Source organism: Notolepis coatsorum (genome assembly GCF_963971535.1).
Source record: "Notolepis coatsorum genome assembly, chromosome: 14".
NCBI lineage: Eukaryota > Metazoa > Chordata > Actinopteri > Aulopiformes > Paralepididae > Notolepis > Notolepis coatsorum.
Window position 1 is genome coordinate 68,044,160 of NC_140178.1, and position 144,179 is coordinate 68,188,338.

The 144,179-nt window shown below is 45.0% G+C and overlaps 3 protein-coding genes across 10 annotated transcripts in view; 2 read left to right on the forward strand and 1 right to left on the reverse strand.

The window, feature by feature from the left end:
* Positions 1-1,389: 1,389 nt before the first annotated feature.
* On the reverse strand, positions 1,390-4,630 carry LOC311240190 (uncharacterized protein). Its single transcript, XM_084328734.1, has 5 exons — positions 4,475-4,630; positions 2,417-2,452; positions 1,920-2,069; positions 1,716-1,834; positions 1,390-1,606 (listed from the first exon to the last, which is right to left on the reverse strand). Exons 1-5 carry the CDS (start codon positions 4,551-4,553, stop codon positions 1,505-1,507), a joined length of 486 nt encoding a protein of 161 aa, XP_084184860.1. The 5' UTR covers positions 4,554-4,630; the 3' UTR covers positions 1,390-1,504.
* Positions 4,631-39,877: 35,247 nt separating this feature from the next.
* Positions 39,878-107,015, forward strand: sun1b (Sad1 and UNC84 domain containing 1b). 8 transcript variants are annotated; one of them, XM_084329765.1, is made up of 24 exons: positions 39,878-40,062; positions 41,834-41,949; positions 77,127-77,327; positions 80,111-80,328; positions 83,094-83,120; positions 84,182-84,448; positions 85,993-86,127; positions 86,968-87,096; positions 87,986-88,069; positions 90,018-90,134; positions 91,051-91,170; positions 91,450-91,543; positions 92,178-92,248; positions 92,593-92,777; positions 93,165-93,440; positions 95,939-96,031; positions 96,433-96,530; positions 98,916-99,060; positions 99,572-99,892; positions 102,648-102,732; positions 103,120-103,235; positions 103,933-104,100; positions 104,248-104,340; positions 104,774-107,015. In XM_084329765.1, the coding sequence occupies exons 2-24, from the start codon at positions 41,864-41,866 to the stop codon at positions 104,888-104,890; spliced, it is 3,246 nt and encodes a 1,081-aa protein (XP_084185891.1). In that variant the 5' UTR covers positions 39,878-40,062; positions 41,834-41,863; the 3' UTR covers positions 104,891-107,015. The 8 variants fall into 8 exon arrangements, with proteins under 8 accessions (XP_084185891.1, XP_084185894.1, XP_084185896.1 ...); XM_084329768.1 differs by lacking the exon at positions 41,834-41,949 and adding an exon at positions 45,673-45,767; XM_084329766.1 differs by lacking the exon at positions 39,878-40,062 and adding an exon at positions 45,673-45,767 and having other exon boundaries at positions 41,831-41,955.
* Positions 107,016-114,087: 7,072 nt separating this feature from the next.
* iqck (IQ motif containing K) overlaps positions 114,088-144,179 on the forward strand; it is a gene marked incomplete at both ends in the record, with an annotated part of 59,422 nt that continues 29,330 nt past the window's right edge. The window contains 8 exon segments of the mRNA XM_084329133.1: positions 114,088-114,112; positions 114,207-114,325; positions 114,846-114,975; positions 115,072-115,092; positions 115,095-115,168; positions 117,955-118,007; positions 118,224-118,301; positions 119,380-119,464. Of these exon segments, the coding sequence (XP_084185259.1) occupies positions 114,088-114,112; positions 114,207-114,325; positions 114,846-114,975; positions 115,072-115,092; positions 115,095-115,168; positions 117,955-118,007; positions 118,224-118,301; positions 119,380-119,464 (585 nt within the window).

Below are 144,179 nucleotides of genomic sequence, written 5' to 3' on the forward strand. Positions count from 1 at the left end.
ATCGGCACAATTAATGTATAAAGCAAAAGGTCATGTACTTCCAGGAAACATTCAAGAACTGTTCTTTGATAGGGAGGGGGGTTATAATCTGAGGGGAGAATTCAATTTAAAAGTTCTAAATGTACGCACTACCATGAGAAGACATGCATCTCAATATGTGGAGTCAAACTGTGGAACAGTCTAAATGTGGTGCTAAAGCAATGTCCAAACATGAGACAATTCAAACTGATGTATAAGGAAATTATGTTCACGAGGTACAGGGATGAGGAAGGGACTTGATATTCATATATATATATATATTATTTTTTTTATGTTTTAAAATAGTACACTCATTTGAGTAGTGAAAAAGGGGTAGGATTAAATATGTGTATACTTCTTCCTACTCCTTTTCGAACATGTAAATTGAGCTGTTTTGCTTTTGTTTAGTTATTATTTTGTTTGAGTTATGTTTTGATTTTGTTTAGTTATTTATTTTGTTTGTATTCATTTACATGTTCGAAATAAAGATTTCAAATCAAATCAAATCTTATGCAACTCATATTCACTCCACAAACTGAAATATACATTGTTGAATGAACAGCCTGTTTCTTGAAGTTAGACTCTCCTCTAAATTGTAACCCCCTCTCGAAGAATTTTTGGATGTTACCCGGGGAGTGAATTGTTTCGTGCTTTTTTAATAAACATGATTTGTGGAGTCTTAAATTCAGCCAGGTCCCCGAGTTTCATGGCATGTGATTTAAAAAATAGTGTGTTTGTGTGTTCCAGATATCCTACCTTATTGATAATCAAATCAAAATCAAATGTTTGTAAGGCCCGACAACACACGTTAAGTACTGTTACATACGATATGCAAATATACATTATTGTTACCCAGAGATCCTAACAGAAAATATATACATATAGGGGAGGAGACTATGTATATATTTATCAGTACACATCATACTGATAAACAGTACTGTTACATCCAGACATTTATGACATACAAAATATATAACTATACAGTACTGTTTAAGAGACAGAGTTTATAAAAGAGTATATACATTTGAGGGGGAAGAAACTGTACATTGGAGGGTGTTCGGTGGCTGGGGGGGGGCTTGGACATTTACAGGGGCCAGTTTCGAATTGCAGCCTCCCGTAGGTACTCTTTGAGAGCGGTCCTGGGATTGATGGATGGAGTGTCAAATACTTCATCTTGTAAAAAGGGACGAAAGGAGAATTGAGGGATATGATCCATGGGACTAAATCAACATTAACATCAACAGGACGAAGTATATATATATATATATATTCTCATATTCCGATATATTCTCAAACAGATGCCCGCAGCAACTGCAAAGTGCTTATTAAAAGACACATTTTGTTATGCTACAATGACACCAAATAAGTATGTTTCTCTCAGATTTTCATGTTTTTATTCTGTTGAAACATCAAACATTGATGTATGACAATATAAAACAAACAAAAAAAAGTATTTATTTCCAGTCACATGCAATAGTTGGCCGCCTCATAACTCATCTTTTGAGCTTATAGGTTGGGCGATGCGCACATTTGCCTCATTGATCCGGAGTAGGGTGTCAATCTCACTGTCAAAATTGGCTTTGGACTTCTGTCAAAAAGAGAAATGCAATGTTTTATCAAAAGATAAAATTTCTAAATAGCAATTGATTTAAATGGTTTCATAGGCTTATAATTGGCACTGGTTGCACTAAGCCTACCTGAAAAGAGTGGCGTTTGACGCCTACACATGCTGTAGACTGCTCATAACACAGGACGATGTCCAGACGCTGTGGCTCTTTATTCAACAAAACTGCATGGAATTGCTCATAGCGATCATCTGAATGGGAATTCATTGAAAGAATGAGTCTGTATAAAAATCAACATTGTGTGAGACTGCTTTTACCACACCCTGGCATTCTTACCTAGAAGGTGCTTGCAAGAGGATGCCATTATGTCTCTGGACAGATCACGAGTGTGGAACGGAGGTCTCTTACACACATCTCCACCAATCAACTTCTCAACCACCCTCTGTCTGTTTTCTGCCGGGACTTTCTTCATGACACTCTCAATTTCTAGGACAAAAGAGAGCAACATATCACATATTATTAAATAAGCAAATTCCTCTGTCTATCTTTGTCTCCATGTTGCTTTTTAGAGAAAAGAGTTTCAAGTTTGTTTCAAGTTTGTTTATTATATGTCACAACAAAATACAGAATACTTTATGATGAAATGCTTATTTCTGTATGAGGGTGCCACAAATCAATATTTAGCAAAGATATGCCTATAATGCCTATAGACTAACTAACTATGGTCACACAGTGATTATAGAACAACCATGTGTTGCACTTGTCTAACTGCCTGCTGCTTAATTGTCCACTTGACAATTTCCAGTCACAAGTTGAATATGTAGCTATCCTACCTTTTGCTGTTGTCAGACAACTCTCACAATAGGTGTCTGTGAAAGAGAGAAAGTAAACAGGTTAGATGTGTAGACTATTTCACAGCCTATTTATGCATGTACAAAAACGAGCATGACTATCCAATGTGTAAATTACGGGATTTCACACACACACACACACACACACACACACACACACACACACACACACACACACACACACACACACACACACACACACACACACACACACACACACACACACACACACACACACACACACACACACACACACACACACACACACACACACACACACACACACACACACACACACACACACACACACACACACACACACACACACAAACTCAGCAAGACCGACAGCTTCTCAGTTACAGTGGGTGACAATATTGTCACAAGGAAAGATGAAATTACCTACCTGGGTTCCATCCTAGAGGCTAATCTCTCCTGTGACAAAATGGCATCCAATGTAATAAAAAAAAGTCAACCAACAAACTCGATTCTTGTACCGGATCTCCTCTCTGGTAAACAAGAATACCCTGAAGACTCTGGCAGGAGCACTCATTCAAGGGTACTACGACTATGCTTGCACCTCATGGTACCAAAGCACCTCAAAGGCGCTAAAAACAAAATTACAAACATCTCAAAACAAACTGGTCAGACTACTGCTTGACCTTACTCCTAGAACCCACCTCACCCCTGCCCACTTTGACAACCTAGGATGGCTTAGAGTTAGGGATGTCCGATATTATCGGCCGACCGATATTATCGGCCGATATCGGCAGTAAAATGTGATATCGGAAAATATCGGTATCGGTTTAAAAAAAGAAAAAAACAATAACAATATTTGTTATATATATATCCAGTGAAATGATTAGTTACCTGAAATTATTCCGTTTTTTGGGGTGGGAAACCCTGCATATATCGGTATCGGTTGATATCGGTTGATATCGGTATCGGAAATTAAGTGTTTGACAATATCGGAATATCGGTATCGGTAAAAAAGCCAATATCGAGCATCCCTACTTAGAGTAGACGACAGAGTACAGCAACTTGCAATGGGCCTGGTCTACAAGATACACTACACGACCAAGGTACCCATGTACATGTCAAAATACTTCCCAAAGGTCAGTGAATACCACGATCACAACACCAGAGGGAGCTCCACAAATCAGATTCGGCTCAAACAAGGGACTAAACACGTTTCGCAATTATGCCACATCAATGTGGAACGCCCTACCTAAAGCTGTAAAGGAATGTGAATCACTACCCACTTTCAAAACCACTCTCAAGGGACACCTACGGGAGACTGCAATTCGAAACTGGTCCCTGTAAATGTCCTAACCCAACCCCCTCCAATGTACAGTAATTTACCTAGTATGGTTTTGTCAATATTCCAATGCAAACAAACAATTTTGCTTGTTTGTACAGTGTCTCTCCCCCCCCCCCCCCCAATGTACAGTTTTGCTTGTTTATACAGTGTTTCTCCCCCCCCCCCCAACCACCTCCAATGTAAATTACCCAGTATGGTTGTCAATATCCCAATGTACCCAACCCCCCCCCACACAACCCCACCCAACCTCCTCCAATGTACAGTTTCTACGTCAAATGTATATACTCCCTTTTCTTGACTCTTTTTGTATCACAAACAGTACTGTATTTGCAAATCTGGTATGTCATAAATGTATAGATGTAGCAGTACTGTCTATCTGTATGTCATGTATGTCATATATGTCCTGATGAATTGAAAATGGGGGACCCTGATGTAAACAAGACGAAAGTATTTCTCTGGTCTGCATCCCCTTAACAATTGTGTGTATTGAGCTGTACTGTACCCATTCTGCAATCAATCAATCAATCAATCAAATAAATCAATAACACACACACACACACACACACACACACACACACACACACACACACACACACACACACACACACACACAGAAAATCTTTATAGATACAAACATACAATTGACTAAGCCAACGTCTTGAAAGAGCAGGCCAATTGACTTTGGTAGTAATAGAGAAGTAGTTGTCTTTCCTTATACTTACAGCGATCCACACCTTGAGGTTGTGCAGCAAGCAGCTGAAATGAACAAATCATACAACAAATCAATATCTTCATAGTCATAGTTCAGAAAGCTAAGTTACAATGAGCGTTTGAGTTTGTTCAGACACAAGGCAAACTGGGAATGAAGAATAATCACAGGCACTGGGCTCAGGCATCTCCCCTTTCAGACGTTATGATCACGTGGTCTCACAGACAATAGGGTTACATCACTGGCATTCCTCAAATGGCAAGAGACCTGTTTTTCAGGTCTTCTCTTACAATTTAAAAAGGACAATGCCACTCAAATAAATAACTATCGTCTGTTAGTCCTGTGGTCTTGTTGCACCTAACCTACAATGTCTGTAAACCTAAGAGCTGCCTCTGCTTCCTGTACTGGGTTCCTGTCTTGGGTTCCATTTCCTCCCTCTAGTTGGATTTGTGACCAAATGACTAACTACTGTACATCTTGGTTGATACAGTCAATCACCATATCCTCCTGCAGAAGCTCTCACATCTTGGAATAAAAAACAATGCACTGCTATGGTTCACCAGTTACCTTAAAGATAGACATCAGTCCTGTATCCTATAATGGGATCAATTCTCCTTTTCTTCCTTTACTTTGCGGTCTGCCCCAAGGTTCAATTATTGGGCCTTTGCTATTTTTGTTATAATTAATGACCTCTCAGACAGGCTGTCGAAAAATGTATTTGCAGATGACACAAGTGTATTCTATTCACATAAAGATCCTGATACCATCATTAGGGTCATAAATGAAGAACTTAACAAACTATCAATTTGGTTTAAATGCAACAAATTATCACTAAACATTAAAACATAAAAAAAAAAAAAAAAAAAAAATCAAATCTGTGATTTTTAACTCCTCATCTAAAGTAGTGATCAATGACATCCCCATAGCTAGGGTGTGTTCTACACGATTCCTTGGTGTTCTGCTTGATGAATCAGTATCATAGAAACCTCATATCACAGCCATAACGTTAGGTTATGACTATAACCAAGTTCTGTTAATTAGGGGTGACGCTCTGCATCACTCATGCACTCCCTCGCGTACGTGCATGCGCACTGAATAAATTCCACAAATGTACCTTTAATACCAGTATTCGTCTGACCACACCCCTCGTTAGCTTACCTTCATAAGCAGGTGTGTGGTCACCTGCTCTCCTCCTTCCCAAGCTTTCACCACAAGGTGAGGTCAAGGGCTGCAGCGGCGTCGGATGCCGAGCGTCACCCCTAATTAACAGAACTTGGTTATAGTCATAACCTAACGTTCTGTATCATTAGGGGATCCGCTCGGCATCACTCATGCACATAGGGAGGCCGAGCGGAGCCACCGGCCGACAAATACACCCCGCTGAAGGCCCCCCACAACCATCAGAACAGGGAGGGCCGAGCCCCCCCGACCCCCCCTAATGGAGGGCACCCCCCCTATTAGAGGTTTCCCGGGAGGGCGACGGACCCGACCGTGCGAAGAGGCACTCAAGCAACTCAACGCACAGGGTGAGCAGCCGTGGCCTGACCCCACGACTACACACACGCACAACCCCCATGCCACCCGGGAACGAACGGAGGGAACAACCTCATTACTGCCCCCAGAAAACACGGGGTCAAGGGCAAACCCAACCCCGTGGCAAGGCTGTAGCAGCGGAGCGCGAAGGAAGGCCCAGACCTACCAAAGGGACTGGACCCCCTGAAACGGGGGCCCGGAGAAGTCCATGATGCCAGCATCAAGACCCCACCAGGTGGGCACTTAGTGACCCCGCCCCCCACATCGCCAGCGTATTCGAACAAAGGCCCCTCAGCCGAGCGGGCCCTGTTCCCCCAATAGTACACCACCTGGCACACTGACCCTGCAGAACAGGCAGTCAGCATGGCCGTAAGCACACAAAAAGGTTAACCAACGGAAGCAGGCAGCGCACCGGGGAAAAACCAGGCAACAGGCTGTTAACCCGAGCCTGGAGACTGCGGACGAGACAGGCGCCAGAGGGGACAGCTAAACACAGCCGCCCCGGCGGAAGGGGCGCATGCTGGCGTTGTTGCATGACCAAGCCTCCATTTAAAAACCCCCACCCAGAGGGGTTGAGGCAGAGAAGGCTGACACGATTGGCAGACGTCATGAACGTGCAGGGGCACCCTCAACCGGTTAACCCGGGAGTTGACACTGCTCCAACACACCAGAGAACCAACCACCTAGTCGTTACCCTATGCGGTGGTTGGTCCCATAACCCCCCAGGAAAAAACTCCAAAACATACCTGCGGCACTGCCGTAGTACCCGTGTTCCAGTTTCCAACAGGGTTATCCCGGGCCTACGGGTCAATGAAAACATTGCTTCGGACCGGGCCCGGTGATACGGGGAGCACAGGGTCCCCCGAGGAGGTCAAAGACCACTCCAACAGGCCCCTCTTCGCCATGCGTAAGAGAAGAGCGCAAGAATGGAAAACCAGCCCCAACACCCCGTACTTGGTATTCCCAGGAGGTCACCCAACCAAGTACTAACCAAGACCAACCTGCGTAGCGGCCGAGATCCGACGAGATCGGGCGTGTACAGGTGGCACGGCCGTAAGCCATTACGACAGTGTAGAATACAATGCACCCAACAAGGGTTCCATAGCGCTTAACCCTGCGACACCCGGACCGACCTAGCATTTTTCCCCCTGAAAAAAGCCCAAGTCCCTCAGGGTACCAGAACAGCAGATCTGCATCCCCGGCGGACAACGGGTTTAACTGATCCGGACCAGCGTGACCAGAACCAGTCCTGTGCCCTAACCACGCCGACATGCCAACTCCAGGAGAAGGAGCAGATATGCGTGTTGATCTTAAACATTAAAAGAAGGCGCCACTCAGACGTTCGGTGCGAACCGCGCCCGGTGGCCCACCCCCAGGGCGTGAGACCCTTCTACATATGTTCAGATCCATTCCGTTATCATCCCCTGATATGAACGAGAACCCGTCGACAACCACACAGGTCGTCGGAAGAGGAAAACCCCCATCCCAATTGCTTTATAAAAATGCTGTTTTAACCCCAAGCAACCAAGGCGCGCCAGTCAGTTTCCTAATGTCCAGCAGAACATCCTGACTAGCACTATGTGTGCGTCGGGCATATCCACATCAATAATAGGCTATGTAGACCATCTTATTGAATCCCCAAGGCGCCCAGGGGAACGACAAGAGGGGCGGGATGCAACCAACTCCATGAATGAATGAATGAAAACTTTATCCAACAGATTGCAGAATGGGTACAATACAGTACGGCTCAATACACACAATTGTTAAGGGGATGCAGTTTTCATCAGGGTCCCCCATTTCCAATTCATATAGATTCATCCAACTCTTTATAATAATAAAGAAGAAGCATCACCCGTATGAACCCAACTGCACAGCTGGGAGTAAAAAAACGTTTACATGTTTTTACATCCAGTCACTCCCTTAGTCAAAGAGTAAAGACCGGACCTTCCCAGAAACCTTCCCACATGAGTCGTAGTCATGAAAAAGACATGTCAACTGTGAGTCACGTGACCAACTGACTCAAGTTTACACATAAATCGAGCGTAGCAGACCCGTAAGCCCTACGCTCTAACTCGACACCTTAACACTCTTTAACTCACGGAAGGCGTCGCCATAGCAACATTGCTATGACGGGGGAAACCCTGCACACGGCTCCTGTTTGTAATAGGAGTCGGCAGGACAACCCTCCCCCCCCCCCTCCCTGCCAAGATGTTCTAACGGCTCGGCCCTGACTGGCTCAGCAGAATGAGATAAAATCTCCTAAACCAACCAAGTGGGAAGGAGGGGTTTATTCGACACCCCCTCACAAAAAACCCTTCTTTCCCTACACACAATAACAACTGTAGCATTTTGAAACCTCCGGTAGAATGCTAATGTATAGCGTAAGCTAATACAATGCCCGCTACCCACAAAATGTGAACAGGATTTACAACAAAACAAGTCGTATGTGTGTGAATCCTACACCCGTTGACTATGTCGTACATAGCAAACGCTGACCGAGAGTAACGGCTAGGCCGTGGAACGTGTGTGTACGAGTATTACTGCAACTAACACAACAGCGTTGTGGAACACATATACTTTGTTTAAGCAATGGAATACCACCAGTTTCTACCTGCATGTGGAGCGTCAGGCTAATAGAACCTCCTACGACTGAGTGTATGCTTGCAGACCTTGCTTAATCTCGTAACACAACATGACTCATCTCTCAACGTAATAGTGCAGATTCATATTTGCGCAACCCCATCATATAATTTGTTGAAGAAACACACAGTTTGTTTGGCCAAAAACATAGTTCCCCTTATATCGGGGAACTTTTTTATTTTACATGGCACAAAACACAATCATAAGGGGCCGGGGAGGGTGTAGAGGAGAGGGGACACAGAGGGAAAAAGTCACTCTTAGCGGCGTCTGCCACCTCGCGCCGCTCAAGTCTTGCCACCCCGAGGAGCCCCGGAGGGACGGTAGTTAACTGTCTGCTGGTCTCGACGTTCCCTACCGTCTCCTCCGGTCGTGGATGGGTCGGCGGTAGCAGAAGCGCCGTCTCTTCTCCTGGCCTTCTTGGAGGGGCCAGCAGTGGCGGTAGAGGCAGTGGTAGGCACGGCGGAGGAAGCTCGACGTCGTGGAAGCCTTCTGACTCCACCGGCAAGGACGGGAGGCGGAAAATGGGGTTGAAGAACGGATCTCTCCTCTGCCATCTCTCTGCACGTTGAGGTCATCAACCGCAGGGCCTTCCCGAACAGTCCAGCATCGGAGAGGTTGGCCGTCAGAAGAGGGGTTCTCTTCTTCTCCGGCACTCGAGCCTGCTCCAGCCAAAGGTGGCGCTGGATCAGGGTGGCCAGGGCGCGCACTTTCCCCGAGGCTATGGCCAGCACCTGGGTAAGGTGCAGGACAGCTCCTGCCGCCTGGGTGATCTGATCGCATTTGACCTCGGTCAGATCCATGTCGCCCGTCATTATCCCCGATACAAATCTAGCTAGGTGGGCGATGTTAGAAGCCGCAGCCAGCGATTGTGTACCAGCGATAAATGACTGGTCACCCCAATATGCCAATCGCCTAGCCGATCTTCCATGGAGAACCGGCTTGCATAATGGTTCCCACACCACATCCGGACAGAGGAGAGCGGCCATCGGACTATCAAGCCGTGGCACGCCCTCTCTCATACCTTTGACCAACCCCGACACCCGCGTAACGTAGGCGGGGGTAAGTCCCATGATGTGAGACACCGCCTGACCCTGACGAACATAGGCCCCCATTGAGGGGAAAAATGGGTAGACAACATCCACCCCTCTCACCGGGCGACGCTGCCAGAGATGACCTATGAGATCGTCAGGGACAGGAGCAGGCAATGGCAGCGGCAGCGGCACGCCGTTTGCAGCGGCGGCTACTGCCATGAGCTCGGGAAACAAAGCCTGCAGTTCCCCCTGCTGACCTTCCTCCACCGAACCCGCATCCCTCACATGCAGCAGGCTTCGACTCATTGAGGAGCCACAGTCTGATGTGGCTGATAGCAGGGCATCCTGCTGATGAGGTGGTTCCTCGACATCTTCGAACAAGGCGTCCCAAGGAGCCATTTCTCCCCCCTCCGGTGTTTCCTGGATAGGAGGGATACTCTCCTCCACAGGACCTTCAAACAAGAATCCGTCCGACTCTTCCATGAAGTCCTCAGTTTCCATCGGAAATCCAGAGCCGGACGCATCCTCGCTGGTCTCCAGCAATTCCCCAAACCCAGGCCGTTCGCGCCTGCATGCCACCATCTTGCGACGTGAACGGGCAGACGCGAAAAGTTTGCGTCGCAAATCCTCTGGACCCAAAACAACCGCCCGTTCAACAACGGATGATTCCCTGGAACCAGAGGAACCAGAAAAGTGGCAGCAGCCCCGCACCAAAACGCACGACGGAGGCGGGAATGGAGAACCGCTGGTGAAGAGTAGGTCTACTCTCCGAAGAAGACATTATGACTTAGCTTTTTCCTTTTAACAGATATGAGAGAAGAAAAAACTAAGCACAATGTAAACTGGGGTACTACCGAGGCACTTCCTTGTGGTGAAAGCGAGAAGGAGGAGAGCAGGTGACCACACACCTGCTTATGAAGGTAAGCTAACGAGGGGTGTGGTCAGACGAATACTGGTATTAAAGGTACATTTGTGGAATTTATTCAGTGTGCGTGCACGTACACGAGGGAGTGCATGAGTGATGCCGAGCGGATCCCCTAATGATACAGAACTACAAAAATGGCCAAGTGTGAGGTTTTGTCCGCTGCTCACCTACTCGCTCTGTTCCTTTAAGCCTACTCGCTCTGTTCCTTTAAGCCTACTCGCTCTGTTCCTTTAGTTTTCTGTTAATCAATTGCATTCTCCTCACCTCACTAGCCCCCACCCTCGCGTTCGTTTGCTCTTCAGCAACCACACCCTTGGACTACCTGTCATTATGTGTTTGATTGGTCTGGTGCCGAACACACACTTCTAGTTTCAAGTATCAATTACCTTCACGCACCTGATGTGCATTCTAATTAGTTCCCCTGTGGGCTTTAAGTACCTCGCTCTCCCCTCAGTTCCTGTCAGGTCGTCCCGTATCATCCCTTATCATTCCGTATCATATCTCTATCACCAAGACTCCTTCGGGAGGTTCTCTGTCTGTTATGCTGCTTTCATCTCCGGCGTGAGATGCACTCTAGCCTTCGCCTCCTGTCTCCGTTTGCCTGGAAGGAGACACTGGACTGCGCTCTCTAAACTTCCACGGAGGTATTCCAGTGTCCCACTTCAGACCTCCGCGCAGCAGACGTCCAGACGCGCATCCAGACCTCCGCGCAGCAGACGCCCAGACGCGCATTCAGACCTCCGCGCAGCAGACGCCCAGACGCGCATCCAGACCTCCGCGCAGCAGACGCCCAGACGCGCATTCAGACCTCCGCGCAGCAGACGCCCAGACGCGCATCCAGACCTCCGCGCAGCAGACGCGCTCTTCACTCCAGACGCGCATCGCTTCCTAATACTCTACGGGAGGATGCGTCTCTCCGAGCCAGGCGCGCTCTTCCGCGCAGACGCGCATCCAGACCTCCGCGCAGCAGACGCGCTCTTCACTCCAGACGCGCATCGCTTCCTAATACTCTACGGGAGGATGCGTCTCTCCGAGCCGGCGCGCTCTTCCGCGCAGACGCGCTCTTCACTCCAGACGCGCATTCAGACGCACTCCAGTTGCGTCCTCCGTACCGGCGCGTACTCCAAGCAGACGCGCACCACTCAGACCTCCGCGCCAGATGCGCCCTCCGTACCGGCGCGTACTCCAAGCAGTCGCGCACCACTCAGACCTCCGCGCCAGATGCGCCCTTCGTACCGGCGCGTACTCAAGCAGTCGCGCACCACTCAGACCTCCGCTTGGACCACCCCGTTCCCCGTGGCAACGCGCTCGCCCCGTTTTGATCCTACTCTCTTTACGCACAGCGCCTGGGTGAGTTTTTATGACTGTCTTTGATCCTATTCGTTTTTCGTGTGTTTAAAGACACTGAAGATATCCAGCTTTTTGTCAGACTGTCACTCACCCAGCGTCAGCTTTTTGGACTGTTCATTGGGATAATATTTGGCCTTAACATCGCTCACAGTGTGTATACACACCGAAGATATTATCACTTGGATTTGTGTTTGGGACTTCGCTCACAGTGTTTATTTGCACCGAAGATTTTATCACGTGGATTTGTGTTTGGGACGTTTACTCACAGTGTGTATTTACACCGAAGATTCTGTCACCTGGATTACTCTGTTTTTGGGACAAGTCACTTCTCCTGTTCACCTGCTCTGTTCCCTACTGTACTCTGAGCTAACCCGCTCCCTCTCTCCCTCTCGGTCCCGCTTACCACCTCGGAGATCTGCCGAGAGAAGTCTGCAGAGCGGCTCTGACGTCACCATCTGCTTCCCCAGACTAACCATCCCGGGAGACGCTGCAGAGCAGCAACATTCATTAATGCTTGTATCCCAGGCGTTGTCTGTTTTCTCTGTCCCTGTAAGCAGCTCCAGCCCTCGCCCTGTTCCAAGGCCCTACCCTGTTTTCCTAGTCCTCCCTGTCCCCAGCCCGCCTCCGCGGGCCTCTGTCCCTTTTTCCCCACTCTAGTCCTCCTAGTCCTCCCTGTCCCCAGCCCGCCTCCGCGGGCCTCTGTCCCTGTTTTTCTCCTCCTAGTCCTCCTAGTCCTCCCTGTCCAGTCCTCCTAGTCCTCCCTGTTCCTGCCTTGTCCCTTGCCCCGGCCCTGTTCCGTTAGCCTTCCCTTAGCCTTCCCCTTGGCCAGCTCGCCTCTTAAAGGCACTGTGCCTATTTTCCCCTTTCTTGTTCTCTAGTATTTTGTGTTCTCCCTTAAAGGGACAGTGCCGTTTTCTGTGTGTTTCAATAAATGCCCAGTTCTTGGCTTACTCTCATACCTGTCTTGTGTTGTGCGATTGGGGTCGGTTACAAACCATAACACCAAGAGTATTGGTATTCTTGGAAAAACACGTCACTTGCTGAGCACTGAGGTTGCCACAATGTTATTATTACTCTATGGTTTACCCATATCAATTACTGCAATTTAGTTTGGGGGTAGTACTCATCAGACCAAACTTGAGCCCATATACTGTCTGCAGAAACAAGCTCTAAAAAAACCACACGTAGTTCCTGTTTGCTTAGACCACTCCTTTCCCGCACTTCCCAATCTCAGTTTTGTTCACTCTACCGAGAGTCAAAGTTGTGGAGCTCTTTGCCTCCACATATTTTGGAATTTTCTTTTCTGAAGCACTGAAATCTCATCTCCTAGATCACCAATATTTCCCATATGGGCTCCCTTTACAAACTGTGGTCTGATGGCTTGTTGTATTTTGGTATTGTATTTTCGTTTTATTATATATTCTTCCTGCATTAGTTGTTTTCTCTATACCCGAAATCGTATGGCATGGGTGCTTCGGTGTCTATGTAGACCTGCTTGTGTGTGTTTGTTTGGGGGGGGGGGGATTTTATATTTTTTATATTTTATCTTGATATAATATCAGTGTAATTTTTTGCTTCCTGGTGAATGCCACATGCAAGCCCCTAGAGGGTTTTTAGGCAATTCTCCTACACATCCCTTGTGGATTGTATTGTATTATATATGTAATTGTTTTTATATGTGTAAATAAACAAACAAACAAACAAACGTCATCCAAGTAAGCCCTAATTGGTAGGAGGCGCGGCCCGCCCTGTCAATGCATGTTTGCCATTATTTTCTTTCTTTAATTATTTCAAATTGTATGCTCCGTAACGCAGATAAAACCGGGATGCTAGTTATTGGCCCCCCAAATCAGAGAGTTTGAGGACATCTCTCTCAAAATGTATACCTGTCTTCATTTGTCTCTCAGAGAAAAAACCTTGGGAGTAATTTTCTATTCCTCTCTCTCATTTAATGAGCTTGTAAAAATGTCACCAAAATTGCCTTCTTCCATCTCCGTAATATAGCAAAAAGCTTTAATTCATGTATTTGTCTCATCATGACTAGATTACTGCATGTGTTTTTCAGTCCTACCTAACTCGAGCCTGAAACATTTTCAACTTGTACTCGTACAAAATGCGGCTGCACCACACCAACTAAAACATTTGATCATATCACACCCATTCTGTCCTCCCTACACGGTCTTCCCATCCAGGCCAGAGCTGACTTTAAAGTGTTGCTACTCACTTTTTAGAATTTTGAATGGGCTCGCACCGCTCTGTCTATCCGATCACATTACACAATACTTGTCTCCTCGTGTTCTTTGATCACAAAATGCGGGGCTCCTATCGATCCCTAGGGTAAAAAATAAATCTGCCTGCCACAGAGCATTGGTCTAATTCAGTTTTATGTGCTAGATTAAGGTAGAGCTGATGGGAACATAATCAGGATGTCGGTCTTCTAACCCCTGTCCCTGTCTCTCTGTAAGTGGATGTCTCGAGTGACTGTGTGATGATATACAGGTACACAGCTATACAGCCAGGTGAGCCAGCCCTGGTCCTGCCCCCGTTGGGCCTGTCAAGGTGGTGTGATCTACGCTGTGCAGTCCTCGATGTGACCTACAGCATCTAACGTGCCCGATTTTATCATACCAGTGCTTGTACTTTATTGTTCTTATTTCTATTATTATCTGGTGGCCATCAAGCAGTGCATTACAGTAGTCGAGGTGAGAGATGGCTGTTGATTGGACGCGGAGTTGGTTGGCTTCCTTTGTCAGGAAGGGGCGGATCCTTCTGATGTTGCTCAGGAGGAATCTGCCGGTTCTGGTTGTTGCGGTGATGTGAGAGCTGGTTTTGTGCATTTCATTTAGACATGATATTTTATGTGAAGTAATAGCCTAATAATATGGAAATAGCCTGTGTGGTCTGTCCCAAATAGTGTTGTCTAAACGCACGTTACCCAACAGATATCCTAGTTCAGTGGTCAGCATTAGGCGGCCCGCAGGCCGAAATAGGTCCGCCAGCAATAATATCTGCCGTCAGATTATTTTGAGAATATGATTTGTGATGAAGACTGTAGCATATTAGGGTTCTTATGCTCTATAAGAATAACACCCGGAGACAAGATACTTGCTTATAGCTCCGGTTTAATGGGTCAAGTGGGGTCGCAATACAGGGAATGACAATAGTGGCCAGTAGAGGGTGCTGACACTCTAGCTATAGGCTATATGTAATATCCAATACATTACAAAGACTTGCTTTATTGTATCGGAATCGGGAGACTTAGGTAAAGTTAGAAAGATATTCACAGATTCGAATTTCCGCTGTCAATAATTCTTAAGCTAAATGTTTTTAAAACACAAAGGACACCTCTTTCCTATCATAGTAAGGTAGACAATGAGCTACAACCTTATTTTCACCTAAAGAGGCGAGCCGGCCTCGGAGCTGTACAATTAATAATAATAATATTGATATCTATGTGCAGTCGGCCTTGAGGCAAGTGCGCAGCCAGGGACCGTCTAAAAAATGCAACACAGAAAAGAGACACTACAAAAAGATTCAATAACTTCACTGTCATACAGTGTATAGTGTCACCAAAATCACTGCACACATCATCAGTGGTATCCTGATGATGACAAGAACAAGTTACAGGTTTAAAAAACCCTCAGCTCGGAACTAGGCAAAATCTGCATATGGCTCGCTGATAACTGTTATGGTTTGTAACCGACCTCAAACGCAACGGCACAGACAGGAAGTTCAGAGTTAGCCAAAAGCTAGGGCGTATTTATTTACAGAGTCACAAGATGGATGAGGTACAGTAATCAAACAAACGGGGATCTGGCATGTGACGATGTAGCGGCTCTGCAGATACTCCCAGTAGATAGTGGTGAGGGATTGGCATGTGACGTTGCAGCGGCTCAGCAGATACTCCCAGCTTTCACTCACGGTGGAAAACGGAGAGAGAGAGAAATCAGAAACAGCCCAACGAACACACAGAGGCAGAGAGGTGACTGAGTCCAGTATTAATCCCAAGTGACTTGATCTTCGGTGTACCACACACAAGTTAGCTGAGTCCAGTGAGAAACAACACGGTATTCTTCAGTGTTATACTAACACACAAATTAGCTGAGTCCAGTGCAAAACAAAACGGAATTCTTCAGTGTTATCCTAACACACAAATTAGCTGAGTCCAGTACAAAACAAAAACGGTATTTCTTCAGTGTTCACCAAACACACAAAAAACTGATAATCCAAAAGGACTGTTTCCAAAAAACTCATCAGAGCGCAACGCGTAAAGCGGGCAGATAACGAGGCGCAGCTCCAAACGGGGAACCAGGTTCTTCACAGCGGTTCTCCACAAAAAGGTCCTGGAGAGAAAGATGACAGGAACAGCGACGGGGAAAGGCAGGTATATGCAGTTGTATTCCAGAACGACCCAACATCGATAGCAAGGAGGTCTGTGTATATAAAGCCTTCAGGGGCGCTAATTACAAACTGTGACAGCTGCGGGATGAGATTGATACTTGCTCCAAAAGCGTGTGGCGGGGAATGCACCAATCAACACGGCACCTTAAAGGAACGGAGCGCGTGGCGGGGAATGCATCAATCAACATAGTACCTTAAAGGAACGGAGCATGTGGCGGGGAGCGGACCAAACCTCACAGTACCCCCCCCCTCCACGGGAGCCACCCGGTGACCAGCCCGACCCGGCTCGCCCGGATGGGCACGATGGAAGTCGCTGATCAGGCCGGGATCCACGATGAGCTGGCGGGAGACCCAGCTCCGTTCCTCCGGACCGTACCCCTCCCAGTCCACCAGGTACTGGAACCCCCGACCCCGCCGTCGAACGCCCATCAACCGGCGGACCTGCCACTGGGGGTGACCGTCCACCATCTCGGGAGGAGGTGGTTCCGGAGCAGGAGGCATCAGGGGGCTGAGAGAGACAGGCTTAACCCGGGACACATGGAAAACGGGGTGAATGTGCATGGACGCAGGAAGCTTAAGACTCACCGCCGCCGGACTGAGTACCTTCAGAACCTCAAAAGGACCGACGAACCGGGGGTTAGGCTTCTTGGCCGAGGACCGAAGTGGAAGGTCCCTTGCGGAAAGCCACACCCTCTGCCCAGGGTGGTACGTCGGCGCAGGAACCCGGCGCCGGTCAGCCCCACGACTGGCGCGCTCCGATGACCGGAGCAGCGCAGTCCTGGTGATCTCCCAGACCCGACGGCACCGGTCGAGGTGGTCCTGTACGGAGGGAACCGCCACCTCCGACTCCTGTGCAGGGAAAAGAGGGGGTTGGTAGCCCAGGGATACCTCAAAGGGTGAGAGGCCGGTGGCGTAACTGACCATGGAGTTGATGGAGTACTCGACCCAGGGAAGGAAACGGCTCCAAGAAGCGGGTTTCTCGGCAGCCACACACCGAAGAGCAGACTCCACACTCTGGTTCATCCTCTCCGTTTGTCCGTTAGTCTGGGGATGATAACCAGAGGAAAGACTGACCGTTGCCCCCAATCCCTTGCAAAAAGCCCGCCATACCTGGGAAGTGAACTGGGGCCCCCGGTCCGAGACGACGTCCTGGGGAAAACCATGGAGGCGAAACACGTGGCGTGTCAGGAGGTCCGCCGTCTCGGCCGCTGAGGGAAGCTTGGGAAGGGCCACGAGGTGAACCCCCTTGCTGAACCGATCCACCACGGTCAGTAGGCACGTGTTCCCCTGGGAAGAAGGAAGACCCGTGACGAAGTCCAGCGCCACATGTGACCAAGGACGGCTCGGAATGGGAAGCGGCTGCAATAGCCCGGAGGGTGCCTGGTGGGAGGCCTTGCTGCGGGCGCAGACTGCGCAGGCCAGTACGAACTCCTTGACGTCGTTCCTCATGGTGGGCCACCAGAATCGACGAGCCAGGAAGGAGAACGTGCGATGAACGCCCGGGTGGCAGGCGAACCGGCTGGTATGGCCCCACTGGAGGACCCGGGACCGGACCGAGTCGGGGACGAAGAGACGATGAACCGGTACATTGCCTGGAGCGCGATGGAAGCGTAGGGCACGCCTTACCACCCCCTCGATGGCCAAAGTGACTACTCCTACCACCCTGGCCTCTGGGAGGATGGGAGTCGGGTCCTCAGTGGTTGGAGCCCCCTTGGAGTGTAACCGGGACAGGGAGTCGGCCTTCGTGTTGCGGGAACCAGGGCGAAACGTCAGCGAGAAGTCGAACCGACTGAGGAAGCTGGCCCATCTTGCCTGCCGGCCATTGAGGCGCTTGGAAGCACGGATGTACGTCAGGTTCTTGTGGTCCGTCCAAATGGTAAATGGCTCCTCGGCCCCCTCTAGCCAATGACGCCACTCCTCCAAGGCAGCCACAACCGCCAGCAGCTCCCGATTGCCGATGTCATAGTTCCTCTCGGCAGGGAGGAAACGACGCGAGTAGAAGGCGCACGGATGTACCTTCTGGTCAGTTGCCGACCGCTGGGATAAGATAGCTCCTAGTCCAGTATCCGAGGCGTCCACCTCTACGATGAACTGTCTCTTGGGGTCTGGATGGAGCAAGATCGGGGCGGAAGTGAACCTCTTCTTGAGGGAGCGGAACGCAGCACACGCCGCTGGGGACCAGTCGAACGGCAGGGCGGGAGAGGTCAGCCTGGTAAGCGGTTCCGCCACTTGACTGTAGTTCCGGATGAATCTTCGGTAGAAGTTGGCGAACCCGAGGAAGCTCTGTAACTCCTTCCGAGAGGTGGGTTCCGGCCACTCCTCCACGGCCCGGATCTTGCGAGGGTCAAGCCTCTCTCCACGATGAAGCCCAGGTAATCGACGGAGTCGGAGTGGAATCGGCACTTCTCTGCCTTGACGAAGAGCCGATTGTGGAGGAGGCGCTCCAGCACACGGCGGACATGCTGGATGTGTTCCTCGAGGGTCTTGGAGAAAATGAGGATGTCGTCTAGGTATACTACCACGAACTCCTCCAGCATGTCACGAAGGACGTCGTTCATGAGCGCCTGGAATACCGCCGGAGCGTTGGTGAGGCCGAACGGCATTACCAGGTACTCGTAGTGGCCCCTGGGCGTCTTGAAGGCGGTCTTCCACTCATCGCCCTCTCGGATACGGACTAGATGGTAGGCACTCCGGAGGTCCAGCTTGGTAAAGACGGTAGCCTGGGTGAGAGGCTCGAAGGTGGAGTTCATGAGAGGAAGAGGGTACTTGTTCTTAATGGTGATCTCGTTGAGCTGGCGATAGTCGATGCAGGGTCGAAGGTCTCCGTCCTTCTTCCCAACAAAGAAGAAACCGGCCGCCACAGGAGAGGAGGAAGGCCGAATGACTCCTGCTTCCAAGGACTCAGAGATATATTGATCCATCGCTGCCTTCTCAGGGACGGTCAGACTGTAGAGGCGGCTGCCGGGAAGGGGAGCCCCTGAGCGGAGGTCGATGGCACAGTCGTAAGGCCAGTGAGGCGGAAGGGCCTGAGACCTGGACTTACTGAAAACCTCCTTGAGGTCGTGGTACTCGGGGGGTATGGTCGAGAGGTCCGGAGGCGGCTCACAAACGGATCTCCGGGGCGAGGGACAGGACGCCGCCTGAAGACACTGGGCATGACAGGAGGAGCTCCACCCCCTGATGGTACCGGAGGACCAGGCGATGTGGGGCTCGTGCAACGCGAGCCAGGGCCGGCCCAGGACTACTGGGACAAGAGGGGATCTGGTGATAAAAAACTGGAGTCTCTCAACATGGTTACCAGCAATGGTGAGCAGGACAGGACAGGTGCGTTGAGTGATGTCAGCCAGGCGGTGTTGGTCCAATGCGAATACCTCCAATGGCCTCACGAGGTCCTCAAGTGGAATGTTGGCCCGGGTAGCAAACTCGAAGTCTAGGAAACTCTCGTCAGCCCCCGAGTCAATGAGTGCCTCCACCGTGGCCCGTTGGTCCGCCCAGGCCAGGGTGACGCTCATCAGACGGCTAGGTGGTGCACGGCTCTGGGAACGAGAAAAACGGCTCACCAGGATCTCCCCGGGTCCCGGCGAGCCTGGTCTTTTGGCCGGGTGGGGCAGTTGGCGATACGGTGTCCATCCCGACCGCAGTAGAGGCAAAGGCCGGACCTGAACCTCGCCTCCCGTTCAGCTTGGCTAAGACGTGAACGTCCCAGCTGCATGGGTTCCTCCCCGGGCACCGAACGGGAGGGGAAGGGGCCACCAGTCGTGTTTGGAGCAGGGCGGACCGCACTACCGTCAAGAGTACGGGGGGTCTGGAGAACCTCTGGAGGTCCCTGTCGGGTTCTCTCACGTCTCTCCTGGAGGCGTCCGTCGATGCGAATGGCGAGGCTGAATAGGTCCTCGAGGGACTCAGGTTCCTCACGGGTTGCGAGCTGGTCCCTGACAGCGTCGTTGAGCCCCCTCATGAAGGTGAGACGAAGCGCTTGATCGTTCCAACCGCTCTCCGTTGCCGCCAGTCTGAACTCCAGCACGTAGTCAGTGACCCCGCCACTGCCCTGCCGGAAGGTGCCCAACCGGGCTCCAGGGTCCTGGCCACGGGCTGGGTGGTGGAAAACCCTGCGGAGCTCAGCCACGAAGTCTGGGTAGGAAAAACAGAAATCAGCCCCCATTGCCCAGGAGGCAGTGACCCACTGGGCTGCCCGGCCTGAGAGCAAGTTAGTCATGTAAGCCACTCGGGCTCCCCTTGAAGTGAATCGGCTGGGTTGATGACGAAAAACCAACTCACATTGCATGATGAATGTGGCACAATCCTCGAAGTTACCATCGAACAACCGTGGTTCGGAGAGACGGGGCTCCCGAGGTGCGGGATCGGGAGGCGCAGGGCCTGCCAGGGCTGCGGGTGATGCTCCGGCCGAGGCTCCTGAAGTAAGTGGGGTTACAAGCAAGGTGTTAACGGTTTCACTCAGCGCTTGTAATTGGTGGAGAATATTAGACTGCTGGCTAGCCAGAGAGCCAAGGGACTCCTGAATAGGCAGGACCTGGTCTCGGAGCTCCTGTACAGCAACCGCAGCCGCACCTAGCTGTAGGCTGTGGTCGTTGGTTAACTCAATCTGGACCGCTAACGCTGTTCTGACCCTTTCTGTGTCGGCTGAGGTCGTCATGGTTGGGTCGTAATGTTATGGTTTGTAACCGACCTCAAACGCAACGGCACAGACAGGAAGTTCAGAGTTAGCCAAAAGCTAGGGCGTATTTATTTACAGAGTCACAAGATGGATGAGGTACAGTAATCAAACAAACGGGGATCTGGCATGTGACGATGTAGCGGCTCTGCAGATACTCCCAGTAGATAGTGGTGAGGGATTGGCATGTGACGTTGCAGCGGCTCTGCAGATACTCCCAGCTTTCACTCACGGTGGAAAACGGAGAGAGAGAGAAATCAGAAACAGCCCAACGAACACACAGAGGCAGAGAGGTGACTGAGTCCAGTATTAATCCCAAGTGACTTGATCTTCGGTGTACCACACACAAGTTAGCTGAGTCCAGTGAGAAACAACACAATATTCTTCAGTGTTATACTAACACACAAATTAGCTGAGTCCAGTGCAAAACAAAACGGAATTCTTCAGTGTTATCCTAACACACAAATTAGCTGAGTCCAGTACAAAACAAAAACGGTATTTCTTCAGTGTTCACCAAACACAAAAAAAAACTGATAATCCAAAAGGACTGTTTCCAAAAAACTCACCAGAGCGCAACGCGTAAAGCGGGCAGATAATGAGGCGCAGCTCCAAACGGGGAACCAGGTTCTCCACAGCGGTTCTCCACAAAAAGGTCCTGGAGAGAAAGATGACAGGAACAGCGACGGGGAAAGGCAGGTATATGCAGTTGTATTCCAGAACGACCCAACATCGATAGCAAGGAGGTCTGTGTATATAAAGCCTTCAGGGGCACTAATTACAAACTGTGACAGCTGCGGGATGAGATTGATACTTGCTCCAAAAGCGTGTGGCGGGGAATGCACCAATCAACACGGCACCTTAAAGGAACGGAGCGCGTGGCGGGGAATGCATCAATCAACATAGTACCTTAAAGGAACGGAACGTGTGGCGGGGAGCGGACCAAACCTCACAATAACAAACTATCATTACGGGAAAAACAGAGTCCATTCTCTTCGGTTCAAATAACAAACTCAGCAAGACCGACGGCTTCTAAGTTACAGTGGGTGACAATATTGTCACAAGGAAAGATGAAATTACCTACCTGGGTTCCATCCTAGAGGCTAATCTTTCCTGTGACAAACTGGCGTCCAATGTAATAAAAAAAAGTCAACCAACAAACTCGATTCTTGTACCGGATCTCCTCTCTGGTAAACAAGAATACCCTGAAGACTCTGGCAGGAGCACTCATTCGAGGGTACTACGACTATACCTTACTCCTAGAACCCACCTCACTCCTGCCCACTTTGACAACCTATAGGATGGCTTAGAGTAGACGACAGAGTACAGCAACTTGCAATGGGCCTGGTCTACAAGATACACTACACGACCAAGGTACCCATGTACATGTCAAAATACTTCCCAAAGGTCAGTGAATACCACGATCACAACACCAGAGGGAGCTCCACAAATCATGTTAAACCCAGATTCGGCTCAAACAAGGGACTAAACATGTTTCTCAATTATGCCACATCAATGTGGAACGCCCTACCCAAAGCTATAAAGGAATGTGAATCACTACCCACTTTCAAAACCACTCTCAAAGAACACCTACGGGAGACTGCAATTAGAAACTGGCCCCTGTAAATGTCCTAACCCAACCCCCTCCAATGCACAGTAAATGACCAAGTATGGTTTTGTCAATATTCCAATGTACAGTTTTGCTTGTACAGTTGTACAGTGTTCCCCACCCACCCCTCCTACCCACCCCCCCCCCCCCCCACCCCCCCCCAACTCCCCAACCACCTCCAATGTACAGCCCCCCCCCCCACCCCACCTACTCAACCTCCTCCAATGTACAGTTTTTACGTCAAATGTATATACTCTCTTTTCTGGACTCTTTTTGTATCACATACAGTACTGTATTTGCAAATCTGGTATGTCATAAATATATAGATGTAGCAGTACTGTCTATCTGTATGTCATGTATATCATAAATGTGTTGATGAATTGAAAATGGGGGACCCTGATGTAAACAAGACAAAAGTCTTTCTCTGGTCTGCATCCCCTTAACAATTGTGTGTATTGAGCTGTACTGTATTGTACCCATTCTGCAATCTGTTAATAAAGTTTTCAATCAATCAATCCTATTATATTATAGTGTTATACTACAACACTTAGATTTGGAAAAAATGCTTTTTCATAATTCTGGGGATTTTGTATAGGAAAAAACATTAAATATCTTCACTTTTATAGGGTGTAGTGTCACCAAACTCACTGCACACATCAATGTTATCCTACTGGTTATCCTCTTGACTAGCTCGTAGAGGGGGTGGGGCAGGGATTCTCCAGGATAGCAGCCAGCTTCCTTCTCATCCCCCTCTCTGCCATCACCTATAGTCTGACCAGCTCGACTCCCACCACAGAGCTCAGCTTGTTCAGTTTGTTGGTGTCCCTTGAGTTGATGTAGCCCCCCCAGCATAGAAGAGGACGCTGGCCACTACAGACTAGAATGACTGCAGGAGTGACACATTGAAGGACCAGCAAAAAGACCAGTGTTGAATTAACTCCCAGAGTTGATTTCAACGCTTTTTCAGGGTTTATATAGCTCCAATTAACACTTGTAAAATAGTTAAACATTTAACACTATGCCAGTTCCTTCTTTAATTCCAAAACAGAGTTAAAGTAACACTAAGGGGATTAGACAAATAACACTGCTCCGAGTAAATTTTTTACTATTTGGGTGTTAATTGCACTCCCTAAAGTGTCAAGTTATCAACTCTGAATTTTTTTTTAATTAATTTTATATACGTATATATTAATTATAAGAATGAATTCCATAAACAAAATCATTTTCAAAAATAAAATGTATTGTTCTCCCTTGGTCAATACAGCTGAATTAAAACATCATGAATGAAGGTATAATGTACACAGGGTTAGAAATAAAAAAGAAAATCCCAGGGCTTTTTTTACCCCCCTTAATTGAATTTCCGGACTCTCGCAGCGTTATACCATGCACAGCCTGCAGAGCACGGCTGTGCAGCGCCTGTCTGAGGCAGGTCTCCATGCATTTGATCTCGTCTTGTCGATGGTGTAAAATGTATTATATTGTTGGTAAGTTAGCCCTGTAATAAGCGGGATAATGTATACGTTGACACTGTGAGATTCAAACCTAAATAGACTCAGCTTTACTATATGCACAGCTGCACTGCATCAGGTGTAATCAAGCCCATTGTGATATTTCCTCCAACGCCAGAGGAGCAACAGAACAACCGCGTCTGCATTTGATCTCGTCTTGTCGATGGTGTAAAATGAATTACGTATATTGTTAGTAAGTTAGCCCTGTAATAAGCGGGATAATGTATAGCTATACTCGGTCATTGTCGCAAAATAATTGACCTTCACTGCGTTTAGAACACCTCGGCTGAGCCTCGGTGTTCCAGAACGCAGTGTCGGTCAATTATTTTGCGACAATGACCTTGTAGCTATACATTATCCCTTACATATTGTTCACACTATGGTGAGGCATAAGACATGGTGTTTACACATTCAAGTGGGCTGAGCGATATAACGATAACGATAATTATCGCAATATATTTTAATAATCGATATCGGGAAAAAAATATATCTATTTTCTTTTTCTTTTGTTAAACCCAGAGACAGTGGACTGTGACAGACTTGTCTTTCTTGCCTGCAACTTAAAGTAATGGCTTTGCTTGTCCAAATGACAATACTGACCAAATTGAGATTTATTTTTCTCTTGTCCATTTATTTTGTTTGCTTTCTAATGTAAAATACAGTTTGAAACCGTCTGTACAGTATGTGTGCTAGCAGAGCTAGTCTGTGTCACGGTGCACATGTGCGGTGGTTTGTCCACCAAAAAAGCGCCAAAAGATAGAAAAGAAACTAGCAGAGCCAGAACTGTTCAACTCCCTTGGTGCCACAGCCAGCAGAGAAGCCTGTTTACTTTCGCTTTCAAACCAGCTGCAGCCTGAGAACTGGAGTGTGAGGGCCTGTAACACTAAAGATGGCGGCAACGACAAAGAATTGCTGCAAAATAAACATACATCTGTTGTCCATCTTTCTTTCACCAATGTACAAACAGAGAATCAAAAGTACTCCTGTAGTCTCGCGAGAGGTGCAGAAATGGGATTTGACGTCAGAGGAGACGCTCCAGTCTGCGTTTCACTGCACAGACTGGAATGTGTTCCGCGACACAGATAACATTAATGTCTACACGGAGACAGTGCTGGACTATGTTTGTACTTTGGTGGAAGAAACAATCCCCACTACCAAAATGAGAGTTTACCCAAATCAAAAACCCTGGGTAGACAAATCCGTCCGTGAAGCTCTGAGAGAGCGCACCAAAGCATACAACGACGGCCTAGTGGCAGGCAACATGAATGACCACAAGGTGGCGCGATACAACGTAAGGAGGACAGTGTCAGAGGCCAAACGGCGCTACAGGGATAAAATTGAACTCCAGTTTGAACAAGCTGACTCTAGAGCTCTGTGGCAGGGGCTCAAAACGATGACAGACTACAAAGGCGCCTCCCTCAAACTGAACAGTGACATCTCCTTAGCAAATGACCTCAATACCTTCTATGCGAGGTTTGATGCTGGTAATAACAACACCAGCTCACAAGCCACGGCAATGGGGGGGGGGGGGGTCGGCTGCTGATGGAGGCGCAGTGTTCAGGGTAACAGAGCATGAGGTGAGGCGGACCTTTAAAAAAGTGAATATCAGGAAGGCAGCAGGTCCGGACGGCATCCCCGGCCGCGTCCTAAAAGTCTGTGCCGACCAACTGGCCCCAGTATTCACTGACATATTTAACCTGTCCTTAGAACAGGCTGTCATCCCCACCTGCCTGAAGAAGTCCACTATTATCCCTGTACCCAAAAAATCCAAGCCTGCTTGCCTCAACGACTACCGCCCTGTAGCTCTCACCTCCATAGCCATGAAGTGCTTTGAGAAGCTAGTAAAGGGCTACATCTGCTCCTCCCTCCCCATCAACATGGACCCCCTGCAATTTGCATACCGCCCCAACAGGTCCACGGAGGACGCCATAGCCCATGTGCTGCACACAGCAGCATCACACCTGGACAAGAGGCAGGGGAACTATGTGAGAATGCTATTCATCGACTACAGCTCGGCATTCAATACCATAGTCCCCTCCATACTCATAGCCAAGCTCAGGGACCTGGGCTTGAACTATGACCTCTGCCAGTGGGTCTTGGACTTCCTGACTGGCAGACCCCAGGTGGTGAGAGCAGGCAACTGCACCTCCTCATCCATCACCCTCAACATAGGGGCCCCCCAGGGCTGTGTTCTGAGTCCCCTCCTCTACTCCCTGTACACACACGACTGTGTGGCTCAGCGGAGTAGCAATACAATCATCAAATTTGCTGACGACACAGTGGTGGTGGGCCTGATCTCTGCCAACGACGAGAGGGCCTACCTGGAAGAGGTCAAGGTCCTGGCGGGATGGTGCCAGGAAAACAGCCTCTCCCTGAACGTCAGCAAAACAAAGGAGATGATTGTGGACTTCAGGAGGTCGGGGGTCAAGGACTACAGCCCCCTCAGCATCGACGGGGCACCGGTTGAGAGAGTCAACAGCTTTAAGTACCTCGGAGCCTACATATCCGAGGACTTGACATGGACCACACACATTGACAGTGTTGTGAAGAAGGCACGACAACGCCTCTACTTCCTCAGGCGCCTAAGGAAGTTCCAAGTCAGTCAGAAGATCCTTAAGAACTTCTACTCATGTACAATAGAGAGCATCTTGACCGGCAACATCACCTCCTGGTTTGGGAATAGCACTGCACAAGCCCGAAGCAGACTACAAAGAGTGACACGTTCAGCCGAACGCACAATTGGAGGGGGGCTCCCCACCCTCCAGAACATTTACAACAAGCGTTGCAAGGGCAAGGCTAAGAGAATCATTAAAGACTCCAGTCACCCGAACAACTGCCTCTTTGAACTGCTGCGGTCAGGCAAGCGATACCGGAGTCTCAAGGCGAGCACAGAAAGACTCAGAAGAAGCTTCTATCCCCAGGCCATCAGGCTGCTAAACGAACAATGAACACTACACAACAACAACCACCAAACGCACATAGCACACACATCCACACGCACACACTCACTTTAAACAAACACACTGTAGCACCCACTCCACACACTTTATAGCACACACCCACTTTAAACAAACACACTGTAGCACCCACTCCCCACACTTTATATTTATTGATGAAGGATTGCACTACAACTCGTACACCTTACTGTAAATTGTACCTAAATTGTACCTCATCCCATTTATGCTTTGCACTATATAGTACTGTACATTAGTACACTGCATAGTATTGTATATTATATGGTAACTCAGAACATTGTACATATGTCTATACCGAACACTGTGACCTCATTTTCTTCTTCTAAATTACATGCTATACTATGTTATTTGATACTATCTTGTCTAGCACAGTCTCTGGAGCGTAACAGTAAGAAGCATTTTGTATGAAAGTATTCTGTACTTCTGTATGACAACTATTAAAGAAACTTGAAGAAACTTGAAACTTGTTTAAATAAAAAAAATAAAATTTTAATACTTATAACAATATCGATAATTATGGATATCGCGTGATATGATATTGTTATCGATATCATTATCGCAATATCATTTTTGGCCATATCACCCAGCCCTAAAAGTGGTTATAGTGTAACAGAGTATTTTCTGTTTCCCAAATAGATTCTTATCAAACTGGTGAACTATACACGCCTGTAGCCCCTAAAGCTGCTAAAATACACATTTTCTTCACTGTTTTGTTTCTAGAAGTAGAGCAGGTTGGAAACCCTAAGTATTACAATTTATGAGTAACGCATACCTACTCCCATTATGGGCGGTAAGTGTGTACACAAAGTTAAAACACAGATATACACATTCTCTCCTCAAGTAGATAATGTTTTTTTTTGGGTTATCAATGAATACATTTTCTTACATGTATTAACTCTAGAATTGCCACAGTTATCTACAATAGCAGGGGCGGTCAGGTGGCGTAGCGGAGATTGTGCTCGTCACCAATGCAAGAGGCTGCGGTCTCGACTCCCGGAGTCAGCATTGCCTTGACTTGGGCTGATCCATTTCCATTTCCATTTAGTCATTTAGCTGAACGCTTTTATCCAAAGCGACTTACAAGTTCTGTACGACAAGTCATCAGGAAGGGCACAACTCTATCAGCTGAGTAACAATGTTCATCAAAGTGTTGAGTGATACAGTGTAGGTTAGTTTATTAGATATTTTTTTTTTTTTTCATTTCTGATCGCTATACAAACTCGTTTGGCTGGGTTAGGGGGAGGGAAGCCGTGGGTGGGAAACTAGCGTTGTGGACAGCGACGCCTACAGGTCAGGTCTGGGCGCTTGCTCAGCGGAGGCAGGACTTGAGGAAGGCAACGTGACCTCCCACGCGTTACACTTCACCAATGAGAGCCCTCGCTGCCAGGTGAGAAGAGAGCCACTGGCTGTCGCTGCACGTGTCGGAGGAAGTGTGCGGATACTTCAGGGTTCCCTTGTACCGCAGTAGGAGAACATGCGCACAACAAGCAGGTAGGGGAGGGGGGGGGGATTGGCACAACGACTAAATTGGGACGGGGAGAAAAACAGAGAAAAATCTGAGAAAGAGAGATAAAAAAATAAAAATAAAAAAAGTTATCTACAATAGCAACGATAAAAAAGTGCCAACCACATATTATTATAATAATTCATCCAGTTTTCTTTTAAGTGTTTTGGTTAATCAGAGTGTTATAGTTTTTTTTGTTCCAGGTGTTATTTTTGATTACATCACTAACAAAATAATAAAAAAAAGACTCATTTAATCAGATTAATCACTTTATTCAAATTGAGGATTAGTTTGAGGATATAAAAAAAAAAAAAAATTATAAAAAGAAATGATAATAATTTTTTTTATTAACATTTTTTTATTAAAAATGAAGGTTCGACCGTCCGTTCGAAAAACCCTGACGAAGTTTGAATCACTTTATTCAAATTGAGGATTTAGTTTGAGGATAATAATAATTAAAAAAATTATAATTATTTTTTTATTATTTGAATTTTTTTATTAAAAACAAAGGTTCGAACGTCCGTTCGAAGAACCCTGACGAAGTTTGAATCCCAAAAACAGGCTTCGGGGACAGCCTTACCAAACATATTATTTATATTATTCAAATGGTCCTCAAACATGTTCTGTTGTGATGTCACAGTATGATGTCATAATAGACCATTCTAGAACATTTGTGATGTCACAGTATGATGTCATAATAGAACATTCTAGAACATTTGTGATGTCACAGTATGATGTCATAATCAAACATTCTAGAACATTTGTGATGTCACAGTATGATGTCATAATAGTCATTCGAGAACATTTGTGATGTCACAGTATGATGTCATAATAGAACATTCTAGAACATTTGTGTTCTATATATATTCAACAATTATCTCAAGGAAAGAGAGGGAAATCTTTTATAAAAGTCTGGTAGAGTTGGGAGTCTCTTCCTTCTCTCTTAAATCATTCTTTGGCATGGATAATGAGAACCACCAGCTGATCACAGAGGCAGTGCTGACATTTCTGCATGCTTCAGAGTTGTACCAGAGGATATAGCGTTAGTGTATGTATTAGTATTGGACAGGCAAGAGGAGCAGAGAAAAAGGAGAAAGTGTGAGTTGAAGAGGCCTAAAGATGGCACACCACTAGTGTAGTATAAGAACTGAGGAGGGAAGAAATACGCCAAGAAAGAAGAAGAAGAAGAAGAAGAAGAAGAAGAAGAAGAAGAAGAAGAAGAAGAAGAAGAAGAAGAAGAAGAAGAAGAAGAAGAAGAAGAAGAGGAGACCATCAAAAGAAGTGCGGAGGGCAGTAATACGCCACGATGCGTCTACACTGCCGGAAATTCTAAAGAAGAAGAAAGAAGAAGAAGATCTCATTGTGCATCTTGAGACAGGATATATAGACTGTCTATCCTACAACACATAGACTGAAACCTGCATTTCTCAACCAAGGTGCCTTGCCTATACCGTTTTGCTGTGGAAAGGTGAGTGTCCACAACAGCTAGCTAGCTGTTCTACTTGAATACTGAATGTTAATATTGAATCAGACAATATTGAATACTGAATGTTAATATCAGACCATATTGTATCATGACAGTGAAGTTATTGAATCTTTTTGTAGTGTCTCTTTTCGGTGTTGCACTTTTTAGACGGTCCCTGGCTGCGCACTTGCCTCAAGGCCGACTGCACATAGAGATCAATATTAAGTGAAATGTTTTTAAAACACAAAGGACACCTCTTTCCTATCGTATTAAGGTAGACAATGAGCTACAACCTTATTTTCACCTAAACGAGGCGAGCCGGCCTCGGAGCTGTACATTTAAGAATTATTGACCACGGAGATTCGAATCTGTGAATATCTTTCTAACTTTACCCAAGTCTCCCGATTCCGATACAATAAAGCGAGTCTTCATCACAAATCATATTCTCAAAATAATCTGACGGGCAGATATTATTGCTGGCGGACCTATTTCGGCCTGCGAGCCGCCTATTGCCGACCACTGAACTATGATATCTGTATAACGTGTGTTTAGACAACACTATTTGGGACAGACCACACAGGCTATTTCCATATTAGGGGGATCATATGTTCCCCGGGTCCTATGTTATTAATTTCTATTATTTTATTAATTATTAATGTCCGCCTTGTTTCGAAGTTGGTTAAGGTTAGAGTTTGGAATCAGGGCTGCCTGGTGGTCTAAAATGTTCAATCAATCAATCAATCAATCAATCAATCAAGCGGGGAACATAGGACCCCGGGGAACATAGACATGCTCCCCATTTTTCAATGTAAAAGCCATGCACAATCTAACGTTAATGAATATGTATAACGTTATGAATAAATACATAAATACATGCATACAGATCTATACCAGGGTAACGTTATGATACATACATTTTTTGTTTTGTGCATTTCATTTAGGCATGATATTTTATGTGAAGTAATAATAACGTTATACATATTCGTTAACGTTAGATCGTGCATGGCTTTTACATTGAAAAATGTACTTGTCACGTGGTTCCGTTCTCCATTCTCCTTTTTTCATTTGATTCTGACACCAAAATATGAAAAACAGCTCCGTAGTTTTTTCGATTTTGGTTTCAAACGGAAATAGGAAAACACCTCGTATTGCCGTTTTTGTTCGTTTTTTCGTATTTCCGTTTGAAACGAAAAACGAACTATCAAAACGTACACGGACGGACCCCGCATGAATCCGCTTCAAGGTACTTGACCTGCCACCTGGCATACTGTGCAGTGAAGGGAACGGCTCCCTCCTACCTCCAGTCAATGGTGTCTAACTACACACCCCCTATGACCCTTACCTCAGACCCACTCCTATCTGAGGCTGCGGTTAGACTTTCGTTTCATTTTCGTTTCATTTTCAGATGAGTTTCGCCGCAACGTAGCGGGAGGTGAGTCACACTTTCGTTTTGTCACCTGCGCACAGTGATGTAGTACACTGCCAAAGCAGTAGGTGGCAGTAGGTGGCGAACATGAAGGCAATTTTCAACCAATCAGAACTTGAATGTGCCAATACACTTCCTGCAAAGAAAATGTCAACAAGGCGGGCGCCGCCATCTTTGCCTATTTACCCAATGCAGCACTTCTTTTTCAGCAAAGTGTAATAAAAGTGCAATAAACAAAACGGATACATTCACTGTGTGTTCTGCCTCTCATTTGTTGATGAAACAAAACTAACATCAACACAAGTGACCACCAAGAGCGGATAGTTTAGTCTCAAAAAAGATCGGTGACGTTGTTAGCTACATTGTTAGCTGCATGCTAACGTGAATGGAATATGCCATTATAACAGTATAGCATTGTGGCTAGAAGCTAACGTTAGCTCACGCTAGTTAGCCAGCACCAAACTGATGATATCGGGAGCTATCAGTAGCTAGATAACATTAGAGACAACGCTGTGTGTATTAAACAAAGGTGGATAGATGACTGGGCCATTTTGTTTAATGCTTGTTAAGATTGAAAGAGGAGCTCTGAGCTAACAGGGTCTGATAGCTAACGTTAGCCAGCTGCTCATGCAATCGGTAATGCTAGCAGAATGAATGGATGTAAACTTTATTTAACATATTGCATAATGGGTACAATACAATACGGCTCAATACAAACAATTGTTAAGGGAATGCAGACTGTTGTAGCTTGGACTGGGGTCCTTATAACAATAACTTGACAACACATGGTAGCTGCAGCTATTTGGGACAGCTCTGTTCTGTTGTCACCGGAAGGGCACGCAGATGGTATCTACTGCGCATGGGCGTTTTCGCAACAACGGCTCCGTGCAGATTACACAACTGTTGTCGGCGAGTTTTGGCGCTACTCCAAAACGGAAAACACAATTTAGCGTTTTCAGTAGGACCACAACGTATCCGGCAAAAACGGCATTTCTATGTAACAGGGACAGCAAACGTATTCAAAAATGTATAAAAACGAGCACAAAAACACTGCATGTAACAAGGGCCTGAGTTCTTGGGGAGTCATTAAAACGATGCTTCTCCTCCCTCCACGGAATGAACTCCCCATCACAGTCAGGACAGCTGAAACCTGTCAAATTTTCCACCGTCGACTAAAAACACACTTCAAACAATATCTGACTTCTTTTTTTTTAAATAAAAAAATAATAACTCTTACTTTGTCTTTTTACCATTATGTACCCTAAATATGCTACTATTCTTATACTACTACCTATCTTGCTAATATGTCTATACTCAGGAGTGCACATAAGTGGTGTGCAGACGCGCATGCTCCATCAAAATAAACAATGCGCACCAGATCAAAGGATGAAACGCGTTTTGATTCATCATAATGTCCAAGAGGCAAGCTCCATTGAGCAATTACTTTGGTGTTCCTCCACCTCCAAAGAAATGCCAGACTGAACCTGAACCGCAAAAGAAGCGCGTGTTCTCGTAAAAGTGGCTGCAGGAGGTCGGCTGAATTAATGAATTAATGAAAACTTTATTTAACAGATTGCAGAATGGGTACAATACAGTATGGCTCAATACATACAATTGTTAAGGGGATGCATACCAGAGAAAGACGTTTGTCTTGTTTACAGGGTCCCCCATTTTCAATTCATAGTGACATTTATGACATACACAACATACATGACATCATGACATTTATGGCATAGGGACATACATGACATACAGATATAGTACTGTTACATTTGTGACATATATGCAAATATACAGTACTGTTACCCATAGATCCTGACAGAGTATATACATATGATGGGGAGGAGACTGTACATTAGGAGGGGGTGGGTGGGTGGGAGAGAAATATACATATGGTGGGGAGAGAATATATACATACGGTGGGGAGGAGACTGTACATTTGGAGGGGGTGGGTGGGTGGGAGAGAAATATACATACGGTGGGGAGAGAATATATACATACGGTGGGGAGGAGACTGTACATTTGGAGGGGGTGGGGGTGGGTGGGAGAGAAATATACATACGGTGGGGAGAGAATATATACATACGGTGGGGGAGACTGTCTATTAGGAGGGCGTGGGGGGGTTTGGACATTTACGGTGGCCAGTTTCGAATTGCAGCCTCCCGTAGGTGCTCTTTTAGAGCGGTTTTGAATGTGGGTAGGGATTCACATTATTTTACAGCTTTGGGTAGGGCGTTCCACATTGATGTGGCATAATTGCGAAACGTGTTTAGTCCCTTGTTTGAGCCGAATGGGTTTAACATGATTTGTTGAGCTTCCTCTGGTGTTGTGGTTGTGGTATTCACTGACCTTTGGGAAGTATTTTGACATGTACATGGGTACCTTGGTCGTATCTTGTTGTATCTTGTATCTAGTATCTTGTAGACCAGGCCCATTGCAAGTTGCTGTACTCTGTCATCTACTCTAAGCCATCCTAGGTAGTCAACGTGGGCAGGGGTGAGGTGGGTTCTAGGAGTACGGTCAAGTAGTAGTCTGACCAGTTTGTTTTGTGATGTTTGTAATCTTGTTTTTAGCGCCTTTGAGGTGCTTTGGTACCATGAGGTGCAAGCATAGTCGTAGTACCCTTGAATGAGTGCTCCTGCCAGAGTCTTCAGGGTATTCTTGTTTACCAGAGAGGAGATCTGGTACAAGAATCGAGTTTGTTGGTTGACTTTTTTTATTACCGTGGATGCCATTTTGTCACAGGAAAGATTTGCCTCTAGGATGGACCCTAGGTATGTAATTTCATCTTTCCTTGTGACAATATTGTCACCCACTGTAACTGAGAAGCCGTCGGTCTTGCTGAGTTTGTTATTTGATCCGAAGAGAATGGACTCTGTTTTACCCAGGTGTAATGATAGTTTGTCATCAGTGAGCCAGATGCAGATTCTGCCGAGTTCTGGCTGGCTTCAAACTAATGATGCTCGCACCGAGATGTGGTGCAAACTTGTGAAAACCCAACTCTGGCGGATAGAAACAGTGCCTTTTATACATGGTGTTACGTTCAATCCTACAATATGGCTCGTTTAGGCCTTGAACGTAAAGTGGTGGACACAGGACAAGACAGGAGTTTATCAAAAATAACTATTTATTTGAACAGCTCATCTAAATGGACAAAAAGATGGGGAGCTGGGTGCACCAGACTCCCTAGTTCAATAACAAAATAATGCACATAGGCAAAAGGAAAAACAAGCCAAAAATACAACAAAGCAGTGAGCACAAAATGAGGTCTTCAGGTTAGGCCTCTGGAGATCCAGTGACGAGCGACAGCTGCGAGAGAGAGAACGAACCCTAGAACAAGCACTCCTGCAACCTCCACTCTGCTCTGCTTTTGTAGGGCGTGGTGCCTCATCACCACACCTGTGATAATTAGAGAAGCGGCCATTTTAGTGACAAGCAAAACAAACAGAAGAGTGTGTCAATTAAACCACCCATTAGTGACAACACACTACAACCACAATGTGAATATGCACCACAGACAGTAAGTATCCCTCCACCATGTGAAAGTAATACGTAACACATGGACTAAAAACTTTAACCACTTATGGATCGGACGTATTCGTCACGCACGTCGTGGCACTTTGCGCTCATCTGTCGGCTCCGGGCTGCGTTTTCGCCGATCAACCAATACATTGTTGAAAAGTTGAATTTGCCGCCTTTCGATCGTCACCACACTCAACCTATTGCGTGATTCCATTCTCGAGTTACAAGATGAAACATCCGGCGAGTGTCATTTGTAGCCAAGGAGCGTCTCTGCTCCGAAAGCGATCCCAGATGAGCGCTGACAGTGGGGGAAGGTGACACAAGAAGATGAAGAAGTCCATTGTTTTGACTAGAGCATCGAAATGAATGGCAGCGGACGGCCATTTTGGATAATCATGCCGCATTGTTACTGGTACATTGATTGAAAACTTTATTAACAGATTGCAGAATGGGTAATACAGTACGGCTCAATACAAACAATTGTTAAGGGGATGCAGACCAGAAAAATACTTTCGTCTTGTTTACATCAGGGTCCCCCATTTTCAATTCATCAACACATTTATGACATACAGATATCATACAGTACTGTTTCATCAAGACATTTATGACAGGCAAGACATACAAATATACAGTACTGTTTAAGATAAATAGATCATAAAAAATATATATACATTCGAAGGGGAAGAAACTGTACATTGGAGGGGGTTGGGTGGGGCAATGTTTGGACATTTACCTGGGCCAGTTTCTAACATTACCTTTGTAAAACATTCATTTTCCGTGGGATTTTTATAAACTTTGGACCTGTACTACATAAGACTTCAGGCTATGGATCCATTATGTTTTACAGCTCCTACCTCTCAGCTGGAACTTAAAATCAGGCATCTGGCAACCAGTAAAAATAAATGAGAGTACACAACTTTTACTTCAGTGTGTTCAAACCTCTGTTATTCTATTTCATTAGCACTCAAAGTGATTTTTCAGTTTAAGAAACTTCAGAAAGCTACCTTTTAGGGGTGCTCGATATTGGCTTTTTTACCGATACCGATATACCGATATTGTCCAACTCTTAATTTCCGATACTGATATCAACCGATACCGATATATGCAGGGTTTCCCCCCCAAAAAACTGAATAATTTCAGGTAATTAACATTACATATCTCTTGTTGTGGAATTAACACAACATTATGCATACTTTTGACAATAAATAAAATCAGAATTTGTTCTTACTTGCTTGCCTGGGTAAATAAAGGTTCTAGAAATGTAAAAAAAAAAAAAAGAAAAAAAAAAAAAAAGGTTTTTTGAAAACCGATACCGATATTTTCCGATATCACATTTTAATGCCGATATCGGCCGAGAATATCGGTAGGCCGATCATATCGGACATCCCTACTACCTTTCAAAAGAGACCAGACTTGTGCATGTGCTATACGTATGAAGTATAATAAATAGCAAATTACTTTGGGTATGCAATCGTCAAAATAAAAATAAAAACTAGCCCCATTTTTGCCCGATCCTTACATCTGCATCTTCTACTGTTTTTGAAATAGAGGAAGACAGTCAGGAGGCGAGTGATGATGATGACATCCTGTAGGATAACAGAACTTTCGGTGCTTTTAAATAGCAGTAACTTGTCTTGTTGTCAGTGCTTAAAAAGCTGTACTTTCATTTAGTTTTCAGTGTTTGAAAAGCAGTCATTTGTACATAAAGTATATGTCATGTTATCCACGTATCCCTCTATTTTGTTCATCCTGTGAGGTGGGTCATGAAAGAAATATATTAAAGAAAAAAGGTGAGGACCAAGCAACAACCCCAGGTTCTCCCCCGAGAACAAGACCAAACAAATGATGTGCACCCCTGTCTATACTACTACAGTATGCACACAAGAGTGTAACACTCAAGCTCAATACTATTTGACGAACAATACCACACTGACCCTTAGCTACCAGAGATGTACCCCTCCTGGTGACTTGTCGTTCACAATCTATAAGTCGCTTTGGATAGAAGTGTCAGCTAAATGACAAAATTGTAAATTCCAATAGTCTTAAGTGTAACAAAAATTGTGTTAGTGAAAAAACACAAAAGTGCACGTTAAGATGACATTCAGTATTTATAAAGGGTTTAGTAGGGGAGCCCTGTCCTGTCAACCTGTGACATGAATGAATGAATGAATGAAAACTTTATTTAACAGATTGCAGAATGGGTACAATACAGTACGGCTCAATACATACAATTGTTAAGGGGATGCAGACCTGAGAAAGACGTTTGTCTTGTTTCCATCAGGGTCCCCCATTTTCAATTCATATAGACATATATGACATACATGACATACAGATAGTCAGTACTGCTACATCTATACATTTATGACATACCAGATTTGCAAATACAGTACTGTTTGTGATACAGAAGGAGTCAAGAAAAGGGAGTATATACATTTGACGTAGAAACTGTACATTGGAGGAGGTTGGGTGGGGGGGGTTGGGTACATTGGGATATTGACAACCATACTGGGTAATTTACATTGGAGGTGGTTGGGGGGGGGGGGGGGGGGGGCGGGGGGCACACTGTATAAACAAGTAACACTGTACATTGAGGGGGGGGGGGGAGGAGACACTGTACAAACAAACACAATTGTACATTGAACTATTGACAAAACCATACTAGGTAAATGACTGTACATTGGAGGGGGTTGGGTTAGGATATTTACAGGGGCCAGTGTTGAATTGCAGTCTCCCGTAGGTGTCCCTTGAGAGAGGTTTTGAAAGTGGGTAGTGATCCACATTCCTTTACAGCTTTGGGTAGGGCGTTCCACATTGATGTGGCATAATTGCGAAACGTGTTTAGTCCCTTATTTGAGCCGAATCTGGGTTTAACATGATTTGTGGAGCTCCCTCTGGTGTTGTGATCGTGGTATTCACTGACCTTTGGTAAGTATTTTGACATGTACATGGGTACCTTGGTCGTGTAGTGTATCTTGTAGACCAGGCCCATTGCAAGTTGTTGTACTCTGTCGTCTACTCTAAGCCATCCTAGGTTGTCAAAGTGGGCAGGGGTGAGGTGGGTTCTAGGAGTAAGGTCAAGCAGTAGTCTGACCAGTTTGTTTTGAGATGTTTGTAATTTTGTTTTTAGCGCCTTTGAGGTGCTTTGGTACCATGAGGTGCAAGCATAGTCGTAGTACCCCTGAATGAGTGCTCCTGCCAGAGTCTTCAGGGTGTTCTTGTTTACCAGAGAGGAGATCCGGTACAAGAATCGAGTTCGTTGGTTGACTTTTTTTATTACATTGGATGCCATTTTGTCACAGGAGAGATTAGCCTCTAGGATGGAACCCTGGTAGGTAATTTCATCTTTCCTTGTGACAATATTGTCACCCACTGTAACTGAGAAGCCGTCGGTCTTGCTGAGTTTGTTATTTGAACCGAAGAGAATGGACTCTGTTTTGCCCATGTGTAATGATAGTTTGTTATCAGCGAGCCATATGCAGATTCTGCCTAGTTCCGAGCTGAGGGTTTTTTCAACCTGTAACTTGTTCTTGTCAGAGACCAGCAGGGCTGAGTCGTCCGCAAACAGGAACAAGTTGCAGTGCACATGCATTGTATTGTGGACTATGACCCCCATGATGTCATGGCAGCTTAATGAAAGTCGGCCATTATGAACACACTTGATTTTGCACGCATTTCTGGCAAAAGAATGTCACGATTGAGGGCGGCTACGTGGCGTAGTGAGCAAGGCGCTCGCCACGAATGCAGAGACGCTGAGCCCAGCGCTCCACATTGCTTTCAGTTTAGCTGGTCGTTCATACTAATACACATTGGCCGTATTAGGGGGTGGGAAACTGATGGGTGGGGATCGGGCGTTGTGGACAGCGACTCCTACAGGTCGGTTGGTGCGCCTGCGCAGTAGAATCAGGAAGTGTCGGGGGCAGCGTGAGCCTCCCACGCGTTACTCCTCGCCACTGAGAGATCGAGCTGCGCAGGTGAAAAGATGCGACTGCTGTTACCTCAAGTACCGGAGGGGACTTGTGCTATGTAGTATGACTTAGTCCACATTGCAGCCGGCTTGTGGGAGGCAAGAAACAGCGTTTGTGACAGGGGAGGGTTGAATTGGATGATACGAAATTGGGATGGGAGGACAATATAGAAAATGGGAGAAAAAGTGGATAAAAAAAAATAATGTTACGATTGATAATGACAGACATCCATTTATTGGTAGTGGTGGATGTAGCTCCTGTAGAGAGTTTTGTGGCCATATGATTTGATCAGTTTGGATGAACTCACACAGCCATCTCTGTGCGCATCTCTGCAAACTGGCCAGAGAGATCTTACCCGAAATTCTGACTTGGAATTCCCACTTTTCCGTCAGATGTTCCTAGTTCAGACTTAATAGAGGCCTTTGACAGAATGTTAGCCAATTTGTCCTCCATATTGGAAGAAATAACAGTTGATATATGTGCAAAACACCGATTGCTATTTCATAAATTGTTTTATTACTGGACCTTGTCGTCACAGTGGAACAGTAATATCACACTTTTCCAATGTTTCACCAAATGTACCACTGCACAGAAATAAGGCATTTTCTTTAGAAAGTGGTTACAGGCAGCCATGTTGGAAGAAAGAAAACTACACAAACACAGCAATATTGAACATTTGGACAATATTGCACACGGGAGTGTGAACGACCGACTCCGACTTCCAATGGATGGAGCTATACTGTATTATTATAACCAGCCACCAACTAGCGCTGTTTCACCAGCGACCACACAGCTTTTTAACAGGACCCACATTTGGACATTTTGACCAAAAAAGGAGTGCTGTCGCCATGTGACGTTACAGCGGAAAATATTAACCAAGAGTCAAGACTACAGTTGTGCGGGAAGCCGGGAACGGCGAACGTTTGAGAATATATTTGCATACGACAGAAATGTAACTATAGTAACGTCGCCACGGTAACAGTTATACATAAGAAAATATATTTGGTAAACAATCATAGTCATTTACCATCAAAACGGAACACTTTGGATTTTACTTGACAGCGGCCAACGTCGACATGTGAGTAACATTACTGTTAGTGTTGACAAGGTAGTTGAAGTTCCACATGCGTGCATTCAACTTTTGTCTGGTTGGTGAAGCTAATTAGCCCGATAGGCTAATAGCAGACTTTTGGTTCAATGTCCTTCACACAAAGGGCGTTTGTGTAAATGTGCTCTTATCTGCACAGGTTTGGGTTTTATGAGGAAAGAAAGGCACAAGGACGGACCAGTGAGTGCATTTTTGCCTTGCATTCTGGTTACTTTTTCCAGTTTGCAATGACTAGAACATGTCCAGGTTGTTGTTGTTGTTGTTGGTAGTATTGGCAATTACATTATAGACAACCTGACGGTTACTTTATCTAATCGAACTATACTATTTACTCCTTGAATGTCGGCTTGTCAGTTGTCAGATGACTGGGTGGATTTCCGCGAACTTCCTCGAACAAAGCCCGCCTTCTAAGATGTCTCAACGGTGTAACTGATTGGTTCAAAGTATTGGGCGACTGCGTCACGTTATACTGTGGCCAGTAGGTGGCGCTCTGGACCTAAATATTCGGTTGCAACCTGTCCCATCGATTATGGAGCCTCTTTGAATCCTTGGCCATCAGCCAAGGAGCACGTGACTACACAGTATCAAAAGATGGTGATGATCTGTAGATGGGAGTCTGGGACATTGGACAAATACGTGCAAGGTCGTGCCAGTTGAGATTGGCAAACTCCATTTTACCTGAAATTACATTTTACAATTATAATATTCACTCCCAAAAAAATCGCAGCCTCTTCTTTCTTTAGATTAGATTTGTGTGAAAACTGTCCTCTTCCGTGGTAAACCCAGTAGCCTTGGCTTTGCTCCGTGTCATTTGGTATTCATTTGGACTTTGCTACATGTGCCTAATTGTTGCTACATTGTGTCTAAATGTTGCTACATTGTGTTAACTTATTGTTGATCCCGGATTTGGTTGTAAAAGTAGCTTGCTGATGATTTGGTAAATACACTGAACTTAATAGGGGGATGTTTTAGTTCATATGTAGTATTATGTGTGACCTGGAAAAACAAAGCACCTACTTTTATTATTCTATCTTTTATTGGTGGTGATTACATGAGGCCCCACTTCTGATTCAAGCAAATGGATAATTACCAAGCCCCTGGATGTAACAGTACGGTCTATCTGTATGTCAATGTCATTCATGTATGTCATATGTTATGTAGCCCCTTTCGTGACTTTCGGTTTGCAAGCCTGCAAAAGCCCCAGGCTTGCAAACCGAAAGTCACGAAAGGGGCTATATGTTATGATGAATTGAAAATGGGGGACCCTGATGTAAACAAGACGAAAGTATTTCTCATCCCCTTAACTATTGTGTGTGTATTGAGCCGTAGGCCTACTGTATTGTACCCATTCTGCAATATGTTAATAAAATGTTCAATCAATCATTCAAACCCCGTTTTGAAAAGGGTACATTTTAATTAATAATGGTAGCACAACACTTTCCTGCACTAGCTACACTGTCAACGTGGTAGGAGACTGTCCAAGCCTGCAGAGGGCCGCTGCAATGTTGTTGTCCTCCAATAGATTCAAAGTGTGGCTGGACTCTGACTGACAACAGTGGGCCTGAGTGGGAGGATTCAGCAGCGATCCTTTTGGCTTTGTTACGTCTGGGAAGCCATTTTGGAATTCTGCTATATAGTGCATGAGCATAACACACACTAGCAACTTGCAAACTTTAGTGTTTGACCAAGCTACATAGTATTCAGTGATCTCCGAGTTTGTGTTATTGAATTCCCCACCCAGGGGCTGTTTACATTGAGTAGAGGTGTCTGGATGCAGAGGGACATCTGCGCGCAATGTGTGAGGATCTTCCCGTGGATTACGCTCATAAAGAATAATAACATCCATGGACTGAAACCGTACGGGCAAGTGGAAGCTATACTCTATAATCTCACACGTTTGTCTAATTCTAATGCATTTTTATCTAATCAGATAAGATAACAACTGCGGTCATTCATTCTTAGATGCATTTTGTCCATGCTGCTAAGCTCCTTTACCCAGAATTGTTTTGACAGCGAATGCAATATCAGGCCTCGTTCACTAGGCTTATATGTCATGAATTTGCGAACACATTGGCATCAACATGTTCCTTTCTACGCATCTCGTGGACAGTCAGTGCATGTATTGATTACACGGAGGTGTTGTAGTATTTGACGAGAGTTAGGAATACTGCGATATCGCAAGCTCGTGATAGTGCGTACATCATGACTGTGTACATCTTAATACTGGCGTCTAAAATTAGCATTAGGCAATATGAGTGTAACTGAACCCGTGTGCCATTCGAATAGTAATTAGTGTTTGGGGATTGAAAATGTGTTGCATCGAAAGTCGTTTTAAATAGCACCGCTCAGAAACGCTATTCTGACCGTGAGATGGACCAACCACAGGCTTAATGGTTTGCCTTGTTGTGCGTCATATTGTTCTGCGTAAAGGAGCCAGTGAGACAAAGTAGACATGCGTGTGAAGACATGTACAGTAGTGGAAAGGAAAAGCTTCTTCTGTATAGCACATGTCCTTGTTTTAGTTTGTGTGTGTGTGTGTGTGTGTGAGGGAGAGAGAGAGAGCATGCACTGAGATGGAAATTAAAAAGAGGGATTCAGCCTGTCTCCTGATTATTTAAGGTTCACACAGGTTGTGCAATTAGCAGGGTTTAATAAGCGAACTCGTCCATACACAACAACAAGAGCAAAACAAAATACTATCAGCCAGTCTTTTTCAGTCTTTACCTCAGCTTTGCTCTCACAAGCCAATTCAACGTTTTAGCCCCATCATACTGGTGTTACATGATGTGTGGATGTTATGCAGCCCAAGACCTAACACTACCCCATGAAACAGTCCAGGTAGAATGTTTGTTTTCCACTGACTGTACTATGTCCAGCTCAGCTTCTGCACAATGAGGGATTGCATGTCACAAGCTAATCCTGGCTGAATTCATGTAGCCCTGTGGCTTCTGGCTATTTTGTTTATTATAATGTTTATTAATCTTTTTAGCCGAAAGGCTTGAGAGTGGGTTTGAACTCTTGATTAAGATTAAGCCACCGGTTTCTGTAGCACTCGCTACTTTATGGCCTGTTTGATTGAATGGGTGACAACAAGTGGTCCAGGGCGATGTTGTATTGCGTAGGACCTATAACGAATGTTAGCAACTTCTCAGTCAATACTTTAGAATTTAGCATATAGGGAGGCAACGGTAGAGCTTTCTTCCCTCCTTTGAATTGGCTACAATCACCTTAACCATTACAGATTTATATGCTTCTTGACCTGCATTTCTTTTTTGACGTATGCACTCATCTAGAACCATTTAGGGGGGCTCAGCTAAGAAAGAAAAAAACGAAAGAATAATAATATTAACAGCCTCTTAAGTCCAAATGCTCATCTCCCATGAGTTTTGACCGAGACGCCTTTTCAATGAGAACTTGCAACCGTTTTTGCAAAAATTATTCAATACAAAAGCTCATTAAAGGGGTCATTAACCACTTAAGCCCTAAGACTTTTTCAAGTTGGTCCCAAAGGTCAAGTTCAAAATATCCCATTAAGACACCACAACTTTGAAGAACACCTTAGATGCATAAATGCATGCTATGATTTAGTAAAAAAAAAAAAACATTTTGACATCTGGAGATTTCTGAAAGAATTGCATTTTATGGCGAATGGATGGTGAGCATCTGTTCTGAAAATGGTTCAGAACCCCCCACCCCCCATCATGAAATTTCTTCATTTGACCACGATTTTATTCGATTTGTTATCAGTTAATTCCCCCCAAAATGTTGAATACACAAATGTGGCTGGGGAACTGATTCACTCAGCATGAATGGAGTATAGGTCAATAAAAACAATACACACATTTTTTTTTTAATTTAGATTATAATCTATTATAACATTTTCAAATTGATTCAGTTGAATCGTCACATGGGTCGATGCATCAATGCATCATTACACCCCTAATACCTAGGCAATGCATGGCATGCCATATTATATATCCTCCGATTGGCCCAGTTCTCTAGTTTGTGGTTGTAATGTTTCACAAGGCTGTGATTATCCTAGAGGTCACAATAGGTAATTTTATATAGTGAGGTCAAGTTTAAAAAACACAAGTTGGGCATGTCTGTAAAGGGGAGACTCTCGGTTATCCATAGAACTAAATTTCATTCAGATATCATTATCTTGAGGTGAGAGGTCACGCCCAAAATGTAGCCTAACTTTTGGAGCATTATTTACAAGCTAGCATGACTGTGTGGTGCCTATGGATTCCTTAGGTTGTCTAGTATGATACCACTACCAAGACGAAAGTCTTTTTCTGGTCTGCACGTTTTCAATCAATCACCTTCACGCTAGCATGCTAGGAAAATTTGTCTTCTAATGGGCCCAAGATGGGGGCTAAAATAATTTAAAAGGGTCTGGTGACGCCACTGTCTAGAAGTAGTCTACAGGAACACATGCCTTCACCCTGGGCTTTTCCCACGCAATATCATTCAAATTTATATGACTCCCACATAGAGTAGGAAAATTGTTTTTCTTTCACCAAGACGGAGATCTGGAAGCCACGTGCGTCCGACTCCGCTATCAGTTGCTCTCCCCTCAATAGCCCGGCCCTTCAGACCAGAGGTTTCCCGCCCATTACCTGTACTTAGCCCCGCCTCTGGTTCTTCAGGGCTACATTCTACTGCATTCTCTGTGTGTGAAGCCCGGCTACCTCAGTCACTGCTGGACTGGTTGCCTTCGTGTGTAGTCTGTTTGATAGAGAGAGAGAGGCATTGTCTCCAGTCCCATCTCCACCAGCCGGTCCTGTCGGTTGCCGGCTGCTTGCAGAGAAGAGTGAGTCGTTTCATTCATTACAAGCTCGCCACTGTCTCTAGTCCTCATCAACAGCCAGCCGGAGCCAGGATGAAGGACGAGGTCGGCCAAGTCTTGTCCACAGGCAGAGCCTCCGCGGTATCGTTGTGTAACTGCATGGGGAAAGAGAATGTCTTAAACAGCTCATTAGCGACTGGGCCGGGCCTTCTGTTCTGATTGTGTAGCAGTTGCTGCAGGACAGGTTGTGTTTTATTGGAGAGCAGCCCAGTGAACAGGACCATAATAGATCAGGGAGGGAAAAGGGTGTTTACCTATAGTGTTGTAGATGCAGTGGTAAGGCTTGTTCTTTTTATATGATAATTACACTCAGGCAGGACTTGAGATCATCAACTAAACTAATCTGGAAATCAAGAGACAGGCTGAAATAAGTCAAGTGCACATTTCTGTGTGGTGCCGTGCACGAGTGTGTGGTGCCGTGCACAAGTGTGTGGTGCCGTGCACGAGTGTGTGGTGCCGTGCATGGTATGTGGTGCCGTGCACAAGTGTGTGGTGCCGTGAGTGTGTGTGTGTGGTGCTGTGTATGACTGTGTGGTGCCGTGCACGACTTTGTGGTGCTGTGCACGACTTTGTGGTGCCGTGCATGACTTTGTGGTGCCGTGCACGACTGTGTGATGCAGTGCATGACTTTGTGGTGTCGTGCATACCTTCTTGTATGTCTGTGTTTGTGCTGGTAATTCCCTGTCTTGGCCGTGGCTTAAAGAGCCTTCTTCCTTGCGCCCCGACTGCAGTCTAAACGAAGAATGACCATGGATTTCTCCCGCCTGCACACATACACACCGCCACAGTGTGCTCCAGAGAACACCGGCTATACCTACTCTCTCAGGTGAGACGCTGCAGCATCAAGCCCTTTCAACCACAGTGGCCTGCTCTCTGCCGGGACTCCATATTGTCTCTGATTTAAGTGGAAATTGTCCTTAAGTCCCTGCTGATGATGCTGCACTTGCAGAAACAATTTTAGGCCGTTGCAAGTGAATCCCAGCTCTTTGCATGTTGAAAGTCTCTTCAACCGATGATTTGTTACATATTGCAGACGGCATCCAGATTTGTGGTTAATGGTTATTCTCATAAGTCTCTCCTTGTACGCAACTATTGTCTGTGTCTTACTCTTTTCAGGAGCATCGAGAAAGACTATTAATGCGATTATTATGACTGGTGCAAACCGTGCAATTATCATTGATGCAATTATGACTGGTGCGTGCCGTTGTCAGATCGGAGTGTTTTTATTTATTTATTTCTAAAAAAATTATTCACTAGTATGTGCACTGTTTGCCAGCTCTCTGATGGAAAGCTCTCTTAACAGCGTGTATTACTATCAGAAGTCACTTTGAATCAATAGCTCTGTTTCTCCCACCTGAATGCTATATTTGTGCCGACAGACCTCCATTAACTTGCAACAGAAAGAAAAAGAAAATAGGGTGGTTGTTTGGTTATGAGCTTAATTTCACAATGTGGAAATGGTGATAAAAATCTGCCCCTGCCAATTTGATACATTGTTGCACTTTGGTTTTATCGTCCTGAGGTTGCGCTGGTGAAATTCAACCCAGCTGTCAAGAAGCCCTGTGGTTGTGGTTTTGATTAATAGGGCTTCACGATTCAGCCTGATGTGTTTACGATGGTCTGTTTTTGTGTGCAGTTACAGAGGAACTGGGGGTGTTTCTTAACTCAAGTAAAATGGCAACAAACTATCTGCCCTCATAGATACATGAGATCGTTGAAATGCAAACTGGCAAACTGCAAAATTCAAGTCTTACCTCACACACTATATCCTCTTCGTTCCAATGTTAGTTCAAACAGAACAGACACATTGGTTCACTGCTTCTCTTGATAGTTTGACTTAATGTGCTTTTGTTTTCAAGTACCTACAACACAAAGAGAAGAAGCTGATTATTTTAGGAACAGTACATGCTGTATACACTGTTTATAATATATACACTGAAACATCAGCTTCTCAGACCAGGGCATGAACAATTTCTTTTTAAATACAGAAAAGGATCACCAAGTTACCATTTCTCAAAAAATATAAATAAATACAGAAAACAAGCACTCGGTCACTCAGTGGACATTTCTAGCTCAATGGCAGTCTGCTGCTGCTGGCTAATAATACGGTCAATAGGTGGGGACATCTTTGACAAGGCAGCACGCATGTCATCCTCAAGGCTCAACTTGGCCCTATATTTTGTTTTCAGAGCTGTCATGGATGAAAAGCCAGCTTCACACAGATATGTGGTGCTGAATGGTATCAACACCTTAACTGCTGCATCATCATGAGATACTTGGGCCTAACAAAAATAATGGTTGGTTTCAGGTTGCCGACCGACCCTGCCGATTTAGGTGCGACCCAATATATTTTATGAGTTTTAAAAAAAAATTATATATTAAAAAAAAAAAAAAATCCGATTTTTTTTTTTTTTTTTTTTTTTAAGAATAAAGTTTCATAGAAATCTTAGTCAAACATTTAGTATTATGGATATTAAACATGCTGGCAGAGTACATGCATCCATGTTGTTGTGAACATTTTAATTAAATAAAGAAATTCCCTATCCATAGTCGCCGTGGGAAAGAATAAAATAAAAAAATAAAATAAAATAAATTCCCTACCTACCCATGGCCAAACTGACAACCAACCTGAAACCAACTATTATTTTTGTTAGGCCTTGGTACTCAGCACCACACTCTGAAACTAGCTCTCCAGGTGGTATCAGATGAGACTTCAATGAGTTCTTCCAAGAGTTTGGATGGAGATGTGTCAGGAAGCTTTGTCTCAATGTTGTCTGTAAAGTTTTTTTTATCCAGAGTAACTTGGTGATCCTTTTGTGTTTTTATTAAATAATGATTTTCAGATTTTGAGAAATGGTCAAACTTATACAAATATGGTATTTTCATGGAAAACAGTGCAGCTGCAACAGATAGCACTTTAGTGATTATTTTCTGTAATCCAAAAAGAATAAATATTTTTTTATTTTTTATTTTTTTAAATCTCAAGGGCCGCGGCACCCCTGTTGAGAACCGCTGGTCTAGAGACTCGAGAGCCTTCTTCTCTGTCACATGAAGTGAAATATACTCCGCTAACTCTGTGCTTTGACTGATGTGCGCGCACTGCACAGACACATTCAGCTCATAATGTTGTCTGACTAACTATTGATAACATGCTTTAGTATTTTACAAATTAGCGTTTCTTTTCTATTTGATGAATGTGGGCACTGATATGCGAAAATTTACTAAAATACAGTGTGTATATATATATATATATATATATATATAGCATACAGCAGTGTGGATATGGTGGGCAGGTGGTGTTCTCGGTGGATGCCTGAACACCAATAACACTAGTAACACTGACCAGCACAACAAGCCTACCGTGTGTGTGTGTGTGTGTGAGATGGAATGTTGTTGTCCTCTTCAGTGCTGTCATATCTTACGCCTCAGGCCTGGAAAGGTATTCGTGAAGAAAGGTATTTGGGTGTGTCGGCCAAGAAGTGAAGTGTAGCCTTGCGTCAGGCTTTGCCCAATGTCGATTTGAGCAGAGGACCAACTTCATATTCTCCTCGGGTGAAGCAGTAATGAAAGAGTTCTTGCCTGACCTCTGGGAGCACAGCTTACCATGAATTAAGTGAGAGTAGTAAAACATAACTCTAGTGTTGTAGGCGTGTTCCAGCAGCCAGTCCCCCGCCCCACCATTAGTTATACTGTACTAGCGTGTCTTGTAGAGCAGCAGTACGCATTCCACAAAAAGAAGGTGAACATGTGCAGAGGTGAACATGTCCAGACTGCAGCCTGCTGTCTTTTTCATGGAGTTAGTTAGTTTGACTTTTGACTATCGTGTCATTGAGATGTCAGCAGCTCTAGATTTTAATTAGTGGTGGGAGTGTTGGAGTGTGAATTATGTCTATAGTTTTGCCTATGATTTTGCCATGGTGGTGATTTAGGAAGGTAATTAAAGAGAGAGCGTTCAGTGCTTTTGCAGTAAAATAGTGTTGTGCAGAGTGTGAAGGATAAGGGCCTAAATGAAACCTAAAAGTTAAATAAAACTTTAAGAAAGAAAGAAGAACCTTGGGTCTCTTTTTTCTATTTCTTTCCCTCAAGGCTCATTTTCATTGTTTACAACGTTGAAATAACATTATTTTCCTGAGCCAATTTACATGTATATGTAAATCATTACACCCCTAGAAAACACCAGATTAACCCAGCAGTAATAAGTATGCATTAACCTGTTTCCCACATCTAGCAGCGTCGCTACACGCACACACTCTCTCAGGCCAGCCTGGTCTTGTGAGTCATGGTGGGTCACCACCCTGTGGGGCGAGGCGGAGCCCTGGTTCTCACAGCACTGGAATGTGACAGGTAGACTCAATGAACCTCACAGGCACCGGCATGACTGTGATCCCAGGATTAGACTAATAGTTTATGCTTCTCTTCTAGATAATTAACACTTTGAGTGCCGGGACCCGTCTTTAGACGTCTTTGCTGGCCATGCTAAAGTTGCCGGAGGACGCGTTACGTCGTCCTTATATCAATATTTCAAAAATCTGCGATCGGATTCATATGTCCCCTCCGCTGGCCTGATATCCACCAGCAGGACCCACTGAGCTCTCTGGCGGTTCAGGAGCGCCATCTGGTGGCCGATCGGCGCAATCGCCAAAGGATGTTGAATAGAGGTTGTCATGACGACCGTAGTACTTCCGGGCGCTCGCTATAGCTCATGGGACTCTGGCTCGTCACGCTACACGGTGATTGATTGGCAATAACTCGATAAACAACATGATTTGGACGTATATACCATTATACAAGCTGGAGATGGACCGGGTAAAAATATATCCCATAATGATAAGATTTCTACTCGACGATGATCGCCCAACGGCGCGCGGAGACTGGGGTGAGTTTCAGCGTGTAACGTTACCGTCTTCGATACTAACTGCTATTATCAACATTTGACCCACATTAGATGATTGGTATAACGCTGCCCACGGAATTATAAACGCCCCCTCGCCCATCCGGTCAACATCAGATGACGTGTAGTAACTTCTAGAAGTACGTCTAGTTGGAATTTTTTATATCGCGCTGATTGCCATCAAACTGTATTTCATCATCAATATAATGCATTTGGGGCTATATATCACGTTCTGGAGAAAGCTGCAGAAAGAGATGAAAACATACTTATACATTAGACCATACTTTACTATGAATATGTGAATGAAAAAGTTTAACGTTGCTACACAATGAACAATACATATAGGACTTTGAATGGGCCCTAATAATGGCAATGTAGCAATAGAATTTAAAAAGTTATAGCCCTGCAAAGAAGGGGACTTTCTCCATAGACAAATAGCGCTGGCAATCTATGGTATATCATGAATTTAACCTTAGGCAGCCAAAGTGTTAACAGGTAAGTGTTTTATTTTGTTTGGTTTGGTTTGGTCATTTTCAAAATATGGTTAAATCTTTACCTTGAAATCTATTTAATAAAATTGTATTCCAAAGCTGGTTGAAAACAAGTATTTCATATGAATCGACCTAAGTGACATCATAGTGTAGGATATATATATATATATAAAAAAAGTATAGATATCAAATATTACCATTGGTAAAAACATTTTACTTAAATTGTCGGGCTCAAACCACATTTCTCCTCATTTTAAAATCAGACTTTTCAGCTACGTAATAACCCCCCCCCCCCACACACACACACACAAAGATAAGATCCTCCCACATGACCAGAGGGACAAGCCATTTCGACCATATTCTACATTTGATTAAAAGAATTTTAACTTGTTTTAATTTGCAGAAAATGCTTAGGCCTAACTCTTATATTTATTTTACGCCAAGTTTTGTTGTGACTGCAAATGTGCGGGACACACAACATGAGTTTCACTGAACATGTAGAAGAATGACCCCCGCTGGAAAGAGACATGGTTTCGGTCCCAACAAGACAAACTTGTTGAGTTATTTTAACCAAAGGTCATCGGTTCACACGGCTTGGTTGTTCCACTGCTTTGTCTTTTGAAACGGACAAGACTGCTTGATAAAATAATGTGCTGCTACTTGTTCAGAAATATCAACCTGTCGAGCAAAATATCAGACCAAAGGGCTCATTACATCTTGACTGATAGAGGTGCCAGTGTGTGTGTGTGTGTGTGTGTGTGTGGCCCTCAGTGAGTCAGAGGGCAGGTCTGAGAGGGAAGGAGTCAGGTGACAGAAGCCGTTGGCCCATCTGTTGTCAGAACTCAAAAGACCGGAGACATGTTTGCATTGAGAGCGAGGCATTGAGAGAATGGCCAGAGAGAGAAAGGAGGGAGAAATGGAACGCCCAACCAATCACACATGTTACCTACCCACCGTGTCCCAGAGTTTTTAGAAGGGGGGGAGGGGACTGGGCCAGAGCCTGGGAGAGATCGTCCTCTCAACCTAGACCACCAACTGAGTTAATATGACCAGTGGAAGACCAACAAAGTGAATAATCATTACGCTCTGAGGGTAATGATCTAACACTGTGTTTACTAGTGTAGTGATAGGTTTCTCTGCCAGGATGCTCTCCTCCTCCTGGCTTTGTTCCAGGTCTTTCAGTAGGGGAAGTATTAGTCCCAGTGAAGAGAAGAGGCCCTTACACCCTTTAAGTCCCCATGGCGGGTGTAACTGAGGGGTACAATTCCCTGACTGTATGGTTAGATATGATACTTACTACCACTACCTCTTGTACTTTAGACTCTGGCCACCCAGTACTAGGTATAAATAATTATGATAAACACTCCCACCTGATGAAACGGATCCAACACAAATGTACCAAGTCGAAAGTCTGCGTTTAATAATAATACATAGCAAAAGGTATGTACAACGATCACTTAATTACATTTATGATTTGAAATAGTATGCACTTTTATGGCAAATGAGTATTCGTAGGTAGATCAATATCGAATGTCCAATCTCTGATTGCGCAGGAAGCAAATATACAACCTGGAATATTTAGGGAACAATAGCAATGATACTTGAATGATTATATAGCTGGATACACTAGGGGAAGGTTCCGACTGCTTGTAGGACAGCTGGAGGGGGGGGTAGAGTCTGGCTGTATCCCGTCTGGCCTAGGGTATCCTGGGAGAGCCCACAGTCGTGCGACCCGGTGCTCAGCGATCCTCGATCCACAGATGAAAGCAGTTGGACTCTCTGTGGCCGGCGTCCTCCGGTCCACGATGGAGAGACGTGAGGCGACCTCGTCGTGTAGAGCGTCTTCTCACCTGTCGTCCTCTCCGGGGGGGGGTATTTCCAACACACCGCAGTGTTGGCCTTTATCCATAGAATAATCAAAGTACTCAAAGCATAATCCAAGCCGGGGAAGGCTAGCCGTCGTCGGTAGAATAATCCAATATACAGGTCCACTCGCTCTTTGGCCTGGAGCTCCTCGGGTGCAGCTTCACGTGGGGTCAACCACCCTGGATAAGCGTCCAGCTGATGCCCGAAACGATGGGGGTGCTGATTACTATAGAACTCTTACCGCACGAGGCACTACATATGAATAGACTATTATTAGCTTAATAGAATACGTCCAACTCGACGATATAGTGCCAAATATGACTATTCAAATATTAATATACACGATGTCTCAATGCCGATACTGGGCCGAATTGGCCTTACTGCCCACACGTGGTTCGCGGGGAGGCTTTTGCGTCTGTCACTCTGTTGGAGGGTAAGGAACTGGACTAAAAGAAAGCTCTACTTTAATAGCGCAGTATATATACGCACTATGAACAAATAGTACCATTAGTGGTGCGGTAGACATATTCCTACGCGGAACTAGGACTTGTCCATACATGTTGAGCGGTACGATTGAACCTGGTCTGAGGGGTATGGCGACCTGGCACCAAGGTCTCGTCCAATGGTAGAATGGAGACTATTATGGGATGTTCAGTAGACTAGAAGGGATATTCAATGCATATTGTACAAGGAATATACAAGGGATATCAGGGGATATACAAATACAATTAAATATATATATAAATAAATATATATATTCGGTTTAATCTGATCCTTCAGAACAGCGGGACTGCACTGGCCGCACATACTGCCACTAGATACCGTCAGACAGACACGCAAACAAAGCTACCCCAATATTGATTGTGTAGTTGTTTGTATTGAGTAGTCCTCCTAGGTCTGCATCATGTGATCATGTGATGGAGAAGAGATGCGGCCTAGGCATATTTGCACAAAGTTATATTTCATTGACTCGGAAAGGTCAGTAATGTTACTGTACTCTACACAGGCTTATGGGGAGAGGAGCACAGGGAAATGATTTAATTTTAATAAATGTGCAACCTCGTCATTTTTGTCGCCTTCACTTTCTTTTCCTGTGTGCTGTAGAATGGGATGTGTAGACACACATACACACACTCACTCACAGTCAGTCCAATATTTTGTACATTGTTTTTTTTTTTAAGTCTAGATTCTACTGTCATCTGCAGCACTGCTAGACAGACAGACTGACCCTGGATCTGGTGCAGTATGCTGTGTGGGACCCCTCCAATTATTTTATGACCCTTACTGACCCTGGATCTGGTGCAGTATGCTGTGTGGGACCCCTCCAATTATTTTATGACCCTTACTGACCCTGGATCTGGTGCAGTATGCTGTGTGGGACCCCTCCATATTTTATGACCCTTACTGACCCTGGATCTGGTGCATATGCTGTGTGGGACCCCTCCATATTTTATGACCCTTACTGACCCTGGATCTGGTGCATATGCTGTGTGGGACCCCTCCAATTATTTTATGACCCTTACTGACCCTGGATCTGGTGCAGTATGCTGTGTGGGACCCCTCCATATTTTATGACCCTTACTGACCCTGGATCTGGTGCATATGCTGTGTGGGACCCCTCCATATTTTATGACCCTTACTGACCCTGGATCTGGTGCATATGCTGTGTGGGACCCCTCCATATTTTATGACCCTTCACTGGAAGTGGGTCAGTGGGACCTGTCATTTCCCCTCATATGTGACACTTGAAAGGTGACGGTTGTAAGCAATAGTAGTAAGGAGACGATGGTATATTAACAGCAGCCTGAGGATAAGCGTGAAAAAGATTACTTTCATAGGTTAACCTGAAAATGACTCGGCTCTGAAAATGTGAACCTGGTCTAGTATCTACCCAACTCAAACATGAAGGAATATCTGACACAATCAAAAATAAGAAATGTACAAACCACAGTATTTTATAGCAATATGTTTGAACTTGAACCTGGAGTTATGTGACAAATTGAGCCCAACCAGATCCAATTGGTTCCTGTCATGTCGAGTGTGAATGTCGAGCTCTGTACAACAAGGATGTACGCAGCACAGGCTGCAGGATAACACAGAATAAGTGTGTTGGCGCGCCGTGTGGGGAGAGTGAGGGCCAGTTGGACAGTTGTTGTCATCCTGCAGTCACAGTTGTTGTGGCATCTGGTGTGTGTGTGTGTGTGTGTGTGTGTCAGTACACACACCATTGGTCAAGCACCAGATCATTAGATGGCAGCAGTTTTGCTGCAAATGTCTATTCTTATATTCACTAAGCTAGTATGACTTGTTTGGTATCACTGCAGGGCTTTCCATAAACAATGGTATAGGGGCGCAGCGCCACTATGACAAAGCGCCCAGTGCCACCATGTGGTTTATAATAATAATAAATAAAAAAGTTAAAGTACATTTTTTAAAGCTTGGGGCCAGCTGTATGAAAGCTTGCATTTGTTTTTCATGTTCAACGTTAAACTATTGTGCAACCTTATATACACTGTACTTAATACAACCGTATACACTGTATATTGCAAATTGCAATTTGTTTTGCCTCTCGGACGGGGGGAATAACTCCGCTCCAGAACGTCCCCTAGTTGCAACTCGGGCCTAAAAGAAAAAATGGTTTGGTTCCGGTTGCCGACCGTCCCTGCCGATTTAGGTGCGACCCAATTTATTTTATGAGTAAAACAATTTTTTAATAAAAAAATAATAATAATAATAATTTTACAATAAAGTTTCATAAAAATCTTAGTAACCTTTTAGTATTATGGATATTAAACATGCAGGCAGAGTACATGCATCCATGTTGTCGTGAACATTTTAATTAAATAAAGAAATTCCCTATCCATAGTCGCCGTGGGAAAAAATTTAATTAAATAAATTCCCTACCTACCCATGGCCTTAACTGACAACCAACAGGAACCAAACATTATTTTTTGTTATGCCTCAGCACAATCTTGTTTGACAATCCTGAGGAAAGCCCTGCACTGCAATCTCAAGATTCATATGATATCACTTGCTTCGCACCAGCTTAAAAACGGAACAGCCTTCCAATAGGGCTGAGCCCAAACGTTAGAAGGTTCAGACCTTCGTTCATTACGTTGGCACTCTAATCTTAATTAATGGGTTCGAACCTCCGCTTTTTTTCCTTTTAAATTAATTTTTTTACACTAAAAATATATATCAGAATGTGATATCAGAATATCCGAGTACTATGTTGTGTTTACAATAATTTAAAAGTCACTCGCGAACACCGACACAACAACACAGTCTAGTCGAGATGAGGAGGGGTCACCGTCATACATTATCAGGAAATGAATAAATCATGAAAAACAGAGAGAGAGAGAGACCAGTCTTATTTCATAATACAACGTTTCCGAATGGACGTTTGGATTAACCAAGTGTATGCAGTGATGCTGAACTTTCTCAGCGGAACACAAGTTACTAACGTTACACAGACGCATGTTATGCACGGCTATGCATGTTTAGCGTTAAGATGGCAGAAGCTGGGGCGCCCCAGTGGCAAACCACATAACGTGCTGAGTCGCGGCACGGCCGACCCGGGTTCGATTCCCGGACCCGGCGTTATTTGCCGAATGTCTTCCCCCCACTTTGTCTCCCGTTCCTCCTCTCTCTCTCTCTCTACTGGACTGCGCAGTAGTAAAAAGCGATAAACGCTAAAAAATTTATCTTAAAAAAAAAAGATAGCAGAAGCCGTCGACCAACAAAGATGTTGTTTCAACAAATGTATTCACAAAATGGATTACCATCCAAACGTTATTGAAGCCTCCCGTGACCAGTAAGTAGGTACTACTACTTTTAATAACCGCAGCAATATGCACTACTACGTTATATGCGTAAATGTGCCTAAAGTAAGACTCGACAGTACTGAACCAGACATTTTTTTTAGGAGCTAATTATTTGCATGATTAAAAACTATGGTTCAAACGTCCGTTCGAAAAACCCTGCCAAAGTTCGAATCCCAAAAACAGGCTTCGGGGACAGCTCTACCTTCCAGAGACATTGATGTTAATGTCATGTTGATGTGATCCACCATCATTAGGTTTCAGAGGGAAAGTAAGGGCAAATGAACAGGACTGAGGAGTCGATGCTTGGCCGAAGGTGTCACAGGTGAGCCTACCGGCGAAGCCTACATGCACCTCTCCCACTGCAAGCGCTGTGATTGGCCCCACTTGCTGCCGCTCTGGTATGGACTAGAGATCGCCAAAAAGGTTACGTGGTGTAGGCCAAAGAGTTTATATTCTAACAGAATTCATTCATTCATTGTCAGCCAATCGGTTTGCATTTAAATAGCTTTTCTCGTCTTTCCAGCTAAACAGTCCTGCTAAAGGTTAAAACTGAAAATATGAAAAAGCCGACTTCCAAATGTGAAAGTTGATTATGAAGCTCTCCATCGAATAGTCGAATAATTACTCATTTGGACACATTCCTGGCCACTAGTGGCAAGTCTGATTTTGACATACAAGCTCTTTCTGAGAGCTCAACAAAGCACCATTAACTGCCCGTTCCCATTATTATTATTATTATTATTATTATTATTATTATTATTATTATTATTATTATTATTATTATTATTATTATTATTATTATTATTATTATTATTATTATTATTATTATAAGACTGCACATTCAAATATAATTCAACCCCTTAGACATGGGATGAGGTACAGCAGGGTGTGATGGAATTTGACATTTCAGAGTGCCATTTAGTCTTGTACCCTGATGCAAAACAAGGGCACAAGACTGTTTGTCCGTTGGAAATGGGAAGGGCTCTGCAGCCTCTGCTACTGATCTCTCTTTCACACATACACACATACATACATACAGGAGCCAGTTGTCTCCGTGGCAACGGCACCAACATGAAAGGCCAACTCAGAGCGAGGGAGAGAAGGGCTGTCAGTGGGAGGGAAAATGAGGTTGGACTGGAGCCACTACCCGCCCAGAGCTCTCTGCTCTGTCTCACCCCCTCAGTCTCAGCTCCTCAGTCTCACCCCCTCAGTCTCGGCCCCTCGGTCTTGGCCCTCAGTCTCAGCCCCTCAGTCTTGGCCCTCAGTCTTTTCAGTCTCTACCCTCAGTCTCTACCCTCAGTCTTGGCCCTCAGTCTTGGCCCCTCAGTCTTGGCCCCTCAGTCTTGGCCCTCAGTCTTGGCCCCTCAGTCTTGGCCCTCAGTCTTGGCCCCTCAGGCCTTGTCCAGACGAAGACGGATCCGATCTTTTTCATTTTCATTTAGTTTTCATTTAAAAAAAAGTTTTCCATAAAACGAAATTGTCTCAAGAAATAAGTGCGTGCCACAAATTTACAAAATAAATCTTTCTTGTTTTAGACGTCGCTCTTTTATTTTGAAACCCCCCGACCGGAAGTGTTATCGTTGTTTTCGCTAGCGGAGTAACTTGTGTCATCTGGTTCTGTGATTTTTAGCTGACGCTAGTTTCCAACGGATAGGAGAGACACACACGCAAATGCAGCTTCACACTCTGGTGATGAGGAGGAGGAAGAGCTGCTGATTTTAATCGGAAGGAGAGAGAGAGAGAGAGAGCGCGTCAAAGCAGTATAGAATAGCCCTGTGGTGCGGTCGGAGGCAGCTAGAACAACCTGTTGTATTAAATTAATTGATTGATGTTTAACTTGTCTCTGTGTCCATTCTTTTCGACTAGCTCCACCCGTGCATTGTAAACAATGAATGATGCATGTAATTGTATTAACACTTTCAGTGCCACCAGGTGGCGCCAGAGTTAGCGCTTGAATGCCACCATCCACTTTAATGTTAACGTTAATATCGCCTAATCTATGTTTTAAATTATGGCTATGTGTCTAATCTGCCCGTCGCTTATCAAAGAATCCTTTTCCAGTCAGTGCTGTCAAGGCAGATTGGTTTTTTATCGCTTCATTTCCGTTTGAGAGCATTTTGAAAAGCACCCGTTTTGAGGTAAAAAAACAGCCCATTCTGGGATAATCGTCTTTTACTGGAATATTCCAGAACGTTGATATTTGTCGGCCTATTTTTGAATCGTTTTCAAATAAACGCTAGATGATCAATATTATACGTACACGCACGCCCATTCGAGCCGCGCGCTGATAATAGCCTTGTTCATTTCCTCATGGTTTTTTCAGTAAAACCGATAGAGCACATTTCACAAAACAGCTTATATCTTCATCAAAATGAGTCTGATTATCCTAACACTGATAACATAGATTCCTTACCTGACATCAGATGGTATCCAACTGGTATATTCCAATTCCTGATCACCATTCGAAAAAAATCGATAAGTGTATAGATCTAACGTGCATACAGTAGATTTTCATGATCCGCGGCGCTCGGAGGATCCATAATGAACTGTGGTAACCCCCGGCTGCATCAGTGGACTGAAAAATGTGGAGTACAGGATTTTTTCCCCCATCCATTTTCATTGAGTCCATTCCAAAATCCCTTATGTCATCTGGGAGATGATAGGGGGCGCTTTTTTCCACATCTGATCGCCGGCGGCTCTCGGGTAGACTAGGGTAGGCTCGCGTGATGCAATATGATTTCAGATCGCAAAAAAAAATAAAAAATCCGAGAAAACTCGTGAGTGGCTTTCAACGTAATATTAATAATTCCGAGAAAACTCGTGAGTGGCATAGAAAGTGTTAACGTTACTGTGTGTTGTAGCTATGTTAATAAATTCTGAATGGCATTAGTTGGGTATGCTAGTGCTAATGTTGATAGCATTGAATAGCATCAACGCTAGCTGGCTGGCTACAATGAATTCTCACAAGCTGGCATCGTAAAATCTCAACACCAGCCATGGCCAATGGGAATACTATTTACTAAATTATGGAGTCTTTTTTCATCAAGGTAGGAGAGGATTTGTCGTGATCAACTGAAGGCGTATGTTATGGAACAGTCTATGTGCTTGGCTACTTAGCTTATTTGGGTTTTCAGAAAAAGGCCTGCTATCAGACGCTAATCTCTAGCTAGTATCGTGTATTTATTAATCACAGTAGCCTCCCGGTGTTTAATAAATACTTCTAGGCTAGTTCTAGCCAGGACATATCTGGACATATAAGACATATGTATCGTGTTTCTTTTTTGTTGGCTGGGTTTGCATGCGCATTAAGGGAGATGTCAATCTGTTGTCGACGGTGGTAGTACAGGGGCAGTACATTTAGCTGTAAAAGCCAGATCAAGCTCAATAGCTTCTGTAACACGAACGCAACTACTCTGTACGATGCCATTGTTGTTGTGATGTTGGCTGAGTTTGCACATTACGGGTTAAGGGAGAGGTGGGCTATCGCGTCATCGGTTCAGGAAAATATGCGTATAGGCTTGTAAAGACGGCGACTCAAGGGGGCGTCTTCAGATTTGCCCACTCTGGGAGCCAGTCTCAGAAAATAGCGTATTCAGGCTCCCAGAACGCAGTTCTGTGTGGATGAACGGTGCATACGATAAAATACTTTGACTGATACGACCGAAATTGGTTTAGTCTGGACATGGCCTCAGTCTTGGCCCCTCAGTCTTGGCCCCTCAGTCTTGGCCCCTCAGTCTTGGCCCTCAGTCTTGGCCCTCAGTCTTGGCCCTCAGTCTTGGCCCTCAGTCTTGGCCCTCAGTCTTGGCCCCTCAGTCTTGGCCCCTCAGGGGCCTTTCTCACTCACCATTCGGGGTCGAATCAGCGGCGGGTCGAACCAGAAAAGGGTGTGTCTGTCTGAGTGAGAACGCTCCCCCCCGTCCCCGCCCCCCGATGATTCGTCCCCGGGGGCGCTGAACCTGGACCGATGAAATAGGTGGTCTCGGGTGCGGGCCAGTGGCAGCGGGGGGCGTGACACACACAACGTCGTTACTGTAATGCTTTCATGCTTGCTTGAATTTTGGGCAGATAAAACCACACAGCAACAACTGGACAATACCCACAAAAACTATATTTATGGGCAATTTGTGAGTTCAGACCTCAACCAAAAACAAGCATGTGGAGCCTCACAGCTCAGTGGATGAAAACATGAAGCCACGTTACAACGCACAGCACTTCCCTGGCTCGCATTAGGCCTGGCAATTTTGTTATATGTTGCCATTATGTTGCCATTGCTATGTCTATACATTGGTTTCTTGTTCGAATGCATTTATTTCTATTAGACCAGTGGTGCCCAACCAGTCGGCCGTGGTCGACCAGTAGATCAATGACATGCAATATAATTGCCACGAGCGATGGGATGTTAGCTGCTGAACAGGCTAAGCTAACTAGCGTTAGCCGTTAGCTTAGCGTTTGCCATTGCTATGTCTGTCTACTATACTTTCTTGTTCGAATGCATTTATTTCTATAGACTAGAGATGTTCCGATACCATTTTTCCCTTTCCGATACCGAAGCTTTGGGTATCGGCCGATACCGATATTTATCCGATACCAGTGCATAAAAAAAAATTATATAAATTATACTTTTTTTTTTCTTTTTTTTTACAGATACTGTTATACTGTTTTTTAGTAATAACTAGAAAGTAATGGTATTTATTCAACAACAGGTGATTGTATAGATTTGTATTAGTATCATTAATCAATGAGTATGGGCTGCAGCACTGCAGATATACCCTACTCCAATGATCCACACGGACATTAAACGGTGTTGCACTCGCTACTCGGTGGCTCTGCAGATATACCCTATTCAGTCTGTAAGCTAGTGGCAGATAGAACGTTCATGTTGTGATTTTTGATGCAAAATAAATATTCACCATTCTCTTTTGAAACTCCGCCTCAGACTCTTATCCTTTGGCACTTACTGTACTTTGCTTGCAGGTCTGCAGCCATTATTGCTGGATTATGAATAGCACCAACTTTAGACACGGTAACGTTATCAAGCTAAGCTAACTGACCTAGCTCGTCTTCCCGCATTGACATTTGATAACGTTAGTAATAGTCAGCTAACGCTAGTCAGTAGCTACTTAACTTAAATACAATTCACCGTGGGTGCATTATTGTTGTTAGACGGTCACGGACAGTGTTAGGTCCTGGAGAAAGGACAGGCGATCATCTGATTTGATGTAACGTTAAAGCGGATGTTGTTCCAACTAGCTATCTTTCCAGCTAATGCTATCATAAGACCAGCAAAACGCATCCCGTCCGAGCTCCCCGTCACACCGCACTGTCAGGGACAATGGAATTTAAGAAAGTGTATCTGCTGTTAAAATGACACAGAATCACACTTTAAAACATGTTCATTTTATAATCCTCACTCTCGGCAGGAGATAAATTACATCATGGGATCGGAGGCTAGAATTTACGTGTACTCGCCGATACCGATACCAGCATTTTAGGCAGTATCGGCGGCATTTCCGATACTGGTATCGGTATCGGAACAACTCTACTATAGACCAGTGGTGTCTCTAATGTTATCTAGCTACTGATAGCTCCCGATATCATCAGTTCGGTGCTGGCTGGCTAACTAACGTGAGCTAACGTTAGCTGCTACCCACAATGCTATACTGTTATACTGGCATATTCCATTCACGTTAGCATGTAAGCTAACAAAATAGGCGCTGATGAGACTAAACTCCGCTTTTGTGTTGATGTTAGTTTTGTTTCATCAACAAATGAGAGGCAGAACACACAGTGAATGTATCCGTTTTGTTTATTGCACGTTCTTTGCTGAAAAATAAGTGCTACAGTGGCTATACTAGACTCCGCCGCCGTGTTAACACTCTTCCTGTTTACATTTTCGAGCGTGACATCATCGCCTACGGCAAGCGTACATGCTCAAAACGCAAACCGTAAACAGAACCCGGAGCGAACCAAGACTGAAGTGTGTACACAAACTAGAGGGGGGAGAGGGAGGGTGGAAGTTCGCACCCAACCCGGAATGAGGACGGTACGGACCGGAACGGACCCGAATGAGTGAGTGAGAAAGCACCCTCAGTCTTGGCCCCTCAGTCTTGGCCCTCAGTATCGGCCCCTGAGTCTCTGCCCCTGAGTCTCGGCCCCTCAGTCCCGGCCCCTGTGGTAAATATAGGCCTCTCTGCCTCTGGGGGACAGGGACGCTCTTTCCCTGCTCTTAATGGTTTTAGGAAACGGTAGGGTTGGGCTCGCCGCTACGTTTGTGCGTTATGTGTTTGTTTCCCCGTAGAGCACCAGAGGCCCCCCATAGCCCCGGTATTTCCAGTATTTCATTTCCATGGCCTAGGAAAGTTCTATCAATATTTGTGAACATTAGCTACTCACTGCCAGAGACCAGAGACATAAGACTCAAACCTGTGATAACTAAGTATAACGTCTGGAGCTACTCCATAGAAGGTGAGTGGGAGACTGATTTTGTGGACCTAAATAAATAAATATATATATATTTTTTTTTATACCCAAATGAGCTTGATTCTATAGTAATGTACTCTATTCTTAAACGGAAAATGTGAGTGTGGCTTGTCAGTTTTGCAGGGAACAGCTGTAAACAGTGGGAGGGCTGACACTACAAAACTAGCTTGACCAGGCGAGACCATCCTCCCTGAGACCCTCAAGTAGGCCTGGGCATTGGGCAATAATTCAATGTTATCCTTTATGCCCTGGGATACTAATATCACAATGAAATGATGATATCACTGTACACCATTCTGTTGCCAAAATCGTAGTGAGCATGTTATCTCACATTTGTGAACTGAAATATTGCATAATTTGAAATGTAGAATTTTGGCTTGATGTCCCACATAATTAGATTATTCTGCATACTGTACATTGAAAAATATGATTATCATGATATATTATTGATATAGCTTGGCCCCACACATTATGTTGTTTACCAATCAAAAGGAAAGGTAATGGAGCAAGATGTATTCCCTCTAACACCTGAACTGAATCATATCACAATAGCAATATCTGTCGCAATACTTTTTTTTCTTCGCAATATGACTCCCCGTTCAGCCCTAGGCTATAGTCTAATTGTTATTTTTCAAAACTGTTTTGACTGGTGGGCTCTTTGCTCTACCCTGCAGTACTGTTAGGAACCACACCCCACTCCTCAAGGAAAAAGTGTGTGCTTCTTCTGGCACACTTTCAATATCTCTCTCACTCTCACTCTCTCTCACACACTCTCTCTCTCACTCACACACTCTCTCACACACTCTCTCTCTCACACACTCTCTCACACTCTCACTCACTCACTCACTCACTCACTCACTCACTCTCACAGACACTCACACAATACCAAAATTTCACGATAAAAGTATCACAATACCGGTTCTAAAACTATACCATAATAGTTTTTCGCAACACATCTATTGCTATTCTATCTACGTCACTAATTAAGTGAAACACTCACTGTCGAGTCCTTGCTTTAAGCAGAATCTTTAAGCGATACTTTTCTAGTATTGTGTATCGTGCAACCCTGCCTGCCCCCAGGTGCTCAACCCTGCCTGCCCCCAGGTGCTCAACCCTGCCTGCCCCCAGGTGCTCAACCCTGCCTGCCCCCAGGTGCTCAACCCTACCTGCCCCCAGGTGCTCAACCCTACCTACCCCCAGGTGCTCAACCCTACCTACCCCCAGGTGCTCCAAACCTACCCCCATGTCCTCCAACCCTACCCCCAGGTGCTCCAACCCTACCCCCAGGTGCTCCAACCCTACCCCCAGGTGCTCCAACCCGACCCCCAGGTGCTCCAACCCAACCCCCAAGTGCTCCAACCCTACCCCCGGGCCCCAGGTGCTCCAACCCTACCCCCAGGTGCTCCAACCCTACCCCCCAGGTGTTCCAACCCGACCCCCAGGTGCTCCAACCCTACCCCCGGGCCCCAGGTGCTCCAACCCGACCCCCAGGTGCTCCAACCCTACCCCCCAGGTGCTCCAACCCAACCCCCGGGCCCCAGGTGCTCCAACCCGACCCCCAGGTGCTCCAACCCGACCCCCAGGTGCTCTTCTTCAAGTTTCTTTAATAGTTGTCATACAGAAGTACAGAATACTTTTGTACAAAATGCTTCTTACTGTTGCGCTCCAGAGACTGTGCAAGACAAGATAAGTATGAAATAAAAACATAGTAAAATTAGAAGTAAAAAAAGAGGTCAGTGTTCAGTTTAGACATATGTACAATGTTCGATGCAGAATAGACGTAGTTACCATACAATATACAATACTGTGCAGTGTACTAATATACAATACTATATAGTGCAAGGCAGAAATGGAGAAATGGGACGAGGTGCAATTTAGGTACAATTCACAGTAGGTGTACGAGTTGTAGTGCAAATCCTTTATCAATAAATATAAAGTGTAAGTGTGTTTGTGTGATCTAAAGTGTGGAGAGTGGGTGCTGCAGTGTGTTGTTTGTTTGAGTGAGTGTGTGCGTGTGGGTGTGTGTGCTGTGTGCATTTGATGGTTGTTGCATAGTGATTATTGTTCGTTTAGCGATTATTGTTCGTTTAGCAGCCTGATGGCCTGGGGATAGAAGCTTCTTCTGAGTCTTTCTGTGCTCGCCTTAAGACTCCGGTATCGCTTGCCTGACCGCAGCAGTTCAAAGAGGCAGTTGTTCGGGTGGCTCGAGTCCTTAATAATTCTCTTAGCCTTCCCCTTGCACCGCTTGATGTAAATGTTCTGGAGGGTGGGAAGCCCCCCTCCAATTGTGCGTTCGGCTGAACGTGTCACTCTTTGTAGTCTGCTACGGTCTTGTGCAGTGCTATTCCCAAACCAGGAGGTGATGTTGCCGGTCAGGATGCTCTCTATTGTACATGAGTAGAAGTTCCTAAGGATCTTCTGACTGACTTGGAACTTCCTTAGGCGCCTGAGGAAGTAGAGGCGTTGTCGTGCCTTCTTCACAACACTGTCAATGTGTGTGGTCCATGTCAAGTCCTCGGATATGTGGGCCGCCTCCGAGGTACTTGAAACTGTTCACTCTCTCAACCGGTGCCCCGTCGATGCTGAGGGGGCTGTAGTCCTTGACCCCCGACCTCCTGAAGTCCACAATCATCTCTTTTGTTTTGCTGACGTTCAGGGAGAGGCAGTTCTCCTGACACCACTGTGACAGGTTCTCTACCTCTTCCAGGTAGGCCCTTTCGTCGTTGGCAGAGATCAGGCCCACCACTACTGTGTCATCAGCAAATTTGATGATGGTGTTGTTGTTCCGCTGTGCTACGCAGTCATGTGTGTACAGGGAGTAGAGGAGGGGGCTCAGAACACAGCCCTGGGGGGCCCCTATGTTGAGCGTGATGGATGAGGAGGTGCAGTTGCCGGCTCTTACCACCTGGGGTCTGCCCGTCAGGAAGTCCAAGACCCACTGGCACAGGTCATAGTTCAAGCCCAGGTCCCTGAGCTTGGCTATGAGTTTGGAGGGGACTATGGTATTGAATGCTGAGCTGTAGTCGATGAACAGCATTCTCACATAGTTCCCCTGCCTCTTGTCCAGATGTGATGCTGCTGTGTGCAGCACATGGGCTATGGCGTCCTCCGTGGACCTGTTGGGGCGATATGCAAATTGCAGAGGGTCCAGGTTGATGGGGAGGGAGGAACAGATGTAGCCCTTCACTAGCTTCTCAAAGCACTTCATGGCTATGGAGGTGAGGGCTACAGGGCGGTAGTCGTTGAGGCAAGCGGGCGTAGATTTTTTGGGTACAGGGATGATGGTGGACTTCTTCAGACAGGTGGGGCTGACAGCCTGTTCCAAGGACAGGTTGAAGATGTCAGTGAATACCGGGGCCAGTTGGTCGGCACAGACTTTTAGGACGCGGCCGGGGATGCCGTCCGGTCCTGCTGCCTTCCTGATATTCACTTTTTTAAAGATCCGTCTCACCTCATGCTCTGTTACCCTGAACACTGAGTCTCCATCAGCAGACCCCCCCCCCCCCCCCCCATTGCCGTGGTTTGTAGGCTGGTGTTGTTATTCACAGCCTCAAACCTCGCATAGAAGGAATTGAGATCATTTGCTAAGGAGATGTCACTGTTCAGTTTGAGGGGGGTTCCTTTGTAGTCTGTCATTGTTCTGAGGCCCTGCCACATGCCTCTAGAGTCAGCCTGTTCAAACTGAAGTTCAACTTTATCCCTGTAACGCCGTTTTGCCTCTATTACTGCTCTCCTGACGTTGTATCTTGCCATCTTGTGTTCTTCCATGTTGCCTGTCACCAGCCCGGTGTTGTATGCTGATGTGCGCACTTTCAGAGCCTCACGGACGGATTTGTCTACCCAGGGCTTTTGATTTGGGTAGATTTTAATTTTGGTGGAGGGGATTGTTTCTTCTACCCGAGTACAGACATAGTCAATCACCGTTTCGGTGTATTCGTTAATATTGGCTGTGTTATCACGGAATACACTCCAGTCTGTACTTCCCAGTACAGCTTGGAGTGACTCCTCTGACGTCACGGCCCAACGCTTAACCTCTCGCGAGACCACCGGCGTTCGCTTGAGACTTTGTTTGTACTTTGGCAAAAGAAATATTGCAGCGTGATCGCTTTTACCGAATGGACTAAGAGCCTGTGACTTGTACCCATTCTTAAATTGCGAGTATACATGGTCTAATATGTTCTCGCCTCTGGTGGGACAGGTCACATGCTGATAGAAATTCGGCAGCACCTTTTTAAGACGCGCGCTGTTAAAATCACCCAGAACCAAAATGGCGGCGTCAACATTAGCTGCCTGGAGTTTGTTTACCTCGTCGTGAAGTTTTGAAAGTGCGACCCCAGTGTTCGCGTGTGGTGGAATGTACACTCCGATGAGGATGATGGACGTTAACTCTCTTGGGAGGAAGAAGGGTCGACATTTTATCGTGATAAACTCCAGGTCTGGGGAGCAGTGGTTAGACGGTTCCTTTGTGTTGCCTAAATCGCACCACTCCTTGTTTATCATGAAGGCAATGCCGCCTCCTCTCGTCTTTAGTGACTCTTCTGCCGTCCGGTCCTTGCGGAGAACGAAGAAGTGGTCTGCCGGTTCTATTGCGTGATTCGGGACATCTGGACTCAGCCAAGTTTCTGTGAAACAGAGGACGTTACAATCCCGAATGTCCCTCTGGAATTGGATCCGTGCTCTGATGTCATCCAGTTTATTTCCTATCGATTGCACATTGGCCAACAATATGCTGGGCAATGTGGTTCTGTGTCGTTTGGACCTCAGTCTGTTTCGGACCCCCGCTCTCTTTCCACGTCTTCGCGGCGGTTTCTCCTCCTGGTCTTGGCCATGATAACAAAGGATCTCGGCGGGCCATTTCTGCTGTTCAGCGATCCGATCCAGAGAGCAATCCAAACGGTAAGTTTTCCTTAATCCAATGTCAATGATTGACTGACGGTCATACACATATAATGCACCAACAGTTGGTGCAAATAAAACTCCTAATACTATAAAAATTAACAAAAGAAAGCACAGTCTCGACGGAGCGATCAGAAAGGCAGCCATCAGAGCAGCGCCAGTTCAGTTCTCACTTCTCACTGCGGCCAAGATGCAGCTTCATGTCGGCTTCACAGAAGCACAGTGGGGGGTCTTCTTTCCTTGCCAACCGGTCTTTGTGTTCATGTATCTCTGGCTTTAGGAACGTCCCATTTCCAACCGGACTGTGATACTCCGAGCGGCTCAGAGATGGTGGCTGTTGTGTTCTGAAATTAGCTAAGACGTGATAGCGGTTGGATCCGAATCCGATCCGAATGATCAACAATTGAATCCTTCAAGATACCATCAATCAATACAAATCGTCAGAAAGATTACTACAAGGAAGTAATGAGTACATATTCATAATGAACACTTTTTACAGGTCTATCAAGGCCTAAAGGTTAAAATTGCATCAAATACATGGCAGAGTGATTGAAGACTAACAATTTCCACCTGTGCCCAGGAAGTCCTGCCTCCTCTTTCTTCTCTATGAACTGACTGAGGTTCATGTGGCTTGGATGGCTTAGAGTAGACGACGGAGTACAGCAACTTGCAATGGGCCTGGTCTACAAGATGCACTACACCACTCAGGTACCCATGTACATGTCGAAATACTTACCAAAGGTCAGTGAATTCCATGACCACAACACCAGAGGGAGCTCCACAAATCATGTTCAACCCAGATTCGGCTCAAACAAGGGACTAAACACGTTTTGCAATTATGACACAATAATGTGGAACGCCCTACCACAGCCGTAAAATAATGTGAATCCCTACCCTCCTTCAAAACCGCTCTCGAGCACCTACGGGTGGCCGCAATTAGAAACTGGCCCCGGTAAATGTCCAAATCCCCCACCCACGAACCCCCTCCAATGTACAGTTTCTTCCCTTCGAATGTATATATTCTTTTATGATCTCTTTCTTAAACAGTACTGTATATTTGTATGTCTTGCATGTCATAAATGTCTTGATGAATTGAAAATGGAGGACCCTGATGTAAACAAGACGAAAGTCTTTTTCTAGTCTGCAGCAGTTGTTTTTATTGAGCCGTACAGTACTGTATTGTGCCCATTCTGCAATCTGTTAATAAAGTTTTCAATCAATTCAATGTCATTTACCAATGTTAGGCAAATGTTCTTGGTCACATGTCGCTATTAATTTGGAACCAAACATCCTATGCTAGTTTTGACGAGGAATAGGACCGGTACAATAATTGATTATTAAATTAAAGTGATTCCACCTCACTAGTATGGAGGGAAATCCCTTTTAAATATTCCCTTCACCTACTGTAGACTCATCATCTAACGGAGATAGAAAGTAGGAGAGCGGGATAGGAGAGAAAGAATGGAGATAAGAAAAAGACGGAGAGAGATCTAAACATTCCCAACACAGTTCATGCACAATTATCCTATTCTATTCTACTGAACATTGACAACAGACAGATTAACTCATAATAGACAAGATAGACAGATACATTTTATTATCAAACCAGACGAGTGGTGTTCCTCCAGGCATAGATCTATGGTGTTTTCCCCTCTAACCTGATCTAACACCCCCTGGTTATATAACTGTTCTTACTATTCGCCACCCCCACCCTTTATCTTGTCCCAAATGGTAATGGAATTTACGATGGGTAATTTACGGCCTTCCAAAGCTGGAGAAGAGAAACGCTTTACTCCGGGCTTTCTGTCTCTTTAATCTGGAGAAGAGAGACACTTTACTCCGGGCTTTATGCCTCTTTAATCTGGAGAAGAGAGACACTTTACTCTGGGCTTTCTGCCTCTTTAATCTGGAGAAGAGAGACACTTTACTCTGGGCTTTCTGTCTCTTTAATCTGGTGAAGAGAGACACTTTACTCTGGGCTTTCTGTCTCTTTAATCTGGTGAAGAGACACTTTACTCTGGGCTTTCTGTCTCTTTAATCTGGAGAAGAGAGACACTTTACTCTGGGCTTTCTGCCTCTTTAATCTGGAGAAGAGAGACACTTTACTCTGGGCTTTCTGCCTCTTTAATCTGGAGAAGAGAGACACTTTACTCTGGGCTTTCTGCCTCTTTAATCTCAGTGCATCATAGCAGCTTCCTCCGTTAGATAACCCTTCCCGTCTTCCACACACCAAAAATAACAAACTCTCATTACAAACTCACAGTGAATTCAAAATCAGCAATACATTAACACAATAAAAGGCCTATTTGCTGGAGAAATCAGCCCTTTTGGTGAAACTTATTGTTTATAAACTTAACCTTAACCTGTTTATAAACCCAACCCTTACCTTAGGCCTAACCTTGGGGCCAATCCCAATACCCCCCAGGGCTCTACGCTAACCTTTTTCACTAGGGGCACAGGTGCTCCTAAATGAAAAAATTTAGGAGCACACAAAGAAATTTAGGAGCACCCAAAAATATTTAGGAGCACAGTGAAAATATTTCAAGTAACAGTTTATTTTTATTTTTTTTAAATAAATGTATATTTGTACTGTGCGTGCATGTGTGTAAATTAGCTCTTGCTACAACCCTGCATGTTTACATTTTGTATTTTGCACTTGATGTTCATTAACATGTGCTGTCCCTATCAAATAAACTATCAAATCAAACTACTGCTACAAAAGGTTCAGTCACTTAACTTTAGCCCCTTTTATGCATACAATGCTTATGTTTTGGCTGTGTTGCTCTTCTAGAAAAATAATCCTTTCAGGGTTGCCTATTGAAATACTGTACACTTTCCTACTGTACACTTTCCTGATTAATTGAAAATGGGGGACCCTGATGTAAACAAGACGAAAGTCTTTCTCTGGTCTGCATCCCCTTAACAATTGTGTGTATTGAGCTGTACTGTATTGTACCCATTCTGCAATCTGTTAATAAAGTTTTCAATCAATCACACCTCCAGTACAGAAACATTGTTTGAGTTTGCTTGACAGTCGAGTCTGCCAATTACATCACATCGCTTGCACTCCGGCGCTGCAGCTGGACCCATTGCCCACCTCTGCTGTTGATAACGCTAGCCAAGTTATTATACACACAGATACACAGTGGGCCAGTGACTTTGGTGTAGGGGTGTAACAATGCATCGATCCTAAGGGGGAAATTCAACTGCATCGATTTGAAAATGTTAGAATAGATTATCGCAATTTTAATGTGTACACGTTATGTTATTGTCATGTCCGTTACAGCCAACACACCGACATACGCTACTGCATCAACGTTATGATTAACAAAGCAAGGCATTCGTTTTGTTGCATTAACGTTATATTACTATTGCTATCGATACATCTAGGTGTTCTAAAATCTATTGCTATTGGTAAGAGAGAGACTATAATAAGTTGGTGTCTCGGAAAACGAGAGCCCTGATCGCGGAGTTTCAGGAAGTAAACAAGCAAAACGAGAGCTTCCGAATCTTGGTCATTTGCTTTATTTCCCATGAAACCAGTCACTTCACTCTACTGTGATTGGACCGTTGGCTTGAGTGCAATGTGGGACTTGTAGTTTTTTAACGATCTCGCAGCGGAGGAAAAAAAAGACGAGAGAGGCTATAATCTGTATTCGCACAGCGTGCGCGTAATTGATTTTTACGGTTCGCATACAAATATTTTTAGGGGCATATGCGAGCAATTTGGTCGCACTGTAGAGCCCTGCCCCCCTCTTGCGTGTGTAGTGTAGAGTATTCCGATTATTTTGTGGATCAAGGGGTAGAGAGGTGTAGAAAAAAGGTAAAGGACGTACGTTTTGGTTTCCCTTTGAAATACACTGAATCGTGTGTGACTTTTTTTTACACCATTTCAAAGATGATTACACCTATATTTCCACTGCTCCAAATCAAGAAAAAATTATAGTTTGAAGTATCTTTTGATGGCGGACAGGGCGGACACGATGGTTTAACGATCAAATTCAGCTAAACTCATTCCAGGTTTGTTTTCTCCACGGCCAATTTTCTTTTTTATAATATTTTTTTTTTCTTTAAACTTAACCCTTACCTTAGTCTTAAACTTAACCTCACTGTTTATAAACATAACCCTTCCTTACCTTAACCCAACCATTAACCTTTTCACTGCCACACTACAGAAGGTTAACCCTTTACTAACGGTAACCGTCGGTAGTGTGATAGTAAAGGGTTAACCTTCTGTAGTGTGGCAGTGAAAGGGTTATCCTGCTGTTGTGTGGCAGTGAAAGGGTTAACATTCTGTGTATTGTCGCAGTGAAAGGGTTAACTGTTTGGTAGTGTGGTAGTGAAAGGGTTAACCTCAATGTTTATAAACCCAACCCTTACCCTAACATTAACCTCACTGTTTATAAACCTAACCCTTTGGTGGACGATGGTGACCGATGGTCTTGATGTTGTTGACGATGTCATGATATGGAGATGTTGTTGGACTGATATTGAATAATGTCATGTTGGTCTTGATCTTGACAGATTTTAGTGACACTCAGGCTATTCAGTTCCCACATACTGTACAGTAGTGTGGGAGGGCCATCATGTCCAATTTATACTTTGAACTTGTTAAAGGAAATGTAAGGACCCTTTTCTTCCTCAAGATAATTCTGTACTGAAGGCCTACATGTTGGACTAACTTTAAATTAGTAGTTGGATATTTATAAAACCAATAAACTGTACAAATTCCTAGCTATTCATAGTGTCCTCATGACTAGGGAGAGGGGGGGGGGGGGGGAGGGGGAGAGAGAGAAACCGTTCAGCATTGTCCGCCCTTATACCATAGTGATGTGGGCTACAGAGAGACCCATGTGGAAGAAGGCTCAAGAAGGCTGCATGATATACAGTGACTTACAGTCTCACCCCCCATGGTGTTCTGGGTCTCCTGGAAGTGTTCTAATGGTGTGCGTGGGCATATGCATGTGTATGCAGTACAGTGTTTGTATGCTAGAGATTTAGACAACGTAACTTTGTACGATCTGTTGACAGCTGCGTGATTTAAATGAAGAGCTGTTATGTAATGTCTGGGTGTGCCACGGAGAGAGAGTTTAGTTAATGCCCCAGTCTGAATGCTGGCTGTATACACACACAACACTGCTCTCACACACACCCTGCCCTGCCCACCAGTACTCCAATTTAGCCTCAGGTGCTGACTCGGTGGCATTAAATGCATGCTGCATCAATGTATACCGGGGTAACGGATGCACCAATACTGGTATTGGATATCGGTCCGATACCGGGTTAAATTGGATTATTATAATATACATCCGATACCAAGTAACACGTCTAACACCCCATTTGCTGCATTTTTGACACGTTAATGGAATAGAATAGGATGGAAAGCTTTATTGTCATTGTACCAATACAATGAAATTAGGAGCACTACTCCTGATCAGTGCAGTTAAAAACAAGGTAAACGGGACAACTACAATTCATATTCATCCCTCCATGCTACACATATCATTCCCTCCATACTAAACACATCACTCACACTAAACAAAAAGAAAAAGCTCTCTCTAATGGAGAAACATTCATTATATCTCAATAATCTTTGTCCAATGACTGACGATGAATGAATGACAATGATAGTCCATGTACTGGTCATTAAAAGGAATGGATCGGTACTCTGTCTCGGCTGATACCCAAAGCCCAGGTATTGGGACTGAAAAAGTCTAGATTGGTGCATCCCCAGTAGTAACAGATGAAACTGTAACAGTGCAGCCTCATTAACACTGCAGTGGTCCTGCAGCAGCACTGGTTGCTGTGTGTATGAGAGGATGTCGGCCGTGTCAATAATACCACATCTCTCGTTTGCATAAGATAAGATGAGATACGATAAGATATTCCTTTATTGATCCCCTTGGGAAAATTCAGGCATCATAGCAGCATGGGGGAGGGGCGGTACAGGTAGTAGAAGACATACAGGTCACAGAATTATAGTACAGTCAGTGGAGAAGTAAAAATAAAAATAGAATAAAAACAAAAAGGCAGTGTATACAATATAGTTAACTCTTACTCTGGACATGCGCATATGGGCAACAATGTGCGAGATGAGGGTATACATGCCCTCTGTTATTTTGCCCTACAATAAATATGGTTACAATATATAATCTAATAATAATCTAAATCTCATCTAATATATAATCTAAAGAAATTAAATGCTAAATAGTATAGTAGTGCATTGTTGCTGCACAAACTGGAAAAGTCCCTAGAGACTTGTGCAAATAACCTCCTTCACCTTTCAATCATCTGCTTTCAATATGGATCCCAAATATTTGGAGTGGAGGAGACGACCTCAGCTGTTCTCAATCCTCCACTGCACCACTGGAACGAGTTAGAATAGTTTCAGAAGTGCACGCGAGGACTCTGTCTGTGTTGAAGACAAGTGAAGACAAAACCCTGCATTTCCTGGATTTCTGAGTTTGACACAGACCTGCCACATGGTACGTCTAACTGGCTCTGCTGAAAGCTTGTGTTGACACAGTAACTGTGATGAAAGCCAGACACTCCTATATCCCTTGTTTGGCCAGACTGTGTTCTCTATGGGGCCTAGATGTACTCTCCACAGGGGCCAGGGTGACCTTGGCACTGCTGATAGTGGGACTGTGTCCCCCCCTAGGGGGTGGGTGTAAAGCTGCCCTCCCTCCATCTCCTGTCTGCCCACTTGTCCTGGCACAGTACCAGGCAGACGTAGGTATTATTAGGCTTTATTTCCGCGGGTAGACAGACATCGAGGCGGCATGGGTGAGTTGGATGCTGGGGGTAGAGCATACATAGTGACATGCTAGCCTAGGTAGGGTACTTGGGCCAATACGGAGACCAACATCATGATTACAAATTTTACAAATAATATAAATATTGTGAAATTTAATTCACTGGTATATTCTACAGTTGCATCACTATGACTAGTATTTAAAATATGTTTTTATAAGCAGATGATCTGCTTAATGAGGCTTCTAGGAGGAAAAGTTAAGAAGGACCAGGTGAGAAGAGAAGGTGAGGATGGGCTGTGAATGAATGGACTCGAATGTGCCAGAAATAGAAATAATGAATCCAACATGCATACATAAAGTATATAGAATAAATACAAATTATACTACCTTTTCATAGGAGTAGCCCATAAAATGACCCCCCCCCCCTCCCCACACAATGATCATCACGACGTAGGGTGGATGATTGAGATGATTCCACCACGGTACATACACACACACACACACACACCTGTTGAACGCTAAGCATAACCAACGGGTGTATGCAGATTCATGGACCGATGCATATTCCCTAATGGGGGGTCAATTCCACTCAGATACTATGGACAAAGGCATGGGCGCAGCCACTTCAACTGATCTGGTGTATGTGTGTGTGGCGGGGGGGGGGGGGGGGGGGCTCAGCCGGAGGCGGAGGAGGAAAGCCTGTAATTGGCTCTGGGTGGGATGATGATGTAATCCTAAAGTCTTACAGCCAGGAGGAGGACCAGAGATCAATATAAACAACACAGGCATATATTCTGTCCTGATGATGGTTGACTAGGGTCTGATGAGCGGTTGAAGCGCCCACTGCAAATCAAATCAAATGTATATTTAAGGCCCGACAACACATGGTAATGTCCCCATGGGCCGGACACGTCTTCTTTAAACAAGTCAAGAAGAAACATCACAATAAATTAAGAACAAAACACAATAAAGTCCAACATTTTTTTAATAAATGCAACACTCCCAGACATTACCTAACCCCACGCGAAGGTAAGGAAAAACTCACTAAAACCTAGCAATAGGAAAAGCTGCACTGCCTCCAAAGACTCTGTTGTGTACAATGTTGACCAGGGCAAGCCACGTGTTTGTGCTCCAGGACAAACAGTTCTTGTTTCTAGAGGGAAGACCTCTCTATCTCTGTGTCTATAGCAGGAAGTAGATAGATCAGCCTGTTTCCACTTCCCAGGCGGTGATAAGATGCTTCACTCCTCCTCCCGAGCCTCCCCCAGTCCTGCTCGTGTGTGGGCTTAGTTAGGCTTACGTTATGTCCCGATATGTGATCATCACACATGATGACCCCCGCGTGCGTACTGACTACTGAGTGACAAATGTTGTCAAATTCCAAGTAAAAAGAGGCCTGTATTGAGAAATATTTTAAACATCTAAGCAAAAAGAGACCTGGCGTTTGCTTGCTTGGTTGTTCTGAGTTTCTGTGAGAGTTAGACCTGTAATCATATAAAATCATGCCACCAATGATTTCTAGCATTATATGTGTGGATGGTCTGTAGGGACTGGAGGAGGGCATAATGTGATCTGTTTTAGAGGCATTGAGTCCAGCAATAGCTGCTCTGTTCCGTGTTCCGTGGGTAGGAATGTTGGCCATGGTACTTTGTGTTTACTCTGCCAAGGGGGGTGTGGCCATCATGACTCAGAGTTTCTCTAGCTTCACAGAAACTGTGCCAGTCGGTATTTACTCCAGCCAAGTTGTGTTTCCACTTTGCTGCTGTTTCCAAGTTCCAAAACTGTAGTATACTGGTCCCTCTGCATACTGCGGTAGACTGTATCTGACAGTATACTACTAGGGCTTTACAATTAATCGAGAAAAAAATCACGATCTTGATTCATAGACCTATGCGATCTCATTTCTAAATTATGACGATAAAAAAATTATATATTTATACATACCGGTAATACATTTTTTTTTAACTTTTTACTTTACTTTTTTAAATGATGATGAAAAATAAGAATCGTGTGAGAATCGTGATCTCAATTCTTAGAGAGAAAAATAGTGATTCACACTTTAGCAAGAATTGTGCAGCCCTATGTGACAGATACTGACTGTATCTCACAGTATACAGTGAGATACAGTCTACACTTACACTACACGGACTACACTTGAGAAACACTGTATTGCACATTGCATTTTACACACTGCTAAAATGTGCTCATTGCACATCACACAACATACTTTTTTTGGAACTGTACACAGCCTTTTTGTTATTTAAATGTTATATAGTAAAATATCTACATCCTGATCTGCAATGCACACCTTTTTAGAACTGTATATAGTCATCTTATTTTATTCTATGCTAAATTTATTGTATTGCACTGCACACTTTTTAGAACTGTATAGTAATTTTTATTTTAGTCATCTTATTTTGTTCTATGCTAAATGTATTGTATTTTTATTATTGGAAGCTGCTATGGTCGAGGGACCACAATAAATAGATTTTCACTCTTCTTGCTGTAAAGTACTGAAATAAGTGACAACAATAAAGGAATCTGAATCTACTATAATGATCTGAAGGGCATCCCAAAATGGGCCTCTCGTACACACACGCCCTAACTATTCGTCAGTTTTTCTTTCTCCAGTGATTTATGGAGTGAGTCACTTCCTGTCGAGCCTTTAGCCAGGAGCGGGAAACGGCAGCAGCACCACAGCTAGTGCACACGCTCTGGAAGGGCTGCCATTTTTGGTAGCTTTTGTTTACAAAAAAAAAAAAGTCTCCCTGGAGTTTGATTTGTTTTACGGTAACTCAATGTTGAGTTGAAAGTTGTTTTCCGGTCTTGTTGTGTTTTGAATTCTTCTCCAGTTTGATTTCCTCGCAGCAAAGAGAAGAGCCTCCCGCCCTGTGATTGAGTTGTGTACTTCCATTCACCACACCCCTCTCTCTCTCTCTCTCGCTCTCTCTCGCTCTCTCTCTCTCTCTCTCTCTCTCTCAGTTCCAGTTACTCGACAGCAGCTCTAGAGTTTGAGAAGGAGCACCAGATCGCTCCGGTCTTTGACTCTCCCAGGATGTCTCGACGGAGCCTGCGTCTGAAGGCCGGCACCGGTCTCTATGACAACGACAGCCTGGCTGATTCCTCCCAGAGCCTCATCAGCAGCAGCAGCTACACCACCAGCAGCGGTAGGAGAGAGACGAGGTAAGACTAGCAGTGACTGGACACACACACACACACACACACACACACACACACACACACACACACACACACACGCACACAATACTAGCAGTGACTGGACACACACACACACACACACAAGACTAGCAGTGACTGGACACACACACACACACACACACACACACACACAAGACTAGTAGTGACTGGACACACACACAAGACTAGCAGTGACTGGACACACACACACACACACACACACACACACACACACACACAAGACTAGTAGTGACTGGACACACACACAAGACTAGTAGTGACTGGACACACACACAAGACTATCAGTGACTGGACACACACACACAAGACTAGCAGTGACTGGAAACACACACACACACAAGACTAGCAGTGACTGGACAAACACACACAAGACTAGCAGTGACTGGACACACACACACACAAGACTAGCAGTGACTGGACAAACACACACAAGACTAGCAGTGACTGGACAAACACACACAAGACTAGCAGTGACTGGACAAACACACACAAGACTAGCAGTGACTGGACAAACACACACAAGACTAGCAGTGACTGGACAAACACACACAAGACTAGCAGTGACTGGACAAACGCACACAAGACTAGCAGTGACTGGACAAACACACACAAGACTAGCAGTGACTGGACACACACACACACAAGACTAGCAGTGACTGGACACACACAGTGACTGGACACATACACACAAGACTAGCAGTGACTGGACAGTGACACACACACACACACAAGACTAGTAGTGACTGGACACACACACACACAAGACTAGCAGTGACTCCATTTTGATGGACAAGCTAAAAGCAATTGGTTTTGATAGCTTATCAGTGAGCTGGATGCAATCCTACCTGGAGGGGAGAGAACAGATGGTAGAGGTAAACGGTACTCTATCCCCCCCCCCCTCACAGTGAGCTGTGGTGTTCCACAAGGAAGCATACTAGGACCGCTACTCTTCCTAATTTATGCAAATGACATGTCGTCAGCCTGTGACTGCAACTTGTTCCTGTTTGCGGACGACTCAGCCCTGCTGGTCTCTGACAAGAACAAGTTGCAGGTTGAAAAAATCCTCAGCTCGGAACTAGGCAAAATATGCATATGGCTCGCTGATAACAAACTATCATTACACATGGGCAAAACAGAGTCCATTCTCTTCGGTTCAAATAACAAACTCAGCAAGACCGACGGCTTCTTGGTTACAGTGGGTGACAATATTGTCACAAGGAAAGACGAAATTACCTACCTGGGTTCCATCCTAGAGGCAAATCTTTCCTGTGACAAAATGGCATCCAACGTAATAAAAAAAGTCAACCAACGAACTAGATTCTTGTACCGGATCTCCTCTCTGGTAAACAAGAATACCCTGAAGACTCTGGCAGGAGCACTCATCCAAGGGTACTATGACTATGCGTGCACCTCATGGTACCAAAGCACCTCAAAGGCGCTTAAAACAAAATTACAAACATCACAAAACAAACTGGTCAGACTACTACTTGACCTGAACCCCAGAACTCACCTCACCCCTGCCCACTTTGACAACCTAGGATGGCTTAGAGTAGACGACAGAGTACAGCAACTTGCAATGGGCCTGGTCTACAAGATACACTATACGACCGGGGTGCCCATGTACATGTCAAAATACTTCCCAAAGGTCAGTGAATACCACAACCACTACACCAGAGGAAGCTCAACAAATCATGTTAAACCCAGATTCGGCTCAAACAAGGGACTAAACACGTTTCGCAATTATGCCACAACAATGTGGAACGCCCTACCCAAAGCTGTAAAGGAATGTGAATCCCTGCCCACATTCAAAACCGCTCTTAAAGAGCACCTACGGGAGGCTGCAATTCGAAACTGGCCACCGTAAATGCCCAAAACCCCCACCACCTCCTAATAGACAGTCTCCTCCCCACCGCATGTATATATTCCCTCCCCGCCGTATGTATATTCCCCTCCCACCCACCCACCCCCTCCTAATGTACAGTCCCCTCCCCATCATATGTATATACTCTGTCAGGATCTAGGGGTTACAGTACTGTATATTTGAATACCGCTTATGTCACAAATGTATCAGTACATCATGTCTATATGAATTGAAAATGGGGGACCCTGATGGAAACAAGACAAACGTCTTTCTCAGGTCTGCATCCCCTTAACAATTGTATGTATTGAGCCGTACTGTATTGTACCCATTCTGCAATCTGTTAAATAAAGTTTTCATTCATTCATTCATTCACTGGACAAACACACACAATACTAGCAGTGACTGGACACACACAAGACTAGCAGTGACTGGACAAACACACAAGACTAGCAGTGACTGGACAAACACACAAGACTAGCAGTGACTGGACAAACACACAAGACTAGCAGTGACTGGACAAACACACAAGACTAGCAGTGACTGGACAAACACACACACACACAAGACTAGCAGTGACTGGACACACACACACACAAGACTAGCAGTGACTGGACACACACACACACACAAGACTAGCAGTGACTGGACACACACACACACAAGACTAGCAGTGACTGGACACACACACACAAGACTAGCAGTGACTGGACACACACACACACACACACACAAGACTAGCAGTGACTGGACACACACACACACACACACAAGACTAGCAGTGACTGGACACACACAGTGACTGGGCACACACACAAGACTAGCAGTGACTGGACACACACACACACTACATCTCCATATGACTCTTGTCTTGTCTGTCCTCTCCTAGGACGGTACGTAGCAGGAAGCAGCAGTCCAGCTCCCAGTCTCTGTCCCTGAGTCAGGTGGTCACGCCGACGAGGATGCTCTCCTTCTCCTCCACCAACACCCCCGTCAGCAGCGCTAGCGTCCAGCACGGCAGCAGCTCATCCATCCTGGACCAGGCCAGTCTGAGGCAACGCACCACCACCTCAACCACCACCACCACCACTGTTGCTGGACACTGTGGTCAGTAGCAGTGGGACTTACTTATTATTAGTGTATGTTATTCATGTAGCCTTGTTATATGTACATTTAACTCTAGGTGCTATAGAGAGAGATTCGTTTTTAGTGTTAATTTACTTAGATTAAAATGTAATTTCACGAGCCGCTTGTGACTGTAAGGATAGAGAGAAACGGGCTACTTCTGCCCTTGTCGTCTCGTCAACATGTGATCGCACCAGAATGCATTAAGTGATTAGTGATTGAGTGATTGATTACATGGGACCTGCTTTGCCAACAGATCTTCATAACCCCATTTTATACCATGGTCTAGGTGAATACTCTTTTCTGATTGGCCGGCAGGTGTGCGTTCAAAACCGTTGCACACGAAGTTTGCAATTGGCAATTAATTGCCAATAACTTTAATAACTTTTTCTCAGAAGTTGGTCCAACACTGGCTGCAAAGATTCCATTTAGTAACCATAGTCCCCTTCAGTTTATGAATCCTCCAAGCAATGACAGTTTTAACTTCTTGCCAGTTACAGAGGATGAGGTTCGGGAGATCTTGATCAACCTGGGGGACTCTTCTCCGGGTTATGATGGTATTGGAGGCAGATTACTGATATCCATTCAAGAATCCATTGTGAAGCCATTATGTCATATTTTTAATACATCACTGGAGAAGGGAATCGTCCCACTGGAACTTAAAATAGCTAAGATCATCCCTATTTATAAAGATGATGACCCAGCCGTCTTCAACCATTACAGACCTATATCCATCCTTCCTACCTTGTCAAAAATACTTGAAACGCTTGTCTATAAAAGATTAATTGAACATCTTAATAAGCACAATATTATTTACACTCACCAGTACGGGTTCAGAAAGAAACATGCAACATATATGGCAATAACACATCTAATTAATGAAATATACAAAGCTAAAGACAGAAAGGAAAACACTATAGGTATTTTTTTAGACTTATCAAAGGCATTTGATACAGTCAATCACAATATCCTCCTGCAGAAGCTCTCACATCTTGGAATAAAAAACAATGCACTGCTATGGTTCACCAGTTACCTTAAAGATAGACGTCAGTCTGTATCCTATAATGGGATAAATTCTCCTTTTCTTCCTTTACTTTGCGGTCTGCCCCAAGGTTCAATTATTGGGCCTTTGTTATTTTTGTTATATATCAATGACCTCCCTAACGTCTCAGACAGGCTGTCGAAAATTTTATTTGCAGATGACACATGTGTATTCTATTCACATAAAGATCCTGATACCATCATTAGGGTCATAAATGAAGAACTTAACAAACTATCAATTTGGTTTAAATGCAACAAATTATCACTAAACATTAAAAAAACGAATTTCATTTTTTTTGGTCTCAAATCTGTGATTTTTAACTCTTCATCTAAAGTTGTGATCAATGACATCCCCATAGCTAGGGTGTGTTTTACACGATTCCTTGGTGTTCTGCTTGATGAATCCCTATCATGGAAACCTCATATCACAGCCATAACTACAAAAATGGCCAAGAGTATTGGTATTCTTGGAAAAACACGTCACTTGCTGAGCACCGAGGTTGCCACAATGTTATATTACTCTATGGTTTACCCATATATCAATTACTGTAATTTAGTTTGGGGTAGTACGCATCAGACCAAACTTGAGCCCATATACCGTCTGCAGAAACAAGCTCTAAAAATAATCAGCTGTGTTCAACGAAGTCATTCTTCTCAGCCTCTATTCCATAAGTTAGGTATACTCAGTGTTTATCAAGTGAATCATCTTCAGACTGGTTTATTTGTGCATAGTTCTTTAAACAGAGCCCTTCCCCCTTTTTTTCATGACATGTTTGCCCACAATCACCAAATTCATAATTACCCCACACGTAGTTCCTGTTTGCTTAGACCACCCTTTTCCTGCACTTCCCAATCTCAGTTTTGTTTGCTCTACCGAGGGTCAAAGTTGTGGAACTCTTTGCCTCCACATATTTTGGAATTTTCTTTTCTGAAATTCAAAAGAGCACTGAAATCTCATCTCCTAGATCACCAATATTTCCCATATGGACTTCCTTTACAAACTGTGGTCTGATGGCTTGATGTATTTTGTTATTGTATTTTCGTTTTATTATATATTCTTCCTGTCATTGATTGTTTTCTCTATACCAGAAATCGTATGGCATGGGTGCCTACTTCGGTGTCTATGTAGGCCTGCTTGTGTGTGTTTGTTTGTTTAGGGGGGGGGGGGGGGATTTTATTTTATATTTTATATTTATCTTGATATAATGTAATTTTGCTTCCTGGTGAATGCCACATGCAAGCCCCTTGAGGGTTTTTAGGCAATTCTCCTACACATCCCTTGTGGACTATATTGTATTATATATGTAACTGTTTTTATATGTGTAAATAAACAAACAAAACAAACAACCTGATCAACTAGCGACTGGGAATACATTTTACATTATATTATATAAACAATATTTTATATTGTTGGCAAATGACTGTGGTATAAGTGGAATAATCAACTTGTAGGTGTGTGTTAAATGGTTTTAAGGTGTGTGTGTGTGTAAATAAAACATGTATAATTGCTATGTGTAAGGCCGGGATTGATTGATTGATTGATTGATTGATTGAATGAGACAACCAGGGCGATGATTAATGCATCAATGCATTTGAATTCCTCTGACCATTAATTGTATGGATGTCTCTGATGCCCCCAGTTGATTTTTTACTAATCATTGAGCTCTTAATGGCTGTCGATGACGGTGACTTTTATTTCTTTCCAGGGTCGGGTAACGATGCTGAACTCAAAGGTCAGTGCTAATGATTGTGTTTTCTAGAACTGAACTCTTGAGAACCATGCACATCAGTTTTAACTGAACCCTTGAGAACCATGCACGTCAGTTTTAACTGAACCCTTGAGAACCATGCACGTCAGTTTTAACTGAACCCTTGAGAACCATGCACGTCAGTTTTAACTGAACCCTTGAGAACCATGCACGTCAGTTTTAACTGAACCCTTGAGAACCATGCACGTCAGTTTTAACTGAACCCTTGAGAACCATGCACGTCAGTTTTAACTGAACCCTTGAGAACCATGCACGTCAGTTTTAATTGAACCCTTGAGAACCATGCACGTCAGTTTTAATTGAACCCTTGAGAACCATGCACGTCAGTTTTAACTGAACCCTTGAGAACCATGCACGTCAGTTTTAACTGAACCCTTGAGAACCATGCACATCAGTTTTAATTGAACCCTTGAGAACCATGCACTTCAGTTTTAATTGAACCCTTGAGAACCATGCACATCAGTTTTAATTGAACCCTTGAGAACCATGCACGTCGGTTTTAATTGAACCCTTGAGAACCATGCACGTCAGTTTTAACTGAACCCTTGAGAACCATGCACATCAGTTTTAACTGAACCCTTGAGAACCATGCACGTCAGTTTTAACTGAACCCTTGAGAACCATGCACATCAGTTTTAACTGAACCCTTGAGAACCATGCACGTCAGTTTTAACTGAACCCTTGAGAACCATGCAAGTCAGTTTTGGACTTATCTTTTTCTTCTAAAGTCAAATCACATCCCTTTTGGTATGTGAACACGATACATCTCCCAAATGTCCTCAACCTCTACTGTCTTATATAATTGCATGCAAACGTTGTATCTTGAGATAATTGGGTTAAAAAACATTGTTCATCTGAATGCTTTTAAATCGATTTCCTTTGGTTCCATCTGAAGGATTTGGTCCTTGCTATTTTGTGATGCATGACGATGACAAAGTAATGGCTTCACAAGGTATTTTTGTTGATCCCTTTTTCTGTCTGCACGTGTGTGTGTGTGTGTGTGTGTGTGTGTGGTGTGTGTGCAGCAACGAGTTCCAGGGTCAACCACGGTTCATCCGTCAACGGGGGCGTCAGCGTCAGCGCGGCCAAGTCCCACACCACAATCAACGGTTACATCTGCAAAGACTGCTCCATACACTCTCCCCGCACGGAGGCTCTCACTGCACACTCTTCATCCTCGTCATCGTCATCTCAGGCCGCTGCTTGCGCCCTCTCTGCCGCCTCCGCATTATCGGCGTCCTCCTCCTCCTCCAGCATATACTCCCGAGACAGGAGTCGAAGGAACAAGACAGGTGAGGTCTGAAGCCAGTCTGTGTTTATATAGACCACGACTGAAATGCCCACATGACGTCTTGTTTTTCCACTTGGTTTGATATTGTGTCTCTGTTCACCTGTACTTGGAACAGTCAAACCACCCAGACTGCTGCTTTATAATGAATTAGGGCTGTCCACAAATAAAACATTCTTAAGTCATCTAATAGTCATAGGATTTTGTCGATTTTATTGATTACTTCTACTTGTCCATTAGTCCATTTGGTTGACAAAGATTGTGTTTCCCACATTGTCCTCTTCAAATGAATGCAATCAGGCGGAAGACACTCCTTATATCTTGTACTCGTAAAACCAAAGCCTATCTTACAATATGTGATGCAAGAGATGTGCTTATCATTTTCCAAGAAATCACTCATTAACACATTGAGTGCCACGCCCCTTTGACCATATATGGCCGTTCCGTGACAGCACTGAAGTCAATGGGAGGTTGGGGAAATTTGCGAAGGCTTAAACTATATCTTAAATTATGGCTATGGGTCTAAAACACCCCTCGCTTATCAATGACTTGCTTGCAGTCAACATGTACGAAAAGGATTGTTTTTTCATTGGTACATTTCCGTTTTATACGTTTTGAATACGAGTATAGTTTTGGAGAGTTCTAGTAATTCCAGAGAAATTCCGCGATAATAGCTCTTTAGTGGAATACACAAAACACGTTGTCAATTTTCGGCTGATTTATGAATAGTTTTCAAATAAAAGCTACATTATCGATAGTATATGTGTACTTATGCACGCTAGAGAAGCGGGCTGAAAATTATCCATGACCTGGTCAGCGCTAAAGTCATACACACACACAGACACGCTGCGATGGCTGAGAAAAAAACATCTGATTAACCCAATACTGGTAAAATAGAGTCCTTACCTCACATCAGATGTTCTGTAAAAAGATGAATCCAATTCCTGATCGCCATTCCAAATATTGATCGCGTTTATTGATCCAACGTTATAGTCCGAAACACATAATCGACGCTGCTCTGAGGGTCCTCAGTCAATCTGGTAACACGATACTGCTTGCCCGAGATGGGAAAACCCCGGACCGTTTTTTTCTGATTCACAACCCCAGCCATGTGCATGCTGTGCATTACCATCCGGGAGACGATATGCAGCGGTATTTGCCCTTTTCGAGCTCAGACCCATTCACAATGATAAGTATAAAAATTCACTAATCTCGTTGTTGGCACTCAATGTGTTAAGCATAAAAAAAATTCCTTTTTAAAATCGACATAAAATAGTCTTTGGCGACTGCAACCCTAATATATATATATATATATATATATATATATATATATATATATATATAATGACCATTTAGTCAACCAATTGACTATGAGAAGGCAACCTCTTGTACGAATCCCGAACTAGTCAAAACAAAATAACAAACCACCCCTTTGCTTGTTCCTCGGAATGCTTACATCGTGTCAGTGGTGAACGGTGGGTGTCTCTGCCACCTCTAGAGTTCTATTCTCTTTATCTCACTTTAACCAGGGATGGTGTTTCTCCCCAGGTGTCCTGGTGTCTGTGTCCAGCTCGTGTGTCCACTACAGTAAACGAGCCCTGGCCCCTGTAGTGTCCTTAGTCACCCTGCTCTTCAACAGTGTTCTCTGGCTGGGCAGCAAGGCCAGGAGCCCACCAGGAAGAGGTACATCACAGAGGCTGTCCTCCACTCGTCATCCATATCCTAATCTATCATCCTCTACCTCCCCCAACGCTTCTATCTGGCGTTCTCTCTCTTTCAGATGCATTTTTTCCCCCACAGTTTGCTCTCCAAAAATCCTGGATTCTCCATACAATCTCTTCCAGTCAGACAGTTTTCTCCCTGCTGGCTTCCTCTTCAGTACCATTCTCATCATCAGCCCTGATCTCTGTCTGTCTCTCTCTCCTGTCACCAGGCCCTGCCTGCCAGTCTGGCCTCTAACACAGGCTTCCCCCCACCTTTTGGCTCACTATGAAAACGGGGTCCCTTGGAGAAATGTCCTAATTTTACAAAGGAATAATTGCTGCAATAAGATTTGGCCTTTTATTTTTGACTTATAGATCACACATCAGTAGGCCTAGTCTACAATGTGAAAGACAAAATTAGCATGTTTAATTTTATATGTTGGGGTCACAGGAATTTTCCCCAACTGAATACGGGGTCACGTGTGGATAAAGGTCGGGCAACCCTGCTCTAAGCCATCTCTGTTGCCATCTCAGAATCGGAAATAACTTTATTGCCTAATAAGTAGTTTTCACATACAAGGAATTTGATTTGGTTGTTTTTGGTGCGACATTGATGGACAGACAATTGTGGTAGAATAAAAAATAAAAAGGTGGAATAAAATAAAATTGAATATAAACTAAATGAACATAGAAGCACAATAGAATATAATTATAAATGATGTGCTATTAGTGTGTACTTAAGATGGAGTGTGTGTGTGTGTGTGTGTGTGTTCTATGGTTTGACTAACAGTGAGTGTGTATGCACTGGGTGTGTTTCCAGGCGTCCTGACATCCATCTTGGACTCTGTGAGACAAGCCACATCGTCCAGTGTGTCCCGTCTGTGGCTGTTTAAACAGACCGCTCTCCACAGGATGATGGGCCACAGGGCCAATGGCTACGAAGGAGAAGGTACCCGACAGTCTGTCACCACGGGGGCGAAAGGTCAAGGGTCATGCCCTCCTGACCCCACCAACCCCCCACACCCCCAGTGGTCTTCATTTATTGTTAACCCTCTTCATCCTCTGCCCTCGGATTCACACCTTCTTCTTCCATTTTCTCTTTAGCTCTTGCTTTCTTGCACTGGGAGGCTTGACATGAGCTTCAATGTTTGGAACATTTCAGGTGTAATTGTTCAGCTGTGTAACGTGTTCTTTATCAAGAGCATTCATAGCCTCTCTCTCTCTCTCTCTCTCTCTCTCTCTCTCTCTCTCTCTCTCTCTCTCTCTCTCTCTCTCGCTGCCTGTCAACCTGTTCATTCCCATCTCTGAGCCAGTCTTATTTCCACAGCTTCTGAATCTCATCGCTCTCTCAAAGCCCTGGTTTTTCTGCATCACTTTATTCCTGTTTCTGTCTGTCTCTCTCTCGCCGCCGCCTTTCAGGTTTTCATCCCATTAATATTCTCTAATGAGCCTTTCACACCGGCCGGGCTCCGTGCCGGAGCCGGCGAGCTCACACGGGAATAATTGGTTCGGAACATTAAATCGGTGCTCAGTGTTTTCTTAGAGGGCCGAACTAAAGCCTCCGTCATGTTCCGAACCAATTGTTCCCGGTGTGAACGTGCCGGCCGGTTTGAGATTACGTTTGGAGCCCGCTCGGTGTGAAAGGCCTATAAAAGGTTGCTCTCCATAAACAAATGTGTCTTGTGTCTGCGGTCGCCTTGGCGACATGCTAATGTCCTCTCCTCCCCATGTTCGGGTTGTGGTCTGTCATATGTCATCTCTGTTGTCATCGCGTGCCAATGACACTGAACATTTGTCTAATTATGATGCAAGTAAGTGTGTTGTACTGTGTGTTGCAGCTCACTCCAGTTTCTGTGGAAGCATGAATGTAAAAGATCTGGTGACTGAAGAGGCATCCAGTCTCGGTATGAACGGCTCCCTGTGTAAGTGGACACACACACACACACACACACACACACACACACACACACACACACACACACACACACACACACACACACACACACACACACACACACACACACACACACACACACACACACACACACACACACACACACACACACACACACACACACACACACACACACACACACACACACACACGTGCACCCAGACACACTTTCAGACCAACACATGCGAGCACACACACACTCTCTCTCATTCTCACACACTCTCTCTGTCTCTCTCACACAATCTCTACTTGCCATTGAACCTCTCGGTGACCCTGATTGACAGAGTTAATTCTATGCGTGACCTGTGTGACCTGTGTGCGGACGGCCGAGCAGCAGAGGTTGTGTGAAGCGCTCTGAGCAGCCAGCAGCCTGGTGGCCGCTGTGACCTTCCTGTTGGAACAGATGCTGCTCGTCCTCTCGCTGTTGCATTCTGTTGTAGACTTCAGGCCTATTTCAATGACGTCACTATGTAAACAGAATGCATGTATTACTGTCGTGCGTGTTTGTGGGGCGGGGGGGGTACCACTCTCATTGCGAAATAACGAGCTGTATTGAAATTACCTTTTTTGTAAATCACCAAAATCATTTCAGTTGTAATGATTGTAAAATCATTTGTTAAAATGTCATATCTGAGCCTAAAAACAGCAAAGATCCCCATTCATTTTGACTAGCTAATCCACTCTGTGTATATAGAAACACCATAGGTAAAAAGGGCAATTAGGTTTATTATTTGTGCTAATCACTCATAAAACAGATTAAATTCTTGAGAAGTACATTGACTCCCATAATGGCGGAGTGCTCCAGATGCTCTCTCTCACCGCCAAGACTCTGTGAGGCTGTACTGTCGTACTTGAGTAATGGCCTCAGCTGTGATGTGGTGGGTGAGGATGGAGAACAGGGGAACCCTGTGTCACTCTGGGAACGCCACTATGGAATGACAGGAGAGAGGGAGGCGGGGCAAAGGGAGGAGTGACACGGTGTGTTATCATCACCACACAGAGCTGCACTTGTCATTCAGATGATTACATTTTAAAATTAAGTATTAAAAAAATATAATTTATGTTATTTCCATGGCCTGAGGCAGTTCAATCAATTGTGACTTATGAGCTACTCTCTCTCTCTCCTTAAAGCCCGAAACCAGAGAGGTAAGACTCAAACGTGTGATGTCATCAAGTATAAATTCTGGAGCTGCTCCATTGACAATGAATGGGAGATTCTGTGGACCCACAGCACATTTGTTTCGTTTTCTTTTTATATCCAAATGAGCTTCATTGTATTGTAGTACCTCTGAACTCAGAACATTGCCCTGTGGGCTCTGTGTCCTCTATAACATCTTTCATCTTTGATGATGACATCACACATTTGAGTAAAAGTGCAGTAAAGTGCACAGACATAGATTAAAGGTACTATAGATAAAAATTGTATGTAGAGTAAAAAGAAAAAAAAATAAGAATACATTCACAGAGCTTTTAGAAAGGTGTGGAATAAAAGTATTGCTTCCCCCCTTACTTCCATTTCCCCACATGAAATGCACCTGATTGGATAAATGACGTACTGGTGATCTAGTAGCTGAATGTCATTTATCGCACCTTTTAACTTAACGATTTCTATATATCATTGAGGAGGGTATAGTAGAAATGCATACATTTGCATGGATCCATGACGGCATACCTTGATATTCGGTAAAACCTCCCAGTCCTAATGTACACATGATTTGGTGCCACTGTCCATTCTCGTGCTTTACGTTACCTTCACTCTCATACACAATGGTTCTGATCATTGTGTATCACTTGCTTTCCTTGTTTTTATTTTATTTTATGTAATCCATGTTAATTTATGATTTAATTCATTTGTTATCCTTTTTGTTTGTGTTGACATGTCCCCCACCATCCTGTCATTTCGTGGCGGACCACAGGCGACGACTGTAAAGGAAAGCAGCACTCTGAGACACACACGGTCCTCCTCCTCACGCAGACCTGCAGGCCACGACGGCGCCTGGCGGGGGCGCTGTGGAGCCTCCTGGCTTACACAGGTTAACTTCACTCTCCTATGCCGCCTCTGCCCCATTCAGTGTAGACGAGGTTAATGTGACTCAGTAAATACAACTGTTGGAATGGCCGGCTGGATTAACGTTGTTAATCTTCTAAATCGACCTAATTAGGATTTAGATCATTGATCCAGTAATGCAGTTGTTCCAAAACTGTGGGGCGTGTGGGAGCAGGGAGATGAGATGGAGGGAGAAAGAAGACCTTGTTCCCTCATATAGTTCTATGGTTGTTCCCTCATATAGTTCTATGGTTGTTCCCTCATATAGTTCTATGGTTGTTCCCTCATATAGTTCTATGGTTGTTCCCTCATATAGTTCTATGGTTGTTCCCTCATATAGTTCTATGGTTGTTCCTGCTCGTCAGGTGGGCTGCTGGCACAGCGCTAACGCAGTGTGAAGAGCGGTCTGGCTATGTAAGACTACTAGTGGAACAAAAGAAATCGGAGCAGAACGAAATCTATATATTCAGATTTAAATACAGTGTGTTGCACACAAGAGCTGTGCAACACGTTGTGTTGTTGCTCGCTTGCCGTCACCTGTGGAAGTGAGCTAGCTAGTTAGCTATCCAACCAGGCAGAGAGAAAACGTCAACCAAATAGATTTTTGACACCGGCAGGAGTTGAAAGAAAGCTGATGCACCCATGACATGCGTTCCAGGTAGCGTTAATATCACTTGTTACAAAGACAAGACAGTATGACGCACACCTCTCCCTTGGCTTCACCTCTACTGAGGTCAGTGCGATTGTGCTTTCAAAATAAAATTTTAGATTTAATTTATTTTTATTTTTATTTTTTTAAATACAAATGTAAAGCGGTTATCTTGCACAATAAATGCACATCAGAACACTGCAGTAGTGAATAGTTTGTGTGTGATAGTTTTGTTCCTGTGCTATGCCTCCAGGTTACTGTCTTCTCCAGCCAGGCTACTGTGTGGTGAGAGCAGGAAAGGCTGTGGGGTCTGGGGCAGGGACAGCGGCTCAGAGACTGCTCTCGTTACTGTGGATGCTCTTAGCAGCTCCAGGTTAGTACTGTACTCCTTCTGCACTATATTGACACGAGGTGGTATTGTAAAATAAAATGATAACTTGACTTGCAGTTTCCAATGATTCCCACTATTATTGCAAGAGAAAAGCATTTTGGGTGATAACAAGAACAAACAAAAAATATATATAATATAAATAAATAGAAACCTCATGGAAATCAAGGTTGCACTGCCTCATCTCTGACAGTGACAGTCTAAATCTGTGTTATCTGAGTTTTTTTGCATGTGTTTTATCAAACGTGTCTCCTGTGTATCCAGTGAAGGCGAGCAGAGGACTGTTGTGGTTCCTGGGGACAGGATGGTACCAACTGGTGTCTCTAATGTCTCTGCTCAATGTCTTCTTCCTGACGAGGTAAGAGCCCAGGCCTCATTATAGGGTATGTTTCCAGCCCTATTTCCTGCTCATCGATGATGTTGTCAAAGATGAAGAGTTGTTTCTCAGTCAAATCCATGCTGCGCTTCCTACTGGATACCCAGCTCCTCCTTACTTAGCCACAAAACGACTGTACAGTTAATGGGGCCTCTGTAAAAAGCACTTAAACATACTTTGAGAACAAACTTCTTTGCTTTGGACACACCGTGGAGCGGGTTTCAGCGTTTATTTCAGGGCTTGTACAGACTGAAACATTAGATTAGATAGCGTAGCTTGATTTCCATATTCAGGTTAGCCCTGGCTGAAGAGTAGACCTGCGTGTCACCAGATCTAAAAGCAGTGTCACATGCCTTTAATAGTATAGACCTCTCTGTTCATGCACACAGCTTCTGTTTGGGGAATGTCGTAAACTGTTTAAGGGTGGTGACACTGTCAATGCTGGACTTGATGTAATCCACAACGGAGGAGGTGTGGGAGTCCAGGGTGCTAATAGCTATAAGGCTATTGTGTCGTGTCGGCTCCCTTCATGCATCTCTTCCAGTGAGTTCTGGTCTTAACGATGGAACTTGACATTTGCGTTTGTCTCAGCAGTGTGTGTGGTTCTGTGTTCCAGGTGCCTGCCGAAACTATGGAAACTCCTCCTCCTCCTCCTCCTCTTCCTTCTGCCCCTTCTGCTATTCTATGGTGAGTCGGCGTGTGCTTGGAAGAACGCATTCTCATTTTACTGTGGGTGTAACCCACTTAACACACACATTCAAACACACACACACACACACTCAAAAGATCCGTCAGCAGTAAGGCGATGGAGGCGATGCTAACCCAGGGGGCGTGCTCCAAATACAGTCCCAGATTCAGGTCACCCTCTCTGGGCTGCCGGTGGCAACATGGCCCCTCTCTGTGGATCAGCCCCACACCGTTACTGCCGGCACGTGTCAAACAGACAAAAACATGTATTTGTTTACCTAATGTATTCCATAATTCAACATTCAGGTGAATCGCATAACTGCGTCTATATCTTCTGTTATCAGCTTTGTGGTTTTGGGGTCCGTCCACTGCTGCCCTGCTCGCCTACCTCCCGGCCATAAACCTGACGGAGTGGCGCCCCGCATCGCCCCTAACCCTGCTGTACAACCTGATACCTGCCTCTATCCCCATCCCCGCATCAGAGACCCCTCTGGAGCTGACACCAGCTACCCCCATCTCACAGGCCCCGGTAAGAGGAGGAGGGGGGGGGGGGGGGAGCACCACAGTATCATTCATAGAGGGAAAGAAAGAGAGGAAGAGAGAGAGAGATGGTGGGCACTAATTGGCATCATTGATACCAGTGATGCAAATTAACACTAGCACATTTATTCATTAATTTTAACCAAAATAATTTATTTTGTGGTACGCTGGTACGGTTGTCTCTGTGGAGGTTCCTCTCTATTCAAAACATTAATATGACTGGGACGATAGTGATGGCTGTGGGATTTCAGAATCCACCAGACACTGTGTCCAGCGGTTGTAAACATTAGCTTCTGGCCCGGCGTGTCACATCTTAATGCATATTTGACCCCCTCCGTATTTTTACCTCCTATCGTTTCCTCATCTCTCTCTCTAGCCGGTCCTCCCCCCCATGGTGGTCTCCAGCCTGGACACGGAGCGGCTGGAGCGGGTGGAGCGCCAGCTGGCTCTGATGTGGGAGCAGGTGCAACAGGGCGACCTGAGGCAGGAGGAGCGACACGGCGACGCCCTGGGCCTCTACAGCAGCCTGACGGAGCAGCTCCACACCCGCACCGACCGAGAGAGCCTGGGCCTCTGGGTGTCCTCCCTCCTGGAGCAGAAGCTCAGCCTGCTGAGAGGGGAGCTGGAGCAGGAGAGCAGCCACAGGACCCAGGTACATGGGGACGTGAGAGAGATGGTTTTAGGGCTGGGCGTTTATTTGAACCTACTTGGAGTGGCCGATGTGGTGTGTGTCGTATGGGTCAATACATGGAGTTTCAGGAAGTTTAGACTACATGTGTGATTAACGACCACATAGCTGACACCATCTGAACTGTCCTTGTGCGGGGGGAAACTCCACCCGCCCCGGTAGTTGAAGCGGGTTAAATCTTAGGGCTGTTTCGAAGCTCCAGCCTTGGTCATCGATTTCAAAATCATTATTACTTTGTTTTTTTGGTTGTGTTTTTTTTTACCCCTCCAAAGATTTGCCTATATCAGCATAAGAAATAACTTCTAGAAATAATAATCCAAAATTAATTTTGAGAATGGGTTCTTGACATCATACCCCACATCATACCCCGCCGCATTGAAACTCTTCGATTAAGCTTCGATTAATCAAGAATGGTTCCTACTGAAGCTTCAAAGCCATAGTTAACCATTTCACTACCGGGGCTTTTTGACCTTTCCTGGACATTTTTAACTGTTCTTCTTTTACTTATTTTATTCCAGAAAGTGCAAATAACAATAAACAATTAAACTAACTACCAAACGGTTAACCCTTTCACTGCAACAATACAGAAGGTTAACCCTTTCACTGCCACATGACAAAGGGTTAACCCTTTCACTACCACACTACAGAAGGTTAACCTTTTACTATCACACTACAGACTGTTAACCATCTGTAGTGTGATAGTAAAGGGTTAACCTTCTGTAGTGTGGCAGTGAAAGGGTTAAGTCAGTTTGACCCAGGTAGCAGTCATAGGGTTAGTGTTGTTTTTTTCCCTTTAGGCGCTTTGACTTGACCTCTGAATACCCCTCCTGCTCTCTGTCTCTGAATACCCCTCCTGCTCTCTGTCTCTGAATACCCCTCCTGCTCTCTGTCTCTGAATACCCCTCCTGCTCTCTCTCTCTGAATACCCCTCCTGCTCTCTCTCTCTGAATACCCCTCCTGCTCTCTGTCTCTGAATACCCCTCCTGCTCTCTGTCTCTGAATACCCCTCCTGCTCTCTCTCTCTGAATACCCCTCCTGCTCTCTCTCTGAATACCCCTCCTGCTCTCTCTCTCTGAATACCCCTCCTGCTCTCTGTCTCTGAATACCCCTCCTGCTCTCTCTCTCTGAATACCCCTCCTGCTCTCTGTCTCTGAATACCCCTCCTGCTCTCTCTCTCTGAATACCCCTCCTGCTCTCTCTCTGAATACCCCTCCTGCTCTCTCTCTCTCTGAATACCCCTCCTGCTCTCTCTCTCTGAATACCCCTCCTGCTCTCTCTGCCTCTGAATACCCCTCCTGCTCTCTCTCTCTCTGAATACCCCTCCTGCTCTCTCTCTGAATACCCCTCCTGCTCTCTGTCTCTGAATACCCCTCCTGCTCTCTGTCTCTGAATACCCCTCCTGCTCTCTGTCTCTGAATACCCCTCCTGCTCTCTGCCTCTGAATACCCCTCCTGCTCTCTGTCTCTGAATACCCCTCCTGCTCTCTGTCTCTGAATACCCCTCCTGCTCTCTGCCTCTGAATACCCCTCCTGCTCTCTCTCTCTGAATATCCCTCTTGCTCTCTCTCTCTCTGAATACCCCTCCTGCTCTCTCTCTCTGAATACCCCTCCTGCTCTCTCTCTCTCTGAATACCCCTCCTGCTCTCTCTCTGAATACCCCTCCTGCTCTCTCTCTCTCTGAATACCCCTCCTGCTCTCTCTCTCTGAATACCCCTCCTGCTCTCTCTCTCTGAATACCCCTCCTGCTCTCTGTCTCTGAATACCCCTCCTGCTCTCTCTCTCTGAATACCCCTCCTGCTCTCTGTTTCTGAATACCCCTCCTGCTCTCTCTCTGAATACCCCTCCTGCTCTCTGCCTCTGAATACCCCTCCTGCTCTCTCTCTCTGAATACCCCTCCTGTTCTCTGTCTCTGAATACCCCTCCTGCTCTCTGTCTCTGAATACCCCTCCTGCTCTCTGTCTCTGAATACCCCTCCTGCTCTCTCTCTCTGAATATCCCTCTTGCTCTCTCTCTGAATACCCCTCCTGCTCTCTCTCTCTCTGAATACCCCTCCTGCTCTCTGCCTCTGAATACCCCTCCTGCTCTCTCTCTCTGAATACCCCTCCTGCTCTCTCTCTCTGAATACCCCTCCTGCTCTCTCTCTCTGAATACCCCTCCTGCTCTCTGCCTCTGAATACCCCTCCTGCTCTCTGCCTCTGAATACCCCTCCTGCTCTCTGCCTCTGAATACCCCTCCTGCTCTCTCTCTCTCTCTCTGAATACCCCTCCTGCTCTCTCTCTCTGAATACCCCTCCTGCTCTCTCTCTCTGAATACCCCTCCTGCTCTCTGCCTCTGAATACCCCTCCTGCTCTCTGTCTCTGAATACCCCTCCTGCTCTCTGCCTCTGAATACCCCTCCTGCTCTCTGCCCCACCTCTTCCCTCTGTCTCCCCCCGGTCTACTCCATGTCCTCTCCCCTGTGCAGAGTGAAGAACAGCAGAGGCTGCAGCAGCAGAGTCAGGTGGCACGTTTGGCCGAGGCAGAAGTGCTGCTCAACCTTCTGGCTGCTAGGACTGAGGTACTGTACACCTCGTCGCTACCGCCAGAAAACGCCCTCTAAAGTATATACCAGGATAATTATGTTAACTCTGTGTGGGACGGTACATGTCCTGTCTATAAACAAGTAATGACTACCATGTGTGAAAACAATTTCACACATGATGCACACACGATACAAGCCCGTACAGGTCCTCCGAGGTAACTGATGACAAAGGGTAGTCGAACATAATCTTTGCTCATTAAACGTGAACAAGCCCTTCTATCATGCACCCTACAGTTTCCACACGTCTTCCTCCCGTCACCGCGAAGGGAGGTGTGATCTATGTTGGCGTTAACGCCTCTGAGAGGGATCGTAACGCAGCAGGCGCCGACCTCTGCGTCATTAACATCTACTTGATAGTTTATGGGCTTGTGTTGCAGGAGGTGCAACAGAAGACGCAGATGTTTGAGCAGGAGAAAGAGGAGAAGGAGAGGGAGTCTGCCATCCCAACCCCAACCCCGCCTGCAGCTCCTATCAGGTAGCGGGGGCCTAATGGATTGAGCCCTTTTTTTTTTTTTTTTTTAACCAGTTTAACCTCTCAACAGGCAGCTAGAAAAGTGGCAATTTTTTTACTTGAACTTGAGGACTGCATACTTATTTTTGCAAAGCTTAGCTTTATACTTTATTCTTATAGCACATGCATGAGCCTGGTCTCTTTTGAAAGATAACATTCTGAAGCTACTAATGCAAAAAAGGAAAATCACTTTTAGTGCTAATGAAATTAGTGAGTAACAGAGGTCTGAACTTGAGTTGAAGTTGAACTTATGTACTCACATTTTTCTGTAGTGGTTGCAAGATTCCATATTCCAATATTCCAGCATAGAGGTATAAGCTGGAAAACACTGAGATTCCTTAGCCTTAGTCTTATGTAGTACAGGTCCAAATTTGATAAAAATTCGTTCAGAAATGGGTCTTTGAGAGACGTCCGACTAGGGCTGGGCGATATGGAAAAAAATCATATCGCGATAACGATATGATAATGTTATCATATTTCTCGATATCGATAATTATCGAATTGTTATAAGTATTAACACTTTAACCGCCGAAAACGCTCGTCATTCCCCGCCATGCTCATTCAGCCGAGGACGCCTTAACTCGTCTTTGATGTCAATATTTAAAAAATCTGTCATCGAAATCATATTTCCTTTCCGGGGCCCTGAGACACAAGTGTGATCTCCTCTCAACTCTCTAGAGGTTCAAGAGCGCCATCTGGTGGCCGATCGGCAGATCGCCAACCGGATATTAACCTTTGAACCAGTAGTACTCATGCAAATGTGGTCCGGCCACTCTCTATAGCTCCCGCGACTCCATCTTGAAACACTGGATAATAGATCGCTCGCCCTAACTCAATAAACAACGTTATTTGGACGTATATACTATTATACAACCTGGAAATGGATCGGGCATTTCTACATCCCATAATCGAAAACGGTCTACTCCACGCTGATCGTCCAACGGCGTGAGGAACATACGGTAAGATTCAGCGTTATATTCTAACGTGTTCAATATAAACTGCTATGATGAACATATTGCCCACTCTGGATGAATCATCTAACGTTGCCCACGGAATTATAAACGATCCCCCGCCCATCCGGTCATCATCAGATCATACGTAGATCATTCTAGAAGTACGTCCAGTTGAAATTTTTCATCTCGCGCCGATCGCTACCAAACTGTATTTCATCATCAATATAATGCATTTAGGGCTATAAATCACGTTCTGAAGAAAGCTGCAGAAAACGATAAAAACATACTTATACTTTAGACCATATTTTAGTATGAATATGTGAATGAAAAAGTTTAACGTTGCTACACCCTGAACAATACATATAGGACATTGAATGGGCCATAATAATGGCAATGTAGCAATAGAATTTAAAAAGTTATAGCCCTGCAAAGAAGGGGAACTTCTCCATAGACAAATAGAGCTGGCGAGGGATGGTAAATTATGAATTTAACCCATGGCGATCAAATTGTTAAAAAAAAATAAAAAATTAACAACAGATGTATGTTTATTTTGCAGCAATTCTTTGTCATTGCCGCCATCTTTAGTGTTCTCAGTTCTCAGGCTGCAGCTGGTTTAAAAACTAAAGTAAACCGGCTTCTCTGCTGGCTGTGGCTCCAGGGGAGTAGAACAGTTCAGGCTCTGCTAGTTTATTTTAGATCTTTTGGCGCTTTTTTGGTGGACAAACCACCACACATGTGCACCGTGACTCATGACTGGAGTCTAGCTCTGCTAGCACACATAGCCTACTGTGTACAGACGGTTTCAAAATGTATTTTAAATTAGAAAGCAAACAAAATAAATGGACAAGAGAAAAATAAATCTCAATTTGGTCAGTATTGTCATTTGGACAAGCAAAGCCATTACTTTAAGTTGCAGGCAAGAAAGACAAGTCTGTCCACTGTCTCTGGGTTTAAAACTGCCCTGTTGCAGGTCACAAAAAAAAAAACGATTTTTCGATTTTCTTTTAAATTTTGATATTCGATATCGATTATTAAAATATATCGCGATATTTATCGTTATCGTTATATCGCCCAGCCCTACGTCCGAGTATAACCGGCGACAAAAAAACTAGAGTGCCGTGACTTTCGTGCAAGTGCAAAACGGGACATATACGTTCCGCCACCTGTTAAAATATATATATTGGAGATTAAAGTTAGACGATAAGCAGTTTGAAGTCCCTGTTTCTCTTGTATTTAGATTTTAGGTGATTATGTGGAAGAAAAGTTTCTTCAGGATATAGCAGTTTATTCTCTCTCTCTCTCTCTCTCTCTCTCTCTCTCTCTCTCTCTCTCTCTCTCTCTCTCTCTCTCTCTCTCTCTCTCTCTCTCTCTCTCAACCCCTGCCTTGCTCCCTCAGTGCGGGTGTGGAGCAGGAGGCCCATGATGCTTTGCTGGCAGAGGTCCGAAGGCTGGAGGTGGAGCTGGGCAGGATCAGACAGGACCTGCAGGGGGTGATGGGATGCAAGGGCAAGTGTGAGCAGCTGGACACACTCCGAGAGACGGTAAACACGCATACAGTTATTATTACACATTATTACTGACCATTCACCATCTGATATGTGCATGCGCTGACGTTGATGAGGTTGACGATATTTAAACGGTGTGTATCTTCTGGGAATGGGCACAAACCCTCTTGTTTTTTCACATTGAAGTCAGAGAAATCTCTTGCCTGAATCTTGCAGTTACAATTGAATCCAGTCTATATGCTGTACCTTTTCTTTTGAAAACATCAGACTCGCTTGGTGATGTATGATAATGATGACTTGCTCCGGCTCTGTGCCATCCAAACAAGTACTACCAAGTACCGGTACTTGAGTACTCATTCTTTATGCGTTAGAGTACTCTAATACTAAATTACTCAAAAAGGCTATCCCTAGTCTCTTTTACCACTGTTGTCGTATTATACTGAATACTGCTTTTCTATTATATTGATATATTACATAATGATTGTAATAATGTCAACTAATCATCCTTCTGTGTGTTTGTGTGTGTATGTATTTCTCTTTCTCCCAGGTATCGGCCCAGGTCTCCTCTCAGGTCTCCTCTCAGGTGTCCTCCCAGGTGCATAAGGAGTTGCGGGCTATGTTCTACGGCAGTGGCCAGGCTGGAGAGGAGCAGGGAGATGTGCCTGAAGCCCTGCTTCTCTGGCTGTCCCAGCGCTATGTTAGCGGGGCCGACCTCCAGGCCTCTCTCGCTGCCCTGGAGTTGAGCATCCTGAGGAACATGTCCCTGCAGCTGGACCAGAACCGAGCCCAGGTTCAGGCCAGCACCATCACCCAGACCATCGCACAGAGCGTCCAGCACACTGCCGCCGGCGAGGGGCTGTCAGAGGAGGTACTGGCACTTCAGTCTCTGTGGTTAGGGTGAGGGGCTGTCAGAGGAGGCACTGGGACTTCAGTCTGTGTGGTTAGGGTGAGGGGCTGTCAGAGGAGGCACTGGCACTTCAGTCTCTGTGGTTAGGGTGAGGGGCTGTCAGAGGAGGCACTGGGGCTTCAGTCTGTGGTTAGGGTGAGGGGCTGTCAGAGGAGGCACTGGGGCTTCAGTCTGTGTGGTTAGGGTGAGGGGCTGTCAGAGGAGGCACTGGCACTTCAGTCTGTGTGGTTAGGGTGAGGGGCTGTCAGAGGAGACACTGGGACTTCAGTCTATGTGGTTAGGGTGAGGGGCTGTCAGAGGAGACACTGGGACTTCAGTCTGTAGTTAGGGTGAGGGGCTGTCAGAGGAGACACTGGGACTTCAGTCTGTAGTTAGGGTGAGGGGCTGTCAGAGGAGACACTGGGACTTCAGTCTGTAGTTAGGGTGAGGGGCTGTCAGAGGAGACACTGGGGCTTCAGTCTGTAGTTAGGGTGAGGGGCTGTCAGAGGAGGCACTGGGACTTCAGTCTGTGTGGTTAGGGTGAGGGGCTGTCAGAGGAGGCACTGGGACTTCAGTCTGTGTGGTTAGGGTGAGGGGCTGTCAGAGGAGGCACTGGGACTTCAGTCTGTAGTTAGGGTGAGGGGCTGTCAGAGGAGGCACTGGGACTTCAGTCTGTAGTTAGGTTTAGGGTGAACCAGGCCAGCCAGTGCATATCCTTTTCCATCACCCGGCCCCAGGCTTCAGAGGAGTCTACTTTAGGCTTTTTCTATTTTTCATGTTCGGGGGGATTTAATGACGGCCAACACCTGTTTTAGTTATAAATAAATCACATTCAGCGGCTAGGTGGCGGCGTGGCGCAGTGGGCAAGGCGCTCGCCACCAACGCAGGAGATGCTGGGTTCGAGCCCAGCTCTCGCCGTTGCTACCAGCTTGGCTTGTCGTTCATACTAATACAATTGGCAGTATTAGGGGGTGGGAAGCTGGTGGGTGTGGATCGGACGTTGTGGACAGCGACTCCTACAGGTCGGTTGGTGCGCCTGCGCAGTAGAATCAGCAAGCGACGGGGGCGGCGTGTCTCTCCCACGCAGACCCTCGCCGCTGAGAGATCGCGATGTGCAGGTGAAAAGATGCCACGGCTGCCTCGAGTACCGGAGGGGAACCGTGATGCAAGCCTTCGTCCACATTGCAACCGGCTTGTGGGAGGCATGGCCTTACAACGTTCGAGACAGGGGAGGGTAGAATTGGACAATACGAAATTGGGGAAGGGAGAAAAATAGAAAAATGGGGAGAAAAAGTAGATAAAAAAAAAAAATCACATTCAACGGCTGGGTGGCGCAGCGGACATTGCGCTCGTCACCAACGCAAGAGACACCGGGTTCGACTCCGGCTGTCGGCGTTGCCTCCGGCTTCGGCCAGCCGTCATACTAACTCAATTGGCAGAGTTAGCGGGTGGAAGTCGATGGGTGGTAATCTGGACGTTGTGGACAGCGACTCCTACAGGTCGGTTGGGGACGCCTGCACAGCAGAGACAGGAAATGCGGGGGTAGTGTGAGCCTCCCACACGTTACCTCGCCAATGAGAGTCCGCGCTGGCAGGTGAAGAGATGTGACAGGCTGCCTCCTCGTGTATCGGAGGGGACACGTGATGCAAGGCTTCTATCCTCCCTACAACCGGCCAGTGGGGGGCATATGCGAGCAACGTTCAAGACAGGAGAGGGGAGAATTGGCAAAGTGGAATTGGGATGGGAGAAAAATGGAAAAAGAGGAGAAAAAGTGGACCAAAAAAAAAATCACATCCAACACTCACGGTGCTGTCTTTACATTGTCATTAACCATAGCAGGTAATGGTAACGGCTAATATTGGTCTAGGAGTGAAACAAAAATACATGGTGGGGCATTTATTTGCAGCTTCTGATATCATCAGACGAAGTGATATCTCATGAATGCTGATGGTGGATACACACAGAGGCCTATGTTGGAGGCCAAGCACTGCGCTCTCCATACCCCTTAGCCACTGGAAAGCCCTTGACATGCAACAGCCTTGCCATCGACAAGCAGCTACTGTGGATTGCTGCACACGTCATACTTAATCTAATACACGTGCACTGAATGAAAATATCTTGTGTTGTTTACTTGAAACCTTGGTTCATTGGTTGCTTTTTGTTTACAAATGTATTTACTTTAATTATCCCCCCTATCTAAAGCAGTTCTTAACACCATATAGTTCAACTTATAATTTAAGACACACGGATTTTCCTTTCTTTAGTATACCTCGAACCATCAAAGCTATCGGTCGACTTGCCTTTAAATATAAAGCACCAGCTGATTGGAACAAACTGCCTAGTTCACTCAGATCTCTTACTTCTTACCGGTTATTCAAGATATCTTTGTTCACTCATCTACAGACTACTTGCACCTGTTATTGATTTACTGTGTTAGGGCTTACATGTCGTTTACAGATCAAATTATAATTTTTTATGTGTTTTATAAGGGAACATATATATATTGGTGATCCTCTTGGGAGGAATCAGTGTGGATTGTGGGGGTGAGCTTGGGAGAGCGTCTGTCAGTGTATAAGTGCATTTGTTGTCCTGTTTTTTGTTTTGTTATGTATTGTATTGTATGTTTTGTATCCTATGTTAAGGACCCCCTTGAAAACGAGATGGCATATCTCAAGGGGTTTATCCTTCCAATAAATTTCAAATTCAATTGTCCTGTCCCCTCTGTGTCTTCTTCCAGCAAGTGCAGCTGATCGTCCAGAACGCTCTGAAACTCTACTCCCAGGATCGGACAGGCCTGGTGGACTACGCCCTGGAGTCAGGAGGTAAGAGGGAGAATGTCTCTCACATGTAGCCTATCCACCCATTAAGCTAACTCTCCATGTGAGAAACATAGCCAGCAGCTAGGGATTAGTCAGCTAGCGGTTGCATAAGTCAGCACTGAGCTCTAATGCATTGCTATTTTTCTGTTTGTAATGGAGCACATGGGCTTTACAGTCCAAAGCTCAGGTTCCATAGCCAGGCATGTTGTGTACCAGTCTAATGACTCAGTTAAATGTTTTTATAGTAATTTAGCTGAATAATAGTCTTATGGTTCAGATTATATGAATGCCTATCTCATAATGTCAGTGTCTCATCTGTTGCCTGTCTTTGATTGTACCCTGAAGATCGTAGTGTAACGGCGTATTGTGTGTGTGTGTGTTCCTGTCCAGGTGGCAGTATACTGAGCACTCGCTGCTCAGAAACCTATGAGACCAAGACTGCTCTGATGAGTCTGTTTGGTCTGCCGCTCTGGTACTTCTCACAGTCCCCACGTGTTGTCATTCAGGTGAGCCTCACTGTCCAGCGGATAGTATGACTTTATTGTTGTCGTGTTTCTGTCTGTATACATTGTATGTTGTACGGTTTTTGCGTGCACTTTATCTTTTTTATGAACTGTAATATGTTTGTGTAGTGGTCTAATCGTGTTCCATATAATGATTTGGAACATTCCAAACATCTTTGGAACTGTATGCAAGGGGGAGGCCTCCTACAAACAATGGAACTCTCTGTGCCACTGTTGAGAATTACATTTTATTGAGATGGATAGGATTAAGATATTGACATTTTTCATAATTAGCAGAGGAATGTCGGTACCCACTTAGGCTTCTTAAAGAGGCATTGCACCAATCTGATCTCGGTCCAACTTGAGGAAAGTTGTGAAAATAGTGTCTGCAGTTTAGTAGAACAAGGTCTGCTCTCCACTGCATGACGTTATGCGAAATGCCCTTTTAATGCTTCAGTTAAGATCAAATATTCCTTTATTGATCCCCTTGGGGAAATTCGGGTACCTCCATCTGGGGAGGGAAGGTACAGGTATAGGCAGGAGGGGAAAGACGATAAATGTAAGTAATAAAACAAATAAAAATGTATCTGTTACAGGACGATATAAATATATTTTTTTAAATCTGCCACCACATCACCAACGCAGTCGTTGATGACGAAGCTCATGTGTTTATTTCCTCTTCGGTTCCTCCTCCCACCAGCCTGACGTTTACCCGGGTAACTGCTGGGCCTTCAAGGGTTCCCAGGGCTACCTGGTGATTCGGCTGTCGCTGAGGATCCTGCCCACAGCCTTCTGCCTGGAGCACATCTCCAAGGCCATGTCCCCAACCGGGAACATCACCAGTGCACCACGCAACTTCACCGTCTTTGTAAGAGTCATGCCAAGATACACAATCGCAGAACACTCCTCCTATTTCTCACTCTCACTGAAAACAAGAGCTGTTGTGATGCCAGCATTAGTGAGTGACGTTTGTCCATCTTCCACGCGTGATGTATATATTTTTTTGTGTATGTAGGGTCTGGATGATGAGTACCAGGAGGAAGGCAAGCTTTTGGGCCACTACACCTACCAGGAGGACGGGGACTCACTGCAGACCTTCCCTGTCATGGTAACTACAACTACGGTCACCACAAACGCAGTCCAAACACAGTACACCCCAAAAGGAAGGAAAAGGGACACTTTAAGAAAATAACTTGTTGTGATTGTTGCATAGTATAGTTAGTAACAGCAAGTATAGCATAGAAAAACTGCACATTGTATAGGAGTGTACATAGGATCCAGTGCCCTTAAGCGATTTAATATAAACATATCTATTCTAGTTATCTTATTATTATTACTACTATTACTATTGTTTTATTGCACAATCGTAGCGGGCATGGCCAACCGCATTTCACTGTATGCCCTGGTATGTATGTGATGAATAAACTCTTGAATCTTGAAACACAGACATGTACTGACTAATAACTGAATGAACTAAAATGGAAATGTAGTGCAACCACCAGCAGCGTACACTGAGTGTTTCCTCTCCTCCTGTCCCTCAGGAGCAGAACGACAAGGCCTTCCAAATCATCGAGGTGCGGGTGCTGTCGAACTGGGGCCACCCGGAGTACACCTGCCTCTACCGCTTCAGAGTCCACGGAGAGCCACGCCCTCAATGAAACCACCTCCGCCATGTTATCCTCTCATAGTACATATCACCCCACCTGTACATAGCGCTGGACAACTTCTTTGGAAAATAAAATAGAGGGGACTGGGGGGAAATAAAAAAGGATATTATATGAAAGACTTAGGAAATCATGTTTTTTAATAGGATGTGCGCAGAAGGAATCATGGAACGTTTGCTTTTTTGTACGCGGGACTGAACGAATCGTGGGGAAAGACTGTATCGGAATGTCAGGGGAGTCGCCGAAGAGGAGTGTGATGATGGAGGAAGCTATGGAAGTCCCAGTCCCTCTCCTTTATGCCGCCTCTTGCACTGAATCAGCCCTGGAGGGCACCACACCCCAGGGGGGGGTGCAGCTGACTAATCCTTCCCCCTCTTGGCGCCTACCCCCTCTGTAGGAGGGTGGAGCCTTGGAGTGGGGGAACTACCAATCCCATCTATTTTTAAATTTCCCTCACATGAGTCTAATTTGGTTTGTGTTTATTTAACTTTATTTTTTTCCTAATGTGTATTTTAACTCAGACATTTATGGAAAGATCCCTTGCGAGCGGGTAGATTTTTGATTTTCAGGATGAAAGCCACAGTACCTTGCCTGTGACACTGTGGTCCAGGCATGTCTCTCTCCCCTTTTCACTTTCATGATTCTCCAAAGCTACTTCACCACTGCTGTTGCTGGAGGGGTCCGTCTGTAGGACCACACTGGGACACCACTGGCAGAGGACTCATACTGGACAAATAAGGCTTTCTTTCGCGTTGCTCCCTGGATTCCAGCCTACTTTGCCCTCCAGCGTGTCACGCGTTCACACAACCATCACTACACTCCCTTTTCTTTCCTCTGGAACTCAATACACTGCATATGAACAGGGGTTGAATGTGTTGTCTTTGGGGGAAGGCTTGTTTCACTCGTCACCCCCCCCCCCCCCCCCCCCCACACACACACACACACAAACAGCTACAGTATGACCTAACCACTAACCTGACCTACACAAGACTAGAGTATGAGGAAGACATGTAGTATGTACATTTAGTGGCATAGGGAAAGTGTGTTTAGGTTATTATAGATAGACTCCAGGGATGATATGCATAAATATTCTTAAAGAATAAGGTCTACTGATCCAGCATAAGTTGTTAACGGTAGGTCTCACATAACCATAGAACTTTTGCCTGTTAAACTAGTCTCAAATCAGCACTCCTATTCTAGGATACTTTATGCATACGGCCCCAGGTCGAAAACGAACATGATATTGATGTACGCTACTCCAACATGCACACATTAATAGCAGATTTCACATGACTGATTGTGTGGAAGTTTGAATACTGGGGCTGAATCTCATATTAGTATGCATCCTTGAAAGATAAAGAACACAGACAGACTATGGTTTTCAGATTGTTTATAAGAGAGACTATTAAGCCAATGGAATTGTCTGGCTCCTCTAGTACAGATATAAACGTCCTCCTCACTAAGGCTCCTTCTATTCAGATTCCCCAAAGGAATGTAATCTGTATATTTCATTGTTGATATTTGGTCCTTTTATTATTATCTGCTTTTATCAGTGTTGCTTTACAAAAAGGGTACACCCTGTCATTATCGTTATTATATTACTATCACCGTTATTATTATTTCTGTTATTATTACTACCCATTGTATGTGTATTGTTTTTTCCTCTGTTTGATATTGTCAAAGGGTGCACTGTTAGAGACTTGTTAAAGAAATTGTGTTACACAAGTCTTCACAAATTGTGGTTTAATAAATGAGGGGGGGGGTGTAGTTACAAATTGTGTTCTTTGCATAGACCAGGACGTCTAAAATGTAATGTAAGAAAAAAAAATAGAAGATATTTTGTTCATGATCCTATTTATTAATGAGACAATTAGTTACTGCAAGATAGGACTTGGTGCAATGTATATTTTGTCAAATGCTTTTCAGTGCATTTTGAAACCATATTGGGACAATAAGAAATTGTTTTTAATTTGTCTTGTTTTTAGAGAAATTGTTTTTATTTTTGTCGCTGCTGTCATGAGATAGCTTAACTGATTTGGAAAATATTCCAATAAAGAATTTAATTTTGACAGCATTTGATGCATGTGATATTTTAAGGAATAAAGACTTGCTTTTTTCCCGAGGCTTATTATTATTTGGATTAACAACTGGAACAGTGGCGGCGTGAGCTGTCCAGTATGATTTTAAAATACAGTAGTAGCTCATTATTCTATTTATGTAACTGCGACAGAGCCACCTGGTGATCATGATGTGAAACAACTACTGATATATTATGCGAACAGAGCTAGCTAGCTGCTGCCCTCTAGTGCCAAATCTCACAATGACGGCATATCGATTCAGGTTAACGTCTGCGTCACCTAAAGATAGAAACCGTTCATTAATAGGTTGGTGATAGTAGGTATTCTCTTACATTGATTTATCCTCACGAGAAAATACGAAATAGCGGAAGTGTGTGTCTGCTTAGCTCTTACCACTTCCTTGGCAACCACTAGTGCGTCCTTGACGATTGAACTGCTGCAAAAAATGGCTAAGATTATCGCAACAAGTGTGTGATAGCTCCAACCTGACGACATCAATCATATAACCAACACAAATGGACTTCATATATTTCACTTAAATACAAACAGCCTGAGACATAAACTGGTTGAAATCAGACAATTGTTTTTGAACGGTAAGTCAAGTCAAGAGTTTTATTTGTCACGGCATACAAGCGTACAGTGAAATGCGGGGGGTCCATGCCCGCCTCGCAGCGATGTGCAACACAAGTAATAGACAGAAATAGGACAGTTGTGCAATAATACGATGTGCAATAATACAAGTAATAATAATAACAGGTATATGTACATAAAGTTTACAAGAGCGTAAGGTCCTGCAATAGTGCAGTTAGCTACAGATGAGGCACTGGGTCTTATGTACACTACTAACTATAACTAAGGCTAACATATTGTGTTTCACAGAAACAAAACTAGACTCGTCTGTACAGGATCCAGAGATTGAAATCGAAAACTATTCAATAGCCAGGAACTGGAGGGGTAGAAATCAGTATGGAGGTGGCGTCTGTGTGTATATTCACAAAGATACCAAATTCATCAACCGTACTGACCTTAACCATGACGAAATTGAAACTGTTTGGATTGAAATCTTATTTGAAAGGGCGAAATCAGTACTAGTAGGCACAATCTATAGACCGCCAGAACAGAGTGGCTTCTATGACACACTTGATGGGTGTTTAACTGGAGTGGAGGGCGTAGAAAAAGATTCTATTGGGGACTGGAACACGGAATGCTACGTAAAGCAGCACCCGTCTTCAAGGCCTTCAGTAGGTTTTGTGATCTGCACCGGCCTCAGCCACCCAACCCACAAGGGTATGTGCAGTGTTGCGTTGTTATTATGGACTGAGCCGGCACGCAGGATAATGACGCCGCGCGCACGCGCGCGCGCGGCCCCGCGCGCATGCGCATATGTTCCCTCGCGCACAATAATACACTTTGTTTGTATAGCCTTTCATACAGAAACTGCAGCTCAAAGTGCTTCACAACAGAATTAAGACAGGCATAAAATGAGCACATAAAGTGCAGACATATAAAATCAGTTTTTCACATTAGGATCTAACATCCCAACAGGCAACCTTGTTTATGGTTTGATTCAGTTTTAATATAAATAATAAAAATAAAGAGAAGATTAATTAATTATCTACTCAGTCCCAAAGTTTGTGATGTAGATATGGAATGTCCCGGGTTGCTGCTGTTTGCAGAGTGTGTTGTTGTCCGGGGGTGAGTGGTGGTGGGTGGGGGGTTGAATCAAAACAGTTGTCAATTCGGAATTGACGGCTGTTTTGATTTGGCCCTTCGTTCGCCGTCGTTCACCTTTGGACGGCGGTGCACTCTGTGGGCAGCGGCAACTTGGGATGTTCCATATTTACATCACAAAGAGTCCTGCGTGGTTGAAGACACCAGCCTATAGCGGCTATTGTTATGATAATGCGAGGTAGCGCCGGGGCCCGGGAGGCAGGTAAACACAACGAGCCGAGTCGAGCAGCGCGTTCTCGCGAGCGCGTGCATGTGCGCGCGTCTTTAATACTCAGTGAGGTAGCACACCGTGCTACCCCGTCCCATGAACAACGCATGCCTGGGTATGTGATTCAACACAAACCACCATTGACCTCATTCTGACTGATTGATTGATTGAACATTTTATTAACAGATTGCAGAATGGGTACAATACAGTACAGCTCAATACATACAATTGTTAAGGGGATGCAGACCAGAGAAAGACTTTCGTCTAGTTTACATCAGGGTCCCCCATTTTCAATTCATCGTAACATATATGACATACAGATAGACAGTACTGCTACATCTATACATTTATGACATACCAGATTTGCAATTACAGTACTGTTTGTGATACAAAAGTGTCCAGAAAAGAGAGTATATACATTTGACGTAAAAACTGTACATTGGAGGTGGTTGGGTGGGTGGGGTCACTGGGGTGATCCATGACCTCCAACAAAGGGGTGATAGCATGTGGGTTAAGTGATCATTATATGATTTTCTGTACCCGCAAAAAGCTAAAACAAAAGGCCGACTGTCACAAAACAGTCACATCTAGGGACCTCAAAACCTACTCTGGAGAGGCCTTTAACCTAGAACTGGAGAGCATGGACTGGTCAGATGAGCTCAGGGGTACACACTGAAGAAACATGGCTTGGATTCAAAACCAAATTCACAACAATACTTAACAACATGGCACCCCTAAGAACCACCAGGGTTAAAAATCGCGCTGAGCCATGGATGCACGCAGAAATACTGACCGCTATGAAAACCAGAGACAAAAAATGCTCTGAACTTCATAAAAGTCAGACAAAGCTTTCCAAAAGCTCAAACAGTGAACTCCAAGCCCACGTGGTTGAACTAAAAATTCAAAGAAACAGACTAAATGACGTGAACACCATGATCAAAACCGCAAAAAAAAATCATCAATGACAAAACTGAGGAAAACAAAAACAAACCACGTGAACTTTGGAAATTACTCAATAATGAACTAGGCTGCAGTAAAAAACTTAAAACCAGATTCTCAAACATAAACATAAAGACGGACAACACGCTCATCACAGACAAGCTGGATGTAGCCAATTACTTAAAAAATTTCTTCACAAACATAGCCACAACACTGGTAAACAAACTACCCTCCCACTCAGGGCATTATGGGGTAGAACACATAGTAGCATACTACAAAAACCTAGGGGTCCGCAAAGACAACTTCAAACTGGAAATGGTAACAACAGACGAGGTACTCAAAAAACTGAGCGCCCTCCAACCTAACAAGGCCACTGGCCATGACAATATCCCCTCCAAATTCCTCAGAGACTCAGCAGCCGCCATCACCCCAGTCATCACACACATAATAAACCTCTCCATAAAACAGGGACACGTCCCCAAGGACTTCAAAATAGCGAGAGTGACCCCTCTGCACAAAAAGGGCAGCAAATTAGACCCAGGCAACTACCGCCCTGTTTCTATTGAATGAATGAATGAAAACTTTATTTAACAGATTGCAGAATGGGTACAATACAGTACGGCTCAATACATACAATTGTTAAGGGGATGCAGACCAGAGACAGACGTTTGTCTTGTTTACATCAGGGTCCCCCATTTTCAATTCATAGTGACATTTATGACATACACAACATACATGACATCATGACATACAGGTATATAATAATAATGGATTGGATTTATATAGCGCTCTTCTCTGACTGACTGTTGCTCTGACTCAGAGCGCTTCACAGAGTCCATTATTCGTTCATACACAGTCATACCGGTGGTGGTAAGCTACAATTGCAGCCAGAGCTGCCCTGAGGCAGACTCACGGAAGCGTGGCGAATAATCAACGCCTACGGCCCCTCCGACCACCACCAACATTCATTCACATACATACACATTCATACGAGGCAAGTAGGTTAAGTGTCTTGCCCAAGGACACAACGGCAATGGGATGGACATGGGCTTGAGCGGGATTCGAACCACCAACCCTTCGATCATTGGACGCCCCGCTCTACCCCTGAGCCACGCCGCCCCACTGTTACATTTGTGACATATATGATATGCAAATATACAGTACTGTTACCCATAGATCCTGACAGAGAGTATATACATTATGATGGGGAGGAGACTGTACATTAGGAGGGGGTGGGTGGGTGGGAGAGAAATATACATACGGTGGGGAGAGAATATACATACGGTGGAGAGGAGACTGTACATTAGGAGGGGGTGGGTGGGTGGGAGAGAAATATACATACGGTGGGGAGAGAATATATACATACGGTGGGGAGGAGACTGTCTATTAGGAGGGGGTGGGGGGTTTGGACATTTACGGTGGCCAGTTTCGAATTGCAGCCTCCCGTAGGTGCTCTTTTAGAGCGGTTTTGAATGTGGGTAGGGATTCCCATTCCTTTACAGCTTTGGGTAGGGCGTTCCACATTGATGTGGCATAATTGCGAAACGTGTTTAGTCCCTTGTTTGAGCCGAATCTGGGTTTAACATGATTTGTTGAGCTTCCTCTGGTGTTGTGGTCGTGGTATTCACTGACCTTTGGGAAGTATTTTGACATGTACATGGGTACCTTAGTCGTATAGTGTATCTTGTAGACCAGGCCCATTGCAAGTTGCTGTACTCTGTCGTCTACTCTAAGCCATCCTAGGTAGTCAAAGTGGGCAGGGGTGAGGTGGGTTCTAGGAGTAAGGTCAAGTAGTAGTCTGACCAGTTTGTTTTGTGATGTTTGTAATCTTGTTTTTAGCACCTTTGAGGTGCTTTGGTACCATGAGGTGCAAGCATAGTCGTAGTACCCTTGAATGAGTGCTCCTGCCAGAGTCTTCAGGGTATTCTTGTTTACCAGAGAGGAGATCCGGTACAAGAATCTAGTTCGTTGGTTGACTTTTTTTATTACCTTGGATGCCATTTTGTCACAGGAAAGATTTGCCTCTAGGATGGACCCTAGGTATGTAATTTCATCTTCATCGAACAAGAACAAGTTGCAGTCACAAGCTGACGACATGTCATTTGCATATATTAGGAACAGTAGCGGTCCTAGTATGCTTCCTTGTGGAACACCACAGCTCACTGTGAGGGGGGGGGATAGAGTACCGTTTACCTCCACCATCTGTTCTCTCCCCTCAAGGTAGGATTGCATCCAGCTCACTGATAAACTATCAAAACCAATAGCTTTTAGCTTGTCAATCAGAATGGAGTGATTGACAGTGACGAAGGCCTTTTGTAGGTCCAGCATGACCATGCCACAGTATTTGCCCGCGTCCACCTCTTGTTTGATGTGGTCGTTCAAATAGAGAAGGCATGTGTTGTCAGTGGAGGGGGATGTTCTGAAGCCAGATTGGAATTCGTAGATTAGAATTTCCATGACTTTCGAGATGGAGGTAAGAATATGGCACCCCTAAGAACCACCAGCGTCCCACACTATTTGTCTAATTGTCTATTTTTTTTATTTAATTTTTTTAATTAAAAACGAGGGTTCGAACATCCGTTCGAAAAACCCTGACGAAGTTTGAATCACTTTATTCAAATTGAGGATTTAGTTTGAGGATATAAAAAAAAAGAATTTATAAAATTATTTTATTTTAATTAAATTTCTTTAATTAAAAACAAAGGTTTGAACGTCCAAACCCTGACAAAGTTTGAATCCCAAAAACAGGCTTCGGGGACAGCCTTACCAAACATAGTATTTATATTATTCAAATGGCACTCAAACATGTTCCGCTGTGATGTCACAGTATGATGTCATAATAGTACATTCTTTTTTTTTTATCCACTTTTTCTCCCCATTTTCTATTTTTCTCCCATCCCAATTTCGTATTATCCAATTCTTCCCTCCCCACTGGTCGGTTGTAGTGAGGACAGAAGCCTTGCATCATGTGTCCCCTCCGGTACACGAGGAGGCAGCCTGTCGCATCTTTTCACCGCAGCAGCTCGAACTCTCAGTGGCGAGGAGTAACGCGTGGGAGGCTCACGCTGCCCCCGCTACTTCCTGCTTCCGCCGCACCGGCGTCACCAAACCGACCTGTAGGAGTCGCTGTTCACAACGTCCAATCCCCACCCACCGGCTTTCCTACCCTCTACACTTGCCCATTGTGTTAGTATGAACGACCGGCCAGCCGGTAGCAACGCCGAGAGCTGGGCTCGAACCCAGCGTCTCCTGCGTCAGTGGCGAGCTCCTTGCCCACTGCGCCAATCAGCCGCCCCATAATAGAACATTCTAGAACATTTGTTATGTCACAGTATGATGTCATAATAGCACATTTGTGATGTCACAGTATGATGTCATAATCAAACATTCTAGAACATTTGTGATGTCACAGTATGATGTCATAATCAAACATTCTAGAACATTTGTGTATCTATTCAACAATTATCTCAGAAGATCTCATTGGGCATCTTGAAACAGTACTGAACAGTACTGAACAGATAGACTAAACAACATAGATTGAAGCCTGCATTTCTCAACCAAGGTGCCTTGCCTACCGTTTTGCTGTGGAAAGAGACAATACAGAGACAATACAGACCCTCTCCCGTTGGCACATTTAGTCCCCTAATATGGTAAGAGTATAACACTTTAGTTTTCAGACACAAGGGTTAAATTATTTATTTGTTTCTTGGCAGATTTAACATTGAACTTTTGACAGGGGAGATGATGATGCATTGCATGGTAACATTAGCTAGCTAACATCCACATGTTTATTTGTATCACTGACCCTTTCTCTTTCTTCCACTGTCCATCTTGACATCAACGTTAATTGACTTTCGCTCTATCTCTCCCGAGTCCCTCACTACCTGGCTCACTGGCTGTTATTCTGCAGAGTGCCATCTGCCATTCCATTCGCCGTCTCCGCTGTCAATCAGTTGTATCGCCTGGTCCCACCTCCACCAATCACATGCGGCAGTGCGGCTCCATTTGTGTGTGTGTGTGAGCCGCGAGAGGGAGATAGTCAGAGAGATAGTTCTCCAACTCTGTCACAGACAGTGAAATCCTGGTTGTTCCCCACCCACCTAGGTTATCTAACTATCGCGCCACCGCAACTAGAAACAATGGCCTGGCAAATTCTTAATTTTTATTTTTTTAAATAATGTAATTTTTTTTTATCTGTGCAGGCCAGGCCACCAGGAAAACTCCTGGTGCTCCCGATGGCCAGTCCGGGCCTGTGTGAAGGTAAGATGATTTCTAATATATTATACTGTACGCTCTTGGCAAAAAAAAGAGCCAAATGTAAGTTACACTCTACGCCGTTTTAACTACTTTAAAGTGTATGAAGCTGAGCAACCCCGGCACCCCAACATCGAATGGATAGACGGCAGTTCTGGGGACACTCAATACTGCGCCAGCCAGCACTCCCCAGTCTTCTATGGGCTCGCCACAGCTAAGGTCAGGCCATTGAGCGATTGTCAATTCAATCGAGGAGGAAATTACATGAATTGATTGAAAATTGTATTACAGATTGCAGAATGGGTACAATACAGTACGGCTCAATACACATTATTGTTAAGGGGATGTAGACCAGAGAAATACTTTCGTCTTGTTACATCAGGGTCCCCCATTTCAATTCATAATGACATACACGACATACAGATATATACACGACATACAGTGCTGTTACATTTATGACATACAAATACAGTACTGTTTAACAGAGATCCTAAAAGAAATATACATTCAAGGGGGAAGAAACTGTACATTGGGGGGGGGGGGGGGGGGGGGGGGGGGGGGGGGGTTGGACATTTACGGCGGCCAGTTTCGAATTGCAGCCTCCCGTAGGTTCTCTTTAAGGGCGGTTTTGAAGGTGGGTAGGGATTCACATTATTTTACGGTTGTGGGTAGGGTACAGTATGTTGTAGAATCAACAACATGGAATGCATGATGGTGTCCATGATCACTGCTCTCTTAGGTTTTTGTGGACGATGATCCCGTGAAGAATTTTGCCCCCCTGCTTTGCCAGCCTGCACTTGTTGGCTACTCTGTCTTGGTCAGGCGTCCACCCTCATGTCAAACATTGTCCCCACCGCAACCACAGGACCGTAAGTCTGCCCTGCTGGATGTGTTCTGTTGTCTAAATGCCTTTGTCAGTTCAAATCTGTGTGGACTGGAATCTGGACTGTGTGTGTGTGTGTCAGGTTCTATTACCAGGTTCCTGGAGGGAGTGTATTCCCGGTGTTGTTGCCTGGACTGGAGGCCATGCTGAAAGAGGCCCAGAAGCGGCACTGTTTTGAGGTCCTGCCAGCTCACCACACATGCAACCAATTAATTTAACTGCCAATATGACGATATCCCTTTTCATACTGCACTTAACCCAGGGGCTAACTGTGTTCTTGAACCATGGATCACTGGGCTTTTAGCCCCAGGCTACTGTAGGGTAAGGCCTGGTAGGCCTGGGTTTACCTCAGGTTAGCTGCTCTGGAGCAGGGTAAGCATTGACTTTGCAGGGTTAACAATATCGTTCTAGAACATACAGTAGCTTGGCCTAGGCTAACTGGTGCAGTGTGAAAAAGGGATGAATGATGAATCACCCATGGGTTAAGTGTTAGTCCAGAGCTATGGATAACCCTGGGTTGAGAATATACAGTATATTACAATACTTTTACGAGAAATCACACAGCATTTGAACAGTTCCCTATTCTTAGATTTGTTGCCCTCATAGTGATTGACATCTTGTTGTCATGTAATTCGCACCTTTATGACTGCTGCTCTCTATGGGTGGGTTGATTGGCGACACCGTCATCCACACACCCCACAACTGCACTAATAAAGTGTTCTTTCATTGTTAATCCCGCTCAGTGGATTTTTTCTTCTTTTCATTGTAATAATTTGTCTTTATTAATTTGTTCTTTTTTGTCCTGCCTGGTAAATAATAAAGCCTTAATACATTATTATACAAATTAATTAATGAATAACCCCAAATAACATGGATTGCATTTATATCTTTTATCCAAAACACTACTTATGTCTCGTATTCACTCACACAATCACACACCAACGGTGGAAGCGACCATGCAAGGTGCCAACCTGCTCATCCGGAGCAGTTAGGGGTTCAGTGTCTTGCCCAAGGAGCCAAAATCGAACCGGGAACCTTCAGATTACCAGACACCAGCTCTACCTCCTGAGCCACCGTCGCCCCTATACAATTGCAGGCACCACCATTAGAGACCATAATGCAGTGCATTTTAAGAGTTCATCACCATACTACATTCCAGTGGCGGTTGGAATGCCCCACGGGCCCTGAGGCGAGATTGACAGCTCGGGCCCCCCCCCCCCCCCCCCCCCCACACACACACCACCCGGCACCCGGGACATCCCTCCCTCCTCCCACATGTGCGCAGCACGCACGTTAATAAGAACGCTTCAATAAGGATGTACACACTGAAAATCGTTTAATGGTCCACTCCAAAACTGTACAAATATATAGCCCATAGGTCTATGACTCTATGATATATCTATTCTAGGCCTATGTGTTTGCCAGAAAGGTCCATTGAAACAGAATAGACATTCATATATAGTAATTAGGCCTATTAGCCGCGGGGATATGATCACAACAACAAGAGTCACTTTTACATGCTGCTGAAATGTTATAGCCACCCGTAATATTCTATACTCAGAATGACATGAGCGGGATAATAATTTATGTTGATATCATCATCACGTTTCAGATTATTTGACATCGCGTGACGCAGCATAACAATTACGCAGCACAGCAGATGATCGATCAGTATATATAGTCGCCAAAATCATAAAGATTATGCATCAGAAGAACTGTCCTCTCGTTGTTTTAAGCACCGGAGTTATAGATCTGCATTTTTCGTGACGAGGAGAAGAGGCTCCTATATCCCCACCGAGTGGATATACTTTTTACACATGATGGGATTTTATCATTTAACGGACGCTGTATTTCTTTTTTTGGATAATGCAACGTATCTCTGCAATATATTGTTGAAATGTTGAATCACACACAACAGTCATTTCTATGCTTTTTTTTTTATTTATTTTTTTAGACCTGTGTTTTTATTACCCGGCGCGCACACATGCACGGAGATAGCTGTGTGAATAAATGAAAACTTTATTTAACAGATTGCAGAATGGGTACAATATACAGTACGGCTCAATACACACAATTGTTAAGGGGATGCAGACCAGAGAAAGACTTTCGTCTTGTTTACATCAGGGTCCCCCATTTTCAATTAAATTCATAGTGAACTCGCATTATTACCGTAAAGGTTGTTGGGTGGTGATGCTGATGTCCGACACCACCGGTCCAGAATGATGTCCTTATTTGTTGTCGTCCGAGGTTGAGTTTCTGATCCCAAATAAGATATTTGACGCTCCGTTAATATTGTATATTTGTCCACAGTCCGCCGGGTGGAAGAGCGCAGTAGGTTCTCAATGGAGAAGGACGAACCCCGCAGAGAAGAAGGTGGACCGTAGTACCGAGAGTCTGGCCGCGCTGCTTTATCGTCGAGCATGTTGTGTTTATTATGATGTATTCCTGTTATACCGTCTTTTCAACCGTCTCTGAGCCCGGTGTGTAGAGTCATCATCATCACCATCATCATCACCATCATTATCACCATCATCCGGGTGTCTCTCTCTCTCTCTCCCGTCTCCCTCCATCATCAGCGAAGTCTTCTACTAACTGAACCATGATGTCGAGTCCTGCCTTTTTTTAACCCTTTCACTGCCACGCGACAGAAGGTTAACCCTTTACATATCTGTAGCGTATAGGAGGGCCCGGGGAAACAAGAGACATAGATACACACCACCACCAGTTTGATTTAATACTTTAATAGTTTGTCAAACACCGCCACGCGTGTTTGGCGCATGGCGCAATGCAGTCTGTCGATCCAGTCCCACAAACGGGAACTCCATTCAGTCCCGGGCCCGGGCCCCCCCATCCCCGCGGGCCCTGAGGCGACTGCCTCGCCTGCCTCGCCTATATCGCCGCCGGTGCTGCATTCATTGAATGCTGCCAGTTTGCAAAGCTGTGATTCCTTTCCTTTGTATTTCAGAGGAGAAGAACGTCATTTAACCAATGTGACTTCCTAACGGAGTGGCTGTACAAGTGAGTTCCCCACCCCTGTTTTTTGTATTGTATCTTTCAACTCAATGTTTTGGCTGCTGTGTCTGAACCAGCTTCCACCCCTTTAAGTGGCATCAAACATCACTGTTACTATTTCAGAGTGAATGAGCAAGATGTCTCACTCAGAGTTTGAAGAAAGCCATGTGTGCTGTTGTTGGATCTTTATAAGGTGCTGTGTGTCATCTTTCTCCTGTACAGCCGGAATCCCCGCAGGGAAGGACAGGGTCCAGTGGACTTCCACGACATCCCCTTTGTCAAGGATTGGCTCAGCGTCCAGTGAGTGGCACCGCTGTCTGTGATGCAAGCTTTTTCACTTATAACTGCATCAATGAAAACCCCTTTACTGACATCCTTCTCTTGCAGCCCAGGGAACACCCTTGTATCACAAAGACACTGAGATACTGAATGTAGAAACTTAAAGGAACACATCAACATGATGGGAAATTAGATTACTGTCTTCTCCAGAGTCAGATAAGACTGTGACCCGAATATAGAGATGTTAGCTATAGAACTCAGACCATATTATTTACCCAGGGAGATTCCCCATTTTATCATGATGGCGGTTTACATCGCCTCCTCGGCAAACCCAACTGCTCCGTGTGACGTCATCCACAGCGCGATTGCATGTCTTGAGACAAAACATCCGAAACCTCTAATCCTCATCTCAGGGGATTTTAATCATGTTAAACTGGACAAATCACTACCAGACTTTACACAATATGTCAGCTGCCAGCCACACCAGGGAAAATAGGACCCTGGACCTGCTGTATGCCAACATCAAGGAGGCGTACAGCTCCGCACCACTACCACAGCTGGGCCGGTCGGATCACAACCTGGTTCACCTCAACGCCTGTTATGTGCCTCTGGTCAAAAGACAGCCTACGACCAAAATAACAGTGAGGAGGCCCAAGAGTCACTATAGGGCTGTTTTGAGGTTACCGACTGGCAGGCACTCTATGAGCCCCATGGTGTGGACATCGACAGGCTCATGATTCGTTCAATAAGCTGGATGCGGATATGGACCATCTAGCCTAGATGTTGGCCAAAAACACCTTTCTGAGTTTTAAGCTAGGCTAGTGGTCCATATCCGCTTACATTAATTTGTGCTAAGCTAGGCTAACTTTTTACTGAATGCACAGAGAGGAAATTGGATAACTTTTGAGTACTGAATGCACAGAGAGGAAATTGGTATCCATCTTTTTATCTGACTCTGAAGAAGACGGTAAGTGCATTTCCCATCATGTTGGCGTGTTCCTTTCAGTTTTTCTTTATGCGAGTGGAAGAGCATTCCTACCTAAACACACACACTCACATTTATTTTGAACTAACTGACGCATCCTTCTCTCTCTCCCAGTCCCAGGCCTCCCATCCCTCTTTCTCTGCTGCTGACAGAGGAGCAGGCTGCTCTCCTCATCCAGTCTTTCTGGAGGGGTTACAAGGTGGGTTGGACAAAGCGTTGGATTATAGCCCGTCAGGTCAGATGGTGACAGTGGGTGGAGATCTGGGATTAAAAGGAATGGATCTGACACAGTTCCCATCCTACCGTGTTCAAAAGCAAGACGAGCCTAGGCTATGCTGCCCCATAAAGGCTAACCACAGTAGCTACACTAACACTGAAACTGAGAGAAATGGCTTCAATGTTTTTAAACAGTCCGGTCAAATCTGTTGTACTGTAGGTAGAAAAGTGGTAATGCACTTATTGAATAGGGATTCATAATTTTGATGCCTAAATGCCATGACAAAAATGCAGATACTGCACTCTGCCTTTGTAATACCTTAAACAGTTATATAGGTAAGGCAAAGTGCAGTAACTATGTACAATTTGAATGCCTTTTCAGTTTGAGGAAAACTACCATTTTGTAGTTACTGCAATTTTTACACTAGAACAGAACAAGATTGAACCAGGACATTTTGCCCACGAGATAAAACCGATATCCAAAGGTTCAATTTCAATCATAACTAAATCTGGACCAATATTGGAGTTACTGCAGTTACTCAATGAGCTGCCTCCACCTCAGAACAGCTCATTTGAGTTTATACCTCCAGGTGCCAACAAATACACCGGTGTTCACAAGTGTCCAGCTGTGTAGCATGGTACACCTAACACAAGTGTCCAGCTGAGTAGCATGGTACACCTAACACAAGTGTCCAGCTGTGTAGCATGGTACACCTAACACAAGTGTCCAGCTGTGTAGCATGGTACACCTAACACAAGTGTCCAGCTGTGTAGCATGGTACACCTAACACAAGTGTCCAGCTGTGTAGCATGGTACACCTAACACAAGTGTCCAGCTGAGTAGCATGGTACACCTAACACAAGTGTCCAGCTGTGTAGCATGGTACACCTAACACAAGTGTCCAGCTGTGTAGCATGGTACACCTAACACAAGTGTCCAGCTGTGTAGCATGGTACACCTAACACAAGTGTCCAGCTGAGTAGCATGGTACACCTAACACAAGTGTCCAGCTGTGTAGCATGGTACACCTAACACAAGTGTCCAGCTGTGTAGCATGGTACACCTAACACAAGTGTCCAGCTGTGTAGCATGGTACACCTAACACAAGTGTCCAGCTGTGTAGCATGGTACACCTAACACAAGTGTCCAGCTGTGTAGCATGGTACACCTAACACAAGTGTCCAGCTGTGTAGCATGGTACACCTAACAACATGTAGCATGGTACACTTAACAACATTTCAAAATGTAACAGTGGTTCTCAACCTTTTTGATGTGTCACCCCTAAAAACAGAGGAATACCTTTTTGCGACCCCCAACATGGTCAAGCATAGACAGAATGTTCAGGCTATTTCAGTTAATGAATCATTGGAGGAGGGATTTAGACTTCAAATATTACTTATTTGACAAGTAAAAAACATCTGTAGCAAAGATTGGTAACATTCTTTTCGATATTTTACTTTACGTGCCAATATCATATTGATACACTGGTGCCACTGCCAAGTATCGATATTTACACTTTTTTAAATAATTCTTTTGCTTGACAATCCCATTTTGCTGCAATAAAATGATTGGAGTGAGGTGAACAGACTGAAAACATTATCCTAATAGATAAACCAGATGATGTACTGTATATATATTTTTATTGCAGATGTTGACCGATATTATTTGCAGTTGAAAAAAGGTAAAACATCGCAATATATCGCAATATTACAATATCGTGCCTCTAGTATCGATGACGATACGGTGGCGCATTGCGAGCACTGCTGCCTCACTGCGACAACATTCAAATCCAGCTGGGGGGGTTTTGGTTATCTTTCTGTGCGGAGTTAGCATGTTCTCCCCAGCGTGTTTGGAGTTAGCATGTTCTCCCCAGCGTGTTTGGAGTTAGCATGTTCTCCCCAGCGTGTTTGGAGTTAGCATGTTCTCCCCAGCGTGTTTGGAGTTAGCATGTTCTCCCCGGCGCGTTCGGGTGAATTCCTGGTATACGTAAATACACAGGCAAATAAAAATATTCTAATTCTAATGATGTGCGCGGGTTTCTCTTGCCGAGTACAATAGCTGACCTCCTGCATCTCTGCAGCAGCCTCTTGGATAATCCTGTTCTTTCAAAAAGCCCCATTCCCACTCATGCCGCATTCTCATTGAACAGCTTGATTATGTCATCTGTGATGCTCGGCTTAATTCCTGTGTGGGTGTTCTAGTCTGTACTGTGGTATAAATAGACACATACATACAATGACACTACCAAAGGCAACAGTGGCAATACACCAAGACACACATACACCAAGACACACATACTGTACACCAAGACACACATACACCAAGACACACATACTGTACACCAAGACACACATACACCAAGACACACATACTGTACACCAAGACACACATACACCAAGACACACATACTGTACACCAAGACACACATACACCAAGACACACATACTGTACACCAAGACACACATACACCAAGACACACATACTGTACACCAAGACACACATACACCAAGACACACATACTGTACACCAAGACACATACACCAAGACACACATACTGTATACCAAGACACACATACACCAAGACACACATACTGTACACCAAGACACACATACACCAAGACACACATACTGTACACCAAGACACACATACACCAAGACACACATACTGTACACCAAGACACATACACCAAGACACACATACTGTATACCAAGACACACATACACCAAGACACACATACTGTACACCAAGACACACATACACCAAGACACACATACTGTACACCAAGACACACATACACCAAGACACACATACTGTACACCAAGACACACATACACCAAGACACACATACACCAAGACACACATACACCAAGACACACATACTGTACACCAAGACACACATACTGTACACCAAGACACACATACTGTACACCAAGACACATACACCAAGACACACATACACCAAGACACGCATACAGCAAGACACACATACAGCAAGACACACATACACCAAGATACACATACACCAAGACACACATACACCAAGACACACATACTGTACACCAAGACACACATACACCAAGACACACATACAGCAAGACACACATACACCAAGATACACATACACCAAGACACACATACACCAAGATACACATACACCAAGACACACATACACCAAGACACACATACACCAAGACACACATACAGCAAGACACATACAGCAAGACACACATACACCAAGACACACATACACCAAGACACACATACACCAAGACACACATACAGCAAGACACATACAGCAAGACACACATACACCAAGACACACATACACCAAGACACACATACAGCAAGACACATACAGCAAGACACACATACACCAAGACACACATACACCAAGACACACATACACCAAGACACACATACAGCAAGACACATACAGCAAGACACACATACACCAAGACACACATACAGCAAGACGCATACAGCAAGACACACATACACCAAGATACACATACACCAAGACACACATACACCAATGCACACCTACACTAATACACACGTACACTAATACACACATTTACCAAGACACACATACACTAATACAACACACATACAACAAGACACGCATACATCAAAACATGCATACACCAATTTATACCACGACACACATACAAGCACTCAGCAGTCAGCACTTTGATGAACATTGTTACTCAGCTGATAGAGTTGTACCCTTCCTGCTGACTTGTCGTACAAAACTTGTAAGTCGCTTTGGATCAAAGCATCAGCTAAATGACTAAATGTAAATGTAAACATACACAAAGACACACATTCACCAAGATACACATACACCAATACACACATGCACCAAGATACTGTACACATACACCAATACACACATATACCAAGACACACATACACTAATACATAGTAATAGTAAAATACGTAAATACAGGCAATACAATTATAGTACAGTAGAAAAGTAAAAATAGGCAGTGTAAACAATGTAATTAACTCTGAATATACGCATCTGAGCAAGTAGGCAGTGTGATCAAAGGTGGCCCCCTGCGGCATTTACTGTAGGTGACCAGTGCCCCAGTAGGGGCCAACATTTAATCCCTCTGTCCTCCATTACAACACAGTCTGTAACTCCTCCCTTATGACATCAGGTGGCAGTAGTGTGCCACTCTGTGATTCCCCCTCTCTGTATTTATCAGCACAGAGAGAGAGAGAGAGAGAGAGAGAGAGAGAGAGAGAGAGAGAGAGAGAGAGAGAGAGAGAGAGAGAGAGAGAGAGAGAGAGAGAGAGAGAGAGAGAGAGAGAGAGAGAGAGAGAGAGAGAGAGAGAGAGAGAGAGAGAGAGAGAGAGAGAGAGATGGTAGCACTGCTGTCTCGCTCCTCCAGGGGTCTGAGGATGGCGAGAGCCACTAAAGTACAGGCTGTTTGGACTGTTTTTGGATGGATGGAGGGAGAGGAGGAAAAGGGCCAATGATATATATGAGGGTTTATATTCGGGATGATTGAAAATGGAGTGAAATACTAGCCTGTGTTTGGATATGGATGATGAGGGTTAGAGAGAGAGAGACAAGGGTTTAAAGGGAAAATCCACCCTAAAATATATTTACAGTTTTGTTATTTCTTTAATATTGTATGACTCATTTTTGCTTTGTGAATATGAACAAGTCTCTCCTTGAGCCGAACGTCAGAGAGACAAGTCGTCGACAAGACATTTCGACAGTATCCATGGTGATTTTACTGGGATATGGGTGCATTTTCTGATTCAGAGCTGTAAGCCCCACATTTAAATAAAACTAATTTGGATGTAATAGCTCAAACAAAAATTCTATGATCCCACAAAATCGGTCACCGATTCATTGTCAATGAACCAACTCCAAAGAGTTGATTGATCACAAATTCAACTGTTGATGCTCAGATTTCCAGCTTAGGGAGGCAGTTGTCATGGTTATAGATGTTGACTGAACTGCCCAAGATCATTGGAATACCACAATGTACATTCTGATATAGGGTGGATTTCCCCTTTAAAGTGCCCACGATATGGCCTTAAGAAGTCTCCCTTTTGTGATTTGTTTTGAGGTGTTTCTGAATGAAATAGGCTGCTGGAGCAGCTCTAGACGCTGGGAAAGATTCTTGATTTGAACATTAACCAAAGATAATGGCAAAATGAATCGTGACAGCAATGTTCACCTTCACTCCATGACTGTGGAGAGGGAAGAGAGTTGACGATATAAAACATTATGAGTATATGGGATGTCATTACTGAGAGTACAGATTCAAAACTACTTTTACTGAACAGTATAGACTTAGACCATTAGTTTAACTGAACAGTATATAATTAGAACATTACTCAGTGTACAGTATAGACTTAAACCGGACAGAATTTATTGACATATAATACATTACATTTTGACATGTTACATGTAAAAAATAGCAGAAATTCCCATTGCTCGTGATATTGTCTTTTAGTATTGGGGATGCTGATAATGATTCTAGTACAGTTCTGCAGCATACAGTAAATAGGGTATATTTTAGGGAGGGATATTTTGGGTGAGGACTTGGGGCAAACCGTTGAGAGGCAGTGGACTGTGTAATGGTTGCTGCCATCTTACCTTGGCTTTAGAAAAGCAGGAGTAACAGCCCCATGGCCGGCCGAGCAGAGGCAAGGACAGCGGCGTAAACACAGTCAACTGTGAACCACAGAAGTGTGGGATGCACTGATGCTCTGCAAAGTGTCACGCCTCACAGGAGTGTGTGTATGTGTGTGTGTGTGTGTGTGTGTGTGTGTGTGTGTGTGTGTGTGTGTGTGTGTGTGTGTGTGTGTGTGTGTGTGTGTGTGTGTGTGTGTGTGTGTGTGTGTGTGTGTGTGTGTGTGTGTGTGTGTGTGTGTGTGTGTGTGTGTGTGTGTGTGTGTGTGTGTGTGTGTGTGTGTGTGTGTGTGTGTGTGTGTGTGTACGCATGTGTGTGTGCACGCATGTGAATGTCAGACAGATGTACACTGTGTATGAAACTATGCAGAAAACATCAACACCATTTCCCTGGCTTCTTCTTCTGCTCCCAGCTCTTGTCATCCATCCATCACACACTTCCTTCCTCTGTCGTTCAGTATCTCATGTTCTCCTCTACACCCCCCATCCTCCCTCTCTTTCCCCTCCCTCCATCTCTTTCTATCACTGTCTGTCGTTATGTAACCTGCCCTGACGCAGCGCTGACTGCAGAGGCGTGTGTGTGTGTGTGTGTGTGAGAGAGAGAGAGAGAGAGAGAGAGAGAGAGAGAGAGAGAGAGAGAGAGAGAGAGAGAGAGAGAGAGAGAGAGAGAGAGAGAGAGAGAGAGAGAGGGTCCTTTTGTGGATTTGATTTTTAGGGTTTTTATTATTATTCACCTTCCGCCACACGTAACTCAACATATGCGTCACTTTTTATGCAATTCGGCATGCTGATAGACCAGCAAAGGTTACGTGATGACACAAAAAAGTGGAATGAACAAACCTCATGATAGCGCAGAGAAGTGTTGAAAATGCAAGTGGCCGTATCTCATCCATATACAGTAGAGATGTGAAACTGAATCGTATACAGTAGAGATGTGAAACTGAATCATATACAGTAGAGATGTGAAACTGAATCGTATACAGTAGAGATGTGAAACTGAATCGTATACAGTAGAGATGTGAAACTGAATCGTATACAGTAGAGATGTGAAACTGAATCGTATACAGTAGAGATGTGAAACTGAATCGTATACAGTAGAGATGTGAAACTGAATCATATAAGATATGTGAAACTGAGCCATATATAGTAGAGATGTGAAACTGGCTACAATTATGTATTTTGTCACAATGAACAATCTTTATGGGACAAGTTATGCATTTGTTTGTCCAAGCCAGCTGAACAAGCAAAATACATGCATGACCACATGCACATCGAAAGTTGCTCGGATTACTTTGTTTCCAATACGGAAGTTGTTCTGTAATGTCTGTCCATTACATCAAAGGTTTGCAGATCACTTACAAAATGCCAGAGAAACAGCCATTTACATTCTTTACATGAATTGACCATAGAGTCCCATTCATTTTATGGCAATCTTTTCACATGTTCTTATTTTTTTCAGTTCACGAGTCATAACATCAATATAAGTGATTTGGCTTCACCCGTGTATTGGCTGCTTGCTGCTATATACTGTATATTTGATCCCTCCCTCATTTATCCATTTCATTGAAATATGTTGTGGACAGGCGGTTAGGTGGTCGAGCGGAGATTGCGTTCGTCACCAGCCCCGGAGCTGTGAGCTTGGTTCGCCTGTTCGAATCCAGCTCACAGCTCCGGGGTTGTCACCAGCTTGGCTGGCCGTCTGCACTGATACAATTGGCTGTATCAGAGGGTGGGAGAAGCTGGCGGGGTGGGTCCGGGTCGTTGTAAACAGCGACTCCTACAGTTCGGTCGGGGCGCCTGCTAAGCGCGGATTGGACGTGAGGGGGATAGTGTGGTCCTCCCACACGCTACGCCCTCTCAATGAGAATCCGCGCTGCCAGGTGAAAAGAAGCGGTGATTGGCTGGACGTGTGTCGGAGGAAGCACGTGGTAGCCTCCACTCTCCCAAATGATCTGACTGTGGGGGGTAAAGCGCAGCGACCAGGAAGGGACTGGGAATTGGCATACGACTAACATTGGGATGGGAGAAAATCGGAGGAAAATGGAGGGGGAAAAAGACCAATAAAAAAAAAAAAAAAAAAAAATGTTGTGGACTCTGCAGTAGAAACACACACACACACAGTCAGTCACACACACACACACACACACACACACACACACACACACACACACACACACTCAAGCCCACGTCTTCCATCCAGACAATGCGATTGTCTCTTGTTTCTCTCCAGTGCTATAAAGAGCTGCGAGGTCTAAACATATTACATAATCTTCTTTGCACACTATGCGATAGCCCAGCTTTAATCCACTCATCCATGCCTGCTTCTGTACTACACACACACACACACACACACACACACACACACACACACACACACACACACACACACACACACACACACACACACACACACACACACACTAGTTAGGCTGAGAGAGCAGTGTGAGGCTGTATAATAAATAGGCATTCCAATTAGGCAGTCGATGGGGATTTTAGTGAGGTGGTTGTGAAAAGAGAGAAAGGCTTTTATGGTAATAGATAGATACACTGTTCTAGTTTTCTGCTCTGTTTGCTCTCATTGGAGAAGGGGAGATTTGTAGGAATACAAGTTCAAGTTTCAAGTTTCTTTATTATTTGTCATACAGAAATACAGAATACTTTGCATGAAATGTTTCTTTCTGTTTCGCTCCTGAGAGTGTGCTAGATAATAATAATAATAATAATAATAAGATAGTATAAATAAGTATAATAAGTAAAAAAAATAGAAAGTCAAGAAGTCAAGTAAACACAAGTGTAAACAACAATTGTTCAGTACACCTCTATATACAGTATGTACATCTGGTACAAAAATGGTGAGGTATAGCTTAGCTTGTGGTGCCACCGTTGTGGTGGTGAGGTGCAATAAGGAATAAGGAATGAGAGATGTGCAATTCCCTTACCAATAATATAAATATAAAGTGTAAAGTGTAAAAGTGTAAAGTGTGATAAAGTGGGTGCTACAGTGTGTTGTTAATTTAAAGTGAGTGTGTGTGCTGTGGGTGTGTTGCTTGTTATTGTTCATTGTTCAATCATTGTTCATTGAGCAATCATTGTTCATTGAGCATCCTGATGGCCTGGGGATAGAAGCTCCTTCTGAGTCTCTCTGTGCTTGCCATGAGACTCCGGTATCGCTTGCCTGACCGCAGCAGTTCAAAGAGGCAGTTGTTTGGGTGGCTGGAGTCTTTGATTATTCTCTTAGCCTTGCCCATGCACCGCTTGTTGTAAATGCTTTGGAGAGTGGGAAGCCCCCCTCCAATTGTGCGTTCGGCTGAACGGGCCACTCTCTGTAGTCTGCTGCGGTCTTGTGCAGTGCTATTCCCAAACCAGGAGGTGATATTGCCAGTCAGGATGCTCTCTATTGTGCATGAGTAGAAGTTCTTGAGGATCTTCTGACTCACGTTGAACTTCCTTAAGCACCTAAGGAAGTAGAGGCGTTGTCGTGCCTTCTTGATAACACTGTCAATGTGTGTGGTCCATGTCAAGTCCTCGGATATGTGGAGTCCGAGGTACTTAAAACTGTTCACTTTCTCAACCGTTGCCCCGTCGATGCTGAGGGGGCTGTAGTCCCTGACCCCCAACCTCCTAAAGTCCACAATCATCTCCTTTGTTTTGCTGACGTTCAGGGAGAGGCTGTTCTCTTGACACCATCCCGCTAGAACCTTAACCTCCTCCAGGTAGGCCCTCTCGTCATTTGCACTACTGTGTCGTCAGCAAATTTGATGATTGTGTTGTTGTTCCGCTGTGCCACACAGTCATGTGTGTACAGGGAGTAGAGGAGGGGACTCAGAACACAGCCCTGGGGGGCCCCTATGTTGAGAGTGATGGATGAGGAGGTGCAGTTGCCTGCTCTCACCACCTGGGGTCTGCCCGTCAGGAAGTCCAAGACCCACTGGCAGAGGTCCCTGAGCTTGGCTATGAGTTTGGGGGGGACTATGGTATTGAATGCTGAGCTGTAGTCGATTAATAGCATTCTCACATAGTTCCCCTGCCTCTTGTCCAGGTGTGATGCTGCTGTGTCCAGCACATGGGCTATGGCGTCCTCCGTGGACCTGTTGGGGTGGTATGCAAATTGCAGGGGGTCCAGGTTGATGGGGAGGGAGGAGCAGATGTAGCCCTTCACTAGCTTCTCAAAGCACTTCATGGCTATGGAGGTGAGAGCTACAGGGCGGTAGTCGTTGAGGCAAGCAGGCTTGGATTTTTTGGGTACAGGGATAATGGTGGACTACCAGATGAATAGTTATAATCTCCTCCTGACTCCTCTCTGTGAAAGGCTTCTAATACATAAACAAACACAAGACATTAAATCAGTGTAACATTTAGGAAGGCGGCGGTTCAAATCTAACTCTAATGTAGTCCAAATTTTTTTTGAAATCTTATTTGAGGAGTTTCTCAGTTTTTCAAGGTTGAGATGTTGCATCACATCTCTCAGCCACTGAGTCCAGCTTGTGGGTCCAGCTCACTGAGTCCAGTGAAGGAGGATCAATCTCTGTGCAACGTGACACATTTTTGTTATCTGGAGAGACTATCGTTGTCATCTCCTACTACTAGACCAAAAATAGCTATCAAAGGATCTGGGTGGATTTCCGTTTAGAAAACAAGAGTGTGTTAGAGATGCCGGTAAAAGACTGCAGTTGTCACAGAATTTTAGAGTTTGCCTTTTGAAAATGCAGGCGATGCAGCACCTCGAATTGAACAAGGCCATGTTGAGCACAGATTGAGGCCGTATGCACTCCTTCCAGGGCTTCTCCCCAGTTAAAGCCACTCCCAAATCCTCCTCCCATGCAGATTGTATAATCCAATGATGGGTTATGTAAATTGGACAATAAATCATATAAATGATATTGCACCCCTCCTTGAAGGCTCAAAGTAAAACAGAGATTGCATGAGTTGCAAATTGGGGAATTTCTGTGTTAAAAGATGTGTTGAGCCGTACTGTATTGTACCCATTCTGCAATCTGTTAAATAAAGTTTTCATTCATTCATTACCTTTAACACTTTGAATGCCCAGCAGGGGGCGCACATTTAGTGCTTGAATGCCCACATCCACTTCAATGTTGGCATTAATATCGCCTAATCTATGTTTTAAATTATGGCTATGTGTCTAATCTGCCCGTCGCATTATCAATGACCTATTTCCAGTCAACATTGTCGAAGCAGATTGTTTTTTTATCGGTTAATTTCCGTTTCATAGCATTTAGAAAACCCCTCGTTTTCACGGAAAAAATGAGGATTCCATGATAATCGCCCCGTACTGTAATATTCTAGAACGTTGTCATTTGTCTGCCTATTTATGAATCGTTTTCAAATAAATGCTAGATTATCGATAGTATATGTGTACGTGTGCACGCTAGTGCCGCGCGCTGAAAATCGATTCTCTCAGTTCCTGATCGCTCTTAGAGTCAAACAGCCATATCACAAAAAAAAGAAAAAGCTTATATCTCCGTGAAAACGGGTCTGATTATCCTAATACTGGTAAAATAAATTCCTTACCTGAGATCAGATGGTATCCAAATGGATTATTCCAATTCCTGATCGCCATTCCGAAAATCGATCCTTTTATTGATCCACCGCGTATACTGTAAAAACACATAATCCCCGCTGCTCTGAGGGTCCAGCATGAAGCTGATCAACCCGGTCACATGAGTGAGAAGTAAAATGTGGAATCCGTTTTTTTTTTTATCATTCATTTTCATTGAGTCCAATCGAAAAAGATGAATTACCATCTGGGAGATGATAGGGGGCGCTTTTTTCACATCTGAGCGCCTGGGGTGGCTGATTTTCCAACGGTAGACTTGGTTGATGAAATATGAATTCAGATCGCTAATAAAAAAAAGAAAAGAGAAAAAACGAATATTCTCGTTATGGGCATTCAACCGGCGGGGGGTAAACCCAAGAAAACTCGGGTTGGGCATCCAAAGTGTTAATATAACTGGATATGGGGGAGCTCCAGTAGCTCACCACGTACCGCGAGTGCCATTTCGGCGCCGGGGACAACCGTGCTCGTCACGGATCTGGGGTTTAGCAAGTTCGAATCCCGGACTGCAGCCGTGCCTTTCCCAGAGTGTCTTCCCCCCCATCTGAACCCTTTCAGCCTGTTTCTGTCGGTCATCCTTGACCAGAATAAATGCGATAAACGTATAAAAGAGCCAGGGGAATGGCCAAAGTTTAAAAAAAAAATATATAACTGGATATGGAGCAATTAGAAAAAATGGGATTGTGGTAAATAGAATTTATTTTGCAGCTGTTCAAAGGTAGGAAATACTTAATTTATATAAAGGGCCTTCATCTAATAATGGCTTATTATCTATGCCATTGCTTTCCCATATACCAAAAGATTCCTTCATAATTGAGGAAAAAGAGGTAGCTGGGATAAGATAAAGATAAGACATTCCTTTATTGATCCCCTTAGGGAAATTCGGGCGTCATAGCAGCATGGGGAGGGGGGGGGGGGGGTACAGTAAAGGTATGAGCATGGTAATAGTAGAAGACATAAATATAGGTAATAAGTTAACATTATAGTGAAGATAAAAGCAAGCAGTGTAAATATAACTATCTCTGAATATACGTAACAATTTGAGCAAGTAAATGTGCAGATGAGGGTCTGTATGCCCTATCAGTTATATTATACATTACAACAGATATGGGCAATAAAACACTTATAATCTGAATATACTATGAGCAAGTAAGGTAAACATTACACACAAGTGCAGTATACATAAGGTACCCTAACTGGCATGATGTACGTCATACGTTATATGTTATAGTCTGCAGTTTAGATTTAATATATATATGTATACTGTATATATATAATAAAACAGGGGTGTAGTTTTTCTTGATATTATACCTTATTTTTAAAGACTTACACTAGGATTATTCTTAACACAAGTCAAGTCAAGAGTTTTATTTGTCACGGCATACGAGTATACAATGAAATGCGGGTGGTCTTGCCCGCAACGATGTGCAATACAGTGGTACAACATATAATAGAATCCAATACAAAAAACATTGTGCAATAACAGGTAACAGGCAACATGGTGTGACATCTCGGCATTTGTACATAGTTATTTACAGAGTATATAGGACATGCTAGGTAGCTTTGGTAGTGCAATACACTGTTACTGTTGCTAATACTAGTTTAAAGTGGCCTTTCCTTTTGGCAATAAGTGTGGGTGTGTGCGGCATGAGTGTGTGCCCGCTCATGTTAAAGTGTCAGAGTGGCTGCTAGTGTGTGAGCGTGCACAGCGTGCGTGTCGTGTGTGTGCTCATGTGTGCTTATGTGTGGATAGTTCAGTGTTCTGTGGTACTCAATGTTCATTGTTCAAGACTCTGATGGCCTGGGGGAAGAAGCTGAGCCTAAGCCTCTCTGTCCTAGTAGCTGGGGTTCGCAGGCGTCTGCCTGACCTCAGCAGCTGAAACAGGCTGTTATTGGGGTGGTGGGGGTCTTTCATTATTCTGCAGGCTCTGGATTTGCACCTCTTGTTGTATAGAACCTGCAGGGGAGGTAGTGCAATACCCGTGGTACGCTCGGCTGAGTGCACCACTCTCTGTAGGGCCTTCTTGTCCTGTGCCGTGCTGTTTCCATACCAGGCAGTGATGTTTCCGGTCAAGATGCTCTCTACAGCTCCTGAGTAGAAGGACTGGAGTATCTTCCCCGATACTCTGAACTTCCTTAACTGTCTCAGGTGGTAGAGGCGCTGTTTCGCCTTCTTTACTACTGTGTCTATGTGTGTTGACCATGTCAGATCCTCTGAGATGTGGACCCCCAGGTACTTAAAGCTGCTCACCCTGTCAGAGGCATATGTGAGAACAGAATAGCATTCAGTCAAATTAATTGGGTTCCATTTGTACCCATGCATGCTTATCAAAATTAGCCAAAAAGGAGAGAGCACAAACATTACACACCCAATAATACAACTGCAAGGGTGGTAATCCCATTCCCCCATCTATTTTTGACCGCTGAAAATAAGCTTTTGCGGGGCAAGCATCTTAGCTAGACAGTGAGGAGTTTACCGTATAAGTATTTGGGATGATACTTATGTACAAGCAAAACTTGAGGGGACATACTGTACCATATCCATTCTGTGTTTGAAAGCATATTGAAAAGAATAAATGGCTCTCTTTCACCTCCTCTGCCCATTTATGGGCTCACAAATTGGCTGGCTTCCAGTCCACTGCACATCAACTTGTAAATTAAACCATAAACTGTGACTTCAGTGTCCTCCATATTTACATCCATCTTCTTTATTGTTCATTTGTGCATGCAGGTCAGTTCAGGAGCATGACCAGTTCACACTGGAATCTGATATTGGCCACATTTAAAAAATAATTTGGATCTGAGCAATACATCTAAATTGAGCACTAAGGCTTGCAGTGTGAACATAGCTGTGTGAATAGCTATCAAGCAGTCAAGGATCCACCGGATACCAACATGTACTATAGTGAAACTATTATTTCATAGTATCTGTTACACCCCCCCCTGTGGAAGGCGCAACATAAGGCAACAGACATAGTGGGTGAGGGTGCAGCGACACAAAACCAGGAAACAGATTATAAAATAATCTAATGGTTATTTACATAAAAAGGCAACACAGGGATCAAGGAGGACTATCAGTGGCACCAAATGAAATACAAAAATAAATGAAAACCCACCCCCCTTGACAGGTGCTAGGCACCCATAGATACAGTGGGTGGTGCTCACTCTAAACTAGGGTTGTAACAACAGGTAAACCTATGTGATGCAAGATGTAGACCCCAGGGTATCTTCGTGTCCTCACTTGTCCCTGTGTGCAAAAACAAAAGGTATGTACACAGAAATATTGGGATTAATATTGGGTATTGGGCTGATTGGGACCAGGTGGTGATGATGACTGAAACCAGGGGGTGCATCTGAGAAAAAGATATGTAGAAACAGGGGGAGACTTCTGGAAAAGAGTGGATAAAATACTGAGGGGATATATTTGGAATGGGAAACACCCGAAGATTAAATGATCTACTCTGCAAAGACCTAAACTTGAAGGGGGGCTGGCATTCCCAAATTATATGACATACCACCGAGCGTTTCAGTTACGCCCACTCAAAACATGGTTTGGCCATTCCACACCAGGCGCATGGAAAGAAATTCAAGAGGTGTTGTTGCACCCGTTAAAGCTGGAGGACGTGTTGTTCTCCGGAATGACTGACAGTCAATGCAGAACACAATTCGGCCCAATTATAGCCTACACAATCAGTACTTTTAGGGTTGTTGAGAAATGTCTGAGCGGTAACTGGAAATGGCACAACAATACCCCCTTGTGGAAAAATAGGAATATTACAAGGGGTAACAAGCCATTTGAGTCGGTGGAATGGGCAGCGAAAGGGGTGAGACATCTGGGGGACATCTTTGACTCAGAGGGGCTTATTCGTTTTCAGGATCTGTGTACACGTTCGGAGGTACCCAGGACCTCTTTCTTTCTATACCTTCAAATGCGTGCTAATGGAGTACCTTGGGACACAAACTTACAGACACACCCGATTGTGGAATGGATGACCACACTCCCCAACAGAGGACTAGTATCGACAATGTACCTGCACAGCCAATTACTGACACAGAAGGATTTACCTCTAGCTGGAAAGTGGAACAAGGACCTGAATGTAGAAGAAGAGGACATTAACTGGGACACAGTGTGGGAGAACATATTTCGCTCGTCAAAATGAGTCAAAATATTCAGCACAACAATTGAATGAGGTTGGAGATATCCTCTTGGGTGGGGTGGAATTTGGCAATGATCACGTGGTGCCACCAGTACGACACATCGTCAGTTGTGTTCCCCGACCTCATTGGGTGTTTCGGCCATTTATCACAATACACCCTCTGCCGAGGTTGGCCCACCACAGGCTGATCAGGCCTGGATGTGTGTCGCACGGTGACACCACGTCTTCATTTAGCAGCCCATGATGCGTCTCTACGTTTCAGCCACAGCCAGTGACTGCTCCGTTCTGCTGTAGTGGCAAGTTCTTTGATTGCCTTCCGTTGGGCCTGTCCTCTGATCCCTACTTCCTTCAGGAGCCTTGTGGTGGAACTGGCTACAAAGCCTCTGCAGCCCACCGCCACTGGCCACACCTTCACGTTCCAGCCCCACCTCTCTGCTTCAGCTGCTAAGTTGGCATATCGCAGCCTCTTCCGTTCGAATGCCTCATCGATGGCTTCCTCCCATGGGACCGTCAGCTCAACGATGAACACACGCCGTCAAGATTTGGACCAGATGACCGGGTCTGAGCGCAGGTTGGTCGCTGCAATTTTCAGGTGGGAAGGTAAGCCTCTGGCAGAGGTCTACCCGCATTTCCCAATCCCGGGCTGCGTTCAGTGGGCCTGAGTTCGGAGGTGATGGCTTTGTCCGCCGTTTCTCCCCTTCCCGGATGAAGGTTGTTTTCCGTTGGAAGGTAGTTTGGGCATTTAGAGGCATGGTGTTGGTGGTTACTCTCTTGTTCTCAAGTTCGGCAGCCAAGCTCTTCAGTACCTGGTTATGGCGCCAGGTGTATCTTCCTTGAGTTAGACTGGTCTTGCAACCCACTAAGATGTGTTTGAGGGTTGCTGGGGCTGCACACTGGAGACAGGCTGGGTCCTCTCCATACCAGAGATGTAGGTTGGTTGGCCAGGGCAGGACATCATATGTGGCTCTGATGATGAAGCTTAGCCTATTAGACTCCATGCTCACCAGTTCGTTCCACGTGATTTTCCTCCTCTCCACACCCTCCCACTTCATCCAGCGGCCTTGCTGGGCTTGGGAGACTGCCTTGGCACACCTGGCTGCTTCCTCCTGGTGGCGCACTTCCTCCACCACCATGTGCCGCCGTTCGGTTGGAGTAGCCTTTTGCCATGTGGGTGTAGTTGCTTCCAAACCAAGGCCCCCTCTGCCATGTTGGACATGCCCCACTATATCCCGGTGTCTGAGGGCGGTCTTTGCCACTGCAACTGCTGCAGATGGCTTCCATTTCCTCCCCGTTGCTAGGGTTGGAGCACCACCTCTGACGAATGGATCTTGGGATTCTGTGAGAGTCATTTCCAGCCTTGATTTGGCACATTTGTACTCCTCCACCAGGCTTGAGATTGGTAGGGATAGGGCTCCGTTGCCATACAGGCCTATGCTGCTAAGGCCTCTCGGCAGTCCAAGCCACTTCCTCACATGTGCATTCACCAGTCTCTCCAACCGATTGGCATGGGATAGAGTGACCTCATAGATGGCAATTGGCCACATGAGATGGGGCAGCAGTCCAAACTGAAAGCACCACAGCTTCAGCTTCCCAGGGAGAGCAGTGTTGTTGATCTGCTTGAGGCCACTGACTGTATCCTGCCTGAGTTGTTCCACCTGCTTCGAGTCTTTGAGTTCTGCGCTATACCAGCGGCCAAGGCTTTTGATAGACTTTTCCAGAACTGTTGGTATTGGCTTGTTGTTAACATGGAACCTCTCATTGGCGAGCTTGCCTTTAACAATGGAGATACTGCAGGATTTGCTGGGTTTAATCTCCATTCGTGCCCATTTGATGTTTTCCTGGAGTTCATCCAGCAGGCGTTTGGTGCATGCCTTTGTTTCAAGTTTCAAGTTTCAAGTTTCTTTAATAGTTGTCATACAGAAGTACAGAATACTTTTGTACAAAATGCTTCTTACTGTTGCGCTCCAGAGACTGTGCATGACAAGATAAGTATGAAATAAAGACATAGTAAAAATTAGAAGTAAAAAAAGAGGTCACAGTGTTCAGTTTAGACATATGTACAATGTTCGTAGACGTAGTTACCATACAATATACAATACTGTGCAGTGTACTAATATACAATACTATATAGTGCAAGGCATAAATGGACGAGGTGCAGTTTAGGTACAATTCACAGTAGGTGTACGAGTTGTAGTGCAAATCCTTTATCAATAAATATAAAGTGTAAGTGTGTTTGTGTGATCTAAAGTGTGGAGAGTGGGTGCTGCAGTGTGTTGTTTGTTTGAGTGAGTGTGTGCGTGTGGGTGTGTGTGCTGTGTGCATTTGATGGTTGTTGCATAGTGATTATTGTTCGTTTAGCGATTATTGTTCGTTTAGCAGCCTGATGGCCTGGGGATAGAAGCTCCTTCTGAGTCTTTCTGTGCTCGCCATAAGACTCCGGTATCGCTTGCCTGACGGCAGCAGTTCAAAGAGGCAGTTGTTCGGGTGGCTCGAGTCCTTAATAATTCTCTTAGCCTTCCCCTTGCACCGCTTGTTGTAAATGTTCTGGAGGGTGGGAAGCCCCCCTCTAATTGTGCGTTCGGCTGAACGTGTCACTCTTTGTAGTCTGCTACGGTCTTGTGCAGTGCTATTCCCAAACCAGGAGGTGATGTTGCCGGTCAGGATGCTCTCTATTGTACATGAGTAGAAGTTCCTAAGGATCTTCTGACTGACTTGGAACTTCCTTAGGCGCCTGAGGAAGTAGAGGCGTTGTCGTGCCTTCTTCACAACACTGTCAATGTGTGTGGTCCATGTCAAGTCCTCGGATATGTGGGCTCCGAGGTACTTGAAACTGTTCACTCTCTCAACTGGTGCCCCGTCGATGCTGAGGGGGCTGTAGTCCTTGACCCCCGACCTCCTGAAGTCCACAATCATCTCTTTTGTTTTGCTGACGTTCAGGGAGAGGCAGTTCTCCTGACACCACTGTGACAGGTTCTCTACCTCTTCCAGGTAGGCCCTTTCGTCGTTGGCAGAGATCAGGCCCACCACTACTGTGTCATCAGCAAATTTGATGATGGTGTTGTTGTTCCGCTGTGCTACGCAGTCATGTGTGTACAGGGAGTAGAGGAGGGGGCTCAGAACACAGCCCTGGGGGGCCCCTATGTTGAGCGTGATGGATGAGGAGGTGCAGTTGCCGGCTCTTACCACCTGGGGTCTGCCCGTCAGGAAGTCCAGGACCCACTGGCACAGGTCATAGTTCAAGCCCAGGTCCCTGAGCTTGGCTATGAGTTTGGAGGGGACTATGGTATTGAATGCTGAGCTGTAGTCGATGAACAGCATTCTCACATAGTTCCCCTGCCTCTTGTCCAGATGTGATGCTGCTGTGTGCAGCACATGGGCTATGGCGTCCTCCGTGGACCTGTTGGGGCGATATGCAAATTGCAGAGGGTCCAGGTTGATGGGGAGGGAGGAACAGATGTAGCCCTTCACTAGCTTCTCAAAGCACTTCATGGCTATGGAGGTGAGGGCTACAGGGCGGTAGTCGTTGAGGCAAGCGGGCGTAGATTTTTTGGGTACAGGGATGATGGTGGACTTCTTCAGACAGGTGGGGATGACGGCCTGTTCCAAGGACAGGTTGAAGATGTCAGTGAATACCGGGGCCAGTTGGTCAGCACAGACTTTTAGGACGCGGCCGGGGATGCCGTCCGGTCCTGCTGCCTTCCTGATATCCACTTTTTTAAAGATCCGTCTCACCTCATGCTCTGTTACCCTGTTGTTACCCTGTTGTTGTTGTTATTGTCGTCATGGTGTCCATGTATGCCCTGATTGGAGGAAGACTCAGCCCGCTCTTCAACCGTTCCCCTCCAACCACCCATCGGGATGCTTGAATAATGAGCTCTATTGCCATGGTAAACGTCAGTGGAGAGATGGTGCAGCCCGCCATTATGCCTATCTCGAGGTGCTGCCAGGCAGTTGTACTGGCCTGTGCTGTAACACAGAACTGGAGGTCTTGGAAGTAGGCTTTGACCAGCCTTGTGATGCCCTCTGGGACTTGGAAGAAGTTGAACGCTGTCCACAAAATCTCATGAGGCACTGATCCGAAGGCATTGGCAAGATCTAAGAAAACCACATGCAGGTCTTCTCCTTCTTGGCCGTCTGCACCTGGTGCCAGATGACATTTGTGTGTTCCAGGCATCCTGAGAAACCACTTATCCCTGCCTTCTGCACTGAGGTGTTCAAGTTCAAGTTTCTTTATTAGTTGTCATACAGAAGTACAGAATACTTTTATACAAAATGCTTCTTTCTGTTACGCTCCAGAGACTGTGCTAGGCAAAAAGGATAAGTATAAAATAAGTATAGCAAGTATAAAATAGAAGTCAAGTACGTAGACAAAAATGTTCAGTATATACATATATACAATGCTCAATGTAGAGTAGAAGTAACTGAGTTACCATACAATATACTATACAGTGCAAAGGATGAGGTACAATTTAGGTACAATTTACAGTAAGGTGTAATGAGGTATGGGTTGTAGTGCAAATTGTCGACAAAGTCGTTCTTCTGCAAGAATACTGAGAGCCTCTGGGCCACAACACTGAAGAATATCTTTCCTTCCACATTCAGAAGACTGATCTGGCGGAACTGGTCGATGGTTGAGGAATTCTTCTCTTTGGGAATCAGGATCCCTCCTGCCCTTCGCCATGCCTTTGGTATAATTCCTTTTTCCCATGCCACTTTATTAGCTTCCAGAGGTACTTCAAGACGCCCGGAGTGTTCTTATAGAGCCTATATGGAACGCCATTGGGCCCAGGGGCTGAGGCTGTTCTTGCCCGCTTTACTGTGCTCTCAACTTCGCTCCATTTGGGGGGCCTTGTTTCCAGCTGGTGCTCAGGTGGTTGGATTGGTGGCATGTCATCCGGAATGCTGGCTGGCACATGCCTCTGGTTGTCAGAGTAGGTCTTCCTCAGGTGCTCCTCTAGTTCCCTTATGGGTACTTTGAGGGACCCAGTTTTCTCCTTGACAAAGAGGTCTTTGATGAACTTGTAGGGATCTCTGTAGAAGGCGGTCCTCGTTCGCTCTTTCTTCTTGTGTTGCTTTCTCAAGCATTCTGCTCCTCGCAGTGTTGCAAAAAACTATATTATAATTATAGCATTTTCAGCTTTTTCTGGCCACGCAGGACCGATAGAGGGAGAGAGGGAGAACGGGAGGAGAGGCAGGGAAGACATGCGGCAAATGGTCGCCGGGACTGGGAAACGAACCCAGGACGACCGCTTCGCGACTCAGCGCGCTATGTGGTGTGCTACTGGAGCGCCCTTGTAAGATGCTGCTTGATGTCGCCCTGTAGGGCCTCGAGTCCTTTCCTTTCCACTTCTGTGGCCTTCTTCCACTGCTTTCTCAGGCACATTCTTTATTTCACAAGTCTTTCAATCTCCTGTTGTCTCCTGGACTTGAGATGGGCTGATGGTTCCTTCTGTGTCGTAAGGTTCTGACTTTTCACCCCAAATCTCTCTGCTCCATAGCTGTAAATGATCTCTCCAATCTTGTCCAGCTTTCTTTCCACGCACCCTTTCAGATTTAGGCCACAAGATTTGAGGCTTTCGTCCGTTCATCTTCCTCTCTACTGATGTCTGTGGCTGGATGGGCTCTGGACTCATGTCCGTTGGTGGATCTGTGCTTGATTGAGCTTCGTCTGGGGTTCTGATACCCTGTGGACTGTGGTGAATATCCTGCCGCTGGGCTTCACTCGACTGATTTGGCCTACCTCTGAGGAAGTAGTGATCAATGCGAGGCCCCTCGCTAAGCTCTCTCAGGCACTTTTTCCTGCCCTGGTAGATCTTGAGACCCCTCTCTGATGTTATCTTTTTCCAGCCACAGATGCAGCTTTGTAGCTTGTGTCCTGCCAGTGCGGTTACTCCGTCAACTATTGTGCTGATCACATTTATGCACATACTGTACCATATCCATTCTGTGTTTGAAAGCATATTGAAAAGAATAAATGGCTCTCTTTCACCTCCTCTGCCCATTTATGGGCTCACAAATTGGCTGGCTTCCAGTCCACTGCACATCAACTTGTAAATTAAACCATAAACTGTGACTTCAGTGTCCTCCATATTTACATCCATCTTCTTTATTGTTCATTTGTGCATGCAGGTCAGTTCAGGAGCATGACCAGTTCACACTGGAATCTGATATTGGCCACATTTAAAAAATAATTTGGATCTGAGCAATACATCTAAATTGAGCACTAAGGCTTGCAGTGTGAACATAGCTGTGTGAATAGCTATCAAGCAGTCAAGGATCCACCGGATACCAACATGTACTATAGTGAAACTATTATTTCATAGTATCTGTTACACCCCCCCCCTGTGGAAGGCGCAACATAAGGCAACAGACATAGTGGGTGAGGGTGCAGCGACACAAAACCAGGAAACAGATTATAAAATAATCTAATGGTTATTTACATAAAAAGGCAACACAGGGATCAAGGAGGACTATCAGTGGCACCAAATGAAATACAAAAATAAATGAAAACCCACCCCCCTTGACAGGTGCTAGGCACCCATAGATACAGTGGGTGGTGCTCACTCTAAACTAGGGTTGTAACAACAGGTAAACCTATGTGATGCAAGATGTAGACCCCAGGGTATCTTCGTGTCCTCACTTGTCCCTGTGTGCAAAAACAAAAGGTATGTACACAGAAATATTGGGATTAATATTGGGTATTGGGCTGATTGGGACCAGGTGGTGATGATGACTGAAACCAGGGGGTGCATCTGAGAAAAAGATATGTAGAAACAGGGGGAGACTTCTGGAAAAGAGTGGATAAAATACTGAGGGGATATATTTGGAATGGGAAACACCCGAAGATTAAATGATCTACTCTGCAAAGACCTAAACTTGAAGGGGGGCTGGCATTCCAAAATTATATGACATACCACCGAGCGTTTCAGTTACGCCCACTCAAAACATGGTTTGGCCATTCCACACCAGGCGCATGGAAAGAAATTCAAGAGGTGTTGTTGCACCCGTTAAAGCTGGAGGACGTGTTGTTCTCCGGAATGACTGACAGTCAATGCAGAACATATTGACTCTCCATACCAGAGATGTAGGTTGGTTGGCCAGGGCAGGACATCATATGTGGCTCTGATGATGAAGCTTAGCCTATTAGACTCCATGCTCACCAGTTCGTTCCATGTGATTTTCCTCCTCTCCACACCCTCCCACTTCATCCAGCGGCCTTGCTGGGCTTGGGAGACTGCCTTGGCACACCTGGCTGCTTCCTCCTGGTGGCGCACTTCCTCCACCACCATGTGCCGCCGTTCGGTTGGAGTAGCCTTTTGCCATGTGGGTGTAGTTGCTTCCAAACCAAGGCCCCCTCTGCCATGTTGGACATGCCCCACTATATCCCGGTGTCTGAGGGCGGTCTTTGCCACTGCAACTGCTGCAGATGGCTTCCATTTCCTCCCCGTTGCTAGGGTTGGAGCACCACCTCTGACGAATGGATCTTGGGATTCTGTGAGAGTCATTTCCAGCCTTGATTTGGCACATTTGTACTCCTCCACCAGGCTTGAGATTGGTAGGGATAGGGCTCCGTTGCCATACAGGCCTATGCTGCTAAGGCCTCTCGGCAGTCCAAGCCACTTCCTCACATGTGCATTCACCAGTCTCTCCAACCGATTGGCATGGGATAGAGTGACCTCATAGATGGCAATTGGCCACATGAGATGGGGCAGCAGTCCAAACTGAAAGCACCACAGCTTCAGCTTCCCAGGGAGAGCAGTGTTGTTGATCTGCTTGAGGCCACTGACTGTATCCTGCCTGAGTTGTTCCACCTGCTTCGAGTCTTTGAGTTCTGCGCTATACCAGCGGCCAAGGCTTTTGATAGACTTTTCCAGAACTGTTGGTATTGGCTTGTTGTTAACATGGAACCTCTCATTGGCGAGCTTGCCTTTAACAATGGAGATACTGCAGGATTTGCTGGGTTTAATCTCCATTCGTGCCCATTTGATGTTTTCCTGGAGTTCATCCAGCAGGCGTTTGGTGCATGCCTTTGTTGTTGTTATTGTCGTCATGGTGTCCATGTATGCCCTGATTGGAGGAAGACTCAGCCCGCTCTTCAACCGTTCCCCTCCAACCACCCATCGGGATGCTTGAATAATGAGCTCTATTGCCATGGTAAACGTCAGTGGAGAGATGGTGCAGCCCGCCATTATGCCTATCTCGAGGTGCTGCCAGGCAGTTGTACTGGCCTGTGCTGTAACACAGAACTGGAGGTCTTGGAAGTAGGCTTTGACCAGCCTTGTGATGCCCTCTGGGACTTGGAAGAAGTTGAACGCTGTCCACAAAATCTCATGAGGCACTGATCCGAAGGCATTGGCAAGATCTAAGAAAACCACATGCAGGTCTTCTCCTTCTTGGCCGTCTGCACCTGGTGCCAGATGACATTTGTGTGTTCCAGGCATCCTGAGAAACCACTTATCCCTGCCTTCTGCACTGAGGTGTTCAAGTTCAAGTTTCTTTATTAGTTGTCATACAGAAGTACAGAATACTTTTATACAAAATGCTTCTTTCTGTTACGCTCCAGAGACTGTGCTAGGCAAAAAGGATAAGTATAAAATAAGTATAGCAAGTATAAAATAGAAGTCAAGTACGTAGACAAAAATGTTCAGTATATACATATATACAATGCTCAATGTAGAGTAGAAGTAACTGAGTTACCATACAATATACTATACAGTGCAAAGGATGAGGTACAATTTAGGTACAATTTACAGTAAGGTGTAATGAGGTATGGGTTGTAGTGCAAATTGTCGACAAAGTCGTTCTTCTGCAAGAATACTGAGAGCCTCTGGGCCACAACACTGAAGAATATCTTTCCTTCCACATTCAGAAGACTGATCTGGCGGAACTGGTCGATGGTTGAGGAATTCTTCTCTTTGGGAATCAGGATCCCTCCTGCCCTTCGCCATGCCTTTGGTATAATTCCTTTTTCCCATGCCACTTTATTAGCTTCCAGAGGTACTTCAAGACGCCCGGAGTGTTCTTATAGAGCCTATATGGAACGCCATTGGGCCCAGGGGCTGAGGCTGTTCTTGCCCGCTTTACTGTGCTCTCAACTTCGCTCCATTTGGGGGGCCTTGTTTCCAGCTGGTGCTCAGGTGGTTGGATTGGTGGCATGTCATCCGGAATGCTGGCTGGCACATGCCTCTGGTTGTCAGAGTAGGTCTTCCTCAGGTGCTCCTCTAGTTCCCTTATGGGTACTTTGAGGGACCCAGTTTTCTCCTTGACAAAGAGGTCTTTGATGAACTTGTAGGGATCTCTGTAGAAGGCGG

Bases quoted from the DNA above. Each gene is read 5' to 3' on its own strand.
- LOC311240190 (XM_084328734.1), bottom strand. From the start codon at position 4,553: ATGACTATGAAGATATTGATTTGTTGTATGATTTGTTCATTTCAGCTG. The intron at 2,453-4,474 runs GTAAGTATAAGG...TCTCTTTCACAG, and splicing joins ACCTCAAGGTGTGGATCGCT to ACACCTATTGTGAGAGTTGT. The intron at 1,835-1,919 runs GTAAGAATGCCA...ATTCCCATTCAG, and splicing joins CTCTTGCAAGCACCTTCTAG to ATGATCGCTATGAGCAATTC.
- sun1b (XM_084329765.1), top strand. From the start codon at position 41,864: ATGCAGAGGGACATCTGCGCGCAATGTGTGAGGATCTTCCCGTGGATT. The intron at 87,097-87,985 runs GTACCCGACAGT...TGTGTGTTGCAG, and splicing joins CAATGGCTACGAAGGAGAAG to CTCACTCCAGTTTCTGTGGA. The intron at 99,061-99,571 runs GTAAACACGCAT...TCTTTCTCCCAG, and splicing joins TGGACACACTCCGAGAGACG to GTATCGGCCCAGGTCTCCTC.